General features: G+C 39.2%; 4 protein-coding genes across 6 annotated transcripts; 1 reads left to right on the forward strand and 3 right to left on the reverse strand.

Moving 5' to 3' along the window:
• Window positions 1-5,729: 5,729 nt before the first annotated feature.
• IMPA1 (inositol monophosphatase 1) lies at window positions 5,730-24,412 on the reverse strand. Of its 2 annotated transcripts, none has more exons than XM_028518647.2 (9): window positions 24,321-24,412; window positions 21,417-21,479; window positions 20,911-21,044; window positions 18,672-18,776; window positions 17,157-17,202; window positions 14,870-14,978; window positions 12,987-13,095; window positions 7,823-7,974; window positions 5,730-7,019 (listed from the first exon to the last, which is right to left on the reverse strand). In XM_028518647.2, the coding sequence occupies exons 2-9, from the start codon at window positions 21,477-21,479 to the stop codon at window positions 6,904-6,906; spliced, it is 834 nt and encodes a 277-aa protein (XP_028374448.1). In that variant the 5' UTR covers window positions 24,321-24,412; the 3' UTR covers window positions 5,730-6,903. The 2 variants fall into 2 exon arrangements, with proteins under 2 accessions (XP_028374448.1, XP_035886954.1); XM_036031061.1 differs by lacking the exon at window positions 24,321-24,412 and adding an exon at window positions 23,978-24,164 and having other exon boundaries at window positions 6,668-7,019.
• Window positions 24,413-30,634: 6,222 nt separating this feature from the next.
• SLC10A5 (solute carrier family 10 member 5) lies at window positions 30,635-34,433 on the reverse strand. Its single transcript, XM_028518885.2, is given in 3 exon segments — window positions 30,635-32,147; window positions 32,150-32,251; window positions 32,254-34,433. Coding segments are annotated over 3 exon segments (1,311 nt in total). The 5' UTR covers window positions 32,456-34,433; the 3' UTR covers window positions 30,635-31,140.
• A 1,616-nt stretch (window positions 34,434-36,049) lies between these two features.
• On the reverse strand, window positions 36,050-46,324 carry ZFAND1 (zinc finger AN1-type containing 1). 2 transcript variants are annotated; one of them, XM_028518949.2, is made up of 8 exons: window positions 46,202-46,324; window positions 43,940-43,982; window positions 42,973-43,012; window positions 40,559-40,686; window positions 40,380-40,471; window positions 39,535-39,656; window positions 37,051-37,206; window positions 36,050-36,953 (listed from the first exon to the last, which is right to left on the reverse strand). In XM_028518949.2, exons 1-8 carry the CDS (start codon window positions 46,254-46,256, stop codon window positions 36,783-36,785), a joined length of 807 nt encoding a protein of 268 aa, XP_028374750.1. In that variant the 5' UTR covers window positions 46,257-46,324; the 3' UTR covers window positions 36,050-36,782. The 2 variants fall into 2 exon arrangements, with proteins under 2 accessions (XP_028374750.1, XP_035886956.1); XM_036031063.1 differs by having other exon boundaries at window positions 36,901-36,977.
• An 8,460-nt stretch (window positions 46,325-54,784) lies between these two features.
• On the forward strand, window positions 54,785-81,764 carry CHMP4C (charged multivesicular body protein 4C). Its single transcript, XM_028518519.2, is given in 6 exon segments — window positions 54,785-55,133; window positions 72,077-72,254; window positions 74,333-74,372; window positions 74,375-74,449; window positions 77,237-77,399; window positions 79,199-81,764. Coding segments are annotated over 6 exon segments (711 nt in total). The 5' UTR covers window positions 54,785-54,943; the 3' UTR covers window positions 79,264-81,764.
• The last annotated feature ends 19,449 nt before the right edge of the window (window positions 81,765-101,213 follow it).

Here is a 101,213-nt window from a genome sequence, read left to right on the forward strand (position 1 = left end):
GGAAATAAAGTTGCTATTTTATTTTTTTTTTGAGAGAGGAAGGTGGAGAGAAAGAGATTTGTTGTTTCACTTATTCACTTATTTATGCATTCATTGGTTACTTCTTGAATGTGCCCTGACCAAAGATCAAACCCAGTAGGATGATGCTCTAACCAACTGATCTACCCATCCAGGGTTTTTGACAGAAAAATTTTAAAAATCATTAACTGATAAACACAAATATTGGATGCTTGCATGACCTCCTCCCCTCCAGCATGAGTGAGCATGTGCGCATAGATGCACACACACATGGCTTTCTCCACGTCAGCCAAATGTGCTGACTCTGCACCATTCACCAAGAAATTTTTTTCTCTACAGAGGCTGAGTGTTGTAACTATTTACATACTTGTCTGGCTACCTACTTGTTTCTTGTCATGTTCCAAAAAATATGTTAAATGGCTTATTTGGATATGTAATATAACAAGAATTTAAAGTAAAAGGAAGGTGGGAAAAAATACAAACCAAAAATGAAATGACAGAAAAGGAATTTGAAAAGTCAGGAAAGGAATTTGAGAGTATAACATAATGATCTATACACCTGTTCCCTGAAAACCATAAATTTGCCCCCTAAGCTTTCCAGTGGCCAAGTTTCCAGTGAAGAGAAACCTAGTCAACTATATAATTCTCATTCTAAGAGAAATTCCCAAACTTATGTGCACTTGAACCACCTGAAGACCTTATAAAACTAGCCTCACTCAGGCCCACCAACAGAATTTCAAGTGCTGTAGATCAGGGGTTAGATCCTGGAATTTAGAATTTTATCATATTCCCCTTGATTCCCTCAGATAAAAGAAACCAAGTTCTCAGAACAAGAACAGTTATTTTGGACTTTCAGCCAAGATGGAGGCATAGGTGGTCCCACTGTGCCTCCTCGCACAACCAAAACTAAGGACAATAAGAATGTACAAACAAAAAAAACCAGAACAGAGAGCAATGAACCAAATGGAAGTCTGACTCCCATACATCCAGACTGGTAGGGAGGGGTGAAGTCAGAGGCCTTTGGAGAGGGGTCGAGGGGTCGAGGGGTACCGGCAGGAAAAATCGGTGGCTAGCAGACACAAGTGCACAGGGCTCAGACGGCAGTTGGCGGACCCCAGAAGCGCAGGGACAGCTGACAGGCCGGGAGCAGACCCTGGGCGCAGGAGGCAACGAGCAGACCCAGTGAGGCGCGCAAGGCAGCTGGCTGTCCGCAGCCACACACTCGTGCACAGACAAACTAGGTGAAAACGGGCAGCAACACAGACCGGGCAACCCAGTGACCCAGCACCGGGAAACAAAGCCTAAAGGCCCAGACTGAAAACACCTGTGGGAGTTGAGGCCAGGAGATTCTCTCAGCCTCACAGGAGGCTCCTTGGGGAAAGCCACAAAGTCCAAGAAAGTACACAAGCCCACCTGCCTGGGAGCCAACACCAGAAGGGCCCAATCTGCTTGTGGGAAGTGGCAAAGGGGACTGAAGCCCTAGAGAGAGCTAAGCGGGAGCCATTAGTTCCTCTCGGACCCTGCCCCCACATACAACGTCACAACCCAGCGACTGAGGTGCCCCGCCCTGGTGAACACCTAAGGCTCCGCCCCTCATACACAACAGGTACGACCAGACTAAAGGAAAAAAAATTAAATTAAATTAAAAAGATGGCTCAGAGTTAAAAGCCCCAGAGCCAGTTTTTTTTTAAGCGACCGAGAAATAGCCAACCTATCAGATGCACAGTTCAAAGCACTGGTGATCAGGATGCTCACCAAATTGATTGACTTTGGTCATAAATTAGATGAAAAAATGCAGAGCACAATAAGAGAAATGAAGAAAAATGCACAGGAAACCAATAGTGATGAAAAGAAAACTGGGTTTCAAATCAATGGAAGGGACCAGAAGGAGGAAAGGAAGAACCAAACAGAAAAGAATGAAGAAACAAGAATTCAAAAAAATGAGGAGAGGCTTAGGGACCTCCAGGGCATCTTGAAACGTTCCAACATCCGAATTATAAGGGTACCAAAAGGGGAAGAAGAAAAACAACAAGTGGAAAAGTTATTTGAACAAATAATAAAGGAGAACTTCCACAAACTGACAAGGGAAATAGACTTCCAGGAAGTCCAGGAAGCTCAGAGAGTCCCAAAGAGGTTGGACCCAAGGAGGAACACGCCAAGGCATATCATAATTACACTACACAAGATAAAAATGAAGGAGAGAATTCTAGAAGCAGCAAGAGATAAGGAGACAGCTATCTACAAAGGAGTTCCTATCAGAATGTCAGCTGATTTCTCAAAAGAGACCTTGCAGGCAAGAAGGGGCTGGAAAGAAGTATTCCAAGTCATGAAAGGCAAGGACCTACATCCAAGATTGCTCTATCCAGCAAAGCTTTCATTTAGAATGGAGGGACAGATAAAGTGCTTCTCAGATAAGGCCAAGTTAAAGGAGTTCATCATCACCAACATCAGCCCTTATTATATGGAATGTTAAAGGGACTTACCTAAGAAAAAGAAGATAAAAAATATGAACACTAAAAAAAGACATCAAACTCAGTTAGTAACAACCATACCTAAAACAAAAGCAAACTAAGCAAACAAATAGAACAGGAGCAGAACCACAGAAATGGAGATCACATGGAGGGTTAGCAACAGGGAAGTGGGAGGAGGAAAGAGGGGGGAAAGGTACAAAGAATAAGTAGCATAGATGGTAGGTAGAAAATAGACAGGGGGAGGGCAATAGTATGGGAAATGTAGAAGCTAAAGAACTTATGACACATGGACATGAACTAAAGGGGGGAATGTGGGTGGGAGGGGGTGGACAGGGTAGAGGGGAGTGAAGGGGGAAAATGGGACAACTGTAATAGCATAATCAATAAACTATATTAAAAAAGAACAGTTATATTTGGTGTTAAGATCATATAGGACTTTCTTTTAGGGAGGAAGTAAGGGGAGAGGATTAGAAGGGAGTACATCCTTTTTATGGAAATTGATCTTTGTGAAGAAGGCCTGTTTTCAGTGGACACAAGTTATCTAAAGTTGTTAATGTGGAGTTCTCAATACAAGTGAATTTTGTGTGATCGTGTAAAGTTTCGTTCATTTCAATTTTGTAGCAAAAGAGACTTCACTTTTACTATATTGTTCACATCTCACATCTTGTCACTTTGAAGCTGAAGTGAATCTGAAATACTTTGAGGGTGCTTCCCTCATGTTTTATTTTAAATAAATCAAGGACTAGATGAGATAGTCTTGTTTTCCTAGGAAAGGGAAAATCTGGGCTGCTTTTAGACAATTTCTTATTTGCCAGTGTGCATAAAGTAACTGCTCTCAAGCCAAGTACAAAAAGGCGTAAGAGGGTGCGGCTATCAGGTACTGAGACATCCCTCACCTGTCCATTAACCTTTCTGTAGAGGACTTGGTATTTGATGAGAATACAGGAATAGGTAGATTGCCTCTATGGTGTGTGCAGACAAGAGGTGATTCTAATGTAATGTGATAAGTAGTCTGAGTGAGAACATACAGAACACTCAAGGGAGGCAACAAAGCCATCCCTGGTGGCCAGGGAAAGCTTCTTAGAAGATGTTATGTGTAAACTAAAATCTAATATGTAGGTAGAAATTAAACATGAAGGCAGGTTAAATGTGGGTTGGGATGGGCTTCAAAATGAAAGTTGGGAGAGAATGTTACAAAATAAACAAAGAAAGAAGAAAAAAAACCACGCAGCTTGTTGTGAATATCCATTCCTGAGACAGGAGGTATGTTGCTAAAACTGAAAGAAATCCAGTCTGACCTCTGCATGCTGTATGTGGGACTGGTGTGAAAATGTTGAGAGATAAGGAGAGGGCCACATCTTGCATGTTTATAATTATAATCCTTGTTAAAGCTATAGATTAAGAACCCTTGTCATCTACATTAAGTAATTTAGACTAACTCACTACAGCTGGGGAGCCCTTAAGCTGGGCTATGATCATTTATTTGCATTAAGAAAGATTATTGGAACCCTTAAATCTCTCCAATCATCTCCGATCATATCTTTCATCACGTGTAAGTTCAGATAAGGGATATGAATTATTTAGCACTTGAAAACCTAAGAGAGTGAAAGACAGAGTGAAATCTATTGCTTCATGGAGTAGCCCAAGCAGCTGCACAGATGAGCTCTGTTGTGGCTGCCCCAGGTATGCCAGCTTGAAGGCACTGGACCAACTGCTGCCACCTGGAAATGAAGGTACTTTGCTGGCGGTGAGATCCTAAATCAATGACTTCATTCATACACGTCTCTCATTTTTCCCCCTCACATTTATCACCACCATACCTCCATTATCACAGCAACTAGTTTCCAAGAAAAAGGAAAATCAGGCATATAATACTATCTACACACCCCTGCCTTACAGGGCTGGAGATGCAACCAGATCCCTGAGAAAGGTATGCAGGACATCAGTAAATATTAAGAATGGGTGGATTATTTGGACAGGGATATGGAATCTATTGGTAGAAAGGTGTTCTCAAGTATGTTTATGACAATATTTTTGTCATAAATACAAAAGACAAAATACTTTATTTGTTTATGATTAATAAACCCCTTTTTAAAGCAAAAGCTGGAAATGACTGAAGTCTAGGCCACAGTGTACAAAGGGTGTCTATGGTTCTGCTAGAGGGAACACGAGTTGACCCACAATCCAGATTAATTTGATTTATGAGAAAACTACCCTGGTTTTAATACTAGACCATTAAACTAGAATACTGACTAATGAGGTTATTTGAAGGAAAAATAACATGTTCTGACATGAAACTCCTAAGATTCCCATGTGTAGTTTGCCATCTAGTGGTCACTTGTGGAAATAAAAACAGGTCAGTACAATAGTTTTCAAATCAGGCTCATTGGCAAAAGGAAGACTCAAAATCACATTTCGATTTTAAGACACCAAAATATATGGTGAAACCCCCTGAGGTCTGTATTGCTGGGCAAAGGGGTGGATGGGTGAGTAGGGCATTTGTAAGAAATCAGGTGCTTCTGGGAAGTAGTATAGTATAAGCAAATGGTTCTCAAACCTAGCTACCCACAGAATCACCTGGAACGCCTTATAAAAAGTACAGATGGCCAGGCCACACTGCAGACTGCAGAAATTAGATGCCTTAAGGTAGGACACAGTCAATGGATGTTCAAAAGTCTCAGGTGGTTCTCCTATGCAGCCAAGGTGAGGACCACTGTGTGGTGGGTTAAGACCATGGATTCCAGCTGTCTCTCTCTATGGGAATTTCACTGTTATTTGTTACCTTGAGCAGGGAAAGTGGGCTAATTAAATAACATCTATGTGCCTCATAAAATGAGGATAATAACCTCTCCAGGGGATACTGTGGGAATTAAATATGATCACAGGTGTCAAGTGCTTAGCATAATACCTGGTATTGTGCTCAATAATTGCTAAATGTTTAATGACACTTTTTATCAAAGAAAATGTTTTATAAGTTAATAAAAAGAATAAACAAAAAAGTAATTTAAACTATAAATCTTAATGAAAATTTCAATTATACTTTTTATTTAAAATGTTCATGATTGTCTTAACTAAAATATATTTAATCACAAAAACAACCTGTCTCAGAATACAGTATGAGATGTTTTAGTACACATGACCAATGATACAAATGCATAACTGTAATACTGAAATCTTAATATCATATACATTTCATGTATTAGAAGTACACAACAGTAAGATAACCCCTTCCTTAAAAACTTTATAGAAGCACTTACATTTCCTCAAATACAAGGCTCACATAAGCCAACAACAAAACCTAATAATCTGTTCACATGCCAAGGACAATAAATTAATCTTTAGAGGTATCTACAAACCAGAAAAATTCTCCTTTTGAGTTTGATAAGCCAAAGACTAGTGATGAATATTTAGAGGCTGAATAGAAACTGATGACAAAGATATAAAACAAGGAGTTTGAGAAGAAACAAACAGTTCAGTATTATCACTTTCATGTATCTGTCAAGTTCTAGGTTTCCTGTGCTCAACCAATCACTGAACAGAGTGACTGTAAAGGAATCCACATAAACACTGAAGCGCAGTGTCCTGCAAAACACACTCACTGTAGAAATGCCCAATGAATGCCACCTGGCAGTATGGTAATGAAATGGTATGGAATCAAATGTTAAAAAGAAATGGTAATGTGAAATACAAAAAGGATGTCTAAATAACATTTACTTCAAAACCTGAAGTAAAAATACAGAATAGTGAGCTCTTTACTTCACGTATCTGTTGTAACTTGGAATTGCTACCTTCAAAATACCCATGGTTTCAATGCTGACCATCTGGCAGGTACTGTGCTCAGTGCTATCTGTTCACTGATACATAAAACAAAGTTCTCTGAGAAGAAAGAAACCCAGGTCAAGGAAGTACTCATCATACTTTTAAAAACTTCAATGAAATAAGTCTTCTGAATCTAAAGAGAATTTGTTTCCCAGAAAGATGACTTTCCAGAAAGTTTGAGTAAGTCTGAAAAAAAATTCCAGAATGTTTAATTAAGAATGAGCCCTGAATGTTCATGTACAATAAACAGCAAGTCAAAATTTCAGAAGCTCACAGACTCAGAAACTCTAAATTGCTCATTGACTACAGTGGATGCGATATCCATCTCATCACCTGCCGGTGTGTTTTTCCCAAAGTACATTCTTACATACAGAATTTTAAAACAATGAAACAAACATTTCACCTATTCTTTCATATCTAGTTCTAGTAAAATATGGAACAAGTAGCAATTTAGTTTAAATCTGGACATCAACAACAATTTAAACCAATCACATTATAGGACTGAAATGATGTCATAAATTTTGTGACACCATCAGTGTGGTAGCAAATCTGGGGAGAGGCAGCAACCATGGCTGAGCATGTGAGGGTGTTAGAATCAATCTTCATCGTCTCTTTGAAAAGGCACTACCTGAATTTCTCTGGCTATTCTCTCTGCTAAAGTTTTACTGCTTGCAGCAATTATTCTCCGTGACATCAAGTCAAACGGTCCACCTGAAATCAACCAAATATGGACAATAGTTACATTCTGTATTAAAACTATTCCTATAGAATTCAAACAGCCAATAGACACTATGGTCAACCATAACATGTCAGTTATCCTTTCAAAAAGCTACTCTTTCACATAACCATAATTTTTAAGCTTTGGCAACATTCTAGGCATCTTTTTTAAAAAACCAGTTAGGGGTGAGTCTCAATCATACCAGTCTGAAAAATGCCATTTTTCTGTTTTCTCTTTGTGCATTTTTATTACTCTGATGACCTCCATAATGTTTGGGAATCTGTAGACAGGAAATCTGGGCAGTGTGTTTTCATACCTCTCTCCTCCCAATTCCTGAGTTCTCTGTCACCCTTTTCCAGACACTGGTGAATTTTTAACCCAGGTTCTCCTGACTTTTAAAAATGGCACCACCAGTTTGAAGCATTTAGCCTCTGTACGCCTGAGGCAGAAAGTGACAGAGCAGAGGTCGGTCATCAGCTATCACATGGTCACCACTCAGAGTTCTTGACACAATCTTTAGGTTCACGGACCTTCTAGACTTTTTCTACAGCCCGTTCAGAGCTCCTGCTACTCACATTTGAAAAGGCTTAATTATTTGTCATTAGGAATCCCACACTGCCCTTAGCATCTTACCTTTGTCTGTACCCTATAATGTTTATTTTTATTTTGCAGAAAATCACGTCTTGTTTTGTCTTTAAGAGTATAACACATATTCAAACATTGAAAGACAAGAGCTACATGTGGAGGAAAGTCCAACAGAAGAGAGAAGAAATGCTTCACTACCACATCACGCTACCTGTCACATCCATCAGTACCCCACCAGCTTCGGTGACAATGATGCCAGCTCCCGCCATGTCCCAGCAGTGAATACCCATTTCGTAATATGCGTCGGCAGCTCCACTGGCCACAAGACACATATTGACAGCTGCCGTTCCGACGCCTCGGATCCTAAAAAATAGCATTTAAAAACAAGATTGGAGAAAAGAATTCTTTCAAATAAGTATTCCTTCTTAATGTCAGTTCATTTTAAGTGCTGACCGAGATAATCTGAACCCATCTAGAGGATGCACATAAAAAAAGGTCATATCTAATTTTAAAATAAAATGAAAATACATAAAATCTAATAATCATGGTACACTATATTACAAAATTAATTCTCACAAAGTGATTTTATAAGATAAAAATTAAGACAATGATATTTTCAGGAAGGAAAAGCTGAAAAAAAAACCTAAATTCTACTATCTCAGCATGCATGTGTGCGTATAATCACATTTGTCAAAACTCAGTAAAAGGTACTACTTTTGTATCACCAAGGTTTGAGTTTGCTCCCTGCTCAGCTGCTTAAAAACTGTAATTGGGGAAAAAAACTTTATTCTTCAAATTATAGCTTTTTGTCATCAAAATGGGGATATTATCTGCCTTGGTTCACTGTTGTAGTGATTATAAATTATGTAAAGCACCTAGCAGAGTGCCTAACATATACTGGGTTGACCGAAAAGCCTGAATGTTTTTTTCAGTAAAATAAAAGACATATATTCATTTTCACCAATAAATGTATTGAACTGGATATTTTTAGTATGTTGGCTAGCTCCTGCATGGTATGACATTGATTGTTCTCAATTAATGTCTCAATTTGACTGCTATCAACTTCAACTGGTCTCTACCCAATCGTGGAACACCGTCTAGCTAGAAATCTCCAGCATGAAACTTTGCAAACCACTTTTGACACATTCCATCAGTCATAGCACCTTCTCCATACACTGCACAAATCCTTTTTTGTGTTTCAGTTGTGTTTTTACCTTTCTTGAAATAATAAAGCATAGTATGTTGAAAATGTTGTATATCTTCTTCCATCTTCAGTATCAAAATGGCTACACAAAATTCACCAATTTTGATTTTTTTTTAAATGCAGGCTGATATGACAGCTGTCATAGTACAATCTAACAAAATTGCTTTGAATAATGTTACAGACAACTAAGCACTACTAGAGCCAATGCATGGAAAAAAACAAATGTTTTGGCCAACCCAATAAAAGGGCCTCAGTAGACAGGAAACTATGGTTCTGGTGAAAATTATTCCCTAAACCATGATACCAGAAAACATTACATAAGAAAACAGACACAGTACATTTCACCTAAGCCAAGTCCCCAAAACTTAAAGGAAATGGACCAATAATGATCTACTTTGCCTTATAAATGTCCTTTCCTAACTAGGAAACTATTAGACTGTTTCCACTTATTTTAAGGCATTCATTAAAAAATAATGACTCTCTTGATTTTTTTTGTTATAATTAATGCTTCTCAGTTTACATTGAAAAACTGGAGAATGAGCTGAATGTGGACGTTCATAGAAAGAAATCAGTACATCTGTACTTCCCCTTGGTAATACTTTCCTGGTTATAATTTTGAGAAAATCCCAGAAATAAAAGGCCACTGTTTCCGTTTTATTTCTGGCAATGGAACAATGAAAGGTTAAAGGTATGAAGCACTGGCAGCTCTTTCATGCTCAGCATAAGTGTTCCATCACCCACCGCTAAGTCCTGCTTCAGTTGGCACCCTGGCTCAGGCTCCTGGAACCTTCTTCTGGACCTCTTTTGGGGAGGTTCCATAGCTACCTGACAGCCACTCTTTCACTTTTCTCCTTACTGCATAGATCACAGTTTCAAAGCCTAGAACTAGAGGCCACACTATACACTGATTGTACTGACTCCTCAGAGAAAACTTAATATTGGAAAAAAGAAATGGCCCAGAAGCCAGATCCCAGCCATATCTCCATCCAGCTGTGTATTTCTGGGCACTTTACCTCCCTGAACTTTGGTCAACTGACCTACAAATAAGGCTGGATTATTAGATGTTTTTTAATCAGATCAAAGAGTCTTATAACTCGGTGGTGATATTTTTTAAAAAAAAACAACTGATAGTAAATTAAAATCACAAAAATCTGCAGTTATTCAACAGCTTTATTATTATTATTTTTCAAACAACTATAGTAAATGTCAGAGAAATGCTATTTAATGTAGCCATTAACTATATTAAAGTTAATGACCTCCAACCTCTAGCTTTCTTGAAAATTTAAGGATAAATATATATATAAGTGTTTACTACTGGTTTTTAATTTCTTTGATTGCAAAAGTTTCAAGCAAACATAGAACAACTCTGAGTCTGGAGAATAATAGTGTCACTATAATGTTAAAAGCTTTACTACCTTCCCCCAAATAAAAATAAATAAAACCCTGACCAGGTGGCTTAGTTGCTTAGAGCATCATCTGGTAAACTGAAAGGTCATGGGTTCAATTTCCAATCAAGGCACATACCTAGGTTGTGTGTTTCTCTGGGCAGGGGTACATAAAAGGCAACCAATCGATGTTTCTCTCTCACGTCTATGTTTCTCTCCCTCCTTATCTCCCTCCCTTTCCCTCTCTCTAAAACCAATAAGCATGTCCTTGAGTGAGGACAAAAAATAAAAATTATAATTTAAAGAAATCAAAGAGGACAAATAAACCCATAAGACCCATTCCTTCAGTGAGTCTAGGAATCAGAAAACACTAATTCTCAAACCACTTCTGATAGAGGGAAAACAAGGAAGAGGATTCTAACAAAGCACTGCCAGCCTGTGGGTACAGAGAGCTGGGGACAGCAGAAGGGAGCAGCAGATGCAGAGGGAATGCACAAACCAACCTATGAAAGAGAAAGTGGGAGAGTGGACACAGACCAATATCTCATACTTCACGGCCTGGCTATAGCAACAAAGAGGCTGGGAAACACAGCGACTGATGTGGCAGCGCAGGGATGCTATGCCTCTCCAGGAGAACCAGGTCAGAGTGGAGAGCTATTCCCCCTATGTGTGTATACGGGAAACCAAAAAACCTCACCAAGCTCACAGAAACAGAGAATGGATAGGTTGTTGCCAGAGGCAGGGGTGGAGGATAGGGTGAAATTGTGAAGGAAGTCAAAGGTACAAATTTCCAGTTATAAAATAAATAAATCCTGGGGATGTGATATACAGCATGGCGACTATAGTTAACATTATTATGCTGCATACTTAAAAGTTGAGTAAATCTTAAAAAGTTCTTATCACAAGAAAAGTATTTTGTAACTATGTGTAATGATGGATGTTACCTAGACTTATTTGGGTGATTATTTTGCAATATATACAAATATCGAATCATTACATGGTACCCTGAGACTAACATAATGCTATATATCAATTATACCTCGGTAAAAGAGGTGGTACCTGCTGGAAAACAAAGAAGTGAAGAAAAAGTAAGAATTAAGAGAGAGAAATTAAGAACCTTGCAGAAATGAAAAAGAAAAACAAGACATGCCAACAGATATTCATAAAAGAAAATGTACATCAGGGAAGAATGGACAGAATGAGAAAATCTGAAACCAGGAACTTGATCACATAATAAACAGAAATGTAAAACAGGAAGCCAAATCTACATAAAACATCTACGAACCCTGGACATTGTTAATAAATGCTTTGGGTTTTTTGGCTGATAAAGTCTCCCCTGAAAATCAAACAATAAAATTGAAGAAAACTGAAACTGAAATCAACCCAATCTCAATTAAATATCCCCAAACAAATAGGTGTGAATATGGGTGGGGAGGAGGGTATGTTAAATCAGAAATACAAAAACTAAACAGAAAGAGAGGGGGGAAAAACAGGAAGAAATAAAATGAGATTATTGAACTCAGCAAAGAAAGTGGGCACAAAAGAAAAAATGACATCAGAAATGAAGACTACATTTCAAGACAGGTCCTAATGAGAACTGGTACAAGTAAAAACTTAATAAAGGCCCATGAGGAAAAGAGAAAAAAAAACAAGTCAAAAGAGTCAGAGAGAAAATGGCTAAAATGGAAGACACAGAAGAGAATGAACTTGCCTACTGGTGTCTCTGAAGCAGAAAATGAAAACAGCTTGAACTAATATTTAAAACTATAATTTAAGAAAACTTGAAAAAAAAAAGACATGAATCTACATGTTGAAGGAGAAACTATCTGAGAATGAGCAATTCCAAAATATATACTTGTAAAACAACCAGACATCAAAGATTGAAAGAAAAACAAATTCTAAGAGGTTCCATTAAAGCATGAATAATTTAAAAGCCAAAAAAATTAGATTGGCATCAGATTTCTCAAAAACAATATTCAAAGTGCCCTGACTGGTGTGGCTCAGTAGGCTGGGCATTTTCCCACAAGCCGAAAGGTTGCTAGTTCAATTCTCAGTCAAGGGCACAGGCCTGGGTTGCGGGCCAGGCCCCCCATTTGGGGTGTGTGAGAGGCAACCAATCAATGTTTTGCACATTGATGTTTTTCTCCCCCTCTTTCTCCTTCCCTTCCCACTTTCTAAAAGTAAATAAATGAAATCTTAAAAAAAAACATACAAAGTAAGGTGGCTAAGAGATAGGATAGCTAAATGGCTGGAGCATGGATCTTGCCTTGGAGATCCAAGCTTTTTGGAAAATGCTACAAAGGACATTATTAAATCAATTGACCAAAATGAACTTGGATGGTAGATTAGAGAACAAGTTTATAAACTCAGTAGTGCACTGTGCATGTGGAAGAGAATATCCCTGCTCTTAACAAGTAACAAGCTAAAGTACTTAGGGATTAAGAACTATAGCGTAAGTAATTTACCCTAAGTTAGTTCAGGGAGGTAAAAGGTATGCATGTACACACACACACACACACACACACACACAGCGGGAATAGTAAAAGTACAAACAAATAGGGTAAAACATTATTAATAGGTAAAATGGGCACAGGATATACTATTTTTTATATTATTTTATTTCTGTAAATTTTGTTAAATTTGAAATTATTTTGAAATTACATTAGAAAATTAGAATTATAGTACTGCTCCCATGTCAATTAATAAAAACTTTCACTTCTAAAAGAAAATTATTCCTCAATGTATTAAATTATCTGGAACTCTTGAGGGGAATGAACAGAGCTTACCCATGAATAGGGATGCAAAGAAGCTTTTCCATGTTAGAAAGAACAGTTCTTACAGTCTCTGGTGTTCTGCAAGAGCCCAACTCTGTGACCAAGAGTGACTTGGTAATATCTAAAAGAAAATGTTTCCAATAATCACTAGAGTTTAATGATAAGAATTCTGGTAAAAATAAAAAAGAAAGAAGAAATTGACACTTGTAATTCAGAATAAACAGGACAATCTTACCTCTCTTCCTCATTGTATCAAATTTATTTACTTCTAAGTCTTTAAATATTAAAATACTGGACACATTTATTATTTCTCAGTGTAATTTTATAAAAGAGTCTAACTTTTTACAACATCCCCAATATATGCAGAACATAACTAATTTGCCTGCATACAGAATACCTTCAGTGGGAAATTAGCAAATACCTTAAATATTTAAAACATGGAATTTAGGAATTAAATTCAATAAATAATTTACATATAAATTTGAAATAAAACAAGTTAGAAATGGAAGCTATCTTATCTGCCCTCTGTTTACTAATTTCACAGATTATCAAAGCTTTCCATTCCCTCTTTGAGACTGTCTGAATTCATGACAGCTCAACACTTGGTCACAGGCTAGCAGACCCTACACACCACCCTCCACCAGCTGGGGAGTATGTTCACAGCTTGTTCTGAACATGGCTATCATGGCTGAATTTCTAATCATCATACCATTTTATTAAATATTATGGAAAGCAAAAGAATAATTATAAAAAGGGGAAAGTTGTTTGTAGGACACAGCCCTTCAATTCTGAGATGAGATGCATATTTTTTCACATGTTAATATATTGAAAATCAGGATGGATACTCCAATCTTTGGGGTCTTAGGGTTCAATGAAAAGGGAATGTGCCCTGACCAGTGCAGTTCAATGGATTGGGTATCATCCTGCAGACTGAAAGGCCACTGGTTCGATTCCTAGTCAGAGCATGTACCTGGATTGTGGGCCAGGCCCCCAATGGCATGTGAAAAGCAACCCGTCAATGTTTCTCTTCCTCCCTTTTGCATTCCCTCCCCCACTCTAAAATGAATAAATAAAATATTTTTTTAAAAAAGGAAATAAGCCCTGGCTGGCATAGCTCAGTGGATTGAGCACAGGCTGTGAACCAAAGTGTCGCAGGTTCAATTCCCAGTCAGGGTACATGCCTGGGTTGCAGGCCATGACCCCCAGCAACCGCACATTGATGTTTCTCTCTCTCTCGTTCTCCCTCCCTTCCTTCTCTAAAAATAAATAAATAAAATCTTTAAAAAAAAGGAAATAAAAATCTGCTCTCAAATTGTTTAAGGAGAAAAAAATATGATAGTGTAGGAGGATTCTGAATTTAGATTATTTTGCAAGTATCTTTAAATACCAGCTCTGTTTAAAAGGGTCTAATGTAGAAACTGAAAAATGTTGGGTGGGCATGGATTATGGAAGAAAGATGATGACTCAAAACCTTAATCAGCTATCACACAGAAAGAATACTTAAAATGTCCATCATCAAGCTCGTACAAGCATTATTTTTAATTTTCCCAAATTTAACACATTTTTCCCTGATTTACTATCTAATAAGTAGTTTCGATGGCATCAAATCAGAGGGATTCTACAAAGAATTCAGGATGCAGTGACAGAAATAATAAGCAGGAACTCCCTGTCCTCAACCCTTGGCACTGATGCCCCAAGGGTGGTTCACTCAATTCCACCAGCTTCCAGTCTAACACTACCACCTTCGAACTCCAGCAGGGAAAAAAAGCAAAGAGAAAATAAACACAATTTATGAATCAGCTAACACTTGGAAAATCCCATAAGTTAACATTCAAAAACAACAAAATATGGGTATATAATATCAATCACACCCAAAAATGGGAGAATAAACCTACCTTCCTGCTGTGAAACCTGTAGTTTCTGACCATTGCAGAAGGCACCTTTTCCCCTCCTGCCTGTGTACATCTTGTCCTCCACACAACTGTAGACAACTCCAAATTCTATCTGCAGATGGAAAACCACTTTCCTTTACCAAACTTGGGTATTTTCATTGTAAAATCAATACTAATTCTAAGAAAGTAACAAGAAAATCTGGTATACTGACAAATAATGTTTTCAAATGGCTACACAGTGGGATACTTAAAACACTAATTTCTAGATTAATCAGAGAAAAGAAGTCATTAGACTTGAATACCTGACTCTCATCCATTTATAAGTTTAGGAGCACCCACCTTGACCTCCTCTCTCTCACTTGGATGAGGACAGAGCTTTCCTATTTTCCAGGGTGAATCCTTCCTCATGAATATGATTCCTACCCTCTCATACTTCTTGGAAAAGCCGCATTCTACTGATACCTCCTCTCTGCAATATCGATTCTGGTACCTTCTCAGCAGACTCTCCCTACCTTACAAAATCTTCAAAATGCTATTTCTTTTCCCTTCACCGCCAAAGAGTAGTCCACACTTTGCATCTCCCATTCTCCTTTGTTCCACTACAATTTGGCTTCTGAAAGATTGCCAGTGATCACCAATGAAGTCTTATGGGCCAAGTACCTTCTCTGAAGAACTGGAGACTGCCACCATCACCAAGGCTTCTTCCACATTTATTAATCCAGTAGTTCTGTGTCCCTGACAGGACCCTCTGTCCCCCTACCTCACTCACTAACCTATCTTGTCAGTTGTTTTAGGACCTTCTTATCTGCTTAACTTTTAAAAGTTGTGCATCTCAGGATTTTTTATTTTTCCACTGCCCTTTAAGTCTCTATATGTAGTCCTCTAGGTTGGTTCTTTCTAGCCCACAAATCAGCTACCACCTGGAAGTGTAGCTCATCAACTCCATCATCACAAGTAAGAACCTCACCTTGTAAAAACCCCAACCAAAGAGGTTACTCCTGGTCACACCTCACTCCTCCATTCTCCTCCTTCAAATTTTATCTTGAAAATATTTCCTGATTCTGGCATTTCCTCAGCAATTCTCACTGCAGCATCTCAGTTCAGAATCACTGGCCCCTCCAATATAATTGTGACAAGGCTGGAAATACCTGTGACTCTGCACTTAAAAACCTCTACCTGGTTTCCACTGCCTACAAACAAAATCTCAATGTTGTGGTGTAGATAGACCACAATCTCACAACCAGGACCACACCAACTTCTCTCATTGCCCTGTTCCTGCCACTGAGGACTTCACTCCTGACAACCATTTCACCATTCCCATACACGTCTGTCCATCAAGCTCTTCTCCAAGCTGTTCTTTGTGATTGAAATGCGTTCCTTTTCTTCTTTATTTGTCAAACCCAACACACACAATGGGATTAATATGACCCTTCTTTAGGAAAATCTCCCCCTAACTACTCATGGCAAACTGGTTCCAATCTCTTCGTGCTCTCTGGTTTGTTTTTCCTAGTCTACCACATATGACCATATGTGTTCAAACATCTCACTTTTGCACTAATTGGGAGCTCAATGGCAGGGACCACACACAGAGTCCAGACTGAGTATATTCTAAACACTCACTTAGCTCCTTTGCACATTCTCACTGATCACCATAACCCACAGCTAATTTCATTTGCACTAATAATGCTTTCATTTTCAGAGGACTTCTTTACTCTCTTATGTACACACTGATCAAATACATTACAAACTCCTTAGAGAAAAGTATGTAAGATGATTGTAAACATCATTCATTGTCTGATCAATCAAGTAGCCAAATAGCAAGGGAATGCAATAGTTACAAACTTTGTTCTATTGCATTTACGTACAGCAAGTATTTGGGCTACAGAACACTCAGCATCTTCCACGTGTGCCCTGGCCCCTACCACTTCTTCCTAGCCTTTCACTGACAACTGCTAGAGCATTCCTAGCTCAAACCTCACCTCTGCCATTAATGACCTATGGTGGTCATGCACCAGACTCTCTCACATATATAACAGTGATTACATACAGAGTATAGTTCAGTTATTTCTGTGTATTTCTCCCTTATAACTCCTGCTTCTCAACAAAACATTAACTTTCTTCACTGGAGAAAGTATCATCATAATTTTAATACTGCTATAGCTTTTTTCAGAATAATGCAGCTGTATAAATTGAATATAGAGACAAATCAAAACTATTATGGAGATATATTTACTTTTTCTCAGAAAACGACAGCAAGGCATTTTACCAACCATAAATTTAAACAGCATACCTTTTTATTGACAACAAAGCCGATTGAAACAGCAACAAAAGGAAATCTTTAAAAAAAAACATACAAATTACCAGGATAGGACTTATTTTCAACAAACATGTTTTTTCCATAATATGATTGCTTACAAAATTTTCATGTAAAGTCTCATCTCTCCTCCCCCAGAACAGTAGGTACAGCCCTCTGTGTAAATGGTGGAGGTGGGGGAGCCGTACAGGCAGATCACACATGGGAAACTTCTGCCTGCAGGAAGCCTCTCTAAGAGGTGTTACAAGAAACCTGAAACAGTTTTCACCTTCAGAAATGGGTCCTGAAAAATGGGACAGAAGTGAGAGGCCCCTTCATACTGCACACCATTTTATATTTTTTGAGTGTCAAATACCACAAATATAGTAACAATGTAAAAAAAATCTGTTTTCAAAAAATAAAACATTTTAAAAGAGATTTTTAATTGGTTAAAAAGTCTCTTTCTTTGGTCATTTCTCCCCCAGCATGGACCTATAAACTTAGGCATGAATTATACAGAATAAATTGTTACTTTTCTCAACTCAAACACACAACTTGGAGCTTTACATCTGAAAGGTAAACTGTTAGCCACTGGTATTGCCACGGCTACATGACAGTTTGAGGACATAGGTTGTAATTTCTGACTCAGAAGACAATCAAGATAGAGAAAATAGACAAAGTACGTTAAATATAACTACTAAAAATAAAATATTTAGAAATATTTAGTTTTCATTTTAACATACTATACATATTACATTATAATCCTTTCTCTGTTATAATATCCCATGAGCATCCTTCCACATTTACATCCCTCACATACAGAGTCTAGATCCTCGCTTTAGAGACTTTATCAATTCTGTATTACTAAAGATATGTACAGCTACATGTCAATTTCAAATATAACATCTGTGTAAGCCCACCAAATGAGGCTGGCATTTTAAACCTCACTGGCAGTTTCAACAGGCTCTCTTCTAGACACTTGCTGTGTGCCAGCACTGTACTGTGTCCTTATAGAAATGCACTACTTCACTGAGTCCCCACAATTTCTACTAGTCAGGTACCATGAATATGGTCATTTTATAGATAACTAAAAAAAACAACTGAGGCTTAGAAAGATTAAGAAACTTGCCCTAGGTCACAAAGCCTATAGACAAGCACCAAGATTCCAAGCCTAAGTCTTGCTATTAAAACTCAAGATCCTTTTAAGCTTTTTCTCCTGGAATGAACCTCTAGTATCAATCCCATGAACTCTATAACTGATCTCAAAGCAGCAATGGTGCTTGCTTATATTTTTACCTGGCTCCCACAGTGCAAAAAGAAAGATGAACAGGCACTGCACCTCACAAGCCACAAGAGCAATATTCCATCACCACATCAGATGAAAATTCTCATAACACCTTTTACTCTATAAATTACACATTGTTTAAAGTATGTTCGTGAATGGAGCACTCAAAAGGTCAATTCAGTTCATATATACACAGTAATTACAACATTAAAAATTTTTAAACATACCTATGTACAAAGTTAGTTGTTCCATCAATAGGGTCAATGATCCATGTAGGGTTGTTCGTTAAGACACTTTTCTCCCCAGCGGCCACAGATTCCTCACCAATGAAACTAAAAGAAAGAGTGACTCTTTACACCACTTTCAATGAGTTTCAAGCTTAACATTTCCTTAGCTGCAGAGTCTACCAGAAAACATAATAAAAGTCTACACACCCCACTTTTCTGTTGTTGTTCCTTTTTCATTCCGAATGATGAGTGTGGGAAGGCTTTACCTTCTCCAGAGCAAAGTCATGGGAAAAGTAGAACTGAAAACCCTACCATACGATGCGTAGACACAAGTGCACAAATGCGTGAACAGAGCGCTGGTGGTAGATAAGAACTTAATAGGGAATGTGGTGGTTTTAAAATATGCCCCTAGCCCTGGCTAGTCTGGCTCAATGGACTGAGTGCCAGACTGTGAACCAAAAGGTCATAGGTCAGGGCACATGCCTGTGTTGTGGGTGGGTGCCCAGCGGGGGCGCACAAGAGGCAACCGCACATTGATGTTTCTGTCTCTCCCTCCCTTTCCCTTTCTGAAAATAATAAAATCTTCAAATAAGTGAATAAATAAATATATGCCCCCAGTTCTCTTATCCTCTTCTCTTCCAGAGGTAGGGCTTAATGCTCTTGGCCTTGAGTGTGAACTTGAACTTTGTGACTCATTTCTAAGCACCAGAACAAAGCGGAAGTGCCAGTGTGCAACCCTGAAGCCTCATTCACAATTTCAAGCACAAACTCATTCACAAACTGGAACTGTGGTTCATCTTCTCTACTCTTTCCCCACTCCCTTTCCCATTCACATCCTGGGGGACATTGGCCACCCTGTTCTGAGCTGCTCTGAGGAGAGGCCCACAAGGTGAGGAACTGAGGGAAGCTGTCAGCAGACCACCCAGAGGCAAGTGAATGCACCAACAATCACCTAAGGGAACAGATCCTTCAGCCCCAGGCACGTGTGAGATGGCTGCAGCCCAGACCACAATTTGCCTGTAACTTCATGAGACCTTGTGGCTAAGCTACTCTCATATTCCTGACCCTATAAAACACTGAGATAATAAACGTTTGTTTTTCTAGAGCTGCTAGGTTTAGGCTAATTGGCTACGCAGCAATAGATAACTCAAACAGAGAACATCAAAAAAGTCAACAAGGCAAAGAGCCCACCAAATTACTGTATCTACTTGGTTTCCTAAAACACACTATGTAATAAACCTTAGGTGAATTCTGGAAATGGTGTCTGATTTCAAAGTTTTCTTTCCTTTTCTACTTTTATTTTTATATTTTTCCTTTATTCAATAATGAACTGTCCTAACAATCATTATTATGATCATCATCTCTTAGCCAAACACCTGTTTATTGAAAGGAAGTATATTTATTTAGCTAGAGCTTTCTTTTTTAATTTACTTTTAGAGAGGGGAAAGGAGGGAGAAAGGGTGAGAAACATCAATGTGTAGTTGTCTCTCAAGTGCTCCCTACTGGGGGACCTGGCCCACAACCCACACATGTCCCCTGACTGGGAATTGAACCAGCGACTCTTTGGTTTGCAGTCTGGTGCTCAATCTACTGAGCCATACCAGCCATGGCTATTTTTGCTAGAGCTTTAAAATGACCAGGAAGGAGTAGAGAATGACAATGCTGAAGCTTTAAAGTAATGACAATACTTCTGCTCTACCTGTGCCTGTGAGAGAGACCTGACTTTAGCAGTTTTCTTTCAAATTCCCTAAAGTTACCATATAAAAAAGTTTGCAATATAGAGAATAAAACTGAACTTCTAAACCATGCCTATGGCAGACATTTGTCACATCTGCTTCCCACCATCCAAACACTCTTCCTCCTATGAGAGATGCTCAATATCCCCTCTTGGCTGCTCCCCGACTGTTTGGGCTTAGGGAAATAACCTGAGTTCAGCAAGCAGTGCTCCTAGCCAGGATCTGTAATTGTGAGCTAACAAGGCATCAGAATCAAGAGTGTGCTGACCAGTGATCCGTGCAGCCATGGCTTCTGTAGAGTGTCTAGGTCCAAGACCTTCCTCCCTGGTTCCTGCTCAACCTCCGCTCTCAGGGCTTCAGAGCCACCCCACAACCTCCAAAGATATTCCTTTTCAGGTTAAGTCAACTCAAGTCAATTTTGTCTCTAGAATCAAAATTTCTGTCTCATATATTGACTCTAACCAGGTTTCCTTTTTATCATTTGATATTGAAATAAGAAATACCTGTGTGTTGGGTACTTTTCCTTTATGAAAGAGATAAGCATTTTTTCAACTTTTTGGTCAGTCACAGTTACCAAGTCAGCTGGAGAACTTTTAATCATAACGTTCACTTCATTTTTTAGAGCTTCACGAACCACCTAAAAGAGTTTTTTGGTGAATTAGAAAAAGCATAAGTAATTTTAAATCAAACTAAAAAGTGAGCTAGACAAATGGTGTAAAACATTCAGTCTGTCTTAAACAATATTCTTAAAATTTTTTAAATTTCTTAGCACAAGTTTTATAAAGTGAGCCTTTAATGGTTATGATGTTGTATGTATAAAAGCATAGAATCTTATATCCCATTTTAGATTCACAACTGTCATAACAAAAGTTAATGGCATAAAATTGGAGTATTCACTCCATTTACAGTGTTTAGTAAAATGAAAATCAACACGGGTATGTTTTATTTACCTCAGCAGCCACAGGCTGCCCACAACTGCCGCAGTGGGTGCCCAGATAGTAGTTCTTACCTCTCCAGCTTGCCTTGCCAGAGTTACTGCATATTCCATGCATTCCTGCCAGGGATCAGCCATCTTCGAGGCAGATTTAACACATATCAGAACACAACAGTGACAAATCTCTAAAGGTCTTAATCACAGAAAAGTTAGTTCACAAAAAAATCTCAATTAGCAAAATACTTTCATTTGGGATTCTCACCCCTTTCCTGATTCTAGAGTCCAATTTTTTTTCAAGATTCACTGGTAGATCCAGTAAAAAACATTTCTACCTAAATCACTCCTATTGTATAAACATTTTTCATAACAAAAAAATACTCTATGAAGTGTCTCCCAAAGTGCCCAAATCATATCACATTTAAAACAACAACATTGGCTTGGGGAATGACAAAGAAAGGACCCTGAAATATTTTCAAGGACAGGGACACCTAAAGTGCTTCAGAACAAGTCTCCCCTAAATGTGTCACTTGGGCATGTAGAGTATTTTGAGCTGAAGGCAATGAAGGCCCAGAAGACACAGAAGGAATATTTACTGCCCCCTTCTGCCAGTTTTGTTTCTTTTTGAGAAGCAGCGGCACAGTTGAGCTCAGAGACTGATTTTTTCCTTTGGTACAGGTTTGCTGGGGGGATTTCTCAAACCAACTGCATACAGGATAATATGTCTTTATAAGCCAAATACAGAAATGACACTTCAAACAGATGACATTAATTTCACTAGTGATCCTGGCCAGAGGAGATGAGAGGAATGAAGTCCAAATTTTATCAGAAGTGTACCTTTTTATACCAGAAGGAGGAGGCACTCGGCATTTCTGGAAAGAAAATTTCAGGACTAAAATAATAATAATAATAATAATAATAATAATAAAGCAAAAATGAGACTTCTTTCCCTGAGTTTCAGAGAGGAAAAAAAAACAAAACATTTTGGTGTTCTGAGCTGACCAGCTTTCCACTGACTGTTGAAGAGAAGACTAAAATAATTCACTACTGGCAGGACCACACTCTAAACCCTATACCTAAGACAGTGAAGCTCAGGCTCAGAAATGTGGCATCATTTATAAAGCTACCCAAATTATGTCTCCTTTATAACTGAAAATAGCTGACAGAGCTTCACTTTGACTTGTCAGGAGTCCATGTCCCAGCTGCTCACAAGATAGGAAAAGGCAAATGGCAGACACACTGACCTGCTCCTGCTAGCTGCTTTTGCTTCCTGAAATAAATATTTTAAAACTTTACAAAGGAAGCCACTTTTTGAGTTACATAAGTAACTCCTTAGGGCAGTTCAAAAGCTGCTTCCAAACTCTTTTTTCGTTGTTTTCATTCTTATTTACTCCCATTTCTCTCCTGTAGGCTTAACAGAAGAAAGCTTTGCTCCAGCCACTACTCTCCCCACCTAACAGCACTGACAATGACCAAACCAGCAGTCTTCCTGTCAGCTGCAAATATGCCCTTTCTTCTAGAGATTCTCCCCAGAAGTATTTTTTATCATCCAAAACTATTTGCTAAATATTGTATGCTATGCACTACATCACAGTTGATACTGACTCTCTAGTGGGGACTCAGATGTTGATCAAAACAATCAAAGTACATGCAAAATCACTGATGTGACAAAGGCTAAGGAGGGGTACGCTAGGAAGTATGTAACAGGGAGCTCTGGCCAGCTCTAGGATCTCAGATAAGGTTTCCCTGAGGATTGGACTAGACCAAGATCTGAAGGACAAATGCACAGGCATTAACTAACACAACTGCAGCACACCTGGAAGTGAAGTGGGACTGAAAGGCCTCAGTGAGACAACTAAGAGATCAAGGGAAACAGGAGGGAAAGGCTGCCAGGGAAAGCAGGGATCATTCTGCTCCAGTCTGGGAGATAAGACTTGGTTGTGAGTGCCTGGAGGAACCTTCCTGGTGCGCACTGAGCATGGACTGGAGGGTGGAGGGGAGGCAGAGAGAGGGCAGATCAGTTTGAGAATTTAGGCTTACAACCGAGCAGTGCAGAGGACACCACCTGTAGGGATTGGGGTGGGGATGGGGTATTTGCATCAGGAGGTATTTGCCTCAGAAGTTAAAGTTGGGAGCACTCAGTAACAGACTTGATTGGGGGTATGACGTACAGGAAGAGCTTAAGGCCAGATTTCCCATGCAACTGAACATATAAAGGTGACATCTACCACAACAAGGAACGGCGGAAAGAAGTCTGAGGTTTTGGTAGGAAGTGCGGTGAGCAAGTTTAATTACTGGAGTACCAGGGGCCTTCATGAAGCCAAATGGACGTGTCCATTAGGCAGCTGGACATAAGAGATCCTGAGCCCAGAGGAGGGGTGTAGCCTGCATATATAATTTCAGTCACCTTGAGCAGGGAAATTGAGTCCGAAGTCTGAAGAATATTCCTTGCTCAGATTCTGATACTCAGCGACACCCTCCTTACATTTCGGCCACGTAAGTGCTTGCCTTAGCCTTCCCACCCCCATTTCTTGATGGAAGGGGCCACATTTGATCCACTGTCCCTTTCCCAAAGGCCTGAAGCATTTCCAACTACTTTTGTCCTGATCCCAGCATGCCTGGCGGTGAGAGTCAGGCACCTCCCTCACTGTCACTTGTGTGTCCCCAAAGTGCGACTACGGATCAAAGGGCTCCACACAGTGCCTAGGTGACTGCATCCAGTCCCTGAGTTCCCTCGAAATCTGTGAAATGAAAAAGGGGGTTCGTCCTACAGAAGCTACGACAAGGGTGCAGTGAGGTCTCGAGGGCGAAACAGCTACACATCCTGGCTACAGATCCTGGGGTGGCTCGTCGCGGTGACTCAGAACAACACCGCAGGCCCCAGGCGCCGCCTCCAGCTCGGCTCCGAGCCACCCGCCCGCAAGACCGCCCACCGCCTAGGCCGCAGGGACTGACGCGGGATCGCAGGAACACCGGTCTCACCTCGATCTATCCAAAGCAGGCTCGCAGACTGCAGGAAGAAGCCGCAGCTCGGTTCCGCCCAAAGGAGTAGCGGAGACAGGAAGTCCAGCCCCACATCCCGCCCACGGGGGTGTGGCTACCACTTCTGGAGCCCGCCTCAGAGCCCTGCCCCGCCCTGCCCCGCCCTAGTCTAACCGGCCTGAGCCCTATTTTTTCTGATCCTTGGTTCTGTCTCAGGCCTGCAATTTCTTCTGTATAGTCTTTAAAAAATTCCTTTCCTCGTTATTCTGCGCATCCGTTCCTTCATTCCTTCCCGTTTTCCCATTTCTCTTTCTTTCTTCCTTTCTTCCATTTATTCTAGACTTCTCTCCACAAAACACAAATTGCAAATATACATCCAGTTTTACAACTTTTATTTGCTAAACCTATACTAGGTAGTAAATAAAAATATATAAAGAAATTATATATATAAACCATATACATTACATATATTTGACAGGTAGCTTGATAAGTCATGCCCAAAACAAACTGTCCCTATTCTCAATGATTCATTTGATTAGCATTTATTGAGGACTTCCCATGCTTCCAACAACTGCATCATTTATATATATATATATATATATATATATATATATATGCATTATTTTACTTAAACTTTGCAATAGTTCTATGACAATTAACTTCATCAAATGGATGAGGATAATAAGGCCCAGAGAAGTTATTTGTCCTGAGGTCACACAGCAAAGGCAGAGTGTGGAACACCCTGACTCTGAGTTCACATTCCGGGACTATATAGCACAATGAGGCAACACGTATGAAATACAAGGACTAGTCTGCGGTCCTTAGAGTTTTCTCGTCTTGAAATAAGTCTGGCATCATGGGATATATAGTCTTACCATTATAATGCAAAAAGCATTGCAGAGATCCAAGAGGTCCTTGACAAGACAGGACCAGAAAGTGGGTTATTCGGCTACTTTCTTGTGAAGAGATTGCTTCCCTTTATTTGACCAAAAGACAGGGTGTTGTCAGCAACACGTTGCAAATGAAGGAGTTCTCAGAGATTAATGACCAGTTCTCAAACTTCATTCTTCTAAAGATTAATGATTTTAAAAATCATCCTCATTCTGTATTTCTAGGGGCTAATTTGTATGAGGGAATCTTTCTATACAGTATATGTACCCTAAAATGTTTTTGGACTGATTTTGGTCCAGAAAGGAGAAGAAAGTACACATTTGAGACTTTTTTTTATTGGGATGATCATTTCTCACATCAGTCTGTACTGATTATAGGCTTTAGAACTTACTGCCCAAGTCTAGGTTCTTACTGTGAAATGTTACATGTGAAATTTGAACATTTACAAAAAGTGGAGTAATGGCATTAATCAATAGGGAACATTTTAGTTGAATTGGCTAACCAACAATTGTCATGTAAATAAAATCTTAGTGTCTACATTGATATTTGGCTTCAGATATTAGCAGCTATTTATTTTTTTGTGTGACATCAGTACATGTTTGGACAAAGATATCCAAATAATAGTAATAGTTTGCCACTGAATCCCTACAAAATCTGATTTTAAATGAGCAAAGCAAGTGAGTGTAGGAGTCTGGTAGCAACTTTTTCTTCGAAAGCAGTTGTGTGAAGAGCTCACTTCTGAAAGCTAGTGTCTGAACTGTGAGAATGTAGTTCTTGGGGTGGGGTGGGAATGGATTCTTTATAGTTAAGTATTGCCTGAAGATTGAATTCTTTGCTTTATAACCAAGGAAAGCAAAGAATTCAATAATATCGGAAAACTGTTCTTTACAAACTTTAGACTTAATATTAGAAACTTCTGTAAGTTCAAAAGAAAAACTATTTGTAATTTTAACAATAAAAACTTTTTCTATGAAACCTTGAAGTTATCAAAGTCCTTCTAAAACCAGAAAAGACACCAGCGTTTGTTCTGCCTGTCAACAAGCCAAACCCATTAAGCAGAAACAGGGATTCCATCTTAATGGGCACTTTATTCAGATGGCTGGCAATCTGAGAAGATGGCAGGTTTGCACCCTAACAAACCTCTTCACATTTTCTTTACAAATCAGCCTTTTATAACAGAGAATAAACAAGGTATGGTGAGGGGTTTTGAAACTCAGGGAAAATTAGGTGAAAGAAACCGCAGCATTCTTGTCCTGGGCAGTTAGCTGTTCCCAAGGGCAGGTAGTCATCTGTCTCTCCCTGGAACACAAAGGCCTAGATGCCTCTACTTGTTCCCAAGAAGTTGGCTGTCTTTCCCAGGAGCCAGGATGGGCCTTATGTGTAGTTTCTGAAATAATAGCTTTAACATATGCATTATTTATGAGGCTTATAACTGTTTACCTTAAACTAAAATTTTCCAACTCTTGATTCCCCTATCACTTTAATAGTATAAGAAAGGTTTTTCGGAATAGTGGTTGGGTTGTTTTATTTTTAAAAGTATGTTAATAAGTTGTGTATCTAATTTTGTATGTAAATAAGATTTAAATTTTCTCTTTATAACATCTCAGAAACTGAGTCTCATTTAAGCAATTTGGTGGTCTTTGGTTATATTATTTATGTAGTTATTGGTTACATTATTATATATTTTGTATTCTGGATTTACAGTTTTATTAAATACACAAAAAATTTTTAACAAAATATTTGTTAATCATTGACTATGAGAATCTGTCTTTTTTAAAATAATATTTAATAGTTTATAGCCTAATCAAGTGTAATGGAAATCACTATTTTAAGTCTAGGAAAAAGAGCAGCATATATGTAAAAGATGAATAAGTTCAATCAAGTTGATAAGGTTTTTGTTATTTTTCATTCATTGGAACTGTTTTGTATACTTAGTTCTGCTGGTTTTAGTTTTATGTTGTGCTTATAGTTTATTTTATATAAACTTTTATAATACTTTAAATTAAAAAAAGATTGATGACTTAAGTTTCTGAATTGGATACCTTCATTTGTCTAGCAAAAAAAAAATGCTTTTTGTTCTTGATGGAAAAAGAAAAAAAAACTTCAGAAATTAGCTTTTTTGGTTCTCTGTTGTCAGTTATCTTAAAATAAACTCCTGCTTCTATATAGTGATGTTATGATTCATAGGCAAATAAAATTTTCCAGGCATTTATAGAAATGTCATCAGAGTCCTCTTTACATCTTCTTAAATGAACATGGTCCTGTAACAGGGTGCAACCAGGGCCCCCCCTCCACCAGCCCTCAAATGAAAGATTTGAAATGTGGTCCAGAACTCAGGGTGTCCAGGAACTATAAAATATAGGGTATCCTCACCCCCACAAGTCTGAACTGTGGGATGGGACACAAGGAGCAGGGCCATTGAGAGTTATTTTGCATTTCAACAGTTGGCCAGCGTCATACCTGATATCTAAAAACATATTTTATTCAACATACCTATAACAGCTGGGTAGTTTCATAGATATGTTAAGTAGCTGTGGCTATGCTTTGAGTTAGGAAGATGGGAGTGACTTTGACCCATGATGTAACTGGGAGGCAACTCCCCCTGGTTACAGCGCCCGTGTGAGAGCTTGGAGGCGATTCGCTCCATGGCACAGGACCATGCCTGCCCAGACTAATTATGGTAGCCCAGAAAAACTGGAAAAATACAGAATGTTGGCAGATGTGGCTAGTTGTGGGCAGAGTCAGAAATGGGGATGCAGAGGAAGATTCATTCAGAGGATTTAAACCCAGGCACGGCATGGGCAGCCATGTGGTGTGGACCACGTGGTTGCGTGGCTCCCTTAACCACCGGGCTTAGGAAGCCGGAAAGCAAGATGTAGGAGCCATGCAGTGCTCTCTCTTAGCAGTTTGAAAGAATGCATGAGAGACAATGTGGGAAGGATAGGGGTGAAAGGACTTGCTGGTGGGCCATGAGAAGGTGCCACGTGGTTTTGGATTAAGAACCAGAGATCATGGCAACATAGCTGATGGTGCTGGGGACTGCAGACTTGCTAGCCAAGCCATGCACTTCTATTTTTCCTGAGATACAGTACCCCAGGCTGGCCTGCCAGAGTAAAGGAAAGGGCTGTGTGTTTTGTGGGAGTTTTAAGGGACTGTGGGATTTTAATGAACACATTAAGTCATTTCTCTAAGTCTATAACTTTTGAATAAATAGTTCCTTTCCTTTTCACCAAACTCTGGCATTGAGAGCCATAATTCCAATTCCTAAGGGTGATGGGCAAGGTGAACCTGTTGAAGAAAGACCCCTGGAGATGGGGGATCCATTTGGTAACAGTATCTTGTCCCCACCATGGGGCCATTCTGTAACAGTCCCACTCACAGAAGATAAGGTATCTTATTCTCTCAAATTAAAAACACTTAAAGCTTCCTACCTCAAATGAGCAGGTCAACATTTTTCTAGGGGCCTCAGCTGCTACCTCACATTGTTCTCAAGTAACTGAGTGTTTTCAGTCCAAAGAAGCTATTCTGCCCCCAAAATGCCCTCTTTAACATGAAATGGAGAGTCCTCTAATGCAGGGATCCCATTAGGAACATGGCTTTAGGCAAAGCTCACTGGAGTTTGGCCTCCTGCCTCCCCCCTACTCCTCCTCTTCCACAGCTGGCCAGCAAAGGGCGCTCACCTGACTGTCTTCCATGAAACTGGTCCCTGGTGCTAAAGAGGTTGGGGCCTGCTGCCTAGCACACAGGATGGTCCATTGCTCAGGTCTGGTTTGGGCTGCCTTGCAAACTGGTACCACCAAATCCAAACGATTTTTGAGTGGCTGCAGGGCCCTCAGTACCAGTGCATTGCTCTTGGGATCTCAAAGGGGCAATTTTTAAAGCTGCATTAGCAGTCATTGTTCCCAATTACAAAGGTCTACCAGGCCTAGGTTGTTGGGAGACAGGGAGGGGCCAGGTTCCAGCCTCAGCCCCACCTGGTGAAAACAAAACCTGCTCTCTGGTATGGAGAACAGGTCAAAGTTACCTTTTGGGAGCCTTTGAAATCCCTTTTCACCAGCTGACTTCCATCCTGCAGAGACTTTTATTATCCTAAACCTCAAAATGGAAGGGAGGGGAGATCTAAAGCCCCTGATATCTCCTAGACACTTGACTGTACTTAAAAGGGGGTTTAGGGGAGAGATGGCCTTTATCAGGCCATGGAGTACTTTCATCGTGCTTCTGCATCTGGGGGATAGGTACCCAACTGCCCTGTATTTGTATAATAAAGAGTGGTCACCAAGGTGATTCCTTCCACAGCAATCTTGGGTATCTTGCTAACCCTACTTACTCTCCAGAGGTGACTACTTGTAAATGGCAACTCTCTTTCACTTAAAAAAAAAAAAAACCCAAAAAACGAAACCAAGTTCACACCACAAGATTTCCTGTAGTGGACTTGGATTAAAAATAAAATTTACATGTGCAATATGCAGGTCCTCAAGTGGTGGAGTCTCCCAAATATCTAACAGGATTTTCATGGTTTTTTTTTTTAAGATTTTATTTATTTATTTTTAGAGAGGGAAGGGAGGGAGAAAGAGAGAAAAAAACATCAATGTGCAGTTGCTGGGGGCCATGGCCTGCAACCCAGGCGTGTGCCCTGACTGGGAATTGAACTTGCGATGCTTTGGTTCACAGCCTGTGCTCAATCCACTGAGCTACGCCAGCCAGGGCGATATTCATGTTTTAATGTGAAATAAGTTGGAGCTGCAGATATTGGTTAAATCCCTGACATGCACTATAATGCCAACAGCTTTCTAAGTTGATTGGAGGATTATCCTGTACATCAGAAGGTTGTGGGTTCGATTCCTGGTCAGGGCACACACCTAGGTTGTGGGTTGGATCCCCAGTCTGGCATGTTAAGATCCCTGGTCCTGGCACATATGGGAGGCAACCAATTCACACTTCTCTCTCTCTCTTCTTTTCTCTCTAAAAGCAATGATAAAATGTCCTCGGTTGAGGATAAAAAATTTTTTAAAAATTATTTTTAAACTTTGGTTGCTGCCAAAGTTTAAAAACAATTTAAACTTTGTGCGTAACTACAGCACTTATGTGTGGTTACTTTCATCAGTCTGAACCTTCTTCACTTTGCCCCATCATCCTGCCCATGGTGCTAGGTCCTAGAATCTCATGCCAGAACTACAGACTTAAGAGTTGAGCAAGATCTTAAACCTCAGTTAAATTTCTTCATTTTACAGATGTAAAACTGAAGTACAGAGAAGCGTCTTGTTCAAGGTCACAAAGTTAATGAAAGGCAGGTCTCTCATCTCCCTATCAGTAAAATATGTTCATGGAAATGCAGAGAAGTTAAATTTGTGAAAGTTTAATTCTATTTTTGGCATCCAAGTGGACATTTCTGTGTAAAGGACTCAGTAGTAAAAGACTCCATATAAACATTTATAATTTTATAAAGTGAATATAATGACCAGCCACCACCATGCCAAAAAACATCTCTTATAAATCTTGGTATTCATATACTGAATTTGATGAAATTAGAAAAAAAGAACTTTGGTTTTCTTATTGGCTGACAAACTAATTACCTAATATTATAAGAATTTATGGGATGCCTATTATGTGAACACCCCTTCCGTAAAAGGTTGGGATATTCTCATAATCATTACAGGAGGTGTTTTTTAAATTGTTCTTTCCCACATGAGAGACCATAATGAAGTATTACATTCCAATCCAACTCTATAAAACATTTTCAACACAGCTACAAAGTGATCACCTTCTTAACTCCCGTATGATAATGTACATATTTTGATAATGTATATTTCCCCCCTAGTGTCAAGTCTGCAATCAGATCATAAGTGGGTTGAGAGCAGGCATTATTTTAGATATTCTTTGAATCTCCCATAGTACTTCATTTAGAGTAGTAATCGTCATGCTTTGATTGTTAGATGAGGGGAATTTTTTTTCTTTTATATTCTATGATAAAGATACATCTTTTCTTAGCCTTGTAGAACAGGAGGATCAGTAACATTTCACATCCAGAATACATGGCCACTGTAAAAGGAGCCACAGAAGCTAAGTCTGCCTTGGACTGGGAACAAGAGAGCTCGATAACAGCCAGAGCCAAGAAGCTACTTAGCATCCCATTTTTGACAGTGTAAACAGTTTTACACACAGGAAGGGACAGCCTAGATATTTTAGCAAAGGAGTACCCAAACAGAAAACCCAAAGCAGGAACTAAGATACCTAACAGAAGCACCTCTAAGTGAACTGTTTTTAGAAACCTTAATCCCATTCTGAACATCAAATAAATCCCTACAGACATTAAAATAAAGCTCAGAGGTCTAATGATTATCTCTAGGATGTTTGCTTTTCCAGGTATTCTACGCTTGACTATTCCAGCCAATATAGGTATAAGTATGAAGAGGAGTGGTGACATAATTATGAAAACAGGAATATGGAATGTACCAGATAACCCTAATATCCTACTGTACAGGTAAGAATTGGCTGGTATCATTATAAGGGCCAAGACCATTGATGTGCAAGTAATCAAAATAGCCAAAGTGATATCTCCTTCTGGAAGCAGAGCAAAGAGATGGCCCCCACCCCCTCTTGGGCATGTGCAGGTCATTACAAATCTAAAAGCCTGTGCCTCGGGCAATGCCAAAATCTGAGTCAAAAGAAATCCACAAAATGGCATAAGAAAAAACTGTGTAACTGCCCCCAGAATAATTGGCAAAGGTCTCTTCCATGCTGTTTGAAACACACGCAATTCAATTTTGCAACCAAATGCACATTTATTTAACAGTATCATTGGCAGAATAAGTATTAGGATATTTCTATCCATATGCATTGATGCCTGGAAAAGACTATCTTGTCTTTGTTTGAGCACTTTGACCCTGACATTCTTTATTTCTTCAATGAGTCTTTTTTGCCTACCTTCAGAATCCCCAGATGAATGGCCTAATTTGTCTTCCCTTCTTCCTCTGTCACTAGCTTTATGATAAAGTTTGTAGCATCTGAGAAGGTCTTGGTCAAGTTCACCACCTAGAGCATTTAGGATCTTCTAACTGCACAAACAGGTAGCTGGAGCTGGGCCTTTTATCTTTGTAACTTGATCCAACAACAACTGTTTCTTCTGTCTTTGGGAAGAACAGCATTTCAGTCTTCTCTATATTCAGAAAACTAAGAAATTATTTCGTTGGTTCTCCCAGAGTCACACATGACAAAAGCAAGACAATATAAAATTTTCTAATCATTTTGAAAGCTTAAATTAATCATACATGCAAAAGCATTAAAAACAACTAGAGAACATTCCTGATAAAAGTTGAGGCAAGAGTTGTTTTGCTGGATCAAAGTATAGGAGGAAGAACTATGTACTTTCAAACAAATACCAAGATGCCTAGTGAGTGACACAACTTGCCTAACCTGTAGTTATGAATATGTACAAGCCACAGTATATTACAGCTTCAATTTATCACAGCAGAAACCTAATCTCTTCCTTCATTCCTCTTTTCTGCCAAAAAAAAAAAAAAAGAGGCTCCTATTCACCTAAATTGAAAAACTTAGTGTCATCATTTTTTGGTTTTCTTTCTCCTTAAGGAAAAGCTACACTAGAAATAGTCAGGATCTGAAATACCAAAATAGATATTGAGGAGGCCTCCAAGTGGGTGTTACTATTTTACTCACTCATGTCAAAATCAAGTTAAGTATTTACTGGCTGATTGCTGGGACCCTGAGCCTGGAGCAGGTATCGAAGAGTAATCCAGCCCAACGTTGTCTCCTCCCTCCTGCAGTTCTCCTAGGTGATCCCTTAGCATGATGTAGAAAACCAGAGCCCATAAATTAGCCTTGCTATATCCTTAGGCAGCTAATAGATTTTCTACAACTCTAAAGAGTGATTGCATCAATTAGGCAAAATCTGAAACTGTTTTGGGGATTCTTAAGTAGAACAACAATGTCCTAGTTACCAGAAAGGTTAGGAACCTGGGAAGCAGGTAGCCAGATCCATGGCCAAGGGATAGCCTGGTTAAGGGACCACTGCTGCCAGACACCATTAAGCTTGACAAATGGGGCAATGGAAGGTCACTGACACTAATTCTCTTTCTCCTCCCTTGTAACACTTGTCCCTATTCACAGCCGAAGGCAAGGACATTCCACTGACCCAAATGAGGGTCATATACCTGTGCCTTGGCTGCCAGGAATAAGGAAAAGTATCGGGTTTTTTTGGACTTCAACCCCCATACTCCCATAATTATGTATTTCCCACACAAGAGGGAGTTCTGATACTACACAGAAAAAAGAAAAGAATAAGAAAAAAATCAGCTCCAACCATCTCACTACTAAGCCTACAGATCTGGTAGTCTCTGAACATATAACCACTTCATCAGATCCTTCATGTAGTCAAGACAGAATCTGTGTTAAATTGCCACAAGGAGGGTTTGTAGTAACCACTTTTAGATCATGATGTTTGTTCCTCAAAAATCATTAAAACAATTTTATTGTACATTTTTTAAAGTTTTAACCAATTCTACTTATGTAGGTTAATTTTTCAAAGGCACTACACCTAAAATACTGAATGCCAACTGTAACTAAAAATTAAAAAATAAATGTTTTAAAAACTGCAATAGACTCCACAGTTCATAAATGTATTTCCATGTACCACATCAAGACATTGTCCCAATGCTGAAAATAGGCAATATAACTGATGTTTCTGTGATATCTCACATTTCCAGAGAACTTCCCTAAAGAAAAAACACTTCATAAAACAAAAGCCATCTTTACAGTACGTGACCAAATGTTTTAAATCACAGTTTCTGTTGCCCAGCTAAAAAATGTTAAGGAATGTACATTTCGTTTTGCTCAGATTCTGCTATCTGCAACCTAAACTCTGTAGGGAATAAAACCTGAGAAATCTGGAAAAAAATGAGTAATTTATTTTTCACATGCCTGAAGCTCATTTATATATTATAACTGTTTATCTGAATTGAAAAATATTTGTGGGTTTTCTACTTATAATTCTGGTTGTCAGCAAGCAGGTAGAAACATACTAAGGTGGGGTTGGGAAAATTTCATTGAGTGTACTCAACTGAGAGCCCTAAAACAAAGTCTGAGAAAGCTGATTGATGTTAATAGTTTGGAAATGAGAAGCTGTGAAGCTTTTCTCTTGCCTACAACCTGTTCTCTTTAGGAGACTGTTCATGCTGGGTCTGATCCCAGGAGCCTCTGAGGATGCTGGTACTGAGGCAGAAGACAGCATAGGAAAAACTCTGAGACTGCAATCCTGTCACTGGCCAGCATTTAGCACCCTGGTTGCCAGTAAATGCCTTTTACCAATTAGGTAGAATACACAGTAAACTGAGGCAGGGAGGAGGAAGGAGACAAGTCTCACATGCTAACTCAGCAGTCCTAAGCCTGGTCTGATAATATTGCCAGGTGTTCCAATATCAGAAGAAACACTATATTAGCAAGAAAGGAAAGTCCTTGAAATTCTATATAACATTTCCACTATCTGGGAAAGAAAGCCTTGAAACTGTGCTTTCATCCCAAGGCCTGAATGTGGGAGAGGGTATCTGGTGGCCAAAGAGCCCATAAAACAACTTTGGTTAATTGCCTACCTCTGGTCACTATGTTTTAGGAGGGAGTCTGTGATGCTTACAGAAAGGGCCCATAAATAACTTTGGAAAGTGCCCCAATTTTAATTAACTGCCTCCTGTCACGTATTTGTTTTACAACAAGATGAACAAATGGGGCCTGGAGCAAGATAAGGATTTGGGCTAACAGACCCCCACACATACCTAAGTTTGGGTAGTCACATTCCCCCAGGAAAGCTGGCACCACACTTACCCGTTAATCAATGTCACTTTTTTCTTCATATCCCACCAACTATATAAGTCCTGAGAACAAAGGACTCTCTCTCTCCCTTTCTCGGGGGGCTCAGGGTGCTCTTCGCTCTCAGGCCAAAGGGCCTCTGGCCACCCAGTCTCACACTACCCAAGAGATTGCCACGCTGGTCTTCAGCTGCTCTTACTTTTTCCTCCCTGCTTTGCCCTGAAACTTTGCCTTTCACCCCCTACTCTACCCAGTCCTGTTCTCTTCCATGGGAACAGGCCACTAATAAACTGATTACATACTACTAAATTTGCTGATATGTAATTCTTTACATGCGTCAGCAAGAAGAGCCAGGTCTCTCCCATCAACAGTACTTGTGTCTTCTGGACAAACTTGCCCCACTATCTGGCAATGGACCTAACCATGGATGCCTACTGACACAGTCCTTCCTGTCGTGATCCTGGTTTCCTTTCTGTTTAGTCAGTGACAGGCCTGCTTCCATGTTCTCCCAGTGTAATTAAGTCTCTTTCAGCCTTATGTTCCCTCTTCTTACTCTCATTGGTACTTTTTCTGGTATATTTAGCTTTATATTCATGAGACATACGTTAACCCCCTACCATGTACAATAATTAATTACAGTAAATAATTATTACACATGCCGAGATATTTGTGTTAAAACTTTCTCGTGTATTTAAGGATTATTTCTACTTCTGATCATATAGTTTGTGATAAAAGAGCTATTGGAACAGAGCTATGCTTATGATCTATCTGCTCATTCGGTACTTGCCACACATTGGAATCAAATCCTTACACTTAGTAGGTACCTGAATAACTATACTAATAAATGAATGGATCATCAGCTAATGTAAGTCAGAAGCTATTTCCATTCTTTGCATGAAAATAGCACATAGAAAAAATTAAGAGAGAAAATGAATATTCCAAGTCTATTCCTTTAATTAAACCTAAAGCCACTGTACTTGTCCATGACAATTAAAGTAGAAAAGGGACAAAGAACAAATAAATCTTTTCTGTTCTATACAGCAGTCCTTTATTGAATGAGGATGGAATACATCAGTCAGAGCATCAATTTGTCAATAAAATGTGTCTACTTTTGCCATGTTTTTGCTTTGGTAGATATAAAGAGACTGTACTGAAGTTGAGCTACCTCATCTTTCTTCTCATTTGTAATATCCTTCATCAGTGACATGCCTCAAAGCAATTAAATTACACCAGGAAAATCATTTCCCCCTCCTAGGCCTGAAATTCCTCATCCAAAACTTTGACAAGTGAATGAGACAATCTCTCAGTTCCTCTGATTCATGTACACACATGAATTTATATATCATGAAGTAGGCACAAGGTAAAGCTATACTGCCTTGGCTATGGAACTTGCTTAAAGCAAAAATGATACGTGTACCCTCTAAGGACCAATTCTTTCTTCCTCAGCCAGAAGAATGGTAATGTCCCAAAAAGGACACCTGAACATTCAGTGCAGATGCAGACATCAATACCAACCCAATGAGACATACAGCTTTGTTGTTGTTATTATAGCACATTCTAGCAAAATCTAACAACAACTTGCTAATAATTAAATGTCAATTCATAAGCTTTAAAACAATTTTAATTTATAGAAAACTGGTAACATTATGATATAATAAAAAAATTAAAGCAACTTTTAAAAATAGAAATATGCATAGTATTCATAGTAAAAGAAATGACTTCACATAGAGGTTAGCTCGTTGAATCCTTGAATGACTATTCCAAGTAAGAATCAACATTTTTTAAAAACTGTTCTTCCTCATTAAGATATTCCAAGATAATGTTTCCACCATTATATAAAGGACAATCCTCCTTAGCAATCCACATTTCCAAAGTATGATCCAAGGGTAATGCTTCTCCTGAAGTCATGTGACATAACCTTAATTTCTGTTACAAGAGAAATAAAGCGTACTGTAATAAACAAAGATGCTTGTGTAGCACATCGTAAAGCTTCTAGGAAAAAGTTATTATAACCAGTTGTTACCTCGCCTGTTAATTTATTATTGTTATTTTTCAGGCTGGCTAAAGAAGCTGCCAAGTCAATGACCTTCCCAATGCTCCACTGGCGGCAGAAAAACATTGGTTTGCTCTTCTCTTTGCTTTCCTTGGGTAAGAAAACCTGCAAGTAAACTCTTTCTGTCTGTAAAAATAAAAAGTTAAAATACAGATTACATACATGAACTAGTTATCTGTTTTTATCTGGTGACATATCCTCCTCTCTTCTCCTGGTCAGAGGGATTACCCTCTAATGCAGAGCTCAGCATCCCCCTGAATTCATGAGAACAGGACTCAAGACTCTGCCAGGGTAATCTGTGCAAAGACAGGTATGTGACCTAAGGTAGGCCAATTAAGGCCTTTTCCTCGGATTTTATTTTCAAAAGCTGGGAGAGGGAAGGGAGAGCTCTTTTTCCAGAGTTTTTCAGTCTTTGAATTAAACTTGGAATTGCCTACAGCAATCCCCCAGGCCTCACAGCTATTCCTAAAAAAATGTGGAAAAAAAAAGTTTCCTGAAATGGGAGAGAATGAGTTTAATCCAGACAGAGAAGTCAAGGACACAATGGACTCATTCAACTGCATTTGATTCCTGGAATCTGGTCATCACTAGAGACCAGATCAGAGCCACTCCCCATCATATAAGGGAAAAAAATTGTTTTGATTAAACTACTTGGTATCAAGTTTCTGTCACTTGTGATTGAAAGATCTCTGAAACATAAAACATGTCTTTTCATGTGAAAGACCTCACAGCGTATTTAGAGACAGCAGGGCTTTTGAGAATAAAGAAACTAAAACAAGAAAATAGAAGAAATCAGACAAGTACCATATCAGTAAAACAGAAGGAGTCATAAATTTGGATGGTTTCTCTAATATTCTATACCCTATATGCTTCCTTATATTGTATTTTCTTGCTAAATTAATAAATGCAGGGCAAAAAAGAAATAAGAGCAAAGGTGTTTCGCCTTGGATCTTCCTTGATTCCTAAAAATAGCTTTAAAAAGTGCTGGCTTTGTAAAGGGAGATCTGGCCAGATCACTGGGCACAGATGAGGCACCCCAGAGATGTGTCAGGAATTGCTGAAGGTGGTGGGATTTAAGCCACAGCCAAAAGTGACTCCATTTCCCTGGGTGAGGGTAAACTAACAAGTGTATGATGCCCAGCCCCAGGAAGAGATGCTGTAACCCTGTGTGTAGCTAGAAAATCTTTCTACCCACTTCTGGATCATGGCAACTGGAGGAGGGGCAGAGATGCTGCACAGGCTGACATGTACCTGTCTACCAACACCCCCCCCCCCCCACTGGCTAGAAAAGTTGAATAATCCCACAGTGTACAGGATTTGGGGACAGAAGATTTAACCAGAGGGCACAGAGTCTTATTCCTTTTGCATTTCCCTTAATAGGGGACTTAAGAGTTGGAAAATTTTAGTTGCTAATAAGCTTAGTAATCAATGCATGTAAAAGCTTTTGTTCCAGGAATTGAAGGTATGACCCACCCTGGGTCCAGGAGACCATAAGGAGATCCACCTTTGTTCCTGAGGACTGCAAGCAATTCAAGATGATATCTGAGCCACTGTACTCCAGGGTAAGATGACCACCCCTGGAGTGTAGCTTAAGACCACCCCCCAGGACACAGCTAAGGATCACAGCCTGGGGCACAGTTTATGACCACCACCCAGGGCGAGAATGCCTAAGTTTTGTGTGTTTTTTTAACCCAATTAACTTTTCCCTGAATTCCAAACCCCTTACCTACACTTTGTTCTCCTTATAAAAAGAGCCATTTAAAAATGGAATTTAAGGTGGTCTATTAGAGTATGAACCTGCCACCTTCTCAGATCACTGGCCATATGAATAAATCACCCATAAAGATTCAATCGCTGTCATTGCTTTTGGGTTTGGTAGTGACAGGTAGCCCGAACTCTGGCATCTTCTCCGGTTTCACCCTCCCTCACCCAGTCAGGGTGGGCCGGAGTGTTTGTGAGACCCAGTGGATGTTGGCCCCGCTTGTGGCTCTCGCTGTGCCCTTCCTCACCCAGTTGGGTGTAGGCTGACAGGACATGTGCCTTGCTGGCAGCATTCCATGGGATGCTGTAGTTCCACTCGACTCCGCACTGGTCCTGGACTGTGTTCCCATTCTATTGCTCTGAGAGCAGTGCACGGACACACAGGCTATGAACATTCACGGACCCCAGGAGTGCAAGTAGCTTTGGATACCAGGGCCCCACTGTCAGAGACACTTGCAAGACAGGCTACAGTGATCTGGCAGTGTGCCCCATCCTGGGACAGAGAGGAAGCTGCTATTTCTATAAAGTGAAAAATCTCACAAAACTATGTATATTTATGTAGCAACACACCATGTAACACTAGGAATGATACACATCAGATTTAAGGTACTTATTACTAGGTGGGAAGGAGGAGTAGAGAGAGGCTTCAACTGTATCTAAACATTTTTGTTTTTCAAAGTCTCTAAGACCAACCTGTGGCAATGACTTATCTCCTTCAGCATGCATCTTCAATTTCATCAGTGCTACCTTTGCAGCTGTTGCACTATTTTTTGCACCCTTCCGTCGCTTAACTGCTGTCTCTCCTGTCTTGGAATCTAAGAAATAAGAATAAGCATATAAGCACATAAGAATATTTACATTACATTTTCCAGAGTTTTATTAATTATTACTCTATGGCTCCAAAATGTACACAAATTACACACAGTGGAGATATAAAGAGACGACATTCACTGTGTAGGTATGACATATACATGATCAATGGGAAACCACCACTGAGGTTGATTTAAGCAATCTCCACATCAAAGAACTCACTGTTATGTGCTTCTTTCCAGCTCAAGCCTATTTGATCTAATCTAAAGAGAACTTTAAGATTTGATTATAGAAGATTTTAATAAAGGTAGTATTCTTAACAGAGAATGAAAATTCTGCTAAATGAAAATACATTCTCTCCTGGTACCTCAGATCATCAGCAGCATTCAAAGGACACTGGACTAGACTTAAAATTTAGTCTTGAGAGACTACAAACCACTACTTGAGCCCCATTTCTAGTCGTGATGGTTATCCATCTGATCTAAGTGGCCCAGCAAGACATCTGGTAGGGAAGTTCCAAAGAATTTCTAAATTTTCTTTGGTCAGGCAGGCCTTGTGAGAAATACTGTTGCAAAACATATCATTGAAATCTGTTGTAAGTTGTAACCTTGGGGGCTGTTAACAACACCTTCCATACTGAAAAGCTGGCATAAGTAGCAGGAGCTTTGGAACTAGTAAGAATATATAGCAATAAGGGAAGCAATGAAATAAACTTTCATGATACTTGCCAATAATGTCTTTAACAAGTTTCTGAGTGGTGGCCATCCGAGGCTTAGGGATTTCCAGTTTTTCACATTCATGATCTGACTGATGACGGTGTCTATGAGTAACAGAAGAGTGACACTAATTCAAGTATTTGCATACAAATGAAACAGATATACAGAATTTTAATGATCTGAGTGATCACCTCAGGCAAAAATTCTTCTCACAATAAGGACAGATAACTGGTACAAGTTCTTTTTCAACACATTCCTTGTATGAGCATGGATAAGATGTGTGCATATCTGACTTCAGTCTCTCCTTGATTACAGTTACCTGAAAATGTAAAAAAAAAAAAAGGGGGGGTGTGATGGTATATTTCACATGGAAAGTAAATCAACAAATTTATTCTGGAAGGTTGCTTAAACTTATAAGAGCAACTTAGACACTCACACAACACAGATTATAATAAATATTTGTGAGAAATGATTATTGTGTTGTGGTCTACATTTTCATATTTTCCCTGCTGTGGTGTATTTGTCTTCTAAGTCAAGTTAAAATGACTATTCAGTTACTCTTTATAATTTCAGTCTTCTACTTTGTAACAGTCCAACACAAAGGTGCCTCCAATAATAATCCACTCATCATCCGCCCTCAAACAGCCACTCATACCTACTTTCTACACCAACTTGAAGTAAATATATATGTGAATACTTAAGAATTATGTTTACCCATGATACAGAAGGTTAAAGGCAATTTTCATAATGATATACTATATTCTCAATGGTTTAATATTGTATTGCCAGCAAATATTACATCAGAGGAAGATGAGATTTTATAAGATCAGCCAGGCTATTTTGAGTACAGGTGACCCCCACTATTCAAAAGCAGCTCAGCACTCCCACGAAACCTTCATAAGCCAAAATGGCTTAAAGCGAAGAAGCAATTGCCACTAATTTATATGGTAAATTTTCCTAGTGTTCCCAGAACACAGAATGGGTCTCCCAAATGCTCAGACTCCATTCAAAGCTATGGGGGCTTAATGCTGATGCCAAGTGTGGTTCTTGGAGAAGGATCTTGGTGGGACCACTCTCATAGGTTGGAGTGAGTGCTGCCTGTACAGTGAATGGCTCACTATAAAACAAATGCTAAACACTACCTTCCCTTTTTGTCTTTTAAAATAAAAGTGAAAAAATCCTTTTTGGATTTCTTTCAGTTAGCAAAAACAGATACTAATGTGAGTTTTTCATGAAAGTGAACTTTCAAAACAGGTGGTCGGGGGTGGGGGGTTGAGGAGGAAACCTGTATTAAATAACTGTTTCTAGAGTTGCATGAACTTAAGGAAATAACTGCTTGAAATATACAATAAAAGGGCATCCTTCTATATCAATGATAGTTACATCTTGTTCAAACTGAATTAACTATTTTTCCAAATTTGTTCCAACAGTCTTAATGTAAATGATTTTTTTTCACTAATTAGGGAGAGCTAATTGAGAGACTGTATGAGAGACATTCTTAAGAAATCAAATATCACAAGAAAAAGGAAAACACAGGACATATTCACAAGCTATGTAAGAAACATCATTATGTTTACTATAGGACTCTAAATGAGAGTATTTCCTTCCAATTAATCCTATGTAATGCCAATATGTTCATTAATTTTTAGTTTCCTCAAATAAATCATCTAAACTTCATAGGACCAGATTTTGACTGAAGCTCATTTAAATTTAATTTTCTGTAATTGAGAGAACAGATGTAAAAATCCTTGGTAAAGTGGAACGTAAATGGTGGCCAGGAATAAATGTCCACTGCAAAGTGTGAGGCAAACGCTTCTTTCCAAATTGAGTGAATTCAGTTATAACTTCCTGCCTCTTTCTGACTCAAGGGAGATAGGGCTGTCAAATTTGAGAAAACTACTTGAGGTGTGGTGGACTCAGCTTTCTCTTTTTTTGTTTTTTGAACTGAACTTATACATAAAGGAGGTAGCCTATGCTGGTCCAGCACTGCTGTGACTGACAGGCAATGGCTTTCCTCTGAAGATCTATTGGGCTCTCACTAAGCTTTACCATTCACTTTATCTTTTATCAATAATAAAGATGATATTTTGGTTCCTATCTGCCAGACCTTTTGTTAATCTCTCCATTTGGTCAGAATTCAAATGGGTTGTTATTGGACCATAGGTTTGTTACTGGGTCTAAGGCTGACTGAGTCAGAACAATTTATTGCCACCAAATCCTGTGGTGCCAGGCACCAGTAAAAATGGTGCCTGGCACCAGTAAAAATGAACACAGGAATAAAGAAAACTGGGAGGAATATATGGTGAGGATGTTAATTCCATTTTAGATCTGTAAATACAGGGCCTAAAGCTGCAAGTAAGCCACCTAAACAGAACTGAAGTGTAAAGAAATAAAAATTATAAGGATAAAAATGTATAAATACCAAGTAGAATGATTTTTCTTTTAAACTGAGAAAAATAATATAAATGAAGCAAAAACCTCTTTGCATAACGAGTTCAGTACTCCAAATTTTAATCTGTTGTACACTGATGGTTTGAAATATCTTTAAAATCTGAGAAAAAGTACATAAATACAAATGTGTTATTAGGCAGAACTATTAACATACCTCAGGACAGCTGTGTGACTCTCTGCTTCTGTGTTCAAGGCTTAAGTAATTTTAAAAAACAGTATTTATTTAAATGCAATCAAAAATGTAAAGATAACTGCAATAATCTGGGATATTTCAAGGGTTAGTATCCTTAAGATTAATTACATTTATACTACATTAAGAACTAACTCTACATATAAGGACAAACTGAATACCAGATAAACATAGAGCAGCTACTGTCTCAAAAGTTTTAAAACACAACTATTCAACTTCCATGTGAATAAAAACAATTCACTACTCTGAATTATCTTTACTCTGAGTGCTTTCAAGTATGAAAAAACGATCTATTGATTCCTTTTATTTCTCAAAGCCATCATTAATAAAAGGTCAAGGAAGAGCTTCTAGTTCTGATTTTAAAATGTTACTTTACTTCTAATAAATCTTTCTGAATTATCTTCTTAAAAGAATTTATTCTTTCACTGTTTTGTTTAATAAATGTCTGATATATGAAAGTAGTTGCAAAGAAAATACATTTTCCAAAATCCCTGGTTAGTTCCCAGGTTTTTTACTTTGTATGTTATGTGTGGACAAAGTCACGTGATCCAATTTAAGACTGTATGGGTTGGGCTATTTTCATTTTATTAACTAAAACAAACAGAAATAATCGTAACTGGATTTTTTCTTCTGTATCCTTTATATTGTGGACATGTTTTCTCCTGGTAATTAAAAGACACAAATACAAGTTTTACATTAAAAAAAAATCACACAGAAATAATGCCATCTAATAAGTTAAAAAATTAGTCAATATATGTACAAATAGTCAAGGTCTATGAGTAGGCTGTTTTTTTCAAAATGATTATCCTAATGAATATCAAACATCAATGGCTAAAGTAAGAAGTGTTTTAAATCATTCTGCTGTCCAGTAATAAACCTCATATTATAAACACTAAAATTACTCTCAAGTCCACATAAAAAAGTAACTTACCAAAATATTCCTGAACAACCATCACATACAAATGGAAGAAAATCTAAAATTGAGGGAAAATGTCATATGTACTGGTCAGTGTTTGGTTTTGATTTAATTTTCTTGAGCATAAGGAATCTTCAAGTCCTGAACTACCTCCATAGAAGAACTTTCAATTTCGACCAATATGCTAGTATAGCAAATAGTGGTTAAACAAAAGCCATCACAACCTCAATTACTTCTGGGAGAAAATAACTAGATTATCAGGAGATAAATGTTACTTGTAGTAGCATACTAAATCCACAAAAATTTTGTTTTGGTTTATTTGTTTTTGTTTCCTAGATTTAGTAGGTGTTGTTTTTGAAGACTGCATACTGCAAAAATCCTGCATTTTAAGTGAAAAACCTGGGTATCAATTCTGATTTCACTGCTTACTAATTCAGCAATGTTAGGCAAGTTACTTAATTGTAGAGCTTTGGAGATTTTATACAGAAATATATATTATAGTAGAGTGTATTATGTATGTAAACACACATATATATGCACAAAACCAAAGTTCTTATTATTAGGTAATGTAGGAATAAATATAGATATAAGTATAAAGTATCTGTGTGTATATGTGTATGTATCTATGCTATATGCTGTATCAACTTCACAAAGTGATTAAAAAAGCCAAATGATATATATAAAAGGTATGGATAGGACAGTAACTATAATTTCTAAAGATAATTACAATTAATTTGTCTTGAATATATTCAATCTGAGAAAAAATCCTGAGACTGGGAGCTATTTTTAAAGAAATTCCAGAAATTCAATAGGTTGATTTGATACTGCAAAATTTAATCTTGAATTATGTTTTCCCTTGATGTTGGGGAACAACGAAGCTAGAACTGACTAGCTAACAACTAAGTAAGTAACAGAATTTTTAGAAAGTACAGGGAAGTATCCATTTCCAGATGTGGCAACTCACTACTAGTCACCAGACACAATCAGTTACTCTCTGAATTATTTCCAATGTACTTCATATTATAGTTTACAGCCAAGTAAGGCTGGATATATCCAATCACACCATTTTTACAAAGTGAAAATAAAAAAAACACATTGCACTGTAGAGTAAGCTGCAATTTCCCCCTCCAAAGATCTCATTCTACAGGTTATCTCAGCAGGCAACAGAAAGAAGGGATCTTTTTATAACAGAAAGGGACCTCTGGGTAATTGTGGGACAAGAGGGCCCAATTACAGTTCTTCCTTCACCTATGCACTGGGCTTAATGAACTGTGTCATTTTTGATCTGACTACAGGATTTTGTGAGCATGTTTCATACCAAGCAAGTCTAGCAGGGATGCTGTCTTTTTGTCCACAGCCCATAGCAGGTATCACTCATCAACTGCGCCACTCCCGCTAAACTCGGCTGAACCTCAGATTCCTTCTCAATTGACTCAGATACCTGCTGTCAATGACAGAAGAGGCCGCAAGGGGAGATGAAACCTAACTGCCGCCCGCTTGTAGTGTGAGCCAAATGTGATTGCGCACGTATGGATTGAAACCCAGGTACCAAGGACTGAGCTTGTTGTGTGCTTTCAATTTTTTAGGAGTTCGCCTGCAGGAGACCTGTGAAATCCTTAAAGCTTGGGACACACTGCCCTGAGCTAGCAATTGGATGGGCTCTGTTGATCCCGGGTCTCCCAGGTCAAGGGACAGAGACTACATTATTATTAATGCTCTAAAATGCAGCTTCACTACCAGCGTGACAAAAAGCCTTATGTAGTCCCAGCCCAAACTAGCTGCTCCACAGATATTTGCTGGTTGGGTGACAATCAAAATGCAAGACTGCCAGAGCTGGGAGAGTTGATATCCTGGCGGGATAGTTTGAGGATCAGAAACCCTTAGAGAATATGGTAAAAGCTAAGGGCCTTCGCACTATAAGCTTGCCTCTAAGAGGCCCATAAACCAGGGATAAACTGATTTCGCCTGCTGCCTTCGCCTGACATTAAGTAACAGAATAAAAAAGAAGTCTGGGAAAGAAAACAGGATTGCCCCAACCTGCTGTGCAACCTGCTGTGGCAGGGCCAGCTCCAGCCTCCCCCCGCCCCGTGCGACTTTTCGGTGAGCGCGCTCAAAAACGTTTACACACAACGCCAGGCTCCCAACCAAGGAGACGGCGAAGCTCCCAGAAGCACCAACGAAAGTCGCTGCACAACCCAGCGGGCGCGTGTGCCCAGGCTGCCCCTCTCCCTCCGCCACTGTCCGAGGGGCCGGAAGCAAAGCCGATTCCGCCGTCACCTCGCTGCCGGCAGTGCTCCAATTGGCAGTGTAGCCCGATGTCCAAATCCGCCATTTTGCAGCACCCCTAGGGGAGAGGCTGAAAGCATGGGCGAGGCCACCGAGCTCGTGGTGCTTGCTGGGAACCTGGAGGACCCGGGGCCTAACACCGCAAGTGGGGCGGGGCCAGGGCCGGAAGCTGCCAAGCTCCGTGAGTGCTAGGAGTCCTGAGTGTTTGCCTTCAGGCGCCTAGTTAACCCAAAGAAAAGTGCCGGTAGACCCTGTTTTTCCCAGACGGGAGGTCCTCACACCCAGTCCGTTAGGGAATACTCACCTTGCGTCCTGGAGGATTGCATGCTACAACCAGTATTGCGGAAAGCCTTGCAAGGATTGTCTTTGTTATTATTAGTATAATTCTAGGAACTAGCACAGTGCCCAGCACAGGTATTTACAAGAGTCAAGAGAAGTAGAGCACATGGGTCGTGTGATTCCTGATTCCACCTACACCAGTGTTACTTGATTATATAGTTTAAAGTAAATGCCCTTTGTGAGGAAGATATTAGGCGTTTTTATAAAATAAGGTTTTAAGTTTTTTCTTACCTTTTAAATAATTTTTCGTAGAAAAAGTTCCCGAGTAAGTACTGAACCGCAGAGGGTTTGTTAGCCCAGACACATTACACCACCACCTGAAGCAAGCTGACAGGATTCCTTTGGGAGGAGAGGAGTTCCGCGTGCTTGATGAGCCATTTCAAAGGAACCTAGGGAGGAGAGGGTCCTCTAGGGGAGGTACAAATAGATGCCATTCACGTGATGAGAGTCAGAGTGCATAAGTGATAAAACTCCTTAGGACAGGAACTGGAAAAGTAGTCAGTGCCTCCTGGATGACTTTGGGTATTCCAGTGCCTGCCATAAGACCTTTGGTTGTCCCAATTCAATATTCACTGAGGAAGGGGGAAAGGTGGGCTTGGGAAACAGGTATCATTACTTAAGGTTTTGCACTTGAACAAATCTATTTAAGAAATCCATCTCAGACTTGCTTGGATCTCTGAAGACACTTTAGATTTTAGATCTGGAAGAAACCTAAGGTATCATCTAGCTATCTCAGCCTCCCTAGTTTTGTGCCCCACCTTGCATCTGGGACACATTGCTTTTAAAGAGAGAGGGGGAGGGAGGGAGAGAGGAGGAGGGGGGGAGAGAGAGAGAGAGAGGGAGAGGGGGAGAGAGGGAGAGAGGGAGAGAGGGAGAGAGGGAGAGAGGGAGAGGGAGAGAGGGAGAGAGGGAGAGGGAGAAAAACATCCATTGGTTGCCTTCTATGCAGCCTGATGGGGGTAAAACCCTGGGCATATACCCTGACTGGGAATCAAACCCGCAAATATTCAGTCTATAGGACATCACTCCAATCAACTATGAACCACACCAGCCAGAGCAGCTTTTCTTTTTTAAGATGAGGAAACAGGTTCATAGACATTAAATGATTTGTCCAAATTAGTGAAAGAATCAGGACTAAAATCCACGTGGCAAAGACTTACGGCATTCTTGAATCTAATAATTACTGGCTTACCTAGATTTTGTATGTTTATTTTATTTGATTGTGTCAATCATTTTCAGGTTTTCTAGAATTGTGCTGTTTTCTAGAAATCACTAAATAAATTTTAATTTACTAGAATGTTCTAAGTAGGTGGCAAATATATATTTTATCAGTCCAATCATAATGGAAATATTTTTATTTTTTCAGTTCACTTAGATGGGAATATAGGTATCAAATAATTAGAGTAGCCGAGACTGCAGTTGCTAGCTCTTCCATATTTACTTAGTCTCCTTTGCTGATTTCTCTCTAGGTGCTACTTGTACATGCCTATTTCCCCATAATTTTGTCTTTGGTCCCTTTATCAGTTTACATCTTCATACTAGGAAATTCCTATGATTCTGTTGTAGGCAGTCAGACAGACATGAGCAAGGACGATATGCCAGGTATAGAAGGTCACCAGGGTGGAAATCCCTGGGTGCCGGTCAATGGCAAAACTGGGAAAACAAGGACTTCACCCCCAAGGTAACCTTTCCTCCCCTAGCATATCAGCTGGTCATGCAGCTCAGACTCTTCCCTGATATTTCCTCCCCTAGCATGTTGCTAGCATGTGGGTTAGACCCTCTTCGAGGGAGAATGAATAAAGGGGCCAGAGAATAACCCTTAAGCATTAAGATTCCTGGACAATGAGGTTGTGACTCGCATCAAATACATGTACACTTCAGATATGTTTTGATTTTAAGGCCCTAAAAGGCAGTAAAACCAGACAACCGACACTGGCTAACATCAGGACCAGCTGCACTAATGACCCCCTGCCCTGGTGCTGACCAATCAGTAGAGACCACAGCCCTGAAAGGACACACCTGGAAAAGCCAATGACTATTCTGTTGAGATCATCCTGTGGAAACTTCCCTAAAATATCTGTCCTTAAAAGCTTTTAGGATGAAGGACCCAGAATGCTCACCCTCCTGGGAGCATGCCCTGTCTTTTCCTACCCCCTCTTCTTCCCACCAGGTGCATTATCATTATCTTTCTCTCTCCTAAGATTCAAGGCCCTTCTTTTGTCCCTGCAACTTGTTTCCTGAGCCCATTTCTTCTACCACTCACTTCTTCTACCTCTGTGACTTTCTAAATAAACTTTCTTTTACAGTTTGAGTCTTGGCTCTGAATCCTTTCCTAGCCAGAATTCAAGTACCAAGTGTGCTGAACCAAGGTCCAGTCTGACCCAACTGGTCTAATACCTGGTGCTGTTCTTGTAACTGCCGACAGTTCCAGTGACTCCCATATCCGTACTCTCATCCCAAAGAATTTTCTCCCAAGCTGGAGGTCTCTATTTCCATCTGTTGGTTAGACATATTCACTCGATGTCATTTGTCATGTAAAACTCCAGTCTAAAATGGAATGCTTTCCTACCACATCATCCTCTCCCTAAGGAAGGCAGTCTACCACCTTGCCTTTCTTACTTCTCCCAGGGAAGTATCTATTGAACTGTCAGTTGTACCATAGAAATGTCTCTCAACCTGTACTCTTCAATTTTCCTATTTCCTCCCCTAAAACTCACTTCCTTCTGCCATTAGCCCTCCGTTATTCACAAGATTCCTTAGCTTAGAGAAGAGCAGCTTTATTGATAACATTTTTACAGTTTCAAGCATTGGACTTTCCACTCTCCAACCATTTCCTGAATATACCTTCCAGCTCTTTCATTTGTCCACATTTTTGCACATGCATTTTCTTTTCTCTGAGTGTTCTCTTTACTAGAGTTTCCTAAACTTTCTTGAAAATGAGAGTCAGGCGGAGTGTTAATTAATAAATACAGCTGCCTATACCCCTGGCAAGCTATGTTTAAAAATTCGACTTTAAATTCATTTTTATCATCAGACCAGCTTAGAAAGCAGATTTCTCTTTTATCCCTTTAGAATGGAATTTCTTTCTTACCCCTTCATAACGTGATTTTGTTATCCTTTCATCTGGAAAGTGCTGAATGCATCAGCAAAATTCAGTCCTTTAGGACATCATGCACCTACTCCGGCAATACTTCCTACGTACTTTTCTTACCAACACTAATCAGATAGTATAATTTATCTGACCAAGTGGCTTATATTAGCTGTATAATAACATCTGCCTCAAGTCAATTCAGCAAATGTTTGGGCAATCTGTTCTTTATCAGATACTATTCTAGGTTTGATACAGATTGAACAAGACCTGGTCCCTGACCTCAAGGAGCTTACATGGACTACAGAGCAATACCTCTGCTTGGCATTAAATGCTTTCAGATCTTGGCCCAGCCTGCCTGTCTCTCATTCAGTATCTCTCACATGCCTCTTTCTACTTTGTGCTCCCTATGGCCACAGGCCATTTACACCTGTTGTTTCTTCTACTTAGAGTGCCCTTCTCCCCATTTGATCTAATTTGTTTTTACTTTCCTTTAGCTGTCACCTCAAGTATCTTTTCCCTAGGAAATTCTTTGTTTTCCAGTATTAGGACACATCCTGCTCTTACTACATTCACTTCATATCTTCTTCAAAGCATTTATCCCAGACTTGATTTAGTATTTTTTGTATGAGTATTTGCTTAGATTTGTCTCCCCCTCCAAGATGTAAGCTCCATGAGGACAGGGACCATGTCTGTTTTTCTTGTCTATTGTAGTTTAATTGCCCTGAGTCTACTTTTAGATATAAAATAAATTTTTATTGGATAAATGAATGATTTTTTCCTAATTCTTCTATGTATGAGCAAAATTGAATTACTACAGGTTTCTTGTACATGCCCTTGGCTTCCTCACCTCTGGGTCTTGTGCTGCCTTCTCTGCCACAGAATGTCCTTTCTCCTATCTATACAAAACAAATTCCTACCCAAGCTTGAGAGCCAAATTCAAATTTCATCTCCTCTCCAAGGCTTTCCTTTATTCCTTCCACTGCAAAGGAGTCACTCCTTTTGGACTCTTATTATGTTCTAGCAATACTTCTCTATTAAGTATAGTTATTTCAAAATATTATTACAATTGTTCTTATGTATATCTTCTCCTATAAAGGCTGTAACCTTACAGGCCATAACCGCTTTGATGGCTGGGCTGATGTTTCATTCATCATCATAATTCTTTCAATCTGTTATGATGCCATTCAATCTGGTCCCAGAATGAAGACACGTGGAATAGACCTCAACCCAATCCACAACATGGAACCAAGCTTAGTCAACCCACAGCATGAAGAAAAGCTACCCAGACAATCCTTTCCTAGCCCAGCCAAATTTCAATAGACCTGGAGGTCTGTGAGCTTCAGTATAAATGCTTAGGGTTATAAGTCCTGGAGTTTTGGTATGTTTTGTAACAGCATCCTCATGGCAATATCTCACTAATATATAGGAAATAAATAAAACAAATAAAAGGCAAGATATTCAATAATTCACATAACAAATAATTTCTCTTTTTTGTTTTTCAGTTTATCTTGTACACCATGATCTAAATCAAAGTTTCACCATGAGTGAATAAAACGGGTGTGTGAGTCAGCATTCCAGAAAAAGAAGAGTAAGAATGTGCCTGGTGAATTTGAGGTAGGATGGGCAGACCAAAGGGGGCAGGCCAGGTTGGCTGGAGCAGAGTGGACCAGTGGGAGAGAAGAGATTGGACAGGGAGCTACTGGTGATGTGAGGGTGAGGATTGGTAGCACTTCATGGAGGGACTTGAAGACATTTGTGAAGACCTTTAAGTCTGGAATGAAGTGGGAAGTCAGTGGAGGGTTTGACCCTGGCTCATTCTGCAGGGAGTCAGCAGCAAGGTCAAGGTGGACCTCCTAAGGGAGGTCAGTTGGAAGTCCACTGTGATATGTAGCAGAGAGCCTAGAGTGGGTTGGAACAGGATGTGTAGCAGTGGTGGTAGTGGTGAGGGGTCAGCTGTGTAGTAATGAGAGCCCATAAGGTTTGCTGATGTGTTGGATGTGGGGTGTGAGAGGAAGAGAAGGGACAAAGATGACTCTACGGTTGGTTTGAGCAAAAGGAAAGCTATCATTATTAACAGAGAGATAATCTGTGTGTTTCTTGACTAGATCCAGTATCTCATGGGATTGTATTTGGGTATAATGAAATTCTACAGGGAAAGGAAAGTGTAAGAATCAACGTTGGGTAGGTTATTCAATACGGATAATATTGAAGTAGAGGGTTATGTCTCATTTTATATTCACTAAGTGGTTGGTGTAGAAAACAGTTTACAATCAAATCTGATAATCCTTTGATTCTGTAATTTTTTTTTCTTGTCGGGGGTAGACAGAGAAAAGAAAAAAACATGAATGAAAAGCTATGCAGGCAAAACTCAGTCACAGGCACCATATATCTTCATTGCGAATTAGGGCAATACAAGTTATTTCTGAAATATTATTATTTTTCATAACGGCTACTTTTGTACTCATCGTGATATAATAAATATTTGGTTCTAAGACAGAATTGCTGATGAAAAGAATGTGTACATGCTTGTTGAGCTGCTTAGTAAATAACTATTTGATGATGATTCTGCTGTGTGTTTAAAGGGCAATTCTTCTGTTGTTTTAGAGAGTTCATTTGGCATTCTAAAAATGGATGTAATTCTAAGGGGTGGTCAAAATGTATCAATTAGTTTGACATCTAGGTCTTTTAAACAGATCTATAAATTTCCAATTTCCTTCACCATCTTACCCATGGTAAATTGTCCTGAACAAGACCATTCTTTTAAATAACAGCCTCCTTATTAGCTGAGACCAATTGAGATTAGAAAATGAAAAATATACAAGATGCTGAGAACTCTTCATGAAATCACATTTGTAGGATGAGTATTGAATGAAGAGTAATGTATTATTTTTCAGCTTCTACATCATTGATTTAAAAATGTATTCTCTATATTTTATTGCTGGATTAAGCACTAATATATATTTGGATTGTTTGCTTGCTTGCTTGAAAGTATTATCTTTTCTCTACTGAGTCTATGTATTAATGGAAGGGAATGATTTTTAATTCAAATATTTCTTGCTTTGCATACCACATGTGTTTCAGAAAGTACTACACACTAAATTGGGTAAAACTGATTCCTTTTCCATTGAATTATAAATTCATGATTATTTTTTTGCTCAAATATCCAATTGATTTTCATTTTCTCTTCAGATAAAACACAAGATCCTTATTAGCACATCCTGTGGACCCTGGACTCTGTCTACCGTTACAGACAATCTCACAGCACTCTCCTCTTGTTTCCAAGCCCCAGCTATCTTGGTCTTCCTTTGAACCCTAAGATTTTAGACTCAAGATTTGGGTGTATGTTGTCTACAGTTTCAATTCTCTAACACTCTGTGCTTAATGCCGCCCCCCCCCCCCCCAACTGCCTGCCCTCCACGTAGCACATATAGGACATTACTTTCTTAATTCATTGTCTGCCTTCCCTCAACTAGAAAGTAGGATAAAAAAAATGCATGGGTTTCTGGATTTTCTTGCTGCTGAATCTCTAGCATCTAGAACCGGGTTGGGCTTATAATATTATAGTATGCACCCAGAAAATGATGTTACTGCTGTCACTGAAAGATAAGCTTTTTTAGAGCAGACTACACTTGTATGCCCAACACCTTATAGATAGATACATTTGGTAAAGTTTGGTTAAACTGACTAGCAACATGAACCAGAGCAGAATACATGCTGTTTCTCAACTCTCAGGGGGCTTACAATCTAACCCAGAAAATATGTTCCAAACAGATTCATAAAATATTCAGACAATAATAAAATATAATACTTATTATGGTTTACAATACAGAGAAGATTAGAGCAAAATACATGTTACAGATCTTAAGCGTTTTGGATGGCCAGACAGAAGATGACAAGAAGTGGTTGGCTGTGGTTCTTGAGAAATGATAAGGTCGTATGTTTGAGTGTGTAAAAGGTAAACCAATGAGCCTCCTATGAAAATGTCCAATTTCTTTGGCAAAATTTGATTCTGGCTATTCCAGTGTTGGATAAAATGGGCCAACCTGCTGTTTCTGTGTTAGTATAATGACAAATTAGGTTATTGATCTTGGGTATTAGGGTGTATTTGTTATAGTAATGGATGCTTTTTTCCTCTTTTAACAACTAGTGGTTAGCTAATGATCACAAATAGGTTCTGATGATGTTGGGTAATTGCTCAAATAGGGCTGAATTATGTGGGGTACATAACAGCCCTTGAAAACCAGAACACAGACTCAAGTCCCCATTCCATTTCTTGGTGGCATGCTCAGTGTCAGCTGTAGTCATTACATATCGGTGTCCTTTCAGCTTACCAAACTCTGTTTGCAGGTGGGACTGAGATGGTGAGCCCGAATAAAAGAATGTTTCTTTTCTCTGGGACATTTGCTTGTTTTGTTATTTAGGTGTCTCTGTAAATGCATCTGAGGTAGAGCCAACCAAACACAGCAGCCCCCATTAAAAGTGTTTGCTACACTAACCATCATGCTGAATGCTTCAGATTCCTGATTACAGAATTGAATGGAACAACCAAACTCACTCGGAAGTCCGGAAGAGATGACCACCTTTCAGTCACTTCAAACTATGTAAGGATGATGTAGAAATGGCCCATGCCCACAGCAACGAGGCACACTGGGACCTGCCCAAATTCCTCATCTGCAAACAAGTCCCACAGACCAGCTGCCTCTAGCTGAGCCTCCTACCCCACACTTGCATCACAGTAGCAGAACCCTCCACACACTCATACCCACAGGACACACACCTATAACTCTCATGTCTTATTCACAAGGACAGAGACTGGTGTACAGGAACACTGCACACACACACTCACAAACCAAAACATACAGCGCACGTGTGGAATAAAACATTTGTTTATTTGGCTGTCACATCACACACACACACACACACACACACACACACACTTGCGCTCGCCTGCTTTCAGGTCCTGCACAATACCCCGGAACGTGGGTTTGCTCTCCTTCACCTTGTTGCGTCCCCGGCGTGGACAAAGGCACAACTGCTGCACAACTCTGCTGCAGTCCAGCCGGAGTTTTGCACTTTTTCTGAGCTGTCCCGGAGCTCCCCACGCCAGTGGCGCCGGCGACTACAAGAGCCCTCCCCTCCGGGGCGACCCGAGGGCGGGGCGCTGGCGCCAGGAAATGCCCAGGAGTGTGTGTCACCTGCCCCGAACACTTGTTCATTCCCAGGAGTGCTGCTTTTGAGGTCGGAACCCGAGACAGAGTACGATCTCGCTTCCTGGGCCCCAGGCGGCCCCCAGATACCCAGACATGAGCAAGTTGGGCAAGTTCTTTAAAGGGGGAGGCTCTTCTAAGAGCCAAGCGGCTCCCAGCCCCCAGGAAGCCCTGGCCCGACTTCGGGAGACTGAAGACATGCTAGGCAAGAAACAGGAGTACCTGGAAAACCGCATCCAGAGGGAACTCATGCTGGCCAAGAAGCACGGCACGCACAATAAGCGAGGTAGGTTCGGGCTGCCCCAGGCGTGGGCTCCCACCCACCTACTTCTGGCCCACAGCACCTGCCCCTTGGTTGCCAGGTGTGCTCCCTCAGCTTTTCTAGGAACTGACACTGATCCTCCAGGGCTGGGACTGCAAGGAGATGAACCAGGCAGGCTCCTGGAGGGCAAGGTGATCAAGAAGAATAGTAGGCAATATTTTAAAAACTCAAAATGAATGCAAAAACTCCACCATGAATGAAATATCAAAATTTTAAGTAAAGACAAGATCGGTATTATTGATTTTATTCCCTCTTTTGATTCTTATGTGCAGTGCACAGCACTTCTTTATTTAAAATTCTTTTTTTAAAATGTGCTGTTTTGTTTAACATGTATTTTTCCAATCTTTTGTTTTAAATATATAGCATGAAAATATTATTTATCTTGATTACTGAATTTTTTGATACCCCCTTAAATATTGTTCCTGGCTGGCCTCACCCCAGTCCAGCCCTGCTGACCTCAACACTAAATATTAGGTTTTCTACTGTGTGTTTGCATGCTGAATCACACATTTCAATTTACATGTAATCGTCAGTGAAGTATGTTCTACTATATTCTGGTGCCTCAGCTGTTGAAGACTTCAGTTGGCTGAGTGCAGGTGAGTGAGACACTGTAACAACAACAAAACAAAAAAAAAGGCAGGGAATTAATTATTAAAGTTTCTATCACTGCTTTTTACCACCCTCAAGGAACTTTGGGTCAGTAATGAAACTTAGTGTTGTTATTGTACCTTGAACCTTTTATTCTTTGCCAGAGTTAATTGGTTTCTTCAGTGTACAGCTCTCTATAGAGAATAAAACAGCAGCAGTGGAACATATAAAACCTAGTGAAAAGTTGAAGGGATTTGCTCTTGTAACTCGAGGTCAATGGCAGACCCAGAAATAGAAGTGGCCATACAGGACTCTTCACTGCCAAATCTTGAATGCTTCCTTCAGTCATAATGACCCTTGGGAGATTGAGCTCCCCCTGCCAGTGCTGCCATCATTGTTAAACACAGGAAAGGAATGATGTCTCCTGGAGTTGACCTTGAAACCCTGCTGCTCCCATAGAAATGCTCCCGATACATTTGTGCCCACTTATTACCAGCAATAAGAAGGTCAAGTTTTATTTTTCTCTGTTACTGTGTATAACTTTTGACCATATTATAGTCTGTTTTCAAGTTAAGTGCTGGTTTCTATTTTTGCTTTATGTCTGAAAATATTTTGGCAATTTCTACAGAGAAACTATGCTGTTGTGACTTACCAAAAATCATCAGTTATTCTGTTTTCCCATCTCCCTCTCCAATTTGATATGCACTTTGACATTTGCTTAGTGTCTGTCAAGGGCTTTCTTTTCTTTCTGTTTTGTCATCCATTTGGAGGTATTTAAAGCTTTATCTACAGTGGTTGCACAGTAAATAGTTGTTTAAAAATGTGAAAAATTGAACACCTGCTTCTAGGAAGTGGTAAAAATATAGATTTGCTTTCAGAAAACAAAAATGTAAAATAAATATAGAAATGCCCTAAAATTGGCAATGCACTAAAGTGTATACCAGTAGACTTTATAAAGACACCAAAAAATATTAAAGACAAAACTAAGAACATCAGCCTACCTCCCTTAAATCAGAGAAATTACATGCAAATGCCACTATCAAGGGCAACTTATTAGTTGGTGTCAGAAAGCTGTCATTTATCCTTGGGAACTTCATTGATGTTAGCCCAACCCTGGTTCTATGGGGGCTTTGGGATTAGAGAGAGGCTGGTTAGCAAGAGGTCATCTATAATCTGAATTATGAAAAGAATTCAGTTAGACCGTTCTTTTGAGACATTGTTAATAATCATCACCACCAAATTAACTACTTCATACACACATAGTTCCTGACTTCCATCAGCCACTAGGAAATATTTTCATGCACATCATAAAGACCAATATACATGGTACTAAATGGACCTTGTGTTACTCAATGTTGGTACAAGAATGGCCATAATTTACATGATAAGCAGAGTTACTTCCAGAGGTGGTTGGCCAGCTAACATGTCAAGAACACTAGTTGAATGGTCAGCTAGTATTGTGTCAGAAACGACCATACTCCTGACCTGTACAAATTCTTTAGTGATCTATTTCTCTACAACAACAGAAGTCTTTTTTAAAAAATATTTATTTATTTATTTATTTATTTATTTATATTTAAGGAGAGATTGGTTGCCTCTTACACACCCCCAACTGGGGACCTGGCCCAAAACCCAGGCATGTGCCATAACCTATAATTGAACCAGTGGCCTTTAGGTTTGTGGGATGACCCCAACCCACTGAGTCACAGCAGTCAGGGCAACAACAACAGAAGTCTTGACAGCATTCTGTATGTCAAAAATGGATTTTATTCGTAAAATGAGTAACTCAAATTAGCATAATAAATGTGAAAGGGGCTTTAAAAACCCTTCTCTGCTCCCCATGCAAGAATGGATGGTAGAAATGTGCTGGGTATATAATTAACTCAACATTAGGGTGGTGCCTGAGGCTTAACTTCAACTCAGCGCCTTGTCCAGTCCTTGGTTCAGGTGGGTCTCTGACTGAGTGCACCTCCCACAGGGCATAACATTGTGCCTGGGAATGTCACTGTGTCTCCATTGAACTTTTCATTCACGGTGTATTGAACCTAAAGAGACATAGAGTTGGGACTTCACTGAGCTCATGGAACAGCTTGACAAACTGCTTTTTGCCTGCTTGGCCAATGTGTGTTTGTTTAATAAGTATATCTGCAAAACTTAGTGTGAGAACTGCCTTCATCATAACTCATAGCAAGTAGCAAGGTTGTGCAGTGGTAGCTAATTCTTCCTACTTCAAACCTCCTTGGCAGTTACCATAGTCTACCAGAAAGGCCCTCACTGTGCATCAACAAACTGGTTCTGCAGCAGCCGTGATATTCAAGGCTCTGCTGATCTAAAAGAGTGACATTTGGAGCAAGAGATAATTTGGTTAAAAACTTGGGGAGGTCAGATGTCTTCAATGCAATTTTTTAGAGACTGCGTAGATTTCCTGCACTATAGCTAAAAATCTGCTTGTGGAAAAGCAAACTTTTTATATAACACAAATTTTTTTCCACTGCTGAGCACCGCCATCTGGAACAGTTTTCAATCCTTTCTGTATATTAAAGAGCTACTTCACCTCTTCATCAAGTGTCTTTTTGTTGAATGAGACCCCAAGGCAGAGTCTTGAGTAAGAGGCCACTTTGCAGCCTGAGCATTTTTTGACGAGGGTAAATTTGCTTTCAGAGTCATGGTTCAGATGTGGTTGTCCCCAGAGCTGGTGTGTACATAGTCCTGCTGGTTTAGCTCAATATTGGAACCTCTTTGGGCTCCTGAATTGCTTTTTATGATCATTGTCATGGAGCTGAATTCTGCAATTTCAGACACTGGGGCCAGAGGACTTCTGTGTGAAGAGAACCATGTCTGTGTCAGCTAGTTGAGTGCAGTGTTGTCAGGGCAGAAGTGTGGCAGAGGTATAATAAAACAGACCAACTACAGGTCCCGGAAGACAGAAGTCCCCCTGGAGAGATCCCTTACATGGTGACCTCCTTTCTTAAGAGTTTCTCAAAATGTGCTCCTTAGGTAACCTGCACCAGAAGTCCTGGAATGTGTCTGTTAAAATGTACAGTCACAAGCACCCCTTAAAATTCTGATTTAATCAGTTGAATGTAGGGTCCATAAATCTGAATTTTGAACAAATGACTCCGTGGTTCTGATGTGCACACACTACAGTGTGAGGATCTGACATGTTTTCTTCCCTCATCACTCCTATTCCTTCCTCTTTCATCCTTGCTGGGATACCTGGATGAAGACTATCTTTGCTGCTTTCTGTTTATCAACGAGGGACCATTACCAGAGTTTCCGATGGGTCCCCCTTAGCCATCTGATTTAGTTTTCTTTAGGGAGGTTCACGTATACTGTGATCCCCAACCATTATGAAGGGCCTCAGCATTCTCCAGGGTTCAAATGACAACCAAGCATCACAATCAAGTGTTCTGTGTACCTCTGGTTATGTGATCACTTTGTACCATACTCTGTACTCTGGGGCCTGGGAGGAGAGTGAGTTGTCTTCCTAGGGAAATAACAACACCCTGTGTCTGGGTGTTATCTCTTCTGGAAAACACAGATCAGTGGAAATAACACCCTCCATCAGTCCGCTTCCCCATTTTCTCCCCAACCTCAGGAGCTTCCCAGGCTCACACCCCATGGGGAGGGGAGGGGCAACACACCTGAACTAGCCCTGGAGCCCTATCACTTTCACTGTAGTTTAAAACTTCTCACTTTCCTCCTAACTTCCTCTCCCCTTGCAGCCCTGGAGAGAATCCTAGCACTTACTGTCTCTCACACACTTAGGTACCCACCAGTCCAAGGGCCCTGGTATCCTTTTGTTCTGTTAAATAGCCTTCTTTGCCTGTGCTTTTTCAGATGTCATATCATATCCTTTCTCCATTGGATTTGGAAAGAGTTAAAATGCCCAGCCAGATTGACCTTCTCCCCTTTATTATATCAATATATTAAGCTGGCATTTGAGATTTTACATATATTTATATTAAATATCTTATTTTCAGTTGTCTTAAAATTAAGATTTCAAAAATTTTAATTTTATTGTCATATATGAGCTGTTTCTTTTAGTTGAATCAGACACAAATTTAATCGGCAGCCCTTTTGTAGCTGTCAAAGTCCTTGATAATATATATTTAATAAGACAGAACTGAGAGTAGAGCCTCATGACATGCCACTAGAGACCTCAGTGCAGGACAAGCTCTGCGTGATAGCAGTGGTGTTTAATCTAAGATTCAGCAAAGGTGTGATGACCAGTTTGACAAATCAACACTGAATGAGTTATTTATCTAGTGATGAATACACCTGACCTGCATTTGTAGCCCCAGGTCAGCTTAATTTTTCAACCTTCCCTCTTTTCCCTAACAATGCCACAATATGCCTTGTGAATTATTTTCTTAAAACCAGATTACATTCACACACCTCTGGTTCACAAATACTGGTTTATGCGCTGACAGTGTGTTCTTGTCATCATGTCACCTGGAGAGCTTTTTAAAATTCTGTTTTAAGAGATGTGGAATAAAGTTAGAATTGTTATACTCACAGCTTTCTGAATGATTTTGGTGTGAGTAGGTTAAAAGGACAGTGGTGGGCTATGGTTTTTCCTTAAGTCAGTTTCCAAGAACCTAAAGTAAACACAGCTATGAGATTAGTTGGGTATTTGTTTTTTATTGCTTGCGAATTCATATTGTCTTCTTCTTTTTTTCATCAGAAACTAGAGGGTAGAGTATTTTTATTCTAGAAACATTTTTTCAAGTCTCCGTGACATCAATTTTGACAGTTTGCTGACGTGTCCTAGCTATTTCTAGAACAGTAATTGGTACTGTTTCTTGTGTTATGTAACCTTACTTCTAGTTTGCTTTTTTCCTTTATGAATTGGAAGCAGTTATTATAAATATTGGAACATTCATTTATTCTTCCCCTTGTAAATTCCACCAAGCTAATAGATAATAGAGCACCACATTTGGGGAAATATTTACACAGATCAAAGAATAGAACTTTCCTGATTGATGCTACTTTGCTTATGGAAATATTTGGGACTTAGTCCAGACTTTATATGATCCTGCTTTAAAGCAGTCGGAGCTCCTAAACCTGGACGAATGACTGTTTCAGCTCACAGCGAAGCCCTTTACCCAGGTATTTCTAACTTGTGGGTGTTTACAGGGAGGGGATGAGGGGTAGTCAAAAGCACCCACACCCATCCACCCTGGGCCTTCTCCATCAACCTTTCCTTAGTCTAGCAATCTAGTGATTCCAATACCAACAAAGTCATTGCTGCCATCAGTTTAAAGCAAGCCCCTCAAAAGCAAGCAAACAAGAATGGTGTTTTTAAAATTACAAGAAAGGAAAAGCTGATTATTCTCTATTAAAAGTCAGAAAAGCTTGCATTAGAAGTTAAATTCTTTATTTAAAAATTAAAGTTTAATGTCAGCCATCTAACTTAAATAAAATAAAGATTATAATTTTACATTTGACTTACATATAAATGTAGAGGAATGAAATTATGCAACCAAATATTTGACAGGCACTTAGAACATTTATTTTCTATTTTAACGTGAATTTCTAGTGACCTTTTGGTCTTTTCACATTGAGTTATATGCTCCCCAGTCATAATGGCTGTATCTTATTTGCTGCAGCACAAACATTGTTCAACAGGCCTTTTTCAATGGGTAGTGCTATTTACATGAGCAATTCTTCCCATATATTTTATGCGTATAAAGTGAAAGTAAATATAGCTTTGGAATCTATGCAGAGATAGTATTCTAACTCAAAATTTCTAAAAAACTGCAGCAAGAAAAATTATGATTATGTTAAGTCAATGTATACATATTTAAAGGTCACATGCCCTATAATCTTGTGAGCAGTTTGAAAAACTTTATGTAAACTCTCTTGATTTACTAGGTATTGTTCTCCAACTTATATTTAAGAAGTTTGAGAATATTATAGTTCATTGCCAATTTCAAGGTAAATCTCTTTTTAAAGGATTTCAGGTAGTAATAGTTATTGTAAGGACAGAGGCTATGTATTTCTTGAAATTTGATAGTAATAGTATCTCAAAGGAATAATCATACAGTTATAGACAGTGAGAGCCAAAAGGGGCCATAGGCTTATAGTTTATTGTTCTCAGGAGTCCCTAAAAGCCATAGGCACAGTGGTAGTGAATATTACTGCATCACAGAACAGGAAATACTTTTTTTACAAGTAGACTATAAAACATATTCTAGAACACACACATATGCAAACATACATACATAATACACACGCATGCACATATACACACATATAACATACACAATACAAAATTACATCAATAGGTACATGCATCTATTCTATAGAATTAAGCAGAATCACTATTTCTGAATTTTTTCTGTTTAATATTGCTGGGTTTGTATTCATACTCTTTTCTCCCTATATTCTAGGCAATAGTAGGCCTACAGAGTTACCAATTTGTGAGCTTACAAAAATGTGAGTAGTGAGTAAAAAAACTCATTCAGGTAGTTATTTATTCTGCCTGGTGTCCAACAGTATTTGTTTTTTTACAAAGAATATCAAGTAGATTTTAATTAATACATTGATATATTGTTCCAATAAGAAGTTAATTCTATTTGGTTGGCAATTGACCGAGGAAGCAATTGTTTATAAGAAATAAGAATTTCAGCATTTATTTCAAGTGGCTTTTACAAAAGCATTTCTTCTTTTTTGATAACTCATGGCTGATAGCACTTTGAGGCCATGATCTTCCCCTCCATGATCCACCTGCTGTAATCATCTGTGTGTGATGTTCTGGTTGTAAGAGCTGCCTCCTCTCCAATGAGGACAAGATCATTGTTTCTGTTGGAAAATAACCTTAGTTTCTTTTGTCCATTTGTGTCTTTCTGGAGATGGGAGAGGGCACTGATCACTCTCCTTCTAATCTTTTATACTTTATAATATTAGTAACCACCATGTTTTCCGTTATTTCCCCCACAGAATTCAGCTCCATGTTACCGGCTTGCTTACATCAATAGTTGTATGCCAAATGCCCTTTCCTAATAATGCCCCTCATTCACTCTCTGCAATCTCATTCTGTCACCATTCTCCCAGGCATCTGCTCTGTCTCTGTCTAATCATACATCATTGCTGTGTCTTCCTTTAGCTTGCAGTTTCTCTTTCTGTGATATTTAATATTGATGAGACCTCTGACAATACAGAGCTGGTAACCTGCAGGGATTAGCTCAGCTCTGAGGTTTACAGTCTCTGATTCCTGGTGGATCTCAGTCAGGAACTTGGCATGATTCAAATAGGGAGGGTGAGGAGAGGGTTGAGGCTGGAAGGAATCCTCTGTACAATGCCTTTTGTCACACATGTTCTCTAGTGAGCAGTGCTTGACTAAATGTGTGGACAGGCACCTGCTTTGTCATGGCCCCCTCTATGGAGCCTCCCCTCACTCTCCAGAGTGAGCTTACATATTCCTCTGTGTATCCACTGAGACTATTATACTTCTCTGCCTCCTCTACTACTTGAGGTGAAGGATGTGACTTATTTATGTTAGGATCCCTGGGCACAGTTCCTGAATCATACTAGGTGCTTAGTAAATGCTCTTTGAATGATGAATGAGGCTGAATGCCCATTTCCTCTGAGATTATAGCCTCTGTCTTTGTCCCTGTAGAGGCCCACATGGTGCATGGCACATGTGAGATCCTCAGTGTGTCCTTGTCCCACAACAAATGAATGGATAAGGAATAGTTTATAAAAGTGATGAAGGCCAGGGGACTCATAACGGGGTAGCACTGGCCAAATAAGATCAGAATTTTCTAGTATGCTCCCCACCCCACCAGTTGTTTCATGACTTTGAACTGAAAACATTTTGGTTTTTATTCCATTTGTGGAATGCTAGTGATGATGCTTATCAGATTGTGTTTTCAGAACTAAAACGAGCTGCCATAAACAGAAAGTATTGTTTAATTAAGTGATTTGTTTGTAAGAAGGGACTTACATTAAAGTTTCTTACATAAAACAACATGATTGTGAGACTTCCCAGTAAGAGCAAAAGACAACGTAACCAATTATGTGTGACATCCGTATGTGAAGCATGCTCTGGGATTGCTCTTCCAAGCCTTACCTCTTAGTCCTGTAGAGAGCAGCCCTTTCCAGGAGAGGGGAGAACTGTTATAACACAGTCTCATATTTCGCAACCAGGATTTTCTGCAGTCATGGATATGATGTTTCCTAAAAGGTTCTTCCTTTTTCCTAACTAATAGATTAACAATGCACACATGTATACACCCTGAATGTGTAAAGAGCAACAGGTTGACCTTCAAAACCAAGGTTCCATACTCATGATATGAGCAATGAAACTGCCACTCTTTTCTGCTATTTTTTTATTTTTCATAGGTGACTGAAGCCTTCCTCTGGCAGCATAGTAGAGCTGCATAGGGCTGGTTGGATTTCATCAAAGGGGTAATTTTTAAGTTTCAGTCCCAGTTGAGGGGACTAGACTGAGGGTTCTTCATGGTTCCCCCAGCAGCAGGACACAAGGGACAATTGTTCTGTGACCCCTTTGCTGAGGGGCCATGTCACTGTTAGGTGAGGAGACAAAATCTCCACCCCTGGCTTTTTCTCTACCACAAAGGAACACAGTAATTCCTCTGTTTTAGGAAGAATGTTATCCAGGTTTCAGCAGGTGCTTTAATGCACACACAGGAGCTTGGAAGATTAAATTACAGCTTCTCCACAGGTTAGTAGCATGACTCTAAACACATCCTTTTTTGCCAAATCACAAGCAATGCTTGATTTGCAGAATTTGTTGCATGTCTTTGAAAAAGTATGGCTGTTAATTTCCCCAACTGTTTATTAAAAAACAAAGTCAGAGCCTGTCCAACTCATGGTTGGCCTGTGGCATCATCATTTCATGTGAGAGGCAGCTCACAGGGAGACGGTTCCCAGACACTTCTTGGCTCTTTGGAACAAAAAAACAACTTCTTGTCTTAGTGTTGTGAGAAAGCTTACTGTGCCTGTCAGATGTCGAAAGACAGGTCAGGTGTCCTGGGGGCCAAATCCAGTCATGCAGGAATCATCAGTTTTGCTCACACAGGTTTTTTTTTTTTGAAAATTGTAAGTCAGCTTTTAAATGTGGGGATTTTGCATGCAAATCCAGATTTCTTGCTTCCTAGACCGGTGGAAGCCATGATCTGGAGCTGAGTGTGTTGTCTCCATGAGCTCAGACTTATGTTTCTGCAGTCATCAGATGTCCATTTTTCCTGTGGAATCCCTGATACAGGGCCTGTGTCACTGCCATTTATTGTCACATTGGCAGCATCTTCTATTGTTGTAGCAGAGAAATGTTCCCCTATCTCTTCTCTTTAACAGGTGAGCAAACACAGATGGTCATTCCCCTAATCTCTCTCTAATTCCTTGGCCCTCATTGCTTGCCAGGCACCCTCTGAGTTGAGGACTTTGGGGTAGGCCAGTCTATAGTTGGTGGTGTGGTAATTGTATTGTAAGTTGAGATCTCAACTCTGGGTGAATGTTCTAGTTTCAGCAAAACATTTTGAAGAGGAAAAACCCTACATTAACATAGGGATTTATGTGTTCAAACCAGATTTGATTATTATTAATGCCAAACATTTGTAAGTTTGGGCATTGTACAGGGTGGGCTCCAACCATAGAGCTCTGACAACCCTGTGAAGGACATGAGGATAATCACAGCACCCCCTAACATTAAGTAATTACTCACTATGTGCGGAGCACTGCACTGAATAGTTTACATGTTATTTCATTTAAATCCCCTACAACTGAGTGACTTATATCTCCACTTCCAATAAATGACTTGTAGAAGGCCACAGAACTATGGATAGATGGAGCCTGGATTTGAAAGTAGGCAACTTCTCTTCAAGAGTACAGTGTTCTGTTGTAATTTTCTAGACATGATTATTGCTTTGTTGTTGTTATCATTCAAATGGGAGAACATCACTTAAGAAGAGTGAAGGTCACACACCAAGGTTTTATGTATAGTTATTAATCGGTAGAAGCAATGTGGATTTGGTGACACCAAAGCCTCATCTTTTATATCAAATTGTGTTTCTTGATTTTCAGAAAGTAATCTAAAATTAGTTCTTATTAGGAAACATGGCATACATTTTACTGGAGAACTTAACATATTTCTCAAAAAAGAGATACTTTTGGGTCCAAATAAGTGTAGCCACTAAACCAGCCTGACAAGATTGGGAGGAGACCTACTTCAAACATTCCACTTCTAGGTATGGTGGTGGGTGGAGATGCATATTTGGAGTATAGCTTCTTAGGACACTTTGCTAAAGGGCATTATGTTTTGCACCTACTGAAATGTGGAACTGATTTGTAAAATTATATTCCTTTTAGGATGAGTTGTGGTGAAATAAATGGGTAAGTTATTGCTCAGTGGCCTCAGAAATAAGATACACAATATCATTAATGAGTGTTATATAAATCACTATTATTAGTAATACTATCTAGTTGCTATGACTCTACTATGCATAGGAACTATATAAAGTATTTTCTGTAAATTATCATTAATTATTAAAAATCATCCAGCCTTATGGGATTACATCCCCATTTCCAGAATAGCAAACTGAAGCTTAAAGAAGTGAAATGACCTAGCCAAGAGCATATACCTACCAAGTCATGGGAGAGAAGGATCAACACTCTGTCCCTCAAGGCCATAATTTTTCTATTAAACCATGTTGTCATTATACTATGTGGATGAAGTTACCAACTTTATCCATTTAATGTTCATGCATTTAATTCTCTGTAAAACAGGTCAATAATAATGTCTCCTCCTAGAGTCTGTGAGAGTTGATGACATAAATAACATGATACACATAAAGCACGTCAGCTTGGCATACAGCCAAGACTCAGTCAATGCTGGGTTTTGTTATGTATCTTATTGGCCATGTGCTAGGGACAGGAGATGGGGGAAAAGAATCTTGCATTCAAGGGCTTATAATTAGTATAGGGGAGGAGGAGTGGAATAGATTTTACAAATAATATAATAGAGTTGGATAAATGCAGCAGTAGCTACAGGTCCACAGGTAGGGTGTTAGCCTAGGGTGGCAGGAGGCCCCCTAGGGGGGAGGAGTTGTGTGAAGGCCATTCACCTTCACACAACTCCAGTCATTAATGTAACTCGAGCCTCTCTGCAGAGTGAGGTAGTAGGAAGGCCTTTATGCCAAATAACTTTAAAAAGATTGTTTTTGTTCTTTCCTAAAGGAGATTATTAAACAAATGGAGCTGTTTTATTAAACAAAAGCTGATTATTAAACAAAAAGTGCTGTTTTAAGTTCAGCAAGAACTTAAATTGTGGTGTTGCATCTGGAAAGAGAAGCAGAACAGGGCCTCCACAGTCCACAGGGCAGGGAGGGATGGGGAAGGAAAGTATCACTCAGAAAAGTATCCATCACCCAAATTAAAACCTTCTCTTTGGCACTGTAGGAACCCCCAGCCTGTCTAATTCTCTGCCCAATATAGGCAGCCTGCCTTCGGCATGCCCGCACTCGCTTCTTCAGAGCTGTGGGCAGCCTTCATTTTCAAGAGACAGATCCCATGGGGAAAACACTTAGGTAATTACAACAGGCACATCTATTAACTGTTCTAGTCCTTTATTTATACATATAAACCTGTAATACAAGATCAGAAGAATTTTGAGGGAAGTTAATTGCATGAAAGAGAAGCATCAAAATATGCAAGCCAAAAGAATGTAAGAAAAAAAAAAATAAAAAATATGTTGAGAACATAACTTGTATTGGTATCTTCAGGGGGGTTCCAGAGGCTATTGCCTTATAAGACAAGAATGGTTGTCATATAAACGAACAGCTAGAGAAAAAGTTCTTAGAAATTAAAAATATAGTTAAAAAATAAATAGGGTAAAGAAAGAATAAATAGTGATGAAAACTAGTTAGTGATCTAGAATATAAAGTTAAGAAATTCTCCAAGAACAAAGAACAAAAAGACAGATAGATACATTAATACGCAGGGATAGTCCCAAGGAATCCAACATTCATTGTATAGGGATTTCAAAGGAAATAAAACAGAATAGTTTGGGCAGGGTCACAGTATAGATAATAATAAAAATGAGTAGGGATTTCAGAAGAAAGTAGACACAAATAATGGAGGGGGAAGAAGTAACAAAAAACTAAAGAATACAGATTCCATAAGATGAAGGAAGATTTGACTCTTGAGGATAAAAGTATGTGATGAATATTTATTTGAGAAAAGAAAAAAAGTCATATGCCTAAACCTATACTCATAAAATGTCCTAATTCCAAGGTAAAAAAAAGGTCTTAAACATTTCCAGAGATGAAACAAGCAAACATATTATCTACAAGGGTATGAGAAGAGTATTATCAAACTTTTGAAATATTGGCTGCCCAATGGCTGCCCAATGGCAATAGAATAGTGTCTTAAAATTCAAAAAATATTCTGAACCTATAATTCTGTAAAAATTCCAACTATCATTCAAGTTTGAAACAAAATGTAGACATTTTCAGACCTGTAGGAGTTTAGAGACTTTATATTTATGTTACTTTTCTGAAAAAAATTCAAGATGTTGGTAAAAAGAAAAAAAATCCAAGAAAGAATGATTAGGTTATCAAAGCAATAGTGAGAAAATAAGTCAGCAAACACTATAGTTGAGCGCAAATAACTGTTGAAATCATGTCTGTCAAGTTTAATGCAATTGCTAAGAAGTTTCCTTAAGAATTAAAGAGAGGACTTCCGGCCAAGATGGAGGCACAGGTAGACATACTGTGCCTCCTCGCACAACCAAGATAGGAACAACAACAATTTAGAAACAGAATAACAACAAGAACTGACAGAAAATTGAACTGTATGGAAGTTGGACAACCAAGAAGTTAAAATAGACCCATTCATCCAGACCGGTAGGAGGGGTGGAGTCGGGCAGCCAGGCAGAGAGGGGCCTCAGCACAAAGAGCGGTGGGACTGGGTACATAAGGCATCTTGGGTGCTCAAGACCCCAGTGGGCAGACCCTGGGTGTGCAGGTGGAGGCTGACAGACCCCGAGTGTGGAGTGGCAACCCATAGACCCAGCAAGGAGGCAATTGTAAAGCCAGGCACTGCGAACAACCCAGGATCCCAGCACCAGGAAATAGAGCCTTGGGGCACTGATTGAAAACACCTGTGGGAGTTGAGCCACAGGGAGAGACTCCTAGCCTCACAGGAGTGTTTGTTGGAGAGACCCACAGGGTCCTGGAATGTGTACAAGCCCAACCCACATGGGAATTAGCACCAGAAAGGTCCAGTTTGCTTGGGAGAAGTGGCAGAAGGGACTGAAGTCCGACGGAGAGTGGAGTAAGCACCATTGTTCCCTCTCAGACCCTGCCCCCACATACAGCATCGTAGCTCAGCTACTGGGTTGCCCCACACTGGTGAACACCTAAGTCTCCGCCCCTCATGCAGAACAGCCACGACAAGACAGAAAAAAAAAAAAAAAAAAAGGCCCAAATGGAAGAACAGATCAAAGCTCTAGAGCAAATACAACTAAGCAACCAAGAGATAGCCAGCCTAGCAGATGCACGGTTCAAAGCACTGGTGATCAGGATGCTCACAGAATTGGTTGAATTTGGTCGCAAACTAGATGAAAAAATGAAGGCTACGCTAAATGAAATGAAGAAAAATGCATAGGGGACCAATACTGATGGAAAGAAAACTGGGATGAAATCAATGGAGTGGACCAAAAGGAAGAAAGAAATAACCAAACAGGAAAGAAGGAAAAAACAAGAATTCAAAAAAATGAGGAGAGGCTTGGGAACCTCCAGGACATCTTGAAACATTCCAACATCCAAATTATAGGGGTACCAGAAGGAGGAGAGGAAGAGCAACAAGTGGAAAACTTATTTGAACAAATAATAAAGGAGAACTTCCCCATCTGACAAAGGAAATAGCTTCCAGGAAGTCCAGGAAGCTCAGAGAGTCCCAAGAAGTTGGACTCAAGGAGGAACACACCAAGGCACATCATAATTACATTACCAAAGTTAAAATGAAGGAGAGAATCCTAGAAGTAGTAAGAAATAAGGAGACAGTTGCCTACAAAGGAGTTCCCATGAGACTGTCAGCTGATTTCTGAAAAGAGACCCTGCAGGGGCTGTAAGGGGCTGGAAAGAAGTATTCCAAGTCATGAAAGGCAAGGACCTACATCCAAGATCGCTCTATCCAGCAAAGCTTTCCTTTAGAATGGAAGGGCAGATGAGTGCTTCTCAGATAAGGTCAAGTTAAAGGAGTTCATTATCACCAAGCCCTTATTATATGAAATGTTAAAGGGACTTATCTAAGAAAAAGAAGATAAAAAACATGCATAGTAAAATGACAGCAAACTCACAATGATTAACAACCACACCTAAAACAAAAGCAAACTAAGCAAACAACTAGAACAGGAACAGAACCGCAGAAATGGAGATCACATGGAGGGTTAGCAACAAGGGAGTGGGAGGAAGAGAGGGGGGAAAAGGTACAGAGAATAAGTAGCATAGATGGTAGGGAGAAAATAGACAGGAGGAGGGCAAGAATAGTATGGGAAGTGTAGAAGCTAAAGAACTTATGACACATGGACATGAACTAAAGTGGGGGGAATGTGGGTGGGAGAGGGTATGCAAGGAGGAAGGGAGTGAAGGGGGTAATGGGACAACTGTAATAGCATTATCAATAAAATATACTTAAAAATTAAAAAGATAATAAAACAACTAGTAATCATCTGGAACTAATACAATTGCAGACTACTTTAATCAAACATTAGAAGGTTAGGGGTGGAAAAGGAATCTTTTTGGGGACAATAAATTACAGATACTAATTTTCAACATGGATAAAGTTAAGTTTAATTATATGTGTATATTTAAACGCAAGGGTATTCATTAGGAGAATAAATTTAGTATATGTAACTGTCCAACAAATAAAGGGGGAAATATACAAGAAATATTTGCTCAATCTACATAAAGACAAAAAAACTGTACATATATATGTGTATATATATAAAAGAAAACACAAAAGGATGAGAGTAAAAAGATCATATTGTATAACATCAGTTATCACAGTAAAGAAGAATAAGTTAAAATCTTACATTAAAAGATAGAGACTATCTGACGGGTTAAGAACAATCACACAAATATCCAGCTGTATGCTACCAATAAGTTTACCAAAAAAGAGCAAATATAAAACACTCTTGAAATAGAGATCCTCATAAAGTTATTATATGCAAATTGTAACAAAAAGAAAGCAAAAATGTTAATTTAAATATAAAACAAAATGGAATTTAAGGCAGAAAGGATTAATAGAACAGAGAATAATATTCATATTGATCAATAAAATTGAACAAGAAAGTATAATGATTAGGAGTTTCTGTGCATCAAACAAAAAGCACTGAAATAAATAAGCCAAACATGTTCACATTACAAGAAAAAATTGACCAAAACTGAGTTAGAAAGAACCTTCTCTCAGAAATTTGTTGTAATAACTTTCATGTTTCACTTTGAAACCATTAACCTATTTGAGTTCTTTTGTCAATTCCATTTAATTATCTTCATAGTAACTTCTGCTGCTGTTTCCCTGCACTCTCCCTAAAAGCCTTATTGCAACTTACATTTTAGTGCCTGTTTTGGGTTTGTTCCAAGGTGCCATAGTCAAAAGAACTCTGTTAGTTTTGTGATTTCTGAGAGAGGCTGATAAGGTTATTTTGCTAAAGTGCTAATGGCTGGGAATCTAGATATCATTTCTCCGAGGGCAACACTCTTCTCTTTCAGGAGCTAATCCTTGCGTATGACTCTAGCAGTGTTTTTTCATAGGCACTCAGGGAAAGATGTAACTGGCCATCTCATAATCCTTTCAGACCAAGACATGCAGCTTGGCATCCTGGGTTTTGAACAGCCACTCACTGTTTACCTTCAAACAAGCCATGTAATTTCTCCAGGTCTGATTAATTTGTCTTTGAAATGAGGAAGCAGGGGTAGAATAAACAGTGATTAAAGTTCTTTTTTCCTCTAAAGCTTTATTTTCTTATTACATTTTCATTCATATTTTTATACCTATTTTTTTAATCCAGTTTCTGTGGTATATTTTTATGGAATATGGAAATGTACTTTTCATTTGACACTCGCCAGAACTTTGGAAGAAAAGAATACCATTGAAAATGTTTGAGGGTGTGGCACTTGGTACAAGTACTTAAGGTCCGGCTCTCACCCGGGAGTTCCTCTGCTCCATCTGGTCTCCTCTTTGTCTGTAGGTGCCAACAATGCCAGTATTCCCCAGTTGGTGCTGAATGAATGTCTCTCGAGTAAGTGACTGGGATCTCTCCTTATAAATGTGGCTTCTTCCTTATTTAGCTGCGTTGCAGGCACTGAAGAGAAAGAAGAGGTTTCAGAAGCAGCTCACTCAGATTGATGGCACACTGTCCACCATCGAGTTCCAGAGAGAAGCCCTAGAGAACTCACACACCAATGCTGAGGTGTTGAGGAACATGGGCTTGGCGGCCAAGGCGATGAGAACAGTTCATGAAAACATGTGAGTGACCTTCCTTCCCTCTAAGTCTTCAGTACCCTCTCAGTTAGAAGAACTATATGATGATTTCAGCAGGAATGGGCTTATCCTTTTGAGGCTCTTTGATATGTCAGAATGGAATGGTCCCTCAGAGAAAGATTAGAAGTGATAGTGGCAGAAAACAAAACAAAAACATGCAAACATGAAGGACATTCATTTTGCTCTTTAGGTTTACCAGTAAACTCACAATTAATTATCTGATACTCCATCTATAACTTTTCATTATGTAATTTTAAAAAGGCTTAAACGTCAACATCTGTATGTGTGTTAGATTATAGAAGAGTGGTTGCCAAACTTTGAAGGAATTCTAAATTACCCAGCAAGCTACTAAGGAGAACACAGATACTGAACAAGGGCAAGGACTGGGCCTTTCTGTTTTTAACCAAGTTTTGCAGGTGATTTCAATACTAACCAATGCATGAGAACCATCGATGTAGAATAATAATGGTTATGGGCATGGACTTGTAGGTCAATTTTTCTAAGTTATCATCTCAGTTCCACTGTTGACTGTCCTTAGGCAAATTACTTCACCTCACTGTATTCAGATTCTTTGTTAAATTGGAGGGTAATAGTATTTGTGGTTATTGTGAGATTCAATGACGATCCAGATACAACACACTTAGTTCATGGTACAAAGTACACCAATTGATAATCAATATGCATAGTGGTAGTGGAGCTGATGACAATTTGCTTTACATTCAAGCATGCCAGTGCCTGGGACCTGAAGTCAGAGCCACCATGCATAAGAGCAGTGAGCACCCTGAGCGGTGCAGAGGACGTTTCCCTGGATGGGGGAGGGTGGGCCTGGGGGAGGCTGGGCTCACCAAAGACCTCTTTGCCTAACATTTTTCTGCCTTGATAATTTGTGGCAATCAACCATCATTTTGACAGCTTTGGAAATATCATTACATTCACAATCAGAGTCAAATCCTCTGTCATTGCTATAAATGGTGCTAATGTGTATCACAAAATCACAGGTGGTTTATCAACATCATCTTGTGGTGCTCCCTTTGAGAAAAATTCACCCATAGGCCCAAACTTTAACTTCGCCTTTCCTATACTCCCTTAAAAAATAAATTCCTTATATATTTGTTTTAAATATGAGAACTGGAGTAGTAAGAGAATGGTAAAAAAGTGTTCTTTTTCATTACTACATGAAAGTATGTCAAAAGTACTCAGCTTTTTCCACATATAGAAACTTTCTAAAGACTATTCCACTGAGAATCAAAATTTCTGTGTTTAAGTTGCCTAATAAAGAGGAAACTTGTCAATTTTCTGATATACAATCAGTTAGGCCTAGTTTCAGAGCTGGAGGGACAATTCAGAGATGGGATCCTAGAGATGCCAGTCCAGATCCTGTCATTCAGACCCTGGAAGCTTAGGCTGATGATTAAGGGCCGCTCAGGTGCTAGAAATTGCCTTCCAGATTCCTGTGCTGACATTGTTGATCTTTCTGTGTGCTTCCTTAGACCTAATCCTGATCTCACCTGTCATCTCCAAGCGACAGCAGTAGGCCTGGGATGACCCTAAGGGAGTGAGGATCTTAGAGCAACTAGGCATTCTGGAAAATTGTCCTCTTGCTCCAGAACTCAGTTTTTATGAAAGGTTGTGTTAGGTGGCAGCTGTGGAAAGCTGCCATGGCTTATATCTTAGCCACTGTGGTCCTTAGGGGTCCACAGCACCATTTCCTGCAGAGTCAATACATAGTAGCATGTATTTATTTAAATTTTCCATATGCCCTGACAGGACAGAATTTCAAAGAAGCCTATTCATACTGTAAATTATAAGATAATTTGCTTTTTAGTGACTCCCAAATGTAGCAGTTGTTTAATATTTAGTGGATAGATGCCTGTACAGGATTATTCTTTTTTTGAAAATAAATTATTTTTAAAGTTAGTGAATATTATCATCAGGAATTTTTGTTATCCTATGGAAATAGCTAAGAGTTTATATTAAATTGACTCATTCTTTCATATGGGAGTATATCTAAATTCATAATTTTAAAGTAAAATTCTAAAATATTTTAACAAAATGTTTCCCAGGGATCTGAATAAAATAGATGATTTGATGCAAGAGATCACCAGAGGCAACAGGATGTTGCCCAAGAAATCTCAGAAGCATTTTCTCAGCGGGTTGGATTTGGTGATGACTTTGATGAGGTGGGTAACATGGTATGAAGAATGGAGTATTACAGCTGCTAAAAAGGACAGCTTCCAGGTCCTGACTGGCGTAGCTCAGTGGATTGAGCTCGGGCTGTGAACCAAAGTGTCGCAGGTCGATTCCCAGTCAGGGCATATGCCTGGGTTGCAGGCCATAGCCCCCAGCAACCCAACATTGATGTTTTCTCTCTCCTCTATTTCTCCCTCCCTTCCCTCTCTAAAAAAATAAATAAATAACCAATCTTTAAAAAAAAAGGACAGCTTCCCACATGACAGCAGAAGAAAGCTCCTCAGTATTTCCTAAAGTACCATAAAAGAATAAATGATACTTGCTAGAACCATACTTAAGAAGGAAATTAAATGTTGGTAGCTCTGATTTAAAGGATAAAGATTATACAGTTTGGCAAACAGCCTCCCTAATTAAGCTTCTAGCTATTAAGCAGTCTGTGATTATGTAAAGTTAGTGACTTAATGGTGGAAACCTAAACAGCCCCACTTACAAGGAGGAATAGTGTGCTTTCAATCTGTGCAAAACAAAACAGGACTGGACACTCTGCAAGGAACAGACTGTTAACGCTCTGTTGTTGTTAAATCTAGAGAGTTAAGGGTCTCTGCCTCTCTGCTTCATTACTCAGGTTATAAAACAAAATAAATGTGGATGGGTATTATTAACACACACATTCCATTTTGGATTCATCAGTCTAATAAGACAGACTCTGTTTAGAATGGTGTCTGGCTGTGACATTTCTATTGTTCTGTTCAAAGAAACACATACAGCTACTCAAAGCACACCTTACTCATAACCTTTAGAAATGTTTCCAGTTCTCAGGATAGCATGGTGAAGACTCTGACTTCCCTTATACCTACTGGTATTAAAAACAAAACTAATGAGGAAGATGTGGTTCCAACAAAACCCTAGCAAATGAGAATTGGGTATCAAGAACTTCTAAAAAATGGTGGGTAACTCATGCATCCAGGCCACACCCTTCCCCATGCGCTTGCTTTTTGTATGACCTGTCAAGGATGGTTTTTACACATTTAAAGGGTTGTAGAAGACAACACCACCAAAACAATAGCATTAGAGAAGACTGTGACAGAGACCATATGTGGCCTATGAAAGCTAAATTAGTGCTATGTGGCTTTTTGGAGACAGTTTGCAACCCTGGTTAGACTACCAGGCACCATAGGGCTCCAGGCTTATGGCATCTGGACTCTGACATTCATTACTAAACTTTGTGTAAGTCCCTTTACTTTTCTGACCCTTCATTTTCTCATCTATAAAATGAAAATTACTGGCTCATTAGCTTATCTCTAATATTTCTTAAATTCTAAAATCCTTTTATCAGTGAAAATAAGTGGTTGATACCTAGAGTCTGAAAATGAGGGAGAGAGGATTATTCTTTCATCCTGTTTGCTAAAGAAAATATCAATATCTTTTTGGTGCTGTTGATCACTACTGCACACTAGGTAATTCTGGGTGCACACTCAATGTAGCATAGTGTGTTCTGCTATTACTACATTTGCTGCATTGTTCCTGAGTGTTTTGTGACAGAAATAAGACATCAGAGTGTTCATTCTGAAGGCACTCCATTTAGATAGCCTGTGGACAACTGTAGAGCACACAGGTACACTGACCACACCATTTCACGTGCATTTCCATGATTTTTTTTCTTTTCATGAGGCAGATAGAACTGGTCAATCATTCAGTTTGCTGCCTAATGCACACTGACTTGATGATGTGTGGTTGGCTTAAATATCTCCTCTCTTAGTCCTTAGTATTATTACTACTGATTTTAATACAGGATAAGTATTTGTTTATGTGCCTTTCTCCTACATTCAGTAATAAGCTCCTTCCAGGTAGGGACTGTTGGTTGAACTTTGCTTCCCTGGGTTGAGTTCAGTACCTGGCCAGGAGTGAACTCTCAATCAGTTTGTTCAATCATGAATGAATAGATGAAGGCTTTCCTTGAACAAATATGAGTGTCTTAGGTCATTTGTAATGGGGACAACCTCAAAATTCTAACCATGGAAAATTCAGTTTAGACTTTGGGCCTCTCTCAGTGGTTGAACTCTACCTGAGGACACATGGAGCCAGGTAGATCTGGACTGGACTATCACAAGTCATCACCTACCTGTCATAAGGTGACTTACACTCTTAAAGTCTCCAACTAGTCTTGTGTCTCTAAGTTTCTCGGGATAGAGAGTAGCTTAGGGTTAAACCAGACCCTCTGAGATTGTTGCTAAAAGAAAGGAATACAGTGTACCTACCTTGGGTTCAAGTTTACTTAACCCAAACACATATTGGCTTGGGCAATTTAACAAAGGAATCATAGTATCTTTGATTCTTTTTATTTTCTGTACATTACAAATTTTGCTATACCTGTCACTTATTTTAATAACATTAACCCAAGTGAAAATAAACCTCCAGTTAAGGTTTCACAGCTTCTTAATTTTTACAGTAGAAAAGGAAAGAAAAGATGCATTGGAAAAGGGATGGGCAAGGTGTAAATTTCCTGGGAACTGTGGAAGTTTTCTATTCAGCTAGCACAAATTATTTGAATAACTGTTTACTGAAGTATTTATACGTTAGCTATGACAAATTTCGACAACCCCAAATATTCATTTTTTAATCATTGCTCAGTGTTGCAAAAAAAACTTAGTCTCAACATAAATATTCCATTTGACTGGGTTCCCACATATCAATTGGGTAGCAGATGTTCTTGTTATTGTGTTTGAGGAAACCTACTGCTTGAAACACTAATTCTATAATTCTTCTTCTGTGATCAGGATGAGCTGATGGCAGAACTGGAAGAACTGGAGCAGGAAGAATTAAATAAGATGACAGATATTCGACTTCCACATGTGCCTTCTTCTTCCCTCCCAGCACAGCCAGACAGAATGCCAGGTAGAATGAGGGGCACATCATCCACTGCACAGAGGTCCCAAGCAGGTATGTTTCCACCTCCACTATTTGTGGTTACATAGTTACCTACAATATATCCTGACTATATCGCTGTTAGCACTTATTTTTTATTCCACAAATACACAAGGGGGAACCCCCCAAATGGAATTAATTTATAAAATTGTGTGTTTATTCTTACATGTTTAAACTTCAGTCACCTTCACAGTACTCTCCATTTGATGCAATATATCTATTGAGACATTTTTCCACTGCTAAAACAGTTTTTGAACTTGTCAATTTTGATGCCTTTTAGTGCTTCTGCCATTTTTTGTTTTACCTCTTTTTTTTAAGATTTTATTTATTTATTTAGAGAGGAAGGGAGGGAGGGAGGGAGAGAGAGAAGAGAGAGAGAGAGAGAGAGAAGAGGAAAGGGAAAGAAACATCAATGTGCGGTTGCTGGGGGCTATGGCCTGCAACCCAGGCATGTGCCCTGACTGGGAATGAACCTGTGACACTTTGGTTCGCAGCCCGAGCTCAATCCACTGAGCTACACCAGCCAGGGCTGTTATACCTCTTTCATATCGGCAAAATGTGTACCTTTGAGGACTTTTTTCATCTGGGGAAACAAAAAAAGTCACTTGGGGTGAGATCAAGTGAATAAGGAGGGTGGGGCACAGGGGTCATGCTGTTTTTGGTCAAAAACTGCTGAACACTCATTGCAGTGTGGGCAGGTGTACTTGTAAATCACTCACCATGAAATGGGCGAAAACATTAAAAGAGTCTTAAAAAATTAACTAAAGCTGAATGCAGCCTCTCACAACAACTCCAGCTGGTATGGGGGGGGCTCTGTCCCACAGAGCTCCCCCAGCTGCCGTGGATAAGAATAAGTCTACCAAGACATGATCTGCCTGGGGAGGAAAGGCTGACCAGAGGAGAAAGGTCTTTAGCCTCTCTTTCAATGGACTTTCATTGAGTTTAGCTTGCATAGGATGCATATCAAAGAAAGGAGATATGGTTTACACATAACATTTCTGGGGTTATGGGGGTCCTTTTGAGTCAGGGTCTGGTAGACAGGGTGATGCCATCTGGCTATAAGACCTTAGAAAACAAATTTTTTTGTGCCTGGACCCTTAACATTTAAATTGAAGACATTCTTAGCACAGCAGGTTTCACAGGACTTCATGCATTCTTTCTTAGGCCTGATCGCCCCCCACCAGGAACCACCCATTCTGGCATAGGGCTGCACGTCCCTTCGGCATTGCTTCAGGCTTGAATTAGGCAGGGGAGGCAAGGCAGCCAAGAGATTAGGAGACTTTTTACAGATAGAATAAGGACTCAGGCTATGATAAAGCCCAGGGGTGAGGGTCTTTTGTCCCTTCTCCACAATCCCCTAAGTCCTTCCCTGATGGTCCCTTCTCAACTATGCCTGTTAGGTTGTTCTTCCCTTGAGGAATCTTACCTGTCATTGACTATCCAGCCATTCTCCAGGGGCCTAGCAGGATGAAGTAAATGGGGCAGAGGCTGTGCTTCTGCCAGGAGGATAAGTTTTGTCTCCTTAGTGGCTTACAAGGCCCCCTAGCCCTGGAGCCTTTTCACCTGTTGGGAGTTTACAGCTCCTGAAACTGGGCATTATGGTTCCCAACAAGCTGGTACACTGATACAGATGGGTTCCTAGAACACTCACCTAATGGGGGAAGCCTATACTACAAGGGGTGCACCCTCCAGAAGGTAATTCCATTTTTGGGGAGTCTCCCCTTATACACCTTTGTAGACATAATTCATACCTGTTTTTTATGCTAAAGTGTGAATGTCACCAATTACTAATTTTTATACATTTTATGTTCCAGCCTCTTCTAGGAGGGCAGAAGAAGAGGAGGATGACATCAAACACTTGGCAGCTTGGGCTACTTAAATGAAATGGAATTTTTTGACACCTAAATTAATGACTTCTACATAGGACATAAAAAATTTTTGCCAAGTTCAGAAGTTAACAGAGACCCTGTTTCACATTTACACTGGTTAAGTAATTGTCTTTTAAGCCTCGTAAGTAAAAGTTAAAGAAAGGAGTCATGCCAGACAGAAGCAGGGATGGAAAGGGACTCCTGGTGGCATCTTGGAGGACCTCTTCACAAGGATGGGAGGGGTCCCTGCCTTGTTCACTACTGAATCCCAGTCCTGGAATGTAGCTGGTGCTCTCTCTATGTTTGTTGACAAGAAATGGACATCTGTTCACCTAAAACATATAATCATTTATAAGCCATTGAAGAGAGATGTGTCTGTGATAGCTGGAAAAATGACTTTCTATTCTATGCAAGTGCAAGTGGGCTGCGTTTCCATGTCAGTGGATATGGTACCCACAGTAGATGGAAATACACTGTGTCTCTAGTAGGAGAGATATCATGTGAGGCAGTCCTGTTGAAGTCTACACATAGTTTCATGTGAGTGTTGTCATTTGAAATCTTAAAGAATTTTAAATTGACATTTATTATGCCAATTAAGCTTGGAATGGGGCAGTGGATGCATTTCCCAGAATGTCTGAAAGCAATAGGAACTCACACCACTGAGTGTGGATCTCCTGAGTGTGATTCAGCTGCTTAGGAAGCTGTGTGACAGCCTGGGGCCATATGATGCTGCATCAGTGGCTGAATGTGTAAATGTTCATGCTTTCTGTCCTATGTTCTCTTATTCATTAATTTACACATTGCAGCCTATTTCTTGTAAATACATTAAAACATAGGCCATTAAAAGTATATCTTGAATGATATTTTGGCCATAATTATTTTTAAATGGAAGTGTATTACAAAGTTATGTATCGCCCAAAATATGTCATGAAGCATAAAATGACAATGTCATTACATAAAATGTTCTAGTGTTTTCTACATTTGCTTAGCAACATAGTGAAATGGAGAGAACACTGGATGTGGAGATAGGGTCTCTGCCTCACCACTAACACAATAAGGAGGAGGCATGAACTCCAAGCCTTTTTGTCTTCATTGGGAGAGCTAAAGGCTGGGTTGATCTCTAATGGACTAATTTTGCCACAGGCCTTTTGCATATTGCTATTCTTCTTAGTAGTCTTCTTACCCTCCACAATACAGGTACCAAATCTTACTTTCTAAGTCTTAATTAAAATGTTCTTCATCTTGGGAAACTTTTCTAAATGCACAGACAAAATTGGGTCTCCCTGTTATATGAGTCCATAGCACTCTGCTTTCTCTCCTGTTACCTGTCATGGTTCACATTGCATATTTACTTGAATATTACTCAATTATCACTGCTCTTTCCTGCTGGTCTCATGGTGATCATGAGGGTGTGAGCTGTATCTCTTTCAGTTCAACAGGGCACCCCCAGCACCCTGCATAGTTCCTCATACACAGTAGGTATTCAGGAAATATTTGGTAAAGAATGGAGATTACGTTTTTACATCTTTGGGGCCATCACAGGAACTTGATTGATCTTCTGTCTTCAAAACTGGACAAAATACATGAAACAATTGTTTCTAGACATCAGACAAGAGACAGCCCTAGACTGATTCCTGAGAGAGAACCCAATAAAGTGAGTCCTCACTGCCCCAGCTCACTGCCTTCACAGGGGAGGGAACTCAAAGAGAGCCTGGTGGTCTTAGGGGGGGAGGGAGAGAGAGAAAAAGAGCGAGATAGAGAGCACGCATGCATGCTCTGGAGATCAGATCAGCAGGGGTCCCTGAAGTCTGGCTGAGTGCTGATCTGCATACATGTGTTACAAATTTATGGAGGCCCAGAACCACTGGGGAAAAGTAGGCAGATCAATTCCAGAGATCACAGGGATCAGGAATGGCCAGTGGGCTGTTCCCACTAGCCATTGTGAAAAGGCCTCCTGATACAGGGACCATCAAACTGAGTCTTCAGAAGGGCATTGCCCAGTAGTGAGGTCAAATTATGCCTCAACTAAAGGATGTCTGGGTCCACCCTGTAAAACTTAAAGGCAAACTTGAAAAGAATGAAATGATTCCAAGTCACCTAACTGCATCCTGGGTCAAAACCTCCTAATACTTAAAGGAATATAAAAGCTAACAAGTAACAACAACAGAACAACTAAAATAAAACTGTGGCCTGACTGGTGTGGCTCATTTTGTTGGGCATTGCTCTGTGAGGCTAAAGATCACAGTTTGGATTCCAGGTCAGGGCACATGCCTGGGTTGTGGGTTCAGTCCCCAGTCAGGGTGTAAGAGAGGCAAAAGATCTGTATTTCTCTCTATAAATAAATAAAATCTTTAAAATAAAATGAAGTAAAATCCTGACATCCAAATCTTTTAATTTCAAAGATTTTGTATAAAAGTAATGTAGAATGTCTCATTAGTACTTGTATATTGATTTCATGTTGGAATATTATTTTAGATGTATTGAGTTAAGTAAAATGCATTATTAAAACTTATTTCACCTGTTTCTTTTTACCTTTTTGAAATTTGGCTGCTTATAAATTTAAAATTGTGTATATGGCTCATTATATTTCTGTTGGTTGGTCTTGGGCAAGAATATCAATTATTAATTAATGCACAGATAAAGTACTAAAATGACAAATTGTTAAGAATTTTTTAAAAAGGTGACATCTTATTTTGAAAAGAAAAATGCTTTGAAATAAAATCAATATTGCATCTCTATTGACAGTAAAGAGAATGAAACACAAGAGAGAAAAGGTGTAAAAAAGCAAATCATCCTTATATTGAAGAAGGTATTAAAAACAATAAGGGTATTAATCAGACATCTAAAGATGTTTCCAGCAAGACCTCCTTAGAATGAGAAGGCTTTTGTTAGGAGTTATAAATTCTGGGATGTTTGCTAAAGATTGGTTTCAGTATATTACATGGTACCTGAGGGGGGGACAGTTGTTTGGGTAATGCTGAATAGCTACTCTGTTGGGTTTGTATTTTATTTTTATTTTATTTTTATTTTAACTGTCGTTCAAGTACAGTTTTCTGCCTTTTACTCCCATCCCAGCCCACCCCCAACCCTCCCATCTCTCTCCCATTTCCACCCCTGCTTGTTATTGTCCATGTGTCCTTTTTTTTTTATCAGCACTTAGTTTTATTTATTATTTTTTTTTTTTACTTTTAATCATTTTTTTAAATTTTAATCATTGTTTCATGTCCTTTATACTTGTTCCCGCAAACCATTCACCCTTTTCCCCTAAAATTCCCTTCCCTCTCCCTCTGGTCACTGTCAGCTGTTCTCTGCTTCAGAGTCTTTGGTTATATTTTCCTTGTTTGTTTGTTTTGTTGTTTAGGTTCCTGTTACAGGTGAGATCATATGCTATTTGTCTTTCATCACCTGGCTTATTTCACTTAGCATAATGCTTTCCAGTTCCATCCATTCTGTTGCAAAGGGTAGGAGCTCCTTCGTTCTTTCTGCTGCATAGAATTCCATTGTGTAAATGTACCATAGTTTTTTCATCCATTCATTTACTGATGGGCACCTAGGTTGCTTCCAGCACTTGGCAATTGTAAATTGTGCTGCTATGGACATTGGGGTGCATAGATCTTTCAGACTGGTGTTTCATCATTCTTAGGATGTAATCCTAGCAGTGGAATTGCTGGGCCAAAAGGCGGATCCATTTTTATTTTTCTAAGGAAGTTCCATACTGTTTTCCATAGTGGCTGCACCAGTTTGCCATCCCACCAACAGTGCACTAGGGTCCCCTTTTCTCCACAACCTCTCCAACACTTGTTATTTGTTGCTTTCTTTATGAGGGCCATTCTCACAGGTCATCTCAGGTCATCTCAGATCACAGGTCAATGAAGAGGTATCTCATTGTGGTTTTAATTTGCATCTCTCTGATAGCTAGCGATATCAAGCATCTTTTCTTGTTTCTCTGGATCCCTCTGTATGTCCTCCTTGAAGAAGTGTCTGTTCAAGTCCTTTGCCCATTTTTTAATTGGGTTGCTTGTCTTCTTAGAGTGGAGTTGTGTAAGTTCTTTATATATTTTGGAGATGAAACTGTTGTCTGAGGTATCATTGGCAAATATTTTATTATACAATTGGCTCTCTTTACCTTAATACTGTCTTCTTAGCCATACAGAAGCCTTTTATTTCAATGAGATCCCATTTGTATTCTTTCCTTTAGGTCCCTTGCTCGAGGGAACATATCAGTGAAAATATTGCTGCATGAAATATCTGAGATTTTCCTGCCTATTCTCCTCTAGGACTTTAATGGTGTCAAGACTTATATTTAAATCTTTTATCCACCTTGAATTTATTTTTGTGTATGGTGTAAGTTGGTGATTGTTTCATTTTTTTGCACATAGCTGTCCAGCTCTCCCAACACCATTTGTTGAAGAAGCTATTTTTACTCCATTTTATGTTGCTGCTTGCTTTGTCAAACAGTAATTGACTATAGAGACTTGGGTTTATTTCTGGGCTCATTTTGTTCCATTGATCTATCTGGCTGTTTTTATGCCTGTACCAGGTTTTGTTTTGATTACAGTGGCCTTGTAATAGTTTTGTATCAGGTATTGTGATCCCTCCTACTTTACTCTTCTTTCTCAAAATTGCAGCAGCTATTTGGGGTCATTTATGGTTCCATATAAATTTTTGGAGTGTTTGTTCTGTATCTGTGAAATATGCCATTAGTACTTTAGTAGGTATTGCATTGAATCTGTAAATTGCTTTGGGTAGTATGGATATTTTGATGATACTAATTCTTCCAATCCATGAACACAGTATATGTTTCCATTTGTTTGTGTCTTCCTTGATTTCTTTCTTCAGTGTTATGTAGTTTTCTGAATACAGGTCTTTTACCTCTTTGGTTAGGTTTATTCCTAGATATTTTATTTTTCATGTTGCTATATCAAATGGGATTTTTTATTGATTTTTGCTTCTGCTGTTTCATTGTTGGTATACAAAAATGCCTTTGATTTCTGGATATTGACTTTGTATCCTGCTGTTTAGCCAAATTCATTTATTAGGTTGAGCAGTGTTTTTGTTGGAGGTTATAGGATGTTCTATGTATACTATCATGTCATCTGCAAACAGTGACAGTTTTGTTTCCTCTTTTCCAATTTGGATGCCTTTTCTTGTCTGATCACTGTGGCTAAAACTTTCAATACAATGTTGAATAGAAGTGGTGAGAGTGGACAGCCTTGTCTTGTTCCTGATCTTAGTGGAAAAGATTTTAGAGTCTTCCCATTGAGTATGATGTTGGTCTCTGTAGGTCTCTGATGTATGGCTTCTATTATTTTGAGTGCTCCCTATATTCCCACTTTGCAGAGTGTTTTTATCATAAATGGGTGTTGTACCTTATCAAATGCTTTTCTGCATCTATTGATATGATCATGTGATTTTTGTCTTTGCTTTTGTTATGTGATGTATTACATTTACTGATTTGTGAGTATTGTGTCATCCTTGTACCCCTGGGATGAATCCCATTGATCATGGTGTATGATCTTTTTAGTGTATTGTTTGATGTGGTTTGCCAATATTTTGTTGAGGATTTTAGCATGTATCTTCATCAGAAATACTGGCCTGACGATTTCATTCTTTGTTGTGTCTATCTGGTTTTGGGATTAGGATGATGCTGGCTTCATAAAAAGAATTTGGGAGTCTTCCATCATTTTGGATTTTTGGATTTTTTGGATAGGGGTTAGCTCTTCCTTGAATGCTTTGTAGAATTCTGTTATGAAACTATCTACTCCAGGGCTTTTGTGTGTCTGGAGTTTTTTGATTACTGCTTCAATTCATTTGCTGTTATTGGTCTGTTCAGGTGTTCTGCTTGTTCTTCATTGAGTTTGGACGATTATATTTTTGTAGAAATTTGTCCATTTCACCTAGGTTTTCAAATTTCTTGGCATATAGCTCTTTGCAGTAATTTCTTACAATCCTTTGCATTTCTGTGGTATGAGTTGTAATCTCTCTTATTTCATTTCTGATTCTGTTTATTTGGATTCTCTTTTTTTCTTGATGAGCCTGTTTAAAGGCTGGTCGTTTTGTTTATCTTTTCAAAGAACCAGCTCCTGGATTCATTCATTGGTCTTTAGAATTGTGATTTTAGTCTCTATGTAATTTAATTCTGCTCTGATCTTGGTTATTTCTTTCCTTCTACTTGCTCTCGGCTGTCTCTGTTGTTGTTGCTCAAGTTTTTGTATGCGTAGGGTTAGGTTGTTTGTTTGAAATGTTTCTATCTTTTTTAGGTAGGCCTGTATCACTATGAACTTCCCTCTCAGGACTGCCTTCGCTGTTCCATAAGTTTTGGGTTGTTGTGAGTTCATTTTCATTTGTTTCCAGAAAATTTTTATTTCTTCCCTAATTTCATTCTTGACCCATTTATTGTTTAATAGCATACTATTTACTCTCCATGATTCTGAGTGTTTTGTGTTTTTTATCTTGGGTTTGGTTTCTACTTTCAGTACCTTGTGACCGGAGAGGATCCTTGGTGTGATTTCAATTTTCTTGAATTTGTTGAGGCTTGTTTTGTGTCCTATCATGTGGTCTTCTTTGAAAATATTCCATGTGCATTTGAAAAGAATGTGTATTTAGCTTCTTTGGGATGGAGTGCTCTGTATATATCAGTTAACTCCATTTCATCTAGAGCACTGTTCAATGCCACAATATCTTTGTTGATTTGTTGTTTGGAAGATCTGTCCACTTTTGACAGTGGGGTGTTAACACTCTACTATAATGTGTTGCTGTGAATCTTATCTTTCTTGAAAACCTCTAAGATTTCCTTTATGTATTGGGTGCTCCTATGTTGAGTGCATATAATTTACAATGTTTATGTCTTATTGGGGTATTCCCTGAGTATTATGAAGTGACTTTTGGGCCTCTGTTTATGGCCCTTATTTTGAAGTCTATTTTGTCTGCTATGAGTTTGCTACCCCAGCTTTTTTTCCCTGTCATTTGATTGGAAAATTTATTTCCAGCCATTCACTGTCAGTCTGTGTAGGTCTTTTGTGAGGTGGGTCTCTTGTTAGGCAGCATATGTGTGGGTCATGCTTTCTTTTTCATTCAACTATTTTATGTCTTTTGATTGGAGCATTTAATCCATTTACATTTAATGTTATTATTAATAGGTGCTTATTCATTGTTTTTTTTTCATACCTGTGTTCCTCCCTCTCTGTCTCTTTCCTTCCTTTCCTTAAAGCAGTCTCTTTAGCATCTCTTGCAGAGCTGGTTATTTATTTGTTTTTAGAGAGGGAAGGGAGGGAGATAGAGAGAGAAACATCAATGTGCGGTCGCTGGGGGTCATGGCCTGCACCCAGGCATGTGCCCTGACTGGGAATCGAACCTGCGACACTTTGGTTTGCAGCCTGTTCAATCCACTGAGCTATGCCAGCCAGGTGGAGGTGTATTCTTTTAGACTTCTTTTGTATGGGAAGCTTCTTATTTGGCCTTCTATCTTGATTGAGAGCCTTGCTGGGTAAAGTAGCCTTGGATGCAGGCCTTTGGTTCTCATTACTTGGAATATTTCTTGCCATTCTCTCTGGCTTGGAGCGTTTCCATTGAGAAGTCAGCTGCTGGCCTTATTGGGGCTCCCTTGTATGCTACTTCCTGTTCTCCTTGCTGCCTTTAAGATTTCTCTTTGTGTTGTTAAAATTTTGCTATTTTAATTATGATGTGTATTGAAGTGGGCCTGTTTGGGTTCCTCTTGATTGGGACTCTGTGCTTCCTGGATTTGTGTGACTTGTTCTCTCATCAAATTAGGAAAGTTTTCCATCGTTACTTTTTCAAATAGGTTTTCTATTCCTTGCTCTTCTTCTCCTTCTGGTATCCCTTTTATATGGATATTGTTACATTTCATATTGTCCTGCATTTCCCTTAATCCCTCTTCATTCTCTCTGAACCTCTTTTCATTTTCTTGCTCTTTCTGGGTGTTTTTTTCTACCTTGTCCTCCAGCTTACTGATCTGGTCTTCTGCTTCATTGAGCCTGCTTTTGATTCCTTGTACTGTGTTTTGCAGTTCAGAAATTGTATTCTTCATTTCCTCTTGGCCCTTGTTGATAGTTTATATTTCCTTTTTCATGTTGATATAGTTTGCAGTGAGTTCATTGTAGTTTCCCTGTAGTTTCTGGTTAACTCACTGTGAGCTCATTGAGCTTCCTGATAACCATTGCTTTGAACTCAATATCTGACAGTTGATTTGCCTGTATTTCATTTAGCATTCTTACAGAGGCTTCCCCCTTTCCTTTCATTTGGGGATTATTGTTTTATTTTCCCATTGTTCATGAGACTCTTCTTAGCCTCTGCCTCTTAAATTTATCTGTTCTGATTCCTTGGTTTTATGGTATGGACTTCTATGGCAGAATACCTGTGAGATTCAGCAGTGCAGTGCCCTTAATCTCCTGAGCTCACTCTTTTTGGGCTTTCATTTATGTTGGCTCTGTTTGTCTTTGGGTTTTGATTGTTGTTGGGTCTTTCTTTGTTGGTTCCTTCCCTCCAGTTGGTTAACTGTGGATCACTCTGTCTACCTCATATTGTAATGTGTTCTGCAGGTGGGACAGGTTGTGTTGAAGCTGATTCTTGTGTGTGTACAAAGTTTTGAGCCCTTTCTCTCACTCTTGTTCAGTTGTTTGTTGTGGATAATTCTCCACCATTTAGTTGTATTTCCCAATTGGTCCTGGATTGAGGTTAATGTGGCTTCCACTCTCTCCTTCACCTTCTTCTGTTGTTACCTGTTGGTGCTTCCTTTGTTGATGGGTTTCCTCTTCCATCAGGTGTACTGGTGTTCACTGCTCCCACCTTGCAAGTTCTCTGGAGTAGCAAAGTGAAATTTGTCTCAGTGTCTCTGTTGTTGGGATGAACCCTGTTTGGGTCTTACTCTGGTCTTTCCCCGCTCCAGGTATTATTGTCTCACCTGTGAGAAAAGGAGGAAGAAAAAAGGGGAAGGAGGAAGGAAGGAAAGAAGGAAGGAAGGGTGAAGGAGAAAAGAAAAAAAGCAAGAGAGAAGGAAAGGAAGAAGGAATGAAAAAGGAAAGAAAGGAAGAAAGAAAAAAGAAAGGAAGAAGGACAAGGAAGAAGGAATTAAAAAACAAAAGCTTTCTATTGGCTTTAAATAGGTTGGGCCAGTTTTGCTGCTGGTCTTCCTGGCTGGATCATGCTGAGGAGGGATTGATTTCTCTTTTCTCCTTTTGTGAGCTGCACTCTTCACTGTTGTCCAGCCTTCAGCCCAGTTCCTCAGTGCCCTTCTGTGCCCAACCTAGGCCTTTAGTCCACCAGTTGTGCTGTCCTCAAGGTACACCAGTTTGGGGTGACTAACACACCAACTTCTTGCTCTTTGCTTTCCTAGATGCTAGGGACTCTCAGCATCCCTTCAGGGTAGTTCAGTGCCCCCACTGAATCAAGTGTTTTGGGGGACTATAGCTTCCCTCTGTGGGGCTTTTCTGTCTTCCTCCTAGAGACCCAGTTGGCTCTGCAGGGCTGTGGGTGCAGGGGCCAGGTAGGAGGTGCTCCATCCCTGATGTCTGGGGTGTGAGCCTGTACAGGCAGCTACAGACCTTGGACTGGTTGCACACCATCCCCAGTGCTTTTGAGTGGGCACAGCCTGGCTGCTGCTGGGCTGTGGACCTGGTGCTCACCTTCCTGGTGCTTCTGGAGTGAGTGTGGGGCTGGGCTACACCAGGTACACCCTGTCCCTGGTTCTTTGGGTGTGAGCATGGGCAGGCCTCCCTCGACTGCAGACCAGGTGCACACTGACCGGGGACTGGGGGTAGGGGTACAAGAGGTAGGCAGATGTTGCGGAACATTCCCTAAATGGCCATGGCCTGCATCTTTTTCCCTCTTTTTTTTGACAAATTCCTCCTACTCAAGCTCCCTGGTCCAAACAAGCACTTGGCCTCTCACACAGCCCAGCCTGGCTCTCTCCCAAGAATCTTGAAGCAGACTCGGTGGACACCAGGCCTGTGGCTGCAGCCACCCTGGTCCCTATGCTGGTCCCAGGGACCTTATTGTCTTTAAGTACTCTCCTGACCGTCTGATTTTTTAATGCCCTCTATAATTTTTGGTCTCCAATCTTATATTCTGGAATCCCATTGGGTGTTCACTCTGCTCCTCAGAAGATCAGCTAGGTATTTCACCCATGCACTGGGGGAAGTGGACTTTGCTTCCACCTACCTCACCTCCATCTCCAAACCTCAGGTTTTGTATTTTTAAGTAAAATGTTTTCCATATATCAGTTAGGTTTTTTCCTTCATTTTTGCCATAAGATACACATTCAAGATAACTTAAAAGATAAACTTGGATTCTTAGAAGTGATTTGGAAATGCTCAAAATGCAAAAATCAGGAAGATCAGAGACCAGAGGCTCTGGAGCTCATGGCAGTCAGATCTGAGAGACTCCACCTTCTGAGTAGCCAGCCACATGTCAGGAAAAGTGAGCAAGCTGTTATTCTGCTCAAGAGTCAAATTCCAGAGCCAGAATATTTGGTTGGCCAAGCTTGGCTTGGCTCATGGAAATACCTCTGGAGTCAGCTCTCAGGACCCACCTGAATGAGAAGTGACTGGGGGTGGGGGGTAGAGGTATGCTAAAGCTTAATCCAGGTGCTCCTACCCGAAAAAGTGGGGATGGATGTTGTCCACCTCAAACCTAAAAACACTACCTCAAACAATAGATGTCTACTCCACAATTGAGAATTAAATCGGAACTGCAGCATTTTCTCATTCTTGGCAAACATGGGGTCTGAACACTGATTTACTTAGTAGAAGTTAGAGTAGTAAACAGATCATACAATACAATGGTAAATGTCTTGCAAAAGCAAATAGGATAATGTGTCAAAGTTAGCAATACAAACTAGAAGAAAGGAAAATAAAAGGAAAAACCCAGAGAAGCTAAGACTAATAAGGATATTTTGGTACCACTACATTATAGCCCTAGGGAACAAACTGATGAAATATTAGTCAATTTAATTTCATGTCCTCACTTCCTTTCTTCTTCCTTTTAATTTAAGACAGGTATTAATGTTTCTGCTGGAGAAAGCATTTCTTGAAAGAGCTAAATATCCTTTTCTAACTTCAGTTCACTTTGTATCATTCGTTCTTGGCATACTGGAAGTTTTATTGCAGTATATACAAGATTTTGGGCTATCTTTCAGAAGAAAGTGACTTAATATACATTGAGGGAGTACAGATAGGGGAAAGCAGTAATGTCGTTATTTAGAAGAGAGATGTCCAAACACTGAGCAAGTAGGCAGTACCTCTGATTATGAATGATTCTCCTGAAAATTTCTGGTATTCATAAATTATTGAAGGTTACATATACACTATTATTTAGGATATTAGGCAGATTACATGTTCCCTTTCAGCAGCCAAAAACCACTCCTTCTCTGGAAGGATGTCATGCATGTGGTTAATTGTTTTTATACATGTAATATAAGTACATAAAATGTATGCATATAGCCCTGGCCAGTGTGGCTCTGTTGATTGGGGCATTGTCCCATACATTGGAAGTTTGCGGGTTGATTCGTGGTCAGTGCACATACCTAAATTGTGGGTTTGATCCCTAGTGGGGAGCATATGGGGCTAGATTTTGGAGGAGCAGGAGAGCGAATTGATGTTTCTCTCCCTTCCTCTCTCTCTAAAAGAAAAGAAAAAACATCTTTGGGTGAGGATAAAAAATAAATAAAAATAAATTTGTGTATGTAGATTACATATGTTTTTGTATAAATTACGTATAATCTCTATATTAATACAATGTGTCATACACTCTTTGAAAGTCTGCTACTCATTGTCTTCTATTACATTCCTGTATTTCCATTTTCGGTAATCCTAACTCTTGTTTTTCTTTCTTTCTTTCGGATGACTCAGTTTTCTTGCCTCGAAAAGTGACTCTTTTCCACATTTTCCATAATTTAGCTATTTGTTATCTTTTCCTTCTATATTCCTCACAGATCTCATTTTAAATTATAGCTTCAACTATCACTTATTGGGAATGACTTAGAGCTCATATATGAAACTCATTTAGTCAATCAATATTTACTAAATATTATACTCTGAGTCTGACCTAGGGTGGGGATTGAAGTTTAATAAAATATGGTATATTTCTATACATGGCCTCTATCCCAAGCTCCAGATAACTGGAAGTTAGAGGGCAGCAGAGAGTAAGCACTTTGAAGTGTGGAATTAGACTTCATTTCTCTACTGGTATTTCTCCTAGGTTGTTTTAATTTGGACAATGCAAAATTGCATAGGCCTAAAACTGTGTAATGAGTACCTGGGAAACTCAGCCAGATTGATAGGGTTTTATAATTTTATTCATCATTCATTTATTTATCTGACATAGTTTTTCTTTAAAAAAATAACATTCCTCCTTTTTGCAAGGAAAGAAAGCAAACCTAAGCCCCAAAATTAAGCCAATAACAATTCACCTGTGTTAAAGAATGCTCCCTTTGATCCTTATTTGAAAAGCTAGCCCTTTTGCAGATTAGTTCTTAGTCAAGATAGAAGAGTTCAAGACCATATTTTAGAGCTAAGGTTTAATGAAAATTGAGCTGTTTTTATTATGAGTCCTCTCCCCTATAGATGTTTGTTGGCAGGTTTAGAGTGCTCTGCCATAGCTCAAGGCCTCAGGTGGTAGGAAGGTTTGGTCACCCAGTGCAGATGTTACCATGCAGGGAAGCTGACCTTGTGCTTGAACACAGCCTGTACTCCCAGGATCATTCTCTTGTGAGCTCCTTCTCTCTCCTTCCCCTAAAATATTTTGCTTTTTAATGATGCTTTTTATGTTATTTAATAAAATAATGTTAAGGCTTGTGTCAAGCTTGTGTTTTAGGAGTAAAAATATAATTGCTAAAACTTTAAGTTTCTAAATGTATTGATAAATGAAACAAAGTCCAAAATCAGAGTATGTTTGTGTACTGAAAATTTAAAGTACCATTTATTGTGATCCTAAAATCATGAACTTTAGAATATAATTTGCATGACCCCTTAGGCAACACACTAGTTTATAAGGTTCTTCAGAGTGAAAGTGGTAAATGAATGACCATGACCACACAAAATTAAAAAAAAAACAAAACAGGTTAAAAGGTGAACTGACAAGTACTTATTGAATACCTTTGCTTAGTACCAGGGATACAAAGGTAAGCATGGCTTGTTCATTGTAGAAGGGATGCAGTCAAGTGGGTCAAGGCCAACCCCAATATTTCCACCATGAAGATCTTAGATAATTGTTTAACTGTTGGCCCTCACTTTCTTCATTTGTAAATAAGTATTTAAAAATATCTTTATAGGGTCAGTAGGAAGATTAAATCTAATAATATTTGGAGTCATCAAATTGCAGCTGTAGAGAAAGAGAGTGACTGATGTCTACTTAGTGGAAACTGCAACTGTGGAAGAGGAGTAGGATTAACGGCAGAAAATCCAGGAAGTTCTCTAGCATCTGTGACATATTTGACAATATGGGCAAATGTCCCATTTCCATCCAGTTAGGCAGCAGATTTCCTGAATTATTTGACAAAGCCGCTTCTCTCAGAATATCAAAGTTTCCCTTGAAAGGAAGATACGGAGTAAAGTGGAAACATTTTACTTTTTTCAAAATAAGGTGAAAAAAATTATTAAACCTACCACTTTTAGGGAACTAGATGAAACAAAAAATACAGTTAAAGAATAAGAAAACTTTTTGTAGAGGAACATAGAGGATGTGAGTATATGAAAAGGGTAATATAGGGAGTAGTCACCTTTCCATGCTGTGTACTTGGCTTCCTAGTGAAACATAGGTAAAAATAATAGAAAAAATAAATTGAAAAGTTTATTACAACACAAAAATAGATGATAATGGCATTTAGCATTTCAGATATAAACATGGGTCAGGCATGGGTCAGTTTCATGTTCTTACCTTATGAAGGTAAAGAGAAAAATTTACCAAGATAATAAATTAATTGCATACCTGTTTGGGCTATTTGAGAGCTACGCTGATTCAGCTAGGATACTTTCTTAGATGAGACAGTTGCTCAAGATAAATCTCTTTGGAATATATCACCTTTATATCTGACAAACCTGTAAAATAGCAGCCCATTTCTGAGACGTTTGGATTTTCAATTTGTGGTATACTTGACACCCACCCCGTGCTTTCTCTCAGCAGTGTCATCAAGTGCTAACACACATCTCAGCCACAATGGGTGCTCCAAGCTCACTGTAAAGTAAGTCCATGTGTCCCTAAAATTTGCCAAAACAGTTTGGACAATATTAATTGAAATTTTAAAATGGAAAATGATTCTTTATAACTAGGTTATGTGGTTTAGTGGAGCCTGAAAGTTAGTCATCTTTGGAATCCTTACTTTTGATTTATTTCACTCTCTGGGGCATCTTGTGGATGAGTAAGGTGAGGCTGCCTGTGAAAATAAAGGGGTTGCAGTGACACCTGGTTGGTCCTGCCTTCCTTGAGTACAGGTGGCTATCCTGGGATTGTGGTAATTGGGAGACGCCTTAGTCTACTTGGGAAGCCTATAACTACTTATCAAGGGATGTATAGGACCCAACAATATTGCTTGGCCTCTCATATGCAACAAATATCTATGAGCCCATGGTGTATATGGCCAACACTATGAATTAAGTGGTGTAGGACTGCTGAGAATCCCTGTGGTAGATGCACTTACAGCAAATTAGTACAACCTATGTTGTAAGATATCCACTAAAGCAGTCATTTTCAATCATTTCTCATCTCATGGCAAACTAATTACTAAAATTTTGTGACACACCAAAAATAAATTTTTTGACATTCTGACAAAAAAGGTATAATTTTGATTTATATCAGATAGCTATTGTTGTATTGGCTGTTGTCTTTTTTTTTAATTTGACAGCCTAACAGAAAAGAAGTCAGTGTCCCTAACTAAATTCAGGTTTTGCATGTTTTATAAATTCTTGAGGTACACTCTTGAAAATCACACGTCTGGAGGAATGTATATGGTGCTAAGGGTCTAACTTTCTAGGCACTCCAGTGGGAACACCACAACCAGAGCTTGGACACAGCATATCTGGAGTTTAGGGCTGGGTCTTGAAGGCCCTTGTTTGTAGCAGCACTTGTCAAACACATGCCCTACCACTGAGAGATGGCCAGTGTTTGCAGACTGAATGCCTGATGAATACAGATGACAAAGCATTGCATTGAAAGTGATGCCTCAGACTTCTGAACTCTTTCTGTAGACAGAATCCAAGGCCAGGACAGACTGTGTTTTTGTTGCTTTATTTTTTCAGAAACTTCATGGACATGGGCAGGAATCTCACATGTACTGGTATGTTGATTGAATTTAAAGAAATTCTTACTTCCATAACTCAAATGCAACTTTCTTAGAGGTATCTCTTCTACTTCAGCAGAAGCTTGTGAAAAATAATGGAATAAAGTTACTCAAATAATACTTATTTTCAAACATTTCTTAAGTTTAAAACTCCTCGTGTAATTGAATAAAGAAGAAACCGAGAAATGAGGCATACTATATGTTTAGTCACAATGAAAATAATTTGAGGGAGTGACTTCCATATCAATTTTTATGCCTTGACAGCACAATAAATCAATATTATTCCTTTGACATATTTAAAAGGTGAGATTGAATTAAAAGAAAATACTTCCACGAATACATTTAAAAATTAATATTTGACCACATGTAGGATCAACTTCCTTAATTTCCCTATGTCTTTGTGCATTTAACAACATGCCTATTTGAAGCACAGATAGTTACAATCAAGATGAACCCTGAAGAAGCCTACACCAAGACATATCACAACTAAAAGGGCAAAGGCTCAAGACTAAGCAAGAATCTCAAAGACAGCAAGAGAGAAACAATTAATACCATAAGGGAGCTCTGATAGGGCTGTCAGGTGATTTTTTCAACAGAAACACTACAGGCCAGAAGGGACTGGCAAGAAATATTCAAGGTTGATGAAAAGGACTTGAAACCAGGATACTCTATCAAGAAAGTCTCTCATTTAAAATGGAAGGTGCAGGAACTTCTGGCCAAGATGGAGGCGTAGGTGGACACACTGTGCCTCCTTGCACAACCAAAATTAAGGACAACCAAAATTTAGAAACAAAAAAACAACCATAACAGACAGAAAATTGAACTGTACGGAAGTCCTGACAACCATTCATCTAGACCGGTAAGAGGGGCTGAGTTGGTGGTCGGGCAGAGAGGGTCATGTAAAGAAAAAGTGGTGACTGGCAGACCTGGGCATGCAAGGCTCAGGCGGCCGCTAGCAGGACCCTGGGCATGGGCATGGGGAGGTAATGAGCATACTCAGTGAGGCACACAAGGCAGCGGGCTATCCCCAGTCACACATTCGCATGCAGACAACCAGGTGAAATGGGCAGCGAGACAGACCACACAACCCAGGGCCCCGCACTGGGAAATAAAGCCTAAAAGCACTGATTGAAAAAACACTTGTGGAGGTTGAGGTGCTGGAAGAGACTCTCAGCCTCAAGGAGAGTTCGTTGGAGAGACCCACAGGGTCCTATAATATAAACAAGCCCACCCACCCAGGAACCAGCACCAGAAGGGCCCTATTTGCTTGTGGGATAGTGGCAGCGGGAAACTGAAATCCAACAGAGGGTGGAACAAACTGCCATTGTTCCCTCTCTGACCCTGCCCCCACATACAGCATCACAACCCAGTGACTGGATTGCCCCACCCAGGTGAACATCTAAGGCTCTGCCCCTCATGCATAACAGGTGCAACAAGACTGAAAAAAAAAAAAAAAAAGAGCTCAAATGGAAGAAGAAATCAAAGTCCCAGAGTCAGTCCTTTTAAGTGACCAAGAGATAGCCAACCTATCAGATGTATAGTTCAGAACACTGGTGATCAGGATGCTCACAGAATTGATTTATTTTGGTTGCAAATTAGATGAAAAATGAAGGTTACACTAAGTGAAGTAGAGAAAAAATGCACAGGGAACCAATAGTGAATGGACACGAAAAATGGGTCTCAAATCAATGGAGTGGACCAGAAGGAAGAAAAAACATACAATCATGAAAAGAATGAAGAAACAAGAAATTTAAAAAAGGAGGAGGAAATTAATGAGGCGAGGCTTAGGAATCACCAGGGACATCTTTAACATTCCAACATCCGAATTATAGGGGTACCAGAAGGAGGAGAGGAAGAGCAACAAGTGGAAAGTTATTTGAACAAATAATAAAGGAGAACTTCCCCAATCTAGAAAAGGAAATAGACCTTCCAGGAAGTCCAAGAAGCTCAGAGAGCCCCAAAGAATTTGGACCCAAGGAAGCACATACCAAGGCACATCATAAAATTACATTAGCCAAGATTAAAGATAAGGAGAGAATCTAAAAGCAGCAAGAGGAAAAGGAGGGAGTTACCTACAAAGGAGTTCCCATGAGACTGTCAGCTGATTTCTAAAAAGAGACCTTACAGGGGCTGTAAGGGGCTGGAAAGAAGTGTTCCAAGTCATGAAAGGCCAAGGAATCTACATCCAAGATTGCTCTATCCAGCAAAGCTTTCATTTAGAATGGAAAGGCAGATAGAAGTGCTTCTCAGATAAGGTCAAGTTAAAGGAGTTCATCATCACCAAGCCCTTATTTTATGAAATGTTAAAGGGACTATCTAAGAAAAAGAAGATAAAAAATATGTACAGTAGAATGACAGCAAACTCACAGTTATTACAACCACATCTAAAACAAAAGCAAACTAAGCAAACAGCTAGGACAGGAACCGAACCACAGAAATGGAGATCACATGGAAGGATAGCAACAGGAAAGTAGGAGGAGGAGAGAGGGGGAGAAGGTACAGAGATAAGTAGCATAGATGGTAGGGAGAAAATAGACAGGGGGAGGGCAAGAATAGTATGGGAAATGTAGAAGCTAAAGAACTTATGACACATGGCATGTACTAAAGGGGGGGAATGTGAGTGGGAGAAGGTGTGCAGGGTGGAGGGGAGTAAAGGGGGTAAATGGGACAACTGCAATAGTATAATCAATAAATAGATTTAAAATAAAAAAAAAAATAAATGAAAGGTGTAATAAAGAGCTTCCTAGACCAAAACAAAAAAAGAAGGCTGAAGGAATACATTTCCACTAAACCAGCACCATGATTCTTTTTTTATTTTACTTTTAATTTAATTTAATTTAATTATTGTTGTTCAGTACAGTTGCCTCCATTTTCCCTACACCACCTTTCCCTTGCCCCACCCATCTCCACCTCCCACCCTGAAATCTACCCCCATTTGGCTTTGTCCATGGGTCCTGTATACATATTTCTTGATGATCCCAAAGAGACTACTTTAGGAAGAAGAAGCAATAGGGAGAGAAAGGACCACAGGAACAAAGGGAAAAATGGCAATGAATAAATATGTATCAATAATAACCTTCAGTGCAAATGGATTAAATGTTCCAATAAGAAGATATAAGGTAGCTGAATGGATAAGAAAACATGACCTGCATACATGTTGTTTATATGAGGAATTGACCTCAGAACAAAAGACCTACACAGATTGAAAGTGAAGGGGTGGACAAGAAACATCCCATGCAAATGGAGGTGAAGGAAAGCTGGGTAGCAATACTCCTATTGGAGAAAATAGACTTCAAAACAAGACCATAATAAGAGACAGAAAACATCACTACATAATAGTTATAGGTTTCAGTCTAACAAGAGGATTATAACCATATATGCACCCAATATAGGAGCACCTAAATATATAAAGAAAATCTTGGAGAACTTTAAGGAAGAGATTGATAGGAATAGCAATTATAGGGGATTTTAACATCTCACTGCCACAATGGATAGATCTTCCAGAAAAAAAAATGAACAAGGATGGAGCAGCATTAAATGACAATCCCAAAGAAGCAAAATATACATTCTTCTCAAATGTACACAGAACATTCTCAAAGATAGACCACACAGTAGGACACAAAATAAGCCTTAACAATTCAAAAAAATTGAAGTAATATCAAGCATTTTTCTGGAATCACAATGGCTTGAACCTAAAAATCAACCTCAGAAAAAAACTCAAAAACATTAAAATACTGTAGGCTAAATAACATGTTAAATAATGAATGGGGTTAACAATGGGATCAAGAAAGAAATCAAAAAGTACCTGAAAAGAAATGAAAATGAACACACAACCCAGAACCTATGGGACACAGCAAAGGCCGTCCTGAGAGGAAAGTTCATGGTTATGTGCTTATCTACAGAATATAGAAAATTTTAAAATAACCAACCTAATCTTATAACTAAAATAACTCTAAAACAACAACAAACAAAGCCCAGAATGAGTAGAAAAAATGAAATAATCAAGGTAAGAACAGAAATAAATGACACCAGAGACTGAAAAAGAAAATTCAAAAGATCAAAGAATGCAGGAGTGGTTCTTTGAAACATAAGCAAAACTGACAAGCGTTTAACCAGACTCATCAAGAAAAATAAAGGAGAACCCAAATAAATAAAATTGGAAATGAAAGAGGAGAAGTAACAACATACCACAGAAATACAAAGGAGTATAACAAATTGCTATGAACAACTATATGCCAAGAAATTGGACAACCTGGGGCAAAATGGATAAATACCTAGAAACAGACAATCTTCCAAAACTGAATCAAAAAGAAGCAGAAAACCTGAATAAACCAATAACAACTAGTGAAATTGAAGCAATAATGAAAAAAAAAAAATCCTGGTACACAAAAGCCCTGGACCAGATGGCCTTGCAGGAGAATTTTAACAAACACTCAAAGAACTAACACCTATGATACTTAAACTATTCCAAAAAAACTCAAGAAGAGGGAAAACTTCAGAACTCTTTACGAGGCTAGTATTACCCTAATTCCAAAACCAGGTAAAGACACAACAAAGAAATAAATTATAGGCCAATATCTCTGATGAATATAGATGCTAAAATCCTCAACAAAATATTAGCAAACCATGTCCAGCAATACATTAAAAAGATCATACACCCTGATCAAGTGGTATTTATTTTAGAGATACAAGGATGGTACAATATTTGCAAGTCAATAAATGTGATATATCACATAAACAAAATGAAAGTCAAATGACACATGATCACATCAACAGATGCTAAAAAATCATTTGATGAAATCTACCACCCATTTATGATAAAAACACCAAAGTGGGAATAGAGGGAGCATATCTCAACATAATAAAGGCCACAGACAAAAAAACCTACTGCCAACATCTATTTCATGGGCAAAAACTAAAAGCATTTCCCTTAAGGTCAGGAATAAGATAGGGGTGTCCACTTTCACCTCTCTTATTCCACATAGTACTGGAAGTGCTAGCCACAGCAATCCAAACGAAGAAGGAAAAGGCAACCAAATTGAAAGACAGGTAGTAAAGCTGTCATTATTCACAGATGATATGTTATTATACATAGAAAATGCTATAGGCTCCACCAAAAAATTACTCTACCTAATAAATGAATTTGGCAAAGTATCAGGATATAAGTCAACATTCAGAAATCAATGGCATTTTTATACACCAATACTGGACTATTGAAAAGAGAAACTAAGAAAAAAGACCCATTTACTATTGCAACAACAACAACAACAACAAAAATAAAGTATCTGGGAATAAATTTAACCAAGAAGGTAAAAGACCTGTTTCAGAAAACTATAGGACACTAAAGAAAGAAACTGAAGAAGGTACAAGTAAGTGGAAACATATATTGTGTTCATGGATTGGAAGAATTACTTTGGGTAGAAGATTATTACCCAAAGTAATCTATAGGTTCAACACAATTGCTATTAAGACACGAATTGCATGTATCACAGATCTAGATCAAATATTTAAAAAATTTATATGGAACCAAAATGACCCCTAATAACTTTGACAATCTTGAGAAAGAAGAACAAAGTAGGAGGGATCACAACACTGGATATCAAACTATACTACAAGTCTACTGTAATCAAAACAGGCTGGTACTGACATAAGAACAGATATATAGACGAATGGGACAGAATAGAAAGCCCAGAAATTAACCCATGTCTTTATGGTCAATTAATGTTTTACAAAGGAGGCAAGACTGAAATGGAGTAAAGACAGTCTCTTTAATAATGGTGTTGGGAGAACTGGTCTGGTACATGCAAAAAAAATAAAAGAAAAGAAAAGAAACTAGACCACCCACTCACACCATACACCAGAAGAAACTCAAAATAGATACTAAGACTTAAATATAAGTTGTAATACCATAAAAATCCTAGGGGATATCATAGGAAGTAAAATTTGAGATATCTCACATAGCAATATTTTTGCTGATATATCTCCTACAGCAAGGGAAATAAAGGAAAAAAGAAACAAATGGGACTACATTCAATTAAAAAGACTCTGCAGAGTTAAAGAAACCATTATCAACAACAACAACAAAAAGAACAACTGTGTGGGAAAACATACTTGCTGATGATACATCAGACAAGAGTTTAATCTCCACAATATATAAAGAATTCATGACTCAACACCAGGTACAGACAATCTAATTAAACAATGGGCAAAGGACCTGAAGAGACACATCTCTAAGGAGGAAATACAGATGGTTTATGGCTATAGGAAAAAATGCTCAACATCCCTAGCCATCAGAGAGATTTAATTTAAAACCACAATGAAATAGCACCTCACACATGTCAGAATAGCTATCATTAACAAATCAACAACTAGTACTGGTGAGGATGTGGAGAAAAGGGAACCCTAGTACACTGCTGGTGGGAATGCAGAATGGTACAGCCACTGTGGAAAACAGTATGGAATTCCCTCAAAAAACTAAAATAGAACTGTATTTTGATCCGGTATTCCACTGCTGGGAATATACTAGAAGAATCCTGAAACACCAGTTCAAAAGAATTTATGCACCCCAATGTTCATAGCAGACTATTTACAATAGCCAATTGTCGAAAACAGCCTAAGTGCCCATCAGTAGATGAGTGGATAAAATAAACTGTAGTACATCTACACAATGGT

Source organism: Phyllostomus discolor, chromosome 7 (genome assembly GCF_004126475.2).
Source record: "Phyllostomus discolor isolate MPI-MPIP mPhyDis1 chromosome 7, mPhyDis1.pri.v3, whole genome shotgun sequence".
Lineage (NCBI taxonomy): Eukaryota > Metazoa > Chordata > Mammalia > Chiroptera > Phyllostomidae > Phyllostomus > Phyllostomus discolor.

Coding starts and splice junctions, on each gene's coding strand:
- IMPA1 (XM_028518647.2), bottom strand. CDS start 21,479: ATGGCTGATCCCTGGCAGGAATGCATGGAATATGCAGTAACTCTGGCA. Junction 21,045..21,416: donor TGGCAAGGCAAGCTGGAGAG/GTAAGAACTACT, acceptor AAACTCTTTTAG/GTGGTTCGTGAAGCTCTAAA. Junction 17,203..18,671: donor ACAACTAACTTTGTACATAG/GTATGTTTAAAA, acceptor TTTTTTTTAAAG/ATTTCCTTTTGTTGCTGTTT.
- ZFAND1 (XM_028518949.2), bottom strand. CDS start 46,256: ATGGCGGATTTGGACATCGGGCTACACTGCCAATTGGAGCACTGCCGG. Junction 40,472..40,558: donor GAGAAGAATTTTTGCCTGAG/GTGATCACTCAG, acceptor TGTTACTCATAG/ACACCGTCATCAGTCAGATC. Junction 36,954..37,050: donor ATAATAAATTAACAGGCGAG/GTAACAACTGGT, acceptor CTCTTGTAACAG/AAATTAAGGTTATGTCACAT.